Source organism: Pogona vitticeps, chromosome 1 (genome assembly GCF_051106095.1).
Source record: "Pogona vitticeps strain Pit_001003342236 chromosome 1, PviZW2.1, whole genome shotgun sequence".
Classification (NCBI taxonomy): Eukaryota; Metazoa; Chordata; class Lepidosauria; order Squamata; family Agamidae; genus Pogona; species Pogona vitticeps.
The window spans coordinates 162,859,983-162,978,892 of NC_135783.1; the positions used below are offsets into that span (position 1 = coordinate 162,859,983).

Sequence of the window (118,910 nt, forward strand, 5' to 3'; positions counted from 1 at the left end):
CCACCATTTCTGTTCTAGCAGCCTAGCTTCTGTTCCACCGCTGTCACCACCATCACCTCCACTGGCAGGCCAAGGAGATGGGGGTGGGGAGCTCAGCTTTTTTTTTAGACAACCACAGGCTGTCTACTCCCCCCCCCCCCCCCCACGAACTGGCAAACTGATTTGTGGTTTGTTGGAAATCCCTGAGAAATTTATGGGTCATGCATTCTCAACCCTGATGAACCACAAATCACAACAAACCATTTTGGCCACTTGTCCCCATCTCTAATCCAAATTTAAGAACAGAAAAATTATCCACAAACTATGCTGTTCAGGGTAGTGATAAAATAACTGATCTGTGTGTGTGTGTGTGTGTGTGTGTGTGTGTGTGTGTGTGTGTGTGTGTGTGTGTGTGTGTGTGTGTGTGTGTGTGTGTGTGTGTGTGTGTGTGTGTGTGTGTGTGTGTGTGTGTGTGTGTGTGCGCACACACTTGTCCTTCCTACTCCATTGTTGCTCTCTTCATGTGGACAGTAATAATATGAAGAGGACAGCCTCTCTCTGTTATGAAAATCTCCATAGTGAACCCAAACTTCCTCACCAGTAAAGTGTCCTTTTCAGTTCATGCAAAGCCTTTTTCTCTCTCAAGCCTGAAGATGTGTCTTCTTTTGCATCTCTGCCTGACTTGCCCACCCTGTGCCCTTCCTCAATAAACTCAAAACTCCCAGTAATACCTTAGGATTTGTCACTGAGTCAATAAGTGTCTTAAGCACCCAAAGTTGCCAGTTCTGGGAAGAGAAAATTGCAAGAAAAAATGATGGGCCATTTATCTTGAACATGTCTTGTACTGATGTAGATGTCTATACATCAGTTGCAGGTAACAAAGCAGTGGGTTTCCTTTTCCTTGCAGTGGGTTGGCACTGTGAGTATTTCTTCAAGTTCTCTTTAGAGTGGCTGAATCACTATTTTCTTCCTTCTCCTTCCATCTCAAGTATAGGCTATCTTGCAGCCAACCTCTGAGCAAATGTATCATCGTGAAAGCATGGAAATTTTTCAAGAAGTTAATACTCTAAGCTGGTTCTCAGACTTTTTGGACTACAGCTTCTAGAATTTCCCTAGTCAGCATTGCCACTTTTGCAGTTATTTAAAAAACGAATTTTTCCAAACTCTGTTCTTTTCATTGATCTTGACATGTTCATGGATGCTTCCTCACCCTTTGCAATACTTTGGAGTGGGGGTAGGGAGAGCAAGAAAATGTTCTTGCCAGCTCCCCATCACCTGTTTCAATTGCTGAAAAGGAAAGTTCCAAGGTAGGAATTCACTGATTTATGTGAATGGGTTCCCAGCATCATTTTATTTATTTATTTATTTATTTATGTATCTATCTATCTATCTATCTATCTATCTATCTATCTATCTATCTATCTATCTATCTATCTATCTATCTATCTATCTATCTATCTATCTATCTATCTATCTATTTATTGAATTTGTACCCCGTCCATTTAGTCAACTGACTACTCTGGGCAGCTAACAATATATAAAATAAACCATTTAAAATATAGAACAAATAATACATCAATAGACAAAGACTCAAGGTGAGAGAGCAAAATAAATCAAGAGGTAGCTGGAGGGAAGGCTCGCCTGAATAGCCAGGTTTTCAGTTGGCATTTGAAAATGCCCAGTGAAGGGGCCATATGGATCTCAGAAGGGAGGCCATTCCACTGCCGAGAAGGCCCGATTTCTTGTTTTTTCCTTCCGGGCCTCCCTCGGCGTTAGGCTCCTCAGCCTCACCTCCTGGCTAGACTGATACGAGTAGATTTGGGTGGGAGGAGGCGTTCTGCCAGGTATTGAGGACATACAGTAAACCATTTAGAACTGCACACCACCAATGATCTATATCTTGGAGAGAGGCTACACACAGAGACCAGTCTCCTTGCAGTAGATCTTTGCTCTTCAGGTTATAGGACGATGATATGGAGGAGACATGCAGGCCCTGATAGCTCACCCCATTTCCCTCTCTCATTTGACTGAGAATTGTAAGAATGCCAGTGAACAGGATTCTTGATGTTCCCCCAGTCTATCTTCTTGAGGATGGGAAACTAAGGAAAAATGACCATGTATGTTGATGCTTGGTATTCCACATACACAAGTGTTTACTATAGGATGAGAAGCTTCAAATTAAGCTGTATTGTGCAGGTTTGTGATGCTTCACTGGTGAAATAAGGGCACAATTGGTAGCACAGTCTTCTACATTTTTACTTAGAAGTAAACCTCATGTTGATCAGTTGGACACATTCTCAAGGAAAAAAGAGTACAAGATTGCAACCAAAAGCTTTAGTTAATTAATATACTATTCAAATTAAAACTGGCTGAATTCTTCAATGATTGCTTCAGTGGATTGCTCCACTGAACAATTTTATAGATACTTCTGCTTCTCTTTTATAGATATTTCTCCTTGTTCAAAAGTCAAATTCATTGAAGTGTCCTGTTCCTCAAGCAATTTGTTTAGTCACTGTCTCACAGGCCTCTGTGTTCCCCATAGTTCAGTGGAGCGAGTTGGATGCTTTTAACAGAGCTGTGTCACTGCCAAATAAACATCTATATTGCTCCCCCCCCCAAATTATAAAGTGTACCTTCTCTTGCTATTTACCATCACTCTGAAAATCCCAGGGAGATGGAAGGAACAACGAGTACCTGCCCATGCCCACCATAGCTTGAAAATAGTCAGATTATATATTACTTTAGGAAATTATTCTGGTTTGCTATTAAGACCTAAGAATCCAGAATCTAAAGCAAATATAAATAAAAATTGAATATGTACAAGATACTTCCCCCAAAAAGGAAGGTATACAGTGGTGCCTCGCATAGCGATGTTAATTCGTTCCAAAAAAAACATCGCTATGTGAAATCATCGCTATGCGAAACACCATTTTCCATAGGAATGCATTGGAAACCGGTTAATCCGTTCCAATTGGAATGGATTGCCATCGTTAAGCGAAAAAACCCATAGGAAACATCGCTAAGCGAAACAATGTATCCTCCATTGGAATGTATTGTAGCTGACTCAATACATTTCAATGGCTTTGCGAAGTCAATTTTTGCAATTTTAAATGTGTCATACAAGGGGCAAAATGGTTTTAAATGCTCGGAATAGCTTCTGCACCTTCTAAAACAGGTGCAAATGTAATTTGGCTTAGATCTGACTTTTCGTTAATTAATGGTGAATTTTTTCCCCCCAACTTTTGACAGCTGTCAAAATCTGACAGCTCCATTAATTCCTATGGGGGAAGAAAAAATTCACAAAAAATTAGCGAAGACTCAGCAACTGTTCTAAATGCTTGGGTTCGTTAGAGGACCCCCCTAAGTCATGTGCAAACCTGATTTGGCTTTGATCTGAACTTTCGTTAATTTATGGCGAATTGTTTTCTCCCCCATAGGACAGCATGGAACTGTCAGATTTTGACAGGTCCATTGGTTCCTATGGGCCGAAAAAAAATTAACCATAAATTAATGAAAAGTCAGATCAAAGCCAAATCAGGCTTGCACATGACTTAGGGGGTCCTCTAACGAATCCAAGCATTTAGAACCATTTTTGACCCTTCTAAGACACTTTTTTAATTGAAAAAAAAAACATCGTTAAGTGAAGCAGGGGACCTAAAATTGCATTCGTTATGCGAAGCATGGTCCCAAACTTCGCTAAGCGAAAATCGCCCATAGGAAACATCATTATGCGATGCATATTATTTTCTAAAAAAACACATCGTTATGCGAATTCATCGCTAAACGAGGCAATCGTTAAGCGAGGCACCACTGTATATTGTATTTTATCAAGAAAGTAGAGGGTTTCTTTCTTTTAATTTCTACTTTTAAAAAAATCTTTGCCACTGCTTCAGGAAGAAGTACCACTGTAATCAGCCACCCGACAGCATTTCAACATTCTGCTGAATGGCCAGATTGGAAGAATACAATAACCGTTGTAAAAACTGGCTCTGGGAACAACTGAGAGGGAGATGCATAGTCTTTTCCCCGTCTTCATGTCTCTTATGGTTTCAGACTCAGGTTTGAAAAGAAGAGGTTCCAACTCACATTCAGATGCTACATATCAGCAGGAATCCTGGAAAATCATGGTTTTTGCTCATGTGTAGGGCCTTTCTTCTCTCTAGAATGGAAATCTTTCTGAGTATGATGGTAGCTTATTTATGGCTGAACACTAAACTTGTTCACAAACCTGGAATTTGGCTTAAATCATGATGTAGCTCCATTGCCAGAATATTGTTAAGTTTGAAACACTGGCAGCACTTCATATATTTCAAGAAATTGAAAAATCCTTCATTGTTCTCCCCTTGCAATGGAGCCGTGGACCCACCCCTCAAAAAAGAAAGAGGTGTCCCACTCCATCTGAAGATGGCTCCATGAAATCTGGAAAATTTGGCCCAGTCTTTGTGTAACTATTTCACTTATAAACATCATAGAGCTGAAATGTGCTTCTTTCTTTCTTTTTTTTAAAGCAGGGAGGCGGGCAGTGACTTCTTATGTGCAAATGGACATTGAGTTCCCAGTGCTGGAGGATTTTCTGGAAACAGCAGATACATCAAGAATGACTTTGAAGGCAAGCAACAATAAACTACTTGTTGACATTTCCAAACATGGTGTGACGTTATGATGCCACTGCTTTTTGAAATACACAACATCAGCATCTGTTATGTAGTGATGAAAGAATAAAATGTCTTCATCTTTATAAGCACACTGAACCATTTTGTACGTACTTAATATTACTCAGAACTTTAGGAGTGCTTTGATAATTCAAAGGTCAATCACTAGTTCCATTGAATGGTTAAAATGTTAGCTTAAAAACTCAATATTAAAATGCGCAATTGATTACTAGACTTCCTTTTAAAAAAAATTCTGCTGCCATATACTGTGTTTTCTACCTCTATTGTCTTTTAGTATCAAATTTGAGAGATGATGCAGGGCAGCAGAAAGAGGACTCAGGAGATGTAGGTTCAAATCTCTGCTCAACCATGGAAACCCACTGTTGCAAAGATTCCTTGCACATCTTATCTACCTTAAAAACCCTACTAGGGTCTCCATAAGTTGGAAACAGCTTGACGGCACCTAGCAACCCTAATACCAAGCCCAAGCAGTTGAGTGGCTACCCACTTTGAAGCAAAACAGAAAACCTATTCAGGCACTCAGAGGAAAAGGAGAAATAATCATGTGAGGAAAAAATGCACTAGCCCTGCCCTTTCTGTTCCTGCTGTCCTTGCACAGGGAGGGATCATCTGAAGAGGAAGGCCTCTGCAAAGTGCAGGAGTTTGCCCTATCCTGTCCCCACTATCACAGTCAATATGACTGGATAGCACTTGCTGGGCAGCACAAGTGAGAGGGTGCTCTAGCCCTAGCCCGATAGGCCTATGGTAGGCCATTTTGCAAGGTGGCTGCTGGATCAGGGGTTCTATAGGCCTTCTTATCTTCTTATGAAGCTCCAAGTGTCATGCAATGTTGATGACAGTAGACCTTGCACAGATAAGAAGGATTAGAATAAGTGTTATAAATACTGCATGGCTGTATCCCAACTTTTAGATCAGGAGTCTTCAACATAGAATTCAGAGAACAGAAAAGGAATCTGAAAAAGTAACTTGAATAAGGGTGCAACTACATTGCAATATACTCCTCCACTTACTCTGGGTTTAGCATGATCCAAAGCAATTCAAAATTTCCCGATTGCACAAATTATTGCAAGCACAGGGGAAACTCACACTTTTCTTCAAGGAATAATTTCTTTGTGAACACCTCTTGGGAGGTTGTTTATTTTAAATTGCTCTACATCACACTGTGTTTCGACCCGGTTTTCGGTTGTGTGAATGGCTGTGTTGTGGTATTCTAAGTGTAGGGGTTCCATGTGCTGATCTTAATGATGTGCTTCAGATTGTGTGGGATGCTGTCCATAGGGAAATCAGCAATTATGCCTTCTGTCTGAGCTGTTTCCCTTTGTAATTTTTTTTTAAAAAATAAACCATTTTACTTTAGTGCTGCTTCACATACATGCCGGAGTCTTGGTGGCTTGTTTCTAACATGTGGTTTGCCTTCCATCTGGTGACTTTAGCTTCTTCATACAAACACTATGCCAGTTCCTTTCTTTTTCCTTCTTCTTTTTAACATCTGCATTCTTTGCAGCCTTTTTTGCTGTCTTTATTTTTGCATTTACAAGCATTGCAAACCTATTGCACAGGAATGTCTGCAGTTAATAGAGTGTCAAAGGAGCTGAAAGGAAGTTTCCATTGCACATGTAAAAAAAACACCACTATCTGCAACACTGATGCACTGCTATGCCACTTAGAATTAAACAAAGAAATAATTACAATTTCAAAGGGACAGAAAAAGAAATAAGCCAGAAACAAACTGGAACTGGCAGTTCTATGCCCAATGAAACATGAAACCAACCTTACTTTGCCCTCTGGAGGGGAAGGATAGCTTAGAAATAGCAGTGAGCAGTCAAGGTCTGCCTTTATTGCCCAACACACAAAGAAGCACCAGTCCTCTATGTAATTCAGCAGTGGATAGCAGCAGCACTCCAAGGCAGTGGAAGATGGGAATAGTGATCTGAGCATGTCTCCACTGCCCACTTCAGGAACAAGCCTTAACATTTCCTTAGACCCAGAATAGTACTGGAACAGAATGACAGATAGAAAAAAAAATAAAACAGAGGTTTCCCTGGAGCCAAAACCACACACACACACACACACACACACACACACACACACACACACACACACACACACACACACACACACACACACACGCATGCACACACGCATGCACACACGCACACACACGCACACACACGCACACAGAGGCAGACAGGGAGGTAAGCATGCAGGCATACACACACACACACAGAGGTGGAGAAGGAGTGAGTGGCAAACCCCAAAGCCACAATTTACACTAACAGAGGCATTCACATATGTCCAAACAATTCAAATGAAATCGATTTGGCATCCAAGTTAAAATAAACAACCTTCTGGTGGAAAGTCCGTTGCTTCCAATAAAAATAACATGATTCCCTGTCAAAACTATCCGCCATGTGCATCATGTAGTCACCTTTTAAAAAGTTGTATCAGCTGAGCAACTATAGAGAAATAGAACCCTCGGGGCTGAGATGGGCAACCAGGCTCAAATCTCAACCCTTATCCAGCACAAAAACAGAGCTGGGAAAAGTTAATTTTTTGACTGTACCCACCGGAATCCCTCAGCCGGAATGAGCAGTGCTGTAACAAAAATCACATCCCTGTTCCTTTCCCAGCATCTGAAACCCTTTCTCCCAAATGTGAGAAATCTCAGGGAGCAACACTCCAGTTGGCAACTGTGGATGAAATGTAACATATGTATAGCAGTCCCGTATGTGGTCATTCTATTATCTGTGGAAATGTATGTTTGGGGAAATACAACAGACGTGGCGGGAGCAGAGATGAACTGGCCCAGTTACCCCTGCATTATTTCCCAGGAAAGGAAAATATTTTAAAATGCTGAAGAATATAATTTCTGATTGCCCGCGTTTACAAAGCAGGAAGTGTTCTTGCTATATATACACCCTTGCCCTGTTTCCTTTAGATCTAATTCCTACCTCTCTTCCAAAGATATCAAAGGACTGTACTGTGAAAGGTAATGCAAAAAAGCTTTTATTAATAAACTTTATGCTTCCCAGAACAATTATGCACATCCAGGCAGGTCTTTGAGGATGGTGTTGAAAATGTTTGTATAAATTAATTTAACACTAAACATGAAATTTAACTAGAAATGGACCATGATGTTTACCTGCCTTATGTTCATATCTTGCTAGTGTTTTCCAGGAAGGAAGGTTAGATAATTTGAAGGGGAAAAAAAGGTATGGATCCCGTTTTTCTACAACTGGAAGAATAGATGGCAACTACTAGTGTCAAAGTGATTACTTCAGCAGAAGTTACACTGAATTGGTGGGACTTGCAGATAAATGTTACATACTAGCTTGTTAAATTGCTAACTGTGGGAGGAATCCTCACTGAATATTCAAAATGAGGTACTATTGGAGAAAAGGAAAAAAAGGTTTGAAGTAGAAACAGCTGAAAAATAAAAGCTAGCAGATAATTGAGATGATATAGTACAAAGTCTATAAGAATACTCTGGAGGATGTTGTTTGACAATTGGAGACCAAGTTCTTGGAAGCACTTTTCCACTAGGGCTTCTGATTGTGGACATCTTAGCAGCATTTCTTTCTAATCTTCAAAGAGTAGAATGATTTTCAGTTATTTGTTAACTGTAGATCATTACACTTCCCCCTTTCCTTCCTTCCTTCCTTCCTTCCTTCCTTCCTTCCTTCCTTCCTTCCTTCCTTCCTTCCTTCCTTCCTTCCTTCCTTCCTTCCTTCCTTTTTTTCAACTGTAGATTAAGGATTAAGCATATATTCACTTTTCCCCCTGAAATCAATGACGTAAGGTGATTGTGCTTAGATATTGCCCCTTAGTTTAGAAAATGGAAAATAGCTTAGAAAGTACTTGGATGAACAGTCACACACAAAACCCGTCATGACATACAGTTCAAAAACACAAAAACAAAACCCACCTAACTTTTTAGAGATTTCTTAAATATTTAAATTTAATTTCTTATATATTATTAAAGATTGTTACTACCATCTTGTGAACATTTTGTTCTAATAAGTTGTATGCCTTTAATTTAAATCACATGCTATAACTAAAGCTATAAGTGACTCTTCATGACTGTTTTTTCTCAGACTTTAAACAGTCAGAGTTGAAATAATTCTGTCTGAGTCACCTGTTCATATGTTTATGTTTCCTACAAACCTTGTTCTGCCAATTTAGAACATTAGATGAATACAGACAGGAAAATGCAGATAAGATCTAGCTGTTCACCATTAAGTGGTGAACAACAACAACAAAATGGGACAAAATGTTAGCTGTGACTCTATCCTAAACTTCAGTACCACACACTCTCATTTGGAACTGGTGTGGAAAAGGCTGGCATAGGCTGAGTAGGGTCGCTAGGAGTTCTGGTATGCTATTTGGTGTGATTGTCACATCCAAACAGCATATATATCTAAGTGAATCTATTTAATCTGCACCAGCCCACTGCCGATTTGCCAGTACAGCAGGACCCTGGTATCCGCAGGGTCAGTTCCAAGTACCCTTGCAGAGGCTGGAAAACACTATATATCCCATGGACTCTGGCTCACACTAGTGGCCAGTTCTGATAAACAGACCCTGGAAATACATATAATTAGGTAGCTCTGGATTATTATTATTCACTTCACAATACTGATAAATTAAACACCCTCTTGGCTTTGTGGAGGGGGTGAGGAAGTATTTTTTTTTCTAAGCATATGAAGGCAGCACATATGTGTTGCATTGTGTGTTTTTTTTAAAAAAGACAAATGAAAAACTTCTTCCCAGAAACATGATGAGACAAGAAGGAGCAAGGAGGGATATTTTTATTTCCTTTTCCCTTAAAAGTCCAGTTGAAACCTGATTCTTGGCTAGACCTTGAAAGAGAAAAACAAAGAAAAATGTATACATCTCTTTCCTTGCCCCTCCTTGTCTCCTCTCACTTTCAGGAAGAAATTTTTCATGTGTCTTTTACTTTATTTTTTAAAAATGCTGCAGCACATTTGCATTGCCCTAATAGACTTAAAAAAATTTCTCTGGCCCCTTGACGGAGCTGAGTAAATGCTGAATTTGACAATATGCTGAAATGGCTCGCTTTGTAAACCATTTCAGAGTACTGGCAAATTCAACGGGGAAGGCTTGCTTTTGATTTGTTTCCAATGATTACACATGCTGGAATAAGGGAAAACAGAATCAGCCTACCCACACCAATAAAGTAAAAGCACCTAACAGAGGTCAGAAATGTGTGGGTAGGACTGCTCTGGGTGTGAGCCGGTTCACTCCAGCAAAAATATTACCTGTTTGCCATCTTTAGGAGTGAACCAACCTGCCCTCCTGTGGACCAAAGAGTGGGCTAAATGCCCATGTAGTCAGCCTCTCAGTTTCACTCAGTTGAGAACCCACCATTCTGAGTCAACATGTTTGGTGTCGCCTTACGTATCAACAAGCAACTTTAGTGAGTGAATATTCTCACATTGCTTCTGTTATTGTTTCTATTTCCCCAGAAATGCTTCTTCCAGTTCTACTTCTGCTCTTGGCTGCTGCACTACAAGCATTTCTAGGACAGGTAGTATATGAGCCACGAGATTTAAACAGAAGATGTATCAGGCATGGCTTGATGGGGAATCTACAAGTGCTTGCGTTACTTAAGATACAGGAAGCAGAAAAACAGAGAAAGCACATGATTTTCAGATCATTTACTACCAAATTAATAGGAATATTCCAGAGGAGGCTATTAGATAATTACAAACTCTTGGAAGTGCTTTTCTATTATGTCTTCTAAATATCATAGCAGTATTTCTTACTAGTTTTCAAACAGTCAGGAGTGTACAAGGGGGAAGAGAGAAGGCCTCACAAGTGAAAGAGGAAACGTATGTATGTTAAAATCCACTGGATCAGGTGAGAACCATTTCTACATCACCTGCATGAACATCAGGGACAGAAGGCAACTTGTTGCAAAGGATTCTGCACTTCCCATTCTGTTCAGACGGAGTGCTTTGAGCGTTGTCCCAATTCCCAAGCTTATTGAGAACAACCTCTATTGCACTGCCAACATGGTGCATATGAACACAGACTGTTCATTTTAAGAAAGGTGGAAACACTTGATAATTAACAAATGCAAGAATAGGCAAAACCTTTATAACCCATTAATAAAAAATTAAAATTCATACACTATGCAAGTTTTCGTGGGTAAATCTCACTTCTTCAAAGCAAATACCAAAAGTCCAAATGTTTGTGGCAAAATGGGAATTGCCAGGCAGCTATTCTTAGATGTAAAGTTCTTGGCGAAGAGAATTTTGCCAGGCATCTCTGTCTTAGATAAGGCAGGAGGTTGTTTTAAAGTGGCTGCTGAAGCAGCTGTGAGTTAGATTTAACAACATTCCTCAAACCAAGGGGCAAAGACAATGAATGCACGCGTGCATGCATGCATGCACAAACGCACGCGCGCACACGCACATACACACACTCTTCTCCATTTGGCTCTTCTTTGAAACAGACATGTTACAGACATATTTTTGCTTGGCCAGGAAAGGTGGAGTGGGGCAAAAATCCCATATCCTCCATCTGAGAATTGGGGTATAATTTAGTCAACCCACTAGGTCTAGCCAATTGGGTCAGATTAAAATAAAAATACTATTACCTAGTGGTTGCAGTCCTGCTCTGCTGGAGTTGAAAGCCCATGTGCCTTCTTGTTGGTACATTGGGGGGGGTTGTCTTTCTTGGTGTATAAATAAATCATATGTGTGTCATGATTTTTACATTTTAGAAATTATAAAAAGACAAATGCTAGAGGATAAGTTCATTTAATTTATTCATATAACTGTAGGGTAACTCAGCTTCTGTGAGTAAAATGACTCCAGAAAAACAGAAGGAGATTCTTGATGCATTTAATGCTATCAGGAGAGACGTGAAGCCAACTGCTGCCAATATGCTGAAAATGGTAAGATTCTATTTGCTAATGTTGCTATATACTGTTCAAAGTCTTCATTCTGGCATCTGCAGGAACAATTTCCTAGGCGTTATATTTTATGATACATTAGACCGAAAAAATGCACACTATAGAAAATCACACATCTCTGGAGACGTGCACATCCTACATTTTGACCACCAGGATGCAGAGTAGAGGAAAGGTTTGCACTGTGTAAATTTAAGTCTTCCACAATGCTGCTGATGGCTCACTGTGTTGATCTGCCCATTCTCTTTCCCTGCTTCCCTTTTTCTCCTCAGTTATGTGCTGTTCTCTTTGCTTTTTGATAATACTTATTTTTATTTATTTATTTTATCAGATTTATACCCCACCCATCTAGACAGATAGTCTACTCTGGGTAGCATTACAAAACCCCAAAGCAATGAAACCAATAAATATGCAAAAATCCAAGATGTAAAATTATTATAGATATTAAAATACAGCAGGAGGGAAAGCCTGCCTAAATAGACATGCCTTTAGTTTACTTCTAAAGACACCCAGAGAAGGAGCCAGGCAGATCTCTAGGGGCAAGTTGTTCCAGAGGCAAGGGGCCACTGCCGAGAAGGCCCGGTTTCTCATTCTTTCCTTTCGGGCCTCCCTCGGCGTTAGGCCCCTCAGTCGCCTGGCTTGGTTAGAACGAGTGTCTCTGGTATAACTGGATGGGAGAAGGTGCTCTGTCAGATATCGAGGTCCTAAACCATTTAGGGCTTTATAAGTAATTGTAAGAACTTTGAAATCAGCGCAGAAACGAATAGGCAAAAAAGAGATGTAGAGCTGAGTATCATCAGCGTACTGATGACACAAAGCTCCACATCCTCTGATGACTCCTCCCAGTGGCCTCATATAGATGTTAAACAGCATTGGAGAGATAATCAAGCCCTGCGGGACCCCACGATTGAGGCTACACAGGGCCGAGAAACTCTCTCCAATCTACACTCTCTGGGGATGGTCCTCCAAGCAGGAATGGAGCCAGGCCAAAGCCAGGCCACCAATTCCCAACTTGGAGAGCCTCCCCAGGAGGATACTGTGGTCAACGGTTTCAAAGGTGGCTGAGATATCGAGAAGGATCAGCAGAGACATTTTGCCCGTTGGCCTCCCTCAACAGGTCATCAAACAGGGCAACTAATGCTGTTTCCATATCATGGTACGGCCTGAAGCCTGACTGGAATGGATCCAGGGCATTGGTTTCATCCAGAAGAGCCTGTAGCTGATCGGCCACCACCCTCTCAAATACCTTGCTAAGGAAAGAAACATTGGCGATGGGCCTATAATTACCAATATCGTCCACCGCCATTAGGTTTCTTCCTAATGGGCCCATCGCCAATAAAATAAATAAATAAATAAATAAATAAATAAATAAATAAATAAATAAATAAATAAATAAATAAATAAATAAATAAATAAATAATAATAATAATAATAATAATAATAATAATAATAATAATAATAATAATAATAATAATAATAATAATAATAATAATAATAATAATAATAATAATAATAATAATAATAATAATAATAACCACCTTGCCCTCCTGGAGAGACCCATTAATTATTGCTGTAGCCCATTCAGATGTTATAGGCTTGGCTGCTTTGATTAGCCAGGCTGGGCAAGGGTCAAGGGAGGAGGTGGTAGCAGGACAGCGGTCAAAACTCTGTCCACCATATATGACATCACAGGCTGAAAGTAGTTAAGTCTCATCAGGCAAGACGGAGTGCTGGACGTCTCAGCTCGATCTACTGTTTCCAAATGGGGGGCAAGGTCCTGGCAGATGGCCTCCACTTTTGATTTTAAAAAGGCTGCAAATTTGTCAGGTGAGATGCTAGAGGGAGGCCAATCACCATGACCAATTCCGGAAAGATCATGAACTATACGGAAAAGTTCTGCCTGCTGATTGGAAGCTTTGCTTATCCGGACAGCAAAGTAAGATTGACTAGCAGCTTTCACCTTAGATTGGTAGAGGTTAGTCGTGATCATGGCAGCTATTTGATTATTTTCCATCAGAAATCTTCCTTCCTTCCTTCCTTCCTTCCTTCCTTCCTTCCTTCCTTCCTTCCTTCCTTCCTTCCTTCCTTCCTTCCTTCCTTCCTTCCTTCCTTCCTTCCTTCCTTCCTTCCTTCCTTCCTTCCTTCCTTCCTTCCTTCCTTCCTTCATTCATTCATTCATTCATTCATTCCTTCATTCATTCATTCAACATGTATACCACCCAGTAGTATAACCTCTCTGGGAGGTTAACAATTAGCATAAATAATCTACAAAATAGAACACCAGATATAAGCATCAACAGCAAAAAACGATGAATTATAAAGGAACCATATGACTCATTGAAACCCTACTCAAGTAAACAAATGCAGGCCACAGATAGACATTTGGTAATATGCATCAATCAAAGGCAATTTTGATCAATTCTGTGTTTAGCAGCTTCTTAAAAACTGGGACGGGGCACCTGGCAAACTTATACCGAGAGTTTATTTGATAAGTATGGGGCCAAAATGGAGAATGCTTGGTTTGCTGGTGGTAACTTTTTTGGCCTCCTTAGGTGTTACTATATTTAACAATAGCAAGTGTGAGAAACAGGTTGCATGGATAGCTGTTTTGTAGGATAGATATTCCAGCACGTCAGGATTGTAATACATTTCACAACCATTGTGAAGATTGTATTAAGTTTTGAAGCACGTAAGAAAATTCAGCAGATTCCACTATCAAATGATATTTATTTATTTATTTATTTATTTATTTATTTATTTATTTATTTATTTATTTATTTATTTATTTATTTATTTATTTATTTATATCCTGCCCATCTGGTATATTCTACCTTGATGGTATATTCTGTGCTTAAATCACACATTCAAGATGTCAGTCAGGATATTTTTCTGCAAATAATACAAGATATTAAGGCCAGTCCTCTGAAAATGAGTATTCAATTGGATGAGTCAGCTGATGTTGCTCACTGCAGTCATCTAGTGTTTGTGTAATACATAAAGGAAAAGAAAATTTTGGAAGAATGTTTGTTTTGTGAGCAACTGGAGTTGACAGCAAAAGGAACTGATGTTTTCAATCTCATTAGACTGACCATACCGTGCTTCTTTACCACACTGCCATATGGTGGCTTTCCAAGAGATATATGCTTAGCAGGGTTTTTGAAATGTGTGAGGAAATTATTTAGTTTATTACTAACCAAAATTGTAATTTAGCTAAAGACTTTGAAAGAAGAGATGCAATACTTTGGCCTACTAAGCAAATATATTCACTCGCCTGAATATATAATTAGATATATCAATGCAAGGATATGATAAGAACATAATAACAGCTACTGAAAAATTATCTGCTTTTATTGAAAACTAAAAATTTAGATACATTGAGTTGAAAATGGTAATTTTGCAAACTTTCCCTTACTTGATAAAATCGTTCAGGAAATGAGAAAATCACAATTTTACCTGAACTTGTAATATATTTGCAACAAATGTGTACATCTTTTCATGAATATTGGCAAAGAGCAGTGGTTGATACTAGATCCATTTCTTTTTGACTTTAATTCTATGTGTGTTTAGTCGTTTAGTCGTGTCCGACTCTTCGTGACCCCATGGACCAGAGCACGCCAGGCCCTCCTGTCTTCTACTGCCTCCCGGAGTTGTGTCAGGTTCATGTTGGTTGCTTCGCAGACACTGTCCAGCCATCTCATCCTCGGTCGTCCCCTTCTCCTCTTGCCATCACACCTTCCTAACATCAAGGTTTTTTCCAAGGACTCTTTTCTTCTCATGAGATGGCCAAAGTACTGGAGCCTCAGCTTCAGGATCTGTCCTTCCAGTGAGCACTCAGGGTTGATTTCCTTTAGAATTGATAGGTTTGTTCTCTTTGCAGTCCAGGGGATTCTCAAGAGCCTCCTTCAGCACCACAATTCAAAGGCATCAATTCTTCGGCGGTCTGCTTTCTTTATGGTCCAGCTCTCACTTCCATACATCACGACAGGAAAAACCATAGCTTTGACTATTCGGACTTTTGTTGGCAAGGTGATGTCTCTGCTTTTCCAGATGCTGTCAAGATTTGTCATCGCTTTCCTCCCAAGAAGAAGGCGTCTTTTAATTTCAGGGCTGCTGTCTCCATCTGCAGTGATCATGGAGCCCAGGAAGATAAAATTTGACACTGCCTCCATATCTTCCCCTTCTATTTCCCAGGAGGTGATGGGGCCAGTGGCCATGATCTTAGTTTTTTTGATGTTGAGTTTCAGACCATTTTTTGCACTCTCCTCTTTCACTCTCATTACAAGGTTCTTTAATTCCTCCTCACTTTCTGCCATCAGAGTGGTATCATCTGCATATCGGAGGTTGTTGATATTTCTTCCGGCAATCTTAATTCCGGCTTGGGTTTCTTCCAGTCCAGCCTTCCGCATGATGTATTCTGCATATAAGTTAAATAAGCTGGGGGACAATATACAGCCTTGCCGTACTCCTTTCCTAATTTTGAACCACTCAGTTGTTCCATGACCAGTTCTAACTGTTGCTTCCTGTCCCACATATAGGTTTCTCAGGAGACAGATAAAGTGGTCAGGCACTCCCATTTCTTTAAGAACTTGCCATAGTTTGTTGTGGTCCACACAGTCAAAGGCTTTCGCATAGTCAATGAAGCAGAAGTAGATATTTTTCTGGAACTCTCTGGCTTTCTCCATAATCCAGCGCAAGTTAGCAATTTGGTCTCGAGTTCCTCTGCCTCTTCGGAATCCAGCTTGTACTTCTGGGAGTTCTCGGTCCACATACTGCTGAAGCCTACCTTGCAGGATTTTGAGCATAACCTTGCTACAATTGTAATTTAATAAAAGACCATCTTACTGAAATTTGGGCCAATGCACGAATTTAAATGGAATTTGAAAAACTGGACTTAGAACAATTTTGGTGTGCTCAGAACCATTTCCATAACTAGTGAAAACATCACTGTGGACACTTCTATCATTTCCTACCACCTATCTGTGTGAAATGCGGTTTTCATCACTTTTGCATACAAAAACCAAAACCAGAATTCGCTTAAATACAAATATGACATATGTATAGCTCTTTCGAAAAACGAACTCCACTTTCAAAATTTTATTATGAATAAAAAACATCAAACTAGCCACAAAATTGAATTATTTTAATTTTATGTCAATACATATATGTGCATCTGTTTTTCAGTAAATAAATTGTTTTTCAGTAAACATGATTTTCTAACAAATAAACTGGAACACATTTTTCAAGGGGGTGTGCGAGTACATTTTGAGATTCAGTGGGGTGATGACCACTAAAAAGGTTAAGAACCTCTGATTTAGGGCTTTATAGGTAATAACCGTCACCTTGAATTGAGCATGTAAATGAACAAGGAATCAATGGAGACAAGTAAGGACTGGAGATATATGCTCAAATCTGGTGGTACCTGTGATCAGTCTGGCTACTGCATTTTGGACCTGTTGTAGTTTCTGTACTTGCTTCAAAGGCAGCCCTGCATAGAGAGCATTACAATAGTCTATTGTGGAGATTAAGAAAAGCATGAATCACTGTTGATAATTCCATTCCATGTAGGGGCACAACTGGGCAATCAACTGGACCACTCCTTACTCTAACCCTCTTTTCCCAGCCCAAGACCACTTTGTTGACCTGATGCTTTCTTAGGGCTCATTTAGATGGGCATTTGTCTTGTTGCTTGTTGCACTGTGGGAGTGGATTGGTTCCCTTTTTTTACCCAGTGACCACACAACATAATTGCCAGAGGGATCAAATTGCCCTGAGAGCATCCCACAAATTTCTGAGCCCCTATCAGGGATTTCAGCTTTTTCAGTGTGGCCTGGTACACATATGATTGCTGGGAATAAACTAAAATCAAGGCTTGCAGCTGACAACTCTCCTTCCACTTTCAATTTCCAGTATTGTGAAGTAGCTTAATAAGCAAACTACTTCAATATATTGGCAAATTGAACACTTCCCTGCTCCTTTGTGGAGAGGCGGGGAAGTGAAATTAGTATTTTTTTTGAGGCTGGTAGACCATCCCTGCTGTGCTGAATAACTTAATTTTTTTAAAAAAATCTTTGCTTTTCTGTGATTTGCTGATTGAAACAATGGCTGCAGATAGTTTCTCGACCGGCACTACACACAAGGTAAGAATTTTGAAAAGTGTAATCTAAGTGATTCAGTTCATCAGTGATGGTCAAGCATGGGCAAAATGAATAATTTTACTTCCCCTTTCCCTCTGCAGAGGAGAAGGAGAAGTATTCAACTGAACAATAGAAGAAGTCAGAGGATTTTAGATTCTCCCTTCTCTCTCCTTCCCTTTCCTTCCCTTCCTTTTCCTTGTATAGCTCCTGCTGAATCTGTGAGTCACTAGTGCCTTTGCTGGTACAGTACTGCCCCTTCTACCTCAGAGTCACTATTAGGTATTGCCAGAAAGTTCTAAAGGCAAGAATAAATGATGACCACCACTGAAGCTTTAGCTCATTGGCTCACCTTTCCATGAGAACATGAGGAAATATTCTTTTAGGCCTTAATGTAAATTATTCATGGATTGTGGTGTATACTTATTAATATTATGAGTATTGACATTTTGTTCTCTTAAAGTCCAAGTGAATCATCTTGTAAAATTATAACTATGAACCGTTTCTGATGTTTTCATATTGTTTTTCATGGAAAAAAAAGGGGCAAAACGTACACATCAGATAATGAGGATGCTAGAACAAAAGTGAACATTTTCTTTCTTTTTTGCTAAGACATGGAGTGATGAAGCCACTGAGACTGCTAGCAGATGGGCCAGTAAATGTCAGTTTAGAAACAGTCCCATAGAGGAGAGAATGGTTGGTGGTAAGTTACCTGAAGAAATCTTTTATACATTATAAAGTATGGAAGTAAAGGTACAACTAGACAGCTGAATTATACTGGCCTGAATGGGTCTAAACAGAGGATCTTTGAGGTACTGTACATCATTTCATTTGGGGAGGTCCTTGCATCCAAATGCAAGGATTGACCACAGCACAGCTTAGGCAACACTAGCATGATCAAGACTGGTATTTTTTTTTCCTTTTAAAAAGGAAGGCTTATTATGCTTCCAGAAAACAGTACCCCCTAAAAGAGGAAAGAATTGTTTAATCTAACACAGGTTGTCCTCTATCTATCTGTGGCAAATTAGTCTGCGTTGGTTTTGTAATGGCCAGAGGGGTTCTAGCGCAGCTTCCTCTGCAAGTCTGATGTCTCAAGCATAGAGCTGTGAAAGACTTGAGTACCTAGAATGACAGTGGCATAAGAGGAAGAAAGAGGAATTTACTTTAACCCTTAGACTCTTAGAAATCATTGTTAACAGTGCTGTCAAAGATGTCTAATATAAAAAACAAGAATGACTGCTGCATTTTTTTGTCCCAAAGGCCATTGACTCACTTAGGGCCAAGGCACAATGAACTCTGCTCTCTAATACCTTGCCAACCCTATTTGTGTTGAGACATCTGCTGGGCAGAAGCAATTTTCTTGGGTCAATTTAGTGCCTTATCTTTTGGAGACCATCCTAAGTAATTGGGAGTATGCAACCATATTTCTTCAGTGATGATCTTATTGCAGGTTTTGCCTGTGGAGAAACTCTGTCACAAACAGTGACTGCCAATTCCTGGACAGATATAATTAAATTATGGTCCAAATCAAAGACTAATTTCAAGTATGGCATTGGGCCAGTGGATCCAAGGAAAAGCATCTATACCTACACTCAGGTAAGAGCAGAAACACCCAATTCATCTGGCATGTTTCTAAAGTGGAATTTTGGAGATAAAAATGATAAACTGCTTAAAATTACTTCAACAATACCTGTGCAGATATACAGGGACTGAGCTCTTAAGTGTTGTTTTCGCGAAGGCTTTCACGGCCGGGATCTAATGGTTGTTGTGGGTTTTTCGGGCTCTTTGGCCGTGTTCTGAAGGTTGTTCTTCCTAATGTTTCACCAGTCTCTGTGGCCGGCATCTTCAGAGACTGGCGAAACATTAGGAAGAACAACCTTCAGAACACGGCCAAAGAGCCTGAAAAACCCACAACAACTCTTAAATGTTGCTTTGCTGTGAACAAGTATTTCTGAAAAATAGCAGGACTTAGTTCTGATCCCCATCAACTTCTGCATGCCATTATGCACAACACAATTTCTTTAAAAACTTCTCTGAGAGGGCATGGTGGGTTTTTCAACAGCAGTTATCCAGCTAGTTCTAATGCAGTGTAGCACTAAGATAGCATAGCCATGTTCTGCAAGGCACCTATGGGGTGCCTCTTTCTTGTAATCTAAATCGTTGGTCTCACCTAGAAACTGAACTTTGTCCTGGCAGACACTCTGGACACACCTGCTGAGATATCCCCATTTTCATAGGTAAAATGTTGAACGATATGGGACTGGCTTACAGTGTCTAAATGCCATTTGCATTCACTGAGATACATCCACATCTGAAGGAACAGTAAGAACATATAGTAAGAAGAGCCTTCCTATGTCAGGCAAATGGTGTAGCTGATCCAACACCCTGTCCCCACAGTGGTCAACCACATAGCCCCATAGCAATAGCCTCCTTCTTTCTGCAGCTGTCAATTAAGACTAAAATTGATTGGATCAGAAACCACTTGCAGGCAGTCGTGGATTTCAAAACCCTGTTAATCTAGATGAAACTGCGGAAAGCAGCTGTAATCAGAAATTAGTATAAGCAAAACCACCTTTTTTTTCTTCTTCTTCAGAGTGTTTAGAGTATGGCTCAATCAGTTGCTCCTGTTCTTTTTAACCTGAGGTTAACTACATTCATTATGTTTGTTGTGGACTTACAGTGTTTTTCAATGTGGCACACATGGATTATACAGTTATACCACCGCTCCACAGTGCAATATATGAAATGTGTGAAAGTGTGGTACAAACAACATTCTGTGATTAATAAATAATCTTACCTCGTACCTGTTGACTGAACTAGGCGTGGTTCATTCTGGTTTCAAAACTATATAATCTAGGACTAAATAAGTGAAAGATATATTGCTGACAACAGCTTCTGGTTTATGTTCTGATGCATCCCTCATATAATTCTTTTTTTAAATTCTTATTATTATGGTTATAGCTCATTTGGTATAATTCACATAAGGTTGGATGTGCTGTTGCTTATTGCCCAAAGAATACTTTCCCTTACTTGTTCCTGTGCCATTACTGCCCCAGGTGAGTATCAGTTTTGAACAGTCTTATTCCAGCCTATTCAAGACCCCTATGTATTATTTGATATAACTAGAAATCTCCTCTAACCTAGCCCATCCAGGGGAAGCATACCTGTATGTGCAAATAAGTGCATTTATGAATCTGCTACTTTTGCAGATGAATAGAGCAGCTCTTGTTATGGGATGGGTGTCACTTGGTTCTCCAGCCACTATCAGTTATATCTATTTCTTAATCATTTACCTCAATGCCTAACTCATCTACTCAATACAATAAGGACATGTTCATAGTAATGAGATTAACTGAGAAGTTCAACATCATCCCCCACTTCTTGAATTGTAGCAACAAATTTTTATCCTACCGCACAAGTTAATGTAACAGCATATGTAAGAACATAGGAACCACGTGCCGCTGTGGTCAAATTGCTGTACTGAAGCACAAACTGCTCACAACCTGGGGTTCAATCCCAGGTAGCCAGCTCAGGGTTGACTCAGCCTTCCATCCTTCTGAGGTCAGTAAAATGAGTACCCAGCTTATACTGGGGGGGGGCAATGTGTAGCCTGCATAATTAACTTGTAAACCGCCCAGAGAGTGCTTGAAGTGCTCTGGGGTGGTATATAAGCAGAACACTTCGCATAAGAGAAGCTATGCAGGACCAGAATAAGGACCTATCAAAGCCCACTTGTTAAGCCTTGTAAATTGTTGCCCATTGCCACATTTTGTGGCAAAGAATTTTAAAGTGGAACTATGTGTCATGTGATGAAGGCAATCCTGTTGTCCATCTTGAATCTCCCACTGTTTACTTTCATTGGATGACCCTGGCTTCTAATATGAGAATGGTAGAAAAAACTCTCTTTCTGTCCATTTTCTCTACACCAGAGGAAGAATTTCCTTTGGTTTCAGTGTTAATACAACTTGACCAAATTTACATTTTCCAGAATGCCATTATCTTTTGGCTTTCACATTTCCCCATCTTCTGGGATGGTATTTTCCAGTGAAAACATACATATATATGTATGTTTTCACTGGAAAATACCATCTTCTTTGGATGTTTTCCTTCTTTTTTTTCCTTCTCTATTTCATCTGTGCATATTTATCAGGAGCAGAGAAAAAGATACTATATCCTTGCCATCAAATTACTTTCGTGAATCTGCCATTTGATGTTTTTCTCTCTTTGACATACAGAGTGACACTATCTACTGTACACCCTCTCCTGTCATTCCTACAAAGTTTATATTTATATTCAGTGAAAATCACATTCTGGTGCTCGACCCCATTCTACTAGATTTCCATTATGTTTTCTTTTAAAATGAAGTTCTTTAACTCCTCTATCTTGCTTCAGAGGCATTAGATGTATGCATTAACAGATGGTACTCTTTTCTAAATGCCTCTTGCACATACATCTTACTCCGCAGCTCTTTGCCCTCTTTGACTGGCTATTTGTACAGACCTACCTTCTCCCAAAATGTTCCCTCTGCCATTGGGGAATGGTGCCCAGGACAGCTGGTAGAGCAGAGGGCAGGGCATATAACAAAAGGTGGAGCTGCCATGGGAGGTTAACAGTAGGAAGAGCCAAAGAAGTTCATTTTTGCATAGAAAGCCATAAAAAGGCTGAACTCTTGTGGACATTAATATTAAGATTCTTTAGTACAAAGCAGAACATTAGAAGGATTTTCCAAACCATACAACATAAAAAATTCATTTCACATAGATAAGGAAAATCATATGCTTTTACGAACCCAATTCTTTCACTACTTGGGTGAGCAATTGACATGAATTTAGAGGAGGTGCTTCCTTAAGTGCTAAAAGTTGTCTGTCATATGATTTTCCTCATCTATATATTTTGTATTCAGGTGTTCTTTAAAAGGAAAATTCAAGATGAATTTGCAGATCTAATAATGGGCTTAGATATGCCTGGAAAGTTATCATTAGCACACCTCTGTGAAGGGTGACAGTAATTAATTTTTGTACATTTAAGGTGTAATATAATTATCACATTGCATGTATTTTCTGCATTTTATTGCCCTCTGTCCTCACTGCTCAAAACCGTTGTTCTCTATACCTATGTGTAAAAATACTTTATAACTTGGTACACAGAAGCTTTTGCTATAATAATAGCAATAATGCTATGATAATAGCAGGGTAAATTTTGTTAGTCTGTAAAGTGGTATGAAACTCTTCATAGTTTTTTCAGCAACAGTATAAGGAAGTGACTGTACAGAGGGAAAAATGTGAATGGACTCATTGTGAAATCACTTCCCTAGATGAATTTGCTTTAACTGACCATACACGAGTTAGCAGAGAGAGGGGAGAAAATTGGCAATCTGACTTGTCTGGAGCTTGTTAAGGTAATTCTGCATTGAAAGATTTGCAGGAAGCATGGTTACAGCAGAGCTACCTTAAGAAGCTAGAAGCAAGGCTGATCAATAATTTCCTCCTCTCTCTCTCTCTCTTTGCTTACTCCTCATTCCCCCCCTTTTGGCCACCTAGGTGCTCTAGCATAATAGCACCAAGCCTTTAAGAGAATAAGGAAAAAACCAAACAGAATGGGAAGGAAAAATAAGCAGACTTAGACATCAAGTTTGGGGAGGAGAGGATTCAAATGACAGCCACATTTCCTGCTGCCCCATCTTTTTCACTGTTGCTGAAGCTGAGTGGAATGGTTTGAAACCGAATGGCTACAAAATCTTCCTTATTGGGTCAAGCTGTCATAATTCCCAAACTAGTGTGAATGCATTCACTTCAAAAAAAGTAGCAGCCCCATCAGCAAAGGAAGGGGGGGAGAATTAGCGGGGGGAAAAACTCTTGGCTGAATCATATTGACTTGCATGTTGCGTAGTTAATGGAAAATCATGTGAATTTGACCATCCCAATCCTGGAACATTTCCAATATTATTTGCCAGTGTAGTAATCACAATTCCCCTTTGAGAAGTTTTTTCCTACAGTTATTGAAACCAATAATTAGGCATGAATTGCATTTTATCAAGCTATGTAAGGTATTAAATTTATCTTTTTGAAGAAAATTACTTTGATTGTTAAATATTGCTTTGCTCTGTGGTTTCAGTGGTAATGCGCAAGATAAAATAGCAACACCCTACAAAGAAGGCTTACCATGTGCAGACTGCCCTTCAGACTGCGACAATAAACTCTGCAGTAAGTTACTGATAATCTAAAGCAACTCACCTGGATAATATTGCTCCTTTTATTAATTAGCAATGTAAGATATGGTAAATTATTCCAGAAATACTTACAGAGCTTTTACCTGCCTCACAGTTGCATTGAACTACAAGTCCCATTATCTTCAGTCTGCATACTCATACTGGCTGGAGACTAATGGAGGCTCTATTCCAAAACACCTGCAGGGCACCAGATCAAAGAAAGCAGGCACCTGTTACTTCTTATAAACTGACAGTCAACTGAAGCCAACCTGGTGTAGTAATAAAAGTGACAGACTAGGACTCAGGTGAATAGAGTTCGAATCCCCATTGAGCCAGAGAAAGTCACTGAGGGCAGGGGATTTAGGACTGATTAAACCACTCTTTTTAAATATCTCACATACCTGTTAGGACTGCTGTAAGTCAAGGTGTGACCTGACAGCACATAACAATAACAGTAGTCAACTGAAGGCATAAACAGACTTAATCCTGTGAAAATCCTTGAAATCCCATCATTTAATTGCTAGTACAAAGAAGGCCTGGTTTGGAATGAACCTTCCATGGGAGCAGAAACCTAAGTGAGACCTCTTGGAAGAGGAACAAAAATACTGCTTAAAGGTCATGTAGGCTTCTCGAGGAAATAATAATCAGTACCTTAAATTGATCCTTGAACTGGATAGAAAGATAATTCAGGCAGCCCAAAGTGGAGCAATATGATCGAATGATATCTTGTAGTATGAAAGGAGCCACACTGTCCTGCATTTGTTCCAGTTTCTGAAGGTATCAATGAAGATTCTTATAAGGGGGAGGGAATCTAAGGATGTATTAATCATGACATTTTAAGGATACAAAGATGATGGTGATGACCGTGATGGCAATGACAATAAGATCATTTATAATAGGAGGGCCTTTGAAGATGAAGCCACCAAATATTTTGCCTTGTTAAGCGTAGATCGGCTCACAGGACTGAATTACACACAGCAAAAACGAGAGTGGGGAGAACATTTTTTTTTCATCATTAAAAGTTTACTCTTTCTCTCTGTTTCGTATATAGCTAATTTTATTCTGGTTTGGTTCTCTTTCAGCCAAGGCATGTGAATATATGAACTCTCATAATCAATGTCAGGATCTAAAAGATAGATTCTCATGTGAATCAGGGTTTATGAATGACTTTTGCAAAGCCACGTGTAAATGCACAACAGAAATAATATGAATATATATGTACATGAACATAGTAAAATTCATTGCAAAATTGAAATAATTCCCCACTAAAAGGTACAGAATATAAAAAAAACTATTTTTCTTTAAAAATGGCAAAAAGTAGCATTTAGTATTTGAAAAATGTTGATATTTAAAATAATGTGCAAAAATAAATGCATCAACTTGTCAACACCATGTTTTTTAATAAAAAAGTATAAAATTTGTAAAATTATTTTACTATAAACACATTTCAAATGTTCTGAAAGTAGATATTTAGATTTAGGGTTTTCCACTTTTCACTATTACAAACTGTAACTTCATCTTAACTTTCACAGAGTACTGTATGTGTTCTTTTTTCATAAATTAATTTGAAATATGGTTCAGTAGGCTACCCTTTAATTGTGCAATAGCTTCAGATTCTGAATTGATTATAATGGTACATGCTAATTGGAGAGCCAAGCTCAACATTCCTATTGACTTATTTTTATTTCTTTAATGGGAAATATATAGAAGAAACTTTTAAATATTAACATAATGATAGTCATTTCCTATCGAGTTGCATGTCTTTTGTCAATGCTTCTTGTTGGCTGTAAAAACGAAAATAAACTGGACAAATAAATTTATTTTCAAACTGATGCCTGTTTTAGGTTGCTCATAGTCATTTACGCTTTATTGCTCTTTGAAAAAAAAAAACTTGTGGTGATAATGCTACACCTCGTTAAAGGCCAAACATATATCTGCACTAGAGAGTTAATAGCAGTTTCACACCGCCGTCATGAACAGTCATGACTCCAGCCTAAGGAAGCCTGGGATTTGTGCCTGGGGAATACGCTAGAACTCCCTGGTGGAACGTTCAAGGTACATCATCAAACCACAACTCCCACATGTGTTAGAATGGACCAATGATAGTTAAAGTGCTGCCACTATGATAAGCCATGCAGAAGATTTTAATGTGTGGACTACCAGGTGTGTTACTGACAGAGTACTAAATCCACAGCTGGCCCTGCCATTAGCCTTGGTGAGGCAGTCACCTCAGGCAGTGGAAAGCTTGGGGCCACAGCAGAACCACCCCCCATTCCCCTTTGCCAGGGCTGCCCGTCACAGCACCTTTTAGCAGTGCAATGAGCAGGATGAGGTGAGGAGTCATTTTGAAAAAACTATAAACGGTGGTAATATCTGCTGCTGAAGAACAGGTAGAACAGCATTTGACCCAGGAGGGTCTTTGGCCCTCTATGACATATCTCAAGTACGTTAGGTCACTTTTTGGCCACCTGTTGTTGTTGTTTTCTTTGGGGGGGGGTTAAGCCTTGCTGTGACTGGAGTCTTGAAGCTTAGGCATTGTGGGAGGGGTAACATTTTTGGTCGCTCCTCTCAAAATGCCTTCGCATCAAGGATCTTCCCTGGTGCTGACTTACCATTCACTAGCAAGGGCATTTCTGTTTCTATCGCTGCTTTGCCTGCTCTTCAGAGGTGTATCCCACCACCATCTTTGTCTTTTTTGAACCCCCCTCCTCCTTGTGGGGCCAAAAGCTCTGGTGGAGGGCAGCTCAGATAGCAGGCACATCTGCCAGCCCCAGCTGTTCATCTCTTGGAAGTGCAGGGAATGCCAGTGCCCAAGCTGGAGCAACTGCTACCAGTGCTGCCTTCATCTGCCGGCCTCCCCTGAGCCAGTGTTTGAGGAAGGTTGGGGAAGTCTTTCAGTGGGGAGGGGCAGCCCTCCTTTTCCCTTCACAGGTGGGGAGAGATTTTGAGCCACCCCAAGTGAACCTCTGGAAGAAAAACTGATCTAGTACTGGGCTGACATGAGGGAGCCATTTAGATCATTCTTTAGGGTGGGTCAAATGAGAGGGAGACACAATGTAGCATTTCCATGTTGGAACCGCCAGTTTTTTCTCAGATGCACATTAGAACTTGCAAAAGTTATTTTCGGATCACACCTCCCACAACAGTGGAAGCTGTAGTCTAAGGCCAAAATCTAGTGACCAGTCCCATGTAATAGACTCATTGAGTGGAAAATCAAAATTTATTTTTTTAAAAAAACATTTAATCCGATGGGTCTACTTTACTTGGATTACCAATTAGAATTAGGCGCAGAAAACAGTAAATTCTCAAAGCTGTGACACTCACAATCTCATATGCGCAACAAGGGCAGCTCCTTTATAGGAAATCGTAGCTCACATTGCCCTTTAGAGAGAGGTGGGGCAAAAGAGGCAGGCTCAATTCTCCATCATGTCCAAAATCTGAGTCATGAAATGGCTGAATGGCGAAGGCTTGCAAGAGATGGAAACTTTCTATACTCTTTCCCTCTTTTTAAAAATCTTTTCAAAAATCTAAGAGCTTTTAGCAGTGCACGCTCGGTGTCAACAGGGAACATTCGGCACACATGTCTTCCAAGGAACATCTACTGCTTTAAAAAAAAAAAACTACCTGGAACACAGAGCAACATCTGACTTTCAAAAAAGATGACAATTTAACTGAGTCTACCCTAGTTGGTAATGTAGCCATACAGGTTAAAGACAATTCTGGCCTCTTTGAAGGTAACACAGCCTTAGCTATTGTTCATACTTTCTTTCCCCGAAACTGAAAACATTCTGGAAAGAGAGAGTGGTAGAAAGTCCTCACTGTGAATGCTACTAGCTGGCAGTGTGGAAGGAAGGAAGGAAGGAAGGAAGGAAGGAAGGAAGGAAGGAAGGAAGGAAGGAAGGAAGGAAGGAAGGAAGGAAGGCAGGCTATTAAAAGAGAAAAGAGAAAACTAGGAACCCCACAAATAGAAAGCTCTCTGTCTGGTTCAAGGTTGGGCCATGCCATTTTGATGTAGGAAGTGAATAAGACTCCCCAGACCCCAGACCCACTCCACATACAGATGCTGGACAGCCAGGTGAATCTTACTTCCACACAAAACAATACATCTCTGTGCCCTTCGGCGGTTGCTTCTGAGGCAACTGTCTCACACTCTGCATGATGGGCCTTTCTCCCAAATTTGAGGGTCCCCGTTGTTTTGCCTTCCTTCTTTCACTTTGCTTTGAATATTTAGTTGAAATACCTTCCTAAATACCTTCCTGAATTTAACTGAAACCTTGAAAGGAATCAAGGTTGGAAACATTCTCTTTCAGACTTCAGCCACCCCTTGAGTCATTTCATGATAGAGTATTTCATCATAGACTGTCCTTTGTAGCAGCATTTGAAAGGAGGAAATGGTTGACATAACCTTCTAACCAACAAAAGGAACACAACCACTGCCTGCCACTGTTAAGTAGAAGGGACAAGATTGAGGAACGTGAAAGGAGGTAGATGATTTTTTGTATTCAGTCCACCTGTTCAGCTCATTTCTTTTATGTGCATTCAGATCACAGACTTGGCATTTTACTGCTGATACAGTTTTGAAATGCTTAGTCCTACTCAGGCATTCTCTACCTCTTTCAATTGTCCACAGACAGAGGAGTGCACTTCTGTTTCTGCAACCATGGTTCACATGTCAAGAGTGGCAAGCTTTCATTTTTCATTTTCTCTTCCTGATAATATAAAGCAGTACAATGGCCATTCTCTGTTCCCAGCCTTGAGAACATTATGAAAAGCATAATGTGTTTGGAGGAACTCTTTCAAGTCTCAATCTATTACTTATCAACATATTTACTTATCAGCTACATGTACATTGTGTTCACTCTGTTCTCCAGTACTGGGAACTGAATGCCAAGCCTTGGAACCGATCCCCCGCAGATATGGGGGTCCTACTGTAGTCAGTAATCTGACTGATATACTAATGAAGTAACTGATCTATTTATACATCTTAGAATCTTGAAACTGCAGAGCTGGATGGGATCCTATGGATCATTGAGTCCATCTCCTGTTAAGGAGGCACTGTGGGGAATCGAACACCCAACCTCTAGCTCTGGGGCCAGATACCTAAACCATTGAGGTATCCAGCAGTAGAAGATCGTTTCCAGTGCTGTTTAATATTAATATGAACCTACTTAGCAAAAGTCATCCACAGGATCTCCTTTCTTATCAGAGATAAAATCAGTTTGCTACAACTGGAAAAGCTTTTGTCAGAAGTACTGCTTTTCCTTCAAACATTCCTTTTCCTTCCAATCTCATGCTTCAAAGTAATCCAGGGAGTCATTGCCTTGGACATCTGGGCTCCTCAACTGATTCTGTCATTATTTTCCATTTGGAGGTGCCAGGACAGGGAGTGGGGAAAGGAGTGCATTTATTTTACCTCCATATAAAACATGTTTATTTCCAGATTTACCTTGTTTTGAATGGGCACTGTGTAAAGACAAAGGCAAGAAAAGCAATATCTAATTGTGTTAGCCCACCAGCAGGTTAGATGGCATTACCATAACAGATTCTCAGTTCCCCCTACATACAGCCATCCAAACATCTCCAACTTTGTTCTGAAGTTTTGAAGAAGCAACACAGGAGCAGAAGTCTCTGTGTTGATGAAAATATCTTTATGTAATGCTGGATGTGGTGTAGAATTTTTATTACAATTTTTAACCCTTCATTCTGGGGAATCCTAACAAGGTGGATGAAAGAATGATTCAGTTCCACTGAAGTCATGTGAAGGTGAAGGTAATGCCAAATATTTGGATTTGGTTGAGTTATGCAAATAGAGATGGGCATGAGTTTAAAAACTAATTGCAAAATTCATCTAAATTGCTTAATTGTCAATTTGTGTTTGTATGAATCGCTACCCCAGACAAATATGTATTGATTATTTTTTTATTTTTTATTTTTATTCATTGATTTATTGGGCTATAAAATAGCACCTCAGGCACCTAGAGACACCAAAATTGCAGAGATGCTTCCTTTCATTTTTTATTTTTATTCATTGATTTATTGGGCTATAAAATAGCACCTCAGGCACCTAGAGACACCAAAATTGCAGAGATGCTTCCTCCACCTCCCCTCTACAATCTCTCCAACTTTGGTGAAGATTGGATTTTCCCCAAGCCAGCTGCCCAAGGGTACTTTCTAGATACCTGGGGGATTGTTTTATAGGGATTTAAAGGAAAAAACCAATCAACAAATCAATTCATTGATTTGTCAGAAAAAAATAATAAATTCATTATTTGTGATTTGTTAACCTTGATGAATCACAAATCAAAACAAATCACTATTTTTCTGATTCATGCCCATCTCTATATGCAAACCAAAAGTTAATGTAAAATAGACTTAACATCTCAAAACCAGGAAGGTCTCTTGGGAAATGTATTCTTGAAGGCTTTCACGGCTGGGATCCAATGGTTGTTCTGGGTTTTCCGGGCTGTTTGGCTGTGTTCTTAAGGTTTTTCTTCCTAACGGTTCGCCAGTCTCTGTGGCCGGTATCTTCAGAGGACAGGGGTTAGAGCACAGAGTTCTGACTCCTGTCCTCTGAAGATACCGGCCACAGAGACTGGCAAAATGTTAGGAAGAAAAACCTTTGGAACACAGCCAAACAGCCTGGAAAACCCACAACAACCACCTCTTGGGAAACATTTCACTAATGCTCCCCCCTCTGTGTGTGTTTACATTCCGATTGTCTTCAGCACTTATTTAAATAAAATCAATCCAGAAAAAAAATGAATGTGGCAAATGGAGCAGGTCCATTGTGAACTTCCCTTTAGATCTACACCTTTTAAAAATGGCTTTTGAACAACAAATCTGTGGCTGTACAATGCCTAAGGAACAGCTGGACTTACGAGCTCCCAAACTACCCCAGCTATGCTGGGACACCGCTGCATCTTCTTCTCAGCTCAAGACATCATTCTCTGGATTGTTCAGATGAGTTTGTGACAGCTCAATCCCTATACATGTCTGCTCAAAAATCTGACTAAAGTCGATGGTTAGGTTTGCAGCTTATTGTAACGTAGTAGCATGTGTGTGTTGTGTGCCGCTAAGGCACTTCCAACTTCCAATGGCCCAGCAAAGTAGTGACCTCCAAAGATCCTGTCACTAACAGCTCTGCTGAAGTCTTGTAGACTAGAGGCCATGGCTTCCTTTATTTAACCAATTTGTCCATGCGATTGGACTGTACCAGTATCAATACTAACATAGGAAAAGATCATTACATTGGAATAAGAGCTTTACAGGCACCTAAATGCTCAAGGAGTAGTTTGTTTAAAAACTTAAAATACAGTTTGGCGATGGAATAAAGGATTTTCGTGGGTGCATGTGTGCTTTGTGTACGTGTGTGTGTGTGTGTTTAATAGCCATCATTTACAAGTCAGGAAATGTTCCTGCTATAAATGTTCCTCCAGTGCAATTTAGGTCTAACTATTTCAGTCCCTCAGAAGACACAGAACAAATATTCCAGAAAAGGTAATATCAAAAACCTTTCTTTTGAGAAAGTGTCTGCTTCCCGGATCAGTGTTTCACATCTGAAGTAGATATTTACTATTAGCTTTCAAAACCATGGCATGACTTCTTTTTTTAAAAAGTCCTAAAAATAATACATATTATATGCTGATTTTTCTGAATTTAGTGTCACAAGGGAAAATTAAACATATATAGGCAGCTTAGTAATTTTTACTGAGGTATTTTAACATGCCCTGCTATAAAAATTGTTTTCCAGGATGAATAATTTCAAAAGTACATAATGGGACAAAAGCACATATGCATTCTTTTGTTCTACAAGTTACAAATGTCATGCTTTCTATTTCTATCCTGCCTTGAGTCCTTCTGGGGAGAAAGGTGAGATAGAAATATTTTAAATAAATAAAATTAAAGAAATATTTTTCCTTACTACTGAGGCACACTGCCTGTGGATAACAATTGGTTTGGCCTGTTAAATATCTACTTCTTCAGTGTCTAGCCATTGTCATTTGGGGTAAAGGTGGTGATGGAGAATGAGACAGGATGAAATTGATGTGGTTGGAAAACAAACTAGTCTGGAAAGAGATTTATAATGACGTATACAGAGAAGTATTTCCCTGGCCATAGACCCAGGCTGGGAGCTCTCCTGAATTTTATACTCACTGGAGGTGATAAGGTGGTAGCAAAACCCAGGCATGGTCGGCACCAGGTTGCACCAGCTAGGATGGTGCAACCTGATACATGAATAACCTTCAGTTATCCATGCACGAGTTCACCAGCTCCACCGAGTTGTCTGTGTGCCATCAGTGGCATCCATCATGATTCATGGGCAACAATCCTCTCCTCTGAAAGGGATTGTTTTTGGAAATTTCCACTGGTGTGGAATGGACCTGGTGGAACTGGGTTTTGGTGACACCAGGTGACCTCTGAGCTGCACTGATGGCCAGTCCATTTCTAAGCCTTAATTTTAAAGGGCCGTTTTTAATCTTTAAAAGTCTTCAGGTCTTGAAGGATCTGAGCGGTGAAGCTGCCTAGAAAATAATTTCACCCAGTTCTGATGCTCTGCTTGCATGCCTAGTAGTGTCAATAAAAAGAATCAGATTGGTGAGCAGGAAGGAGTGGGCATTGCTGGTTATGGCTCTGGCCGAGGAACTCATTAGCACCTGGCCTGTGTCAGGCCCTGCCACTATGGGAGAGCTTTCCAGCCAACCTTGATTTCTCTGACATGTTCTTATTACAGGTTTTATGGGTCACAGAAGTGGGGTTGAGCTGTGTTTGTTTATATAGGGTTTTCCCCCTCTTTGATTTTTACTGGATACTGTGTTTTAGCTTTTTGCTAGTTTTATTAATGGCTGACTTTTTGAAGAAGTCTATTGCTTTTATGTTGTGGCACATCAACTTGTGAAAGCTACATGAAAAGTTTTCTGTTTAAAAACAAGACAGATATTTCTAAAACACACACATATTTGACAATTGCAAACCATAATGCTGATCCCCGTTTTTCATTCACTTTTTCAAATACTGTGAGTCACTTTCATAACGGGAAAAGCAGGAAAAGGCTGTATGGTAGTGGAAACAATACAAATGAAGGAACAGGGGATACCTTTAATCAACCATTAAGAAAAAATATATATGTTCTCCGGGTTACCGACAAGAACTTGATACATAGCCTTGAAGAAGATGATTTATCTTTAAAATCTCACTTTCATTTATTATTATTATTATTATTATTATTATTATTATTATTATTATTATTATTATTATTATTATTATTATTATACTTTGTTTTATATCCTTAATGGTCAAGTAAAGGTATCACCTTTTCTTGCACTTTCATAATGGGGTTGCATAGATCTACTACCATATGACTGGAACAAAGATCCCCTGACCTAAATGGGATATAGAATTACCAGACAGCTATATGGAACTCTGCCCCATAGTACAGAAGGGGACTCCCATGTCTTCTACAAAGTTCTCCTCTCCTCTTTCTTCTGCTGCAACAATTCAATGCCTCACATTAATACAAGCAGAAGGAGCCAGGGTTATTTTATCTTCTGAGCCATAAAGAATTTTTCAAAATTCCAGACTGAATGTAGACAGTATCACCTCTGCTAAATTTTAAAGACAGTGATCGATCCTGGCACACTGTTGTATTAATCTTTCTTTCAGTCCAAAAAGCCAAAGCAACTTGAGAGAGAGAGATTCTTTGATAGGAGTCCATTTCCTTCTTGGCCTCTATTGCTCTTCCCTGCCATTGTTTTTATGGGCCAAGAGACTTCTCCCCACCAGTAATATCCTATACCCTCAAGGGAAAGGGGCATGAATCTCAGCAGGCTGAGTTGTTGCATTTCCAAAGACACAAGTGGGAGATTGATGAAGGAAGAAGCTGGTAGCCAGTGCCATCCCATGAGCATGTAAGTAAGTAAGCAGGCAAACAGGCAGGCAGGCAGAAGTGGACCAGCTAGGGGGATCCTAAGCCAGGAGGTGGGATTGCTCATCTGCTGTAATGACCCACCTCCAGTGCTTTCCACATGTCCGGTTGCCTTGGTGAATGATATAAGTGAGGAAGTGAATACGAGATATGCACCCCTTTTGTTTCTTCTGGACTTCTCCATAGTTCTTGACCATGGTGTCCAATGGAGCACCTAAGTGAGAGGGAGCTTGGATGCACTGTTTTAAGAAGGCTCCAATACTTCTTAGTGGACAGATGGTGAAGGTGGTTGAGATGCTATGGTGCAGCCCCTAGCTGTTCCTTTCTGCTCACCACACTGTTTAACATGCATATCCCATTAAATGTACAGTAACTCTAACCCCACAAGCAGAGGAAAATACCTTTCCATAGATTAATTCTAAGTGCACAGTTAAAAGCACAGTTACTCAGAGTTAAGTTCTGCCTGACTTAATGGGAGTTAGCTTTGTGTGAGCCTGCCGATAAACAGCTTATGCAAGTGGAGATTCTAATAACATTTGCTGATTATTTCTGTTTCCCTAGTGATGCACCTTCTGATCACCCTTCTGCCTTTGGCTGCTATGCTGCATCTGCCTCTAAGCCAGGTATGAGCCTGACCAGATGATTCAATAGCCCAGCCTTTCTTAAATAATGGGTTAAAGTTGTAGTCCTAAACAATAAATAGAAATGTGTGCAGTGAGGCTTACTCTGAAGAAACAGTGAGCTATTATTTCTTGAAAGCAAAATTATTTTCTTATCTTCCTTGATCTAGATATGTCTCTCTGACCAATGACTCTGGAGAACTTCACTTAACATGTTCTAAACATCCTGCAGCAGCTCAGTTACTGCTGGATAGCTCAGTGGTTTAGATACTGGGAGTTTGATTCTCCACTGTGCCTCCTTGGCCAGAGCTGGACTCAGTGATCCATAGGGTCCCTTCCAGCTGTGCAGTTCTACGATTATTGTTATTATTAGATTCACATCAACATTTTTTCCTACTAATGTTCAGCATGATACATGAAAAGAAGTGAAATTGTTCAGATCTGAGCAATCACTGACAAATTTATTTTAAATTTCAGGGGGAGAACGGCATGGCGATGAGCCTCTCTGAAAAGCAACAGAAAGAAATTGTTGATGCATACAATAATATTAGGAGAAGAGTGCGTCCAACTGCCAGCAATATGCTGAAGATGGTACAATATAATTCATTTTTGTTTCCAGATAACTGTTGGAGGTTTTTGCCATGTCATTGCAGGCAAATCTTTTTTCCAGTCGTAACTCCAGAGCTGATATGGACTTTGAGACATAGTGCACTTGGAAAACCAAAGTATTCAAAATGGCTTCAGTGAAAAGATCTAGAGACTTGAGATATGTGAGCTACATCCTTCCTCAGCCTACAATGCCTGCTAAATGTTCATTGCCTTGATCTGGTTTCTGTGTTCACTCCTCTCTGTGCTTTCCGCCTTTCTCAAAAATTCAGTACAATTGCCTATTCAGATCTTGGTTTCCAGCCCAGATCTTGATTGATAACTCTTGGTTTTCTGCTTTCTCTGATTTCTGCTCAGCGCCAGTTCTAGATTTCAGCATCTCCTGGAGAAGAATCTTTACTCCCCCTCCCTGTTCACCATCACCCCCTCCCCTTTGTTTCCTTCCTGGCAACAGCAGCTGCCAAGTGTGCAACTCCCTACTGCCTGTCCTTCCCCTTATGAGACGGGCAAGCAGAGCACCCTTTGACCAACTTCAGGAGCTGTGGTGACCACTGGGAATGGTAGAGATTGCAGACCAGTGCTTTTTGAGGGCAAATACAGATGTTACAGAGAGTGCTTGCTTGAGGCTGAAAGTGTGTCAATGTAGGAGAGACATGACTGAGGAGGTTTTTGTCTTTGGGAAATAAGACTTCAAAAGAATCTCATGCTTACGTCTTGAAAACCAGTCACGAAACACAGAAATTTAATTTGCAGATTCCAGGAGAGGAAAAACACTGCTACTATGAGAATCAGGTCTTCATTTTTTTTTTTTACTTTCATATGGTGGGCTGTTTATGACAACTCTTTCAGCTTTGTAATGGGCAAAATCCTGTTGCCAGTGGCAGTCCCAGTCTCACTGGCAGCAGTCCAACAGTGATTTTTGACTTTTAAAGAATCTTCTCTCTGTCCTGAGGCTCTCAAAGGCTTTTCCAGGGCAAAGGAGAGTCCTAGGGAGCCTCCGAATCTAAAATAGGACTGAGAGATAGGAAACTTTAAATCAATGTAAATAAAATGTTTCCAGCACTCAATCCAGGTTGTACCAGGCACAAATTTATGCAAAAGGATTTTGCCCAATGTGTTAGATTTAACACCAATCCAGCTTCTGCAAGCAGTTTGATATCTTCCACTGCCAACACAACAAAATCTTTTGGTGCTGTGCAATGTGGATTAACTGGTCTTCTGTCTAGGGTCACTAACAAGCCATGAGTCCATCCTTGATCCACTAGATATCATTCTGAGCAGAACCTAAGAGATTGCCTTTTGGACTACAATTCCTAGACCTGTGTGGGAAATTTCAGAGTCCAAGGATGGCCACTGGAATTGTGGTTCAAGAAGTAACTTTTCCAAGCTCTGATCCTTAGTCCATCCCTTAGGACTAAGGTACCTCGAGGCTCTTTCCATGATGTCCTCACTTCATCTGCTCGTACTGTCTTGAGGCAGGCAAACTGGCTTATGGCGCATGTCCAGTACACTGGATGGTATTGGATTCATCTCTTTCCCCTGGAATAAAATAGAAGGTGCATTTATGATCTGTGAAGATTCTCAGTCCTCCAGGTGAGGTTATCTGGAAGTTGTGTCCCGGCAACTGGACTTCTTTCTTATTAGTTTGAAACGTTTTGCTACTCATCCAAGCTACTCAGTCTGAAGAAGCGACTTGGACGAGTAGTGAAACGTTTCAGCCTAATCAGAAAGAAGTCCACTTGCCATGACTCAACTTTGAGATACATTTATAATATTTTTAGAAATAGTGTACCTGCTAATATATGAATGGAATTCTGTTGCTTGAAACTGATGGTGTTTAAGGCTGATGATATAATCAATTCAGTGTTTTGGGTTTTTTTAATTAAAAACTTCTACCCTCCTGCACCAAAGGTTCGGAGTCTTCTTTGGGATCCTTTTTGTCTAAGGGAAGTCCTTGTGGAATACAGCTTAAGGGGGGGGGGGGGAGAGACTTTATTTATTTATTTTATTTTATTTTATTTATTTATTTGATTTATACCCTGCCTATCTGGACCACCGGAGCACTCTAGGTGGCTAATTTCTGAAAATTGCTGCTGTTGGCATGATTTTACTGGCAGTGATAATTTGTGGTCATTAAAGTCTCCCTGCTCCACCGTATGCTTCCAATGGCTTCTGCACAATGAAAGAGATCCTAAGAGACCTTCTGGACCTTTTGAGGAGTTGGAATCAAAAAGTCTTGATTTCTGAAAAACCACCATGGCTGATGACACCATCAGTCTTACACAGTGTAAATTAAAGCAACAGGATTTCAACCTGTGTCTTAAGGACACATGTTCCTCAACTGAGTATTTTGCATTGAATGTAATTTGTTTTGCAACTGTTCAGTGTAAGGGAAACATTAGCTTACTTTGAAAGTCTGATTGCTAAGGAAACTCTGTTGTGAGAAGAAAGCACATCAGTTGAAGAGAATGTACATTCTCTTTAATGTCTGATTTCATCTTAAAATGAGCCTCTCCTCTCCATTCTATGACTTTCCATGAAAATATCCCATGTAGGGTCTTGGGGAAGAGAGTCATGGAGGTCAGGGTGAAGATCTCATGGGAGCAGACAGAGTTGGAACAACTGCCTTGGCATGGCAACTCAGGAACACACTTGAGCGGTAGTTGGGAACGGGGGGGGGGCAGTAGAGAATCTCAGCATGTTCTTTGGAACATCTGCAACGAAACATGGACTCCTGGGTGCTGTGCTCACTCTTCATAAGTGTCAAAAGTAGAACGTATCAATGCATGTATGAAGTAACTTGAAATAGCTGTCGGCAAGGAGGTGACCATCTGGAAAACAGAGATTGTTTCCTTTTAATAAAGGGAGGTAGCCACAGATGGGAGCTCTTCCATAATAGTTACTACCAGCAAACAGAAAATGTAGGGGCTTGTGTAACTAGATTTAGGTTTTTTCCCCCCCAACTCTGAATGGGTTTCTTGAGACAATAAATGAAATTTTTGCATTTACCAAAATGTGGACTTTCAGGGTAGCTACTCCTATATGAAAATCTCAATCTCAATACTATCTCACAGCACTTTGTTAGCTTAAAAGTTAGATATTCTTACAACAGGAAGAATACAACAGGAACCTGTAAAATGCAGTGGCTTAGAATCATAGAATAATGAAATTGGAAGGCGCCTATAAGGCCATTGAGTCCAACTCCCTGGTCAGTGCAGGAATCCAAATCATAGTAGGTCTGACAGATGATTGTCCAATTTTTTCTCGAATGTCTCCAGCACCGCTCACCAGCTCCAGCAGGGAGAAATGTGCACGGGGTTCCAAAGCAAGCATTAATAACTGTTCAAGGAACTGTACACCTTTCTTAAAGGATGATATGCATATGATTCTTCTTTGCAGCTTCACAGTTAAACCAGTGCCAGTGGAAGCCTTTTGGGAAAGCTCAGATTTTGCAGATGGACTTCTTAGGAAGGGAAGTTGGGGCTAAGGGGTGGACTGGAATCTGGCTCATTTATCTGCTGAATATTTGATTGTTGGGAGTTTAGCTGTTCAATGTGTGTGCTCCATTGTATAGCATTTGTCTGTTAAGGCTCAACAAAAAGGTAACTAATACATTTCTTTGTTTGCTTTATGAAGACGTGGAGTGAGGAAGCTGCAGAGAGTGCTAAAGAATGGGCTCAGCAATGTACAGGCAAAACCACTCCTATGAATGGCAGAATTGTAGATGGTAAGTAGCATGGAAAAGAGAGTTATTCTTAGTATTCAAAAATACGAGGCATAGTCAATCGAAATTGTAAAAACATTGATTGTAGTAGTAGTAGTAGTAGTAGTAGTAGTAGTAGTAGTAGTAGTAGTAGTAGTAGTAGTAGTAGTAGTAGTAGTAGTAGTAGTAGGCTGCCTTTCTCCCAAGGCAGCTCACAATATTAAAAGGAATAGAATTAAAAACATAATAAGTTAAACATTAAAGAAGTTTAATCTATATGCTAATTAAAATACAATTGAATAATTAAAACCAAGTAAACAATAAAAAACTATCTTAACACTAAGAAGGCATTCAGGGATTCAGTCATGATTGTTAAAAGCCTGCCTAAAGAGATGGGTCTTCAGTTGTCAGCGGAAGAATAAAAGGGAGGGGGGGACGCCTAATCTCCCGAGGGAGAGCATTCCATAAACTGGGAGCTGCCAGTTTTGAATCTTGCCTTGCCTTGTATACTGTATAATAAAAATGAAGTATATAATTGTCAGACCCTAATACAGCAAGGCTGGCTGGATAACTCTTTGAGTTAGAGTACCTGGCTGCAGAGCTGGGGGTCAGGGATTCTCTTCCTTGCTATGCCTTGTGGGAGAAGACCAGCCTGTACAGCTTTGGGAAAGTCCCAGTGCACCATGAGAAGAGAGTGGTAAACCACATTGGATTGCTCTGTCTCTAGGGTTATCAAAAGATAGAACTGACTTGACAGCATATACAATTATTACCTAATTTAGCAGGGATTACTTTTATCAGCCAGCATCAAATTCCAGTTTCTGAAAAATCTCAGGGGCTGCCTTGTAGCAGAGGGTGGCATTAAGGGCATTCAAAAAGGGCTAAGGAGAGAACTGGCGGGCCCAATGCAAAGAAAGCAGGGCCATTCAGATCGATTTGGAGCATCCAGGAATAAGCTGCCATCCAAGAGATGAAACACTGCTCACTTCTAGGCATAACTAGGCAGAAATTCGAGAACAACAGCTTTTGGGCATGCAGACATAACCGAGATCTATGTGCAAAGCTATTTAGAAACCACCAATTAAGCAGTCTATTAAGCATAGTAACAAAATAATTCCTAACCTGGCATGTATCAAAAAGGGTATGATGAAATTGCATTGAAATGGCTGCTAAGGTGCCATTCACGTACATGGTTGTGGGGGGTGAGAACAAAGCTGAGATGGGACACAGAAGAAGACAGTGCCTTATTAACATTATAAACCACTACAAAGTAGTATACTTGTAATTTAGGAATACTCTGTGGTGAGAGTATATCACAAGCCACTTTTGCCAGAAGATGGTCTGATGTTATCCGTACGTGGAATTCTACAAGTGCAGCTTTCAAGTATGGAATAAAAAGACCACAAGAGGAACAGAGATCGAGTTTTGCATATACTCAGGTAGGAAAAGAAATGTACACATGTTTATTAGCTTCCCCCCACTGAGAATGTATGTCATTCTGTGATAAAATCAAACACAAAGAGGTTTACAAAATAAAAATATAAACAAGAAGATACATTTAAAGCAAACTTCTTAATAAAACAAAATACACAAATAGCATCACAAAACACATGCCAGCAGAGGCAGACTAGGAGTTTCCAGCTGTTCCTGTAAACAGGAACAACCATTAATCCAGCACCTACTATCTATAGTACATCACTAGAATCTACCATTGAGAGACAACCATTACTACTGCAGATTTCAGATGTGAGATGAGTTTTCCAGAATATTAATGTTCAAAAAGCAGCTGGACCAGATGGAATCATGGGATGGGTTGTTAGGAGCTGGGCTGCAGAATTAGCTGGAGTTTTTATGGATATTTTCAATTTATCCTTGTTGCAGTGTTCTGTCCCCACTTGCTTGAAGACATCTATTAGAGTGCTAGTCCCCAAGCAGTCAGCTGTGGTATCTCTCAATGATTATAGACCAGTAGTTTTAACATCTGTTATTATGAAATGTTTTGAGAGATTGGTGCTGGATTATATTAAGGCTAGTCTTCCACCTTCTTTGGACCCATGGCAATTTAAATACAGGAGAAGTAGATCTACTGATGATGCTACGTCCATTGTTCTCCATACTGGTATTGAGTCACTTAGAACAACAGGGAATTTATGCAAGGTTGTTGTTTGTGGATTATAGCTCTGCTTTTAATACCATTCTAACCAATAGGTTGTTTTTTTAAAATTATCAACCTAGTATTACCTCAGAAGATTTGTGTGTGGGTAAAGGACTTTCTGACAGATAGGCTACAGTCAGTAAGGATGGGATCTCACCATTCTTCTACCTTGGTACTAAGTACAGGAGCTCCCCAGGGCTGTGTGCTAAGTCCCTTCCTCTATTCCCTGTACACACATGATTGCACCCCACTGTATAAACACCAACACAATTATTACATTTGCAGATGATAAGACAGTGGTGGGGCTCATAAATTAGAACAATGAGTCTGCTTATAGAAAGGAAGTACAAGGGTTGATACTGTGGTGTAAAGAAAATAATCTTACACTTAACATTAAAAAAAACTAAAGAATTCATAATTGATTTTAGGAGGAAGGGAAATGTACATTTACCACTGTATATAAATGGTGAGAAAGTGGAGAGAGTTGGTAGTTCTAAATTTCTGGGCACTTACATCTCAGAGGACCTCTCAGGGAATATAAATGGCAACATGCTGGTGAAGAAGGCACGGAAGAGGCTGTATTTCCTGAGAATGTTTGGGAAGTTCAATTTATCTCAGCATTTACTTCTGTCCTACTATTGTAGCACCATTGAGAGTGTCCTAACCTATGCCATTCTTGTATGGTTTGGGAGAAGCTCTGTAGAGAACAAAAAAGCTCTACAGAGAACCATTAAAATTGCCCAGAATATCATTGGGCTCTAGCTATCAACCCTGGATGATATCTTCACATCCTGCTTTCTGAGGAAGTCACACAACAGAGACTTTCCCAATCCTGCCCACAACTTCTTTGAACTGTTGCCATCTGGCAGAAGATACAGAACAATTAAGACTTGGGTCACACGTTTTCTGAATAGTTTTTATTCCAGAGCTATAATTGCACTTAATAATGAACTTAAAGACCATCAGCAGTGACCAGTTGGACAGTGTTACTTAGCCTGCGGTGTAGGTATTTGTGTTCTTAGTGGGGAATTTTTAATGGGCGGGGAGTGTTTGGGAATTTTTTATGTGTGTGCATGTGGCTCTGGTCTCTGGGTGTCTGTGTGAATTTCGTTGTATGTGTATACTGTGTATATACTTACAATGGCATTAAATTTATTTATATTGTAATTTGTATTTACTAGAGATTCTGCCTAATGAAAGATGGGTTCAGAATAAAACTATGGCCAGAATCCTATTATGCATTTCCACCAGTGTTAGGGCAACTGGAGCAACTTTCTGCAAGAAATTACTGCAAGTTAAGCAGTCAGTCTAGGCATTTCCTATTGTACTACTGTCTCATGCCACTGATGTGCGTTAGGCAATCATGTGCGGGTAGAACAGGGGTGTACCTAACACAGCCACAACATATTTTAGTTAGGACTGAACTGCCTTATAGCAGCTACATTAGCAACAGGTGCAGCTCTTTGAAATGCCTGAGTGGTTAGTGGAGCATCCTTCATGTTTTGAAAGTGATCAGATCCAAATTTTTTATTTGGGGAAAATAAGAAAATCACTTTTTATTACAGAAATGCATTCAGGAAGGATAATAGGAATTCTAACTGCCTAAGATGGTGGGGATGGCTGGATGGTGGGAAACCTTTAACATCACAATATTGCCACCGGTTTTCTGGCCACTGGATTGGGACCACTGCCAGCTATCCAGGATTTTAATTCCCCCAATTCATGCTCCCAAAGACTTCCCCAGGCAGAAAGACAGCCTTAGGGAGCCTTGGAATCTGAAAGGGAGGGATAGGAAGTTTTAAATTAAATTAAAATAAAGATGAAGGGCACTGGGTGACAATATCATCACCATTTATACTCCATAGTTGTGCCAATTGGATTTTTAGCCATTTGATGTTTCGTTGTCCACATAAGTTGTTTTGCTTTCCCCACTTAAAACATGCTGTGTCAAAATGGGGAAATCTGCATCATGTAGGTGCCTTCACCAGGAAGCTGGGAGTGCCATTTTGTGTAAATGCACAAAAAAGGCAGCAATGCCACACAAAATCAGCCCTATGTGCTTTATGAAGAATTGTACCCTCTAATAGTTTCAAAGGAGATATATTTCATATCACTGAAATAATAATATTCTATGATAGTATAATCACACAACTTATTTTTGTGTCAAAATTTACTATTTAAAAAACTGTTTTTCTGCCTGCAGATGGTTTGGTATAGTTCACATAAGATTGGATGTACATTTGCCTACTGTCAAGGGAATGCTTACCCTTACCTTTATATGTGCCGTTATTGTCCTGTGTAAGTACCAGTTTTAAATACCATGTTCTTAATTTAGCCTCTACATGATTTCTGGGGCAAACAGGGCTTGTGTGCTGAAGCTTCTTCATGTGTTTCAGCAAATGAGAAGAGAACTGTGTATGCAATGTGTGTGTGCATTTGTGTGTGTGTGTGTGTGTGCATGTAAATTTCAATGAAAGTTGTTCTGTTTTAATGCTGGATCTCCGGCACTCAGACCAAGTAGCACAGAATCATATTACTCTGTTTAGAGTTTGTAATATTATGTTATATTTTTATAAGAAAAACTTGTGTTACTTATAATTGTTTTCATCCTAGGACTTTACACAATATATTGCAAAAATCCTCTGCAAAGGCTTAGATTCAGCAAACCATGCTATTTGCTCAACAAGCCATAGGTTGTCATATTTCTACAACTGTTATTGAATGCAGGCTTTTGGGCTGAATGCGGCAGCTGCCTCAGACAGCAGATTTTTGTCATTAAAAACTAGAGAATGTAGCAGCTTGCCATTCACCCTTAAACTGGCTTTTTATCCTCAGTTATGGTGTAGATTACTATCCTATCACCACTACTGAAGTAAGCCCTAGCTATAATCCTGGTCAGTTTATATACCTGAAATCAGGTGGATGTCATTTCATCCTTTATCTCAAGTGACAGAAATGGTCCTACTTCTCAATGTTGAAGCCTTGACTGTGGCACATTACAGTAACTTCAATGCCACTGTACACCCTAGATGTAAAGTGCTTCACAGGTTGCACAAAATGAAGCAGAAGTCTCAGCTGTATGACTCATTGGACCATGTACACCAATGGGCTATGTTTAGAAGTGGGCATCAATTAAAAATGAATAATCAAATTCATTCAAAAAATTTGCTAATTCTTCGATTCATATTTTCATGAATCAATGCCCCTGACAAATACAAATCAACAATGTTTTAGTGATTTTATATTTGTCAATTCATTTGGCTATTAAACACACATACCCAGGCACTTAAATACACCAAAATTGCAGGGGAGCTTCCTCTGACTCTCCTCTACAATCCACCCAAGTTTGGTAAAGATTGGGTTTACGATGTTCTAGTTATACACCCACAAAGAGGACCCACCCAGGAAAGTCCCCTTCCCGGGCACCTAGAGACACCAAAATCACAGAGAGGCTTCCCATGATTCTCCTCTACAGTCCCTCCATGTTTGGTGAATATTAGGTTTCCCCTAGCCAGCTGCTAAAGGACATTTTCCTGGGGGGACCTAATTAATGGGTGTATAACTTTGATGTCTGAAACCCAATCTTCACCAAACTTGGAGGGATTGTAGTGGAGAGTCAGGGAAAGCCTCTCTGTGGTTTTGGTGTTTCTACATGCCTGGGGAAAACTTTCATGGGGAGGATCTTTGTGGGTGTATAACTTGGACATCCAGAATTTTAGCTACACCAAACTTGCAGGCTTGTAAAGGGGAGTCCGGGGAAGCTTCCCTGTGAATTTGTTGTCTCTAGGTGCTTAGGGGGGCATTTTATAGGGTTTTAAAATAAAAAAAAATCAAATAGACAAATTGATTCATTGATTCTTCAGGAAAATTTTTTGCAAATTTATAATTTGTTATTTGTTGACCTTGATGAATCATGAATCAAAACAAATCACCATTTTGCTGATTCATGCCCATCTCTAACCATAATACAAAGTATCCATTCCCCACGACTACTCTTGCATTTAGTTGCTACTGCTGCTGCTGCTGCTATGACTAAACTCAAACTGAGAACCCAGTTCTTCAAGGGGAGTGCCACCTTGCCGCAAACCATCTGAAATCCTTTTTCTTGTTTCCGTTACATATTGGTTTCAGATAGCATTTCTGGTGTTCTACTGTATATAGAGTCATTGTCTAATGGAGTTGGAAGGGATCTTTAAGGTCATCAAGTGCAATCCCCTGCTCAATTCAGGAACCCAGATTCAAGTATATTCCAGTTTCCATTGATTTGACTTGTCCCAATGTATTCAAGCATCCTGCCACAAAAAAAGAAATGGTCAGAATTATGCTACAGAATGGCAGAGTTCTTTACCACTTATGCCATTACTGCTCCTTTAACAACTGATATTGCACTGTCCTCTTGCATTGATACACTGATGTAAAGATGGATCAGTGTCCAAAGCACTAGCGGTCAACTGCAGGCTAGTATAGTAAATGAATACACCAAGATGACGGGTGTGCTGAACTCTGTTATCAGTGTCTATATGTGTGACTCCTCACCTGCAGATTGAAGTGAGACAATCCAGAATTTTAGCTCAGTATTTGGTACAATGTGCTAAAGTTTGCATATAGGAATTGTTTCCAGCATGTGGGATGTTTCCATCTTTCATCAGTAACCGGAAAGTAACTTGACTTGAATAAAACTGTCACAGTATGCAGTACATCTATGTAGTACATCTCTCTTTGTCTCATGAACTGTACTTTGATGATTGATCAACACTATGCATTCCTCTGTGATTTCAGTGGTAACATATTAGAGTCAATAGCAACACCCTACAAAAAAGGCCCACCATGTGGAGACTGCCCTCACAACTGTGAAGATAAACTCTGCAGTAAGTTTTTATTAATAACTAAAAGCATATTAATTCTTTTCTAATAATCAGTGTTAGGTAAAGGTAAAGGTTCCCCTTGACAATTTTTGTCCAGTCGTGTTTGACTCTAGGGGGTGGTGCTCATTCCCGTTTCCAAGCCATAGAGCCAGCGTTTGTCCGAAGACAATCTTCCGTGGTCATGTGGCCAGTGCGACTTAGACACGAAACGCTGTTACCTTCCCACCAAGGTGGTCCCTATTTATCTACTTGCATTTGCATGCTTTCGAACCGCTAGGTTGGCGGGAGCTGGGACAAGTGACGGGCGCTCACTCTGTTGCGTGGATTCAATCTTACGACTGCTTGGTCTTCTGACCCTGCAGCACAGGCTTCTGCGGTTTAGCCCGCAGCACCACCACGTCCCTATGTAATAATCAGTGTTAGAAGGAGCAAATTTCTCCAGAATCACTTGTAAAGCTTGACCACCTATAGGGATCAGTGTAGCTGTGGACAAATGGCCTTTTGAAATTCTCTAATTGGCTTGTGGGAATAGAAGTTGGGTGGAAGATTTCACCAAATTTCTCTAAGGGAAGGATAAATTTTCTACTATAGCAACACCTTACCATGAGCAGTGTCTATAAAACAATGTTGTTCTATTTTTCCCCAAATGATTTTTTTGAAAAACATTTTAGCACTGCCTTTGCAGGTGGCAACTGTGCAACTGTGTAGGCAGCCTGAACACTTTTGCTTCCTCCACAATATCCTCCATTTGGTGTCATTTTAGGGCATTGCAATTGTGGTGGTGGACTGACAGAAAAAAATGAGTGAAGACATTTTGAAAATGATTCTACAAAGTGGCCACCCATCTTTAGGCAAGAAAGAAATAGACAGATCTCAAAATCTTCTGAAATCATGTCTTGGTTCATTTTAGAGCTAAGCTAGTGAAAGTGGGTGACTCCCATTTCAGACATGCTGTGAATCCGCTCCAGGGTTTAATCTGCATTCTGCAGGAACTATAGAAGGTCCTGGAGCTATTTTGTGGATAGGATTCAGCACTTTGGAAACCTCATGTAATGTGCAGACTAAAACCTAGAATGATTCACAACATCTCCAGACTTAGTCACCAATCTTCACTGGCTGTAACACTGGCTGCAGTAATGTTACATTATTAAAAGGGCCATTCTGAGTTCTCTTTAGAATTTCTTTTGTTTCTGTTTTTGAACTTACCATGATATTGTATAATGGTGGAGGATGCTGCATTTGATCTTTCTTTATGTTACACATTTTGTTGTCATTCTGAAGCTTCTGGATGTGCCCATTCCTCTTGATCTGTGAAAAAGCCCTGTGGGAGGGGTTATGTTGTCATCCTCTGAGCTTTAATTGAGCTGTGCAAATGAGGGGTGGGTGGGTTCCTGACTGTCACAGAGCTGACTGTACCATGAAAGGCAGGCATTTACTTCTCAGCCACCTCATAAGTAAGGTAAACACATGAAGCCTGAACCTCCCCAGATAATTTTTCTGAAATTTATCCTCCTTTGAAATCCTTTTCAGAAAATGAAATGTCTTTTCCATCAAATTAGAAGTCAACATTGACAACATAGAATTGTTCAACATAGTGTTAATTTCTCATAGAGGAATGGCCATCAAGGTTGTGCCATAATTTGTCCCCCTGAATTTCCATCAGTTAGTACTTCTTGTCATGGAGACAGCCCAGTTTTGAACAGATGATGATTGATACTGCTGTGGGCCAGTGAGGAGGGTGTTGAGATCCAGGGAGATTACTGTGAAGGCTGCACAGCCTGATGCAGGCTGGGACCTTCAGCTAAGCATGAGCCTTAATAAATGGGCCACAGCTTTCTATTGTCAGCTCTGTCTTCTCATCATTTCAAAGGCAGCTCCAAATGGCATGTGTCACAAAAAGAAAAGTAGCCCTTAGCAAAGGGTTAATAACAATGGGAAAGCTCTTCAAACAAGAGTGGCAACAGGCAAAACAGCAACATGTTTGTCAAAGACTCTTTGTCTCTCAACCTTTCTCTTTCATATCTAATTTTGTTTTGTTTTTCATTCCTTTTAGCCAATCCATGCAAGTACAGAGATCGTCAACTGAACTGTGCAGATACAATAAGAGAGTATGGTTGTGAGCAGGACTGGGTCCAGAAAGACTGCAAGGCTTCCTGTGAATGCCAAACAGAGATTAAGTAACACAGAGATGCACCAGAAGGTTGATCTGAACTGGAAAAGAATGGAAATTCAGCTTCGAACAGGAACTTCAATTTCTTTCCCTCACTAACTGGTGAAATTTCAAAAGTCTTGTATAACATGGGGAGGATTAAGAGGGAAGAGGTACTTTTAAAAAGAATTTTCAAGAGTTGTTTGCTAAGAGTGAAATTAATTAATAAATGTATGTCCACTCTTCGTTTTTTCCTTTACGTTTCTTCATATTTAAAAGAGCCCTTCAGATTATTTCTTTCTTTGTTTGCGGATTGCAATTCACCATTTGCTGGGTTGCTCTTTAAATCTAAATCCTGCATTTGCCTTTATCTCAGGCAGATAAATTTTTCTCAAAAGCAATCTTATACAATAAATACATTCTTAAGCTTCATTGATTGCAGTTCTTCACTGGTCTTAATTCTCTGTCTTTTAAAAACAACGCACCATCTGTAGTTACAAAATCCTGCAGTTTGTTAAAGACCAGGTGATGTTGTACACACTGTTTAAGTGGTGGTGGCACGGGTTATTTGGATTATTATATGCTAATCCTGAAGATACTGCTCCTTGATGAGACCACAGGGAAAGTGGTTGTTAAAGATATGGAAGACATTTGAAGAAATTAAAACAGAAAAAATTCCCAGACTTATAGTACATTCGATTTTATTTCAACTTATCCTGCTATGTGCTGTAGGACAGCATGTGCACTTAGAATATAAATAAGTACTCCTCAGATGTGGCATGTGTTCTGCTGGTGGAAGTAATCCCTCCCAGAGCCGGTGGGGTATTTATCGCCAGCACTAACAATGCCACAGCAAAGGAAATCACAAAGTAATGCCAGTGGTTAGACTTGCAGGCTCCCAGCACCAAAGGAAACGCTTCTGGGACCTGTCCGTCATGGTTTTTAGCAATGCTGGAATTCCAGGGCTGACAGCTGATCCTTCTGTTGTGACTGTCCTACAAGCTAACATCATTTGTCTTAGTACCCTGTTGCTCACCATCGATCTCTGGCATGCCTCTTGCATGTATCTAGATTATGTACCCAATCTCAGGTACCCACCACCTCCTTTACTACACTGCCACCAGTTGATCTCTTTACCAACTACGCTTACTGTGAAAGACTGAGGTCCATTTAGTACTCAACTTTGAAATAAGAACAGGTTTATTGGTTACAAGTTGTTTCATGAATAGTTCTTAAGCACATTCTTAAAGTGACACAAAGCGTTCAGTATATTCCTTCCATACTTAACTAATCCAGATAACACTCTGACTGTTCCCTCACTAAAACCTCTCTCTGCCATAAAACTCCCAAACTATCTCTCCCTCTCTTCAAAACTCTCTATTCCTTTTTTCTCTATCTCCCCCACTCTCTGCTTCAGCCCCCCTTCTATGTAGCTGGCTCCGCCTCCCAACAGCTCCTTATTGGTTCATGTAAATACACTGCTGAATATGCATGACAGGGTGACCGGTACACCTTCCTTCCTTTTCCTTTTTGTTAGAGAAGGGTCTAAAGAGTGAAAAACCTATACACAAGGTTTATGTATCTGAGGTCTGCACAGATGGATGAAAACAGATTGAAAATAATTGGTTGCATGGGAGAAGCAATGCACAGACTAAATGTTCATCAGGGTACCAAAAGGCTCAGTTTGGACTTTGCTGCATCTTCAGTCATGTGCAGTAACATGGCATTTGCTAAAAGAACTGTTGTGCTCTGCCTACGGGTCCAACTAACAAGAAACCACTTTCTATCTCTATCACTTTTTCCTACCGACACAAGAGGAAGGAATGGGAATCATGGATATTTATCACAATCCTAGATGAGATACAATTGTCACTCATGGAAGCTCCACTCTCCCAAAACACCTTAAAAATGAAACCTAAAAGATTCTCCTCCTGCCTTTCCAAACCCAGAACCTTTGATTGGGGTATATTTTCAGTTTGCACAGGTTTTGAAGAAAGTCTAGCCTGTCTCAGGACATGCCAGTGCTAGTCTAAATGATTTGAATAAATATAGGCTGATTGCTAATATTCCTTATATAGGGAAATGTATTGAGAGGGTGTTTGCAGACCAGCTTCAAGCATTCCTGGATAAGGAAGATTGCCTTGATCCTTTCCAGTAGGGATTTAGGCAATGTCATGCGACTGAGACAGCACTGGTTGTTTTGCAAAATGACCTGTTGAGGGAGGCCAACAGGGAAACTTTGACCTTGTTGGTGCTCCTTGATCTTCCAGTGACTTTTGATAACTTTGACCACAGTATCCTCCTGGACAGACTGTTTGGGCTGGGGATTGGTGAGCTAGCTTTGACCAGGATCTGATTCTTCTTTGGTAGTCGGGTCCAATGCGTTCAGCTTGGATAAACCTTTTCAATCCCATGGACGATTTAGGGTGATTCTGGACTTGGCCGTTTCTTTGGAACAGTAGCTTTCTGCTGTGTCCAGGTTGATTTTCAAGCCAACTCAGGTTGACTTCCCTGCTACGTCCCTACTAGGATGAGGGGCCTCTGAAGGCATTGGTCCATGCAGTGGTGATATCATGGACTGACTGCTGTAAAACTCTACATGGGACTGCCATAGGGCCTGACTCGGAGACTGCAGTGGACGCAAAATACAAGTAGATTGTTTACTGGCACTAAGAAGTTTGATCTTATTTTGAGTTTCTAGCCTGTCTGTATTGGCTCCTGGTGTCTCTCTAGGAAGATTCAACTTTACTTTACTTTACTTTTATTAGACTTTTACCCCACCCCCCTAGACAAAGTCTACTTGGGGCGGCTTACATACATAATAAAAAGACAACAATATTACAGACATAATAAATCTTACGAAAACTCTAACTTTAACACATTTCTAAAAACATTGCCAAGATGAGATTGCTCAGTAAAGAAAGAATAGATCAGTTAATTGACTGGAGGGAAGGCCTGCCTAAAGAGCCAAGTTTTTAAATAGCTTTTAAAAACACCCAGCGAGGGTGCCAGATGGATTTCAGTTGGGAGGGTGTTCCATAGCCGAGGGGTCACTGCCGAGAAGGCCAGGTTTCTTGTTCTTTCCTTCCGGGCCTCTCTCGGCATTATGACCCTCAGCCACCCCTGCTGGCTATGTTGAGTGGTTCAGGTAGATCTAAGTGGGAGAAGACGATCTGCCAAGGTCTTGATTCAAGGTCTTGATTCTAACATATGAAACTCTTAACTGTTTGGTGCCTCGTTACATGTCAGAACGCCTATACCCGATCTTCTCAAGCCTTGTTATTACAAGTGGCCATTTCTAGGGAGGCTCAAAAGGCATCTACCAGGAATCGACCCCTCTCAGCTCTGGGCCCATTCTTATGGAAAATGCTTCTCCTGGAGGTGCATCAAGCTCCATCCTTGTGCATTTTCAAGAGGTTGCTAAAAATTGAGTTGTTCATGGAAGCACTCAACGATATTCTTTCTTGAGGTGTTGGTAGGATTTGGCTTTACCTCATCCTACCGCTATTGCTAGTTGCCTTTATTCTCATGTTTAGGTATTATAATTTAATATTTGCCTGATTGTTGTACACTGCCCAGAGTAGTGATTGGCTACATGTGATGTATATTGAGTAAATAAAATAATAAAATAATTTGCACAGCTGGGCTTTTTGTCTGTCATAGTCTGTCCACTACACATATAGTATGGATAATAATGAAGAATGTTGCCAGCACTTGAACTGGCAGTATAATGATTATAGATCATGATCTGGAAGGCATCAAATACTATCTATTTTTCAGTTCATCAAAACTATCTTTAGAATAAATGTTCTTTTAAAAAAAATCTATTTTATTATTATTCATACATACAAAACATAAAAAACAACAGAGTAAGACAACAAAAACAACAAAAACAACAAAAGACAACAAAAGCAAGACATCCACACTACATCTATATATCAAGAGATTTCGCCATTGTCTATGTCATCTAATATCATCAATGGGTACTTGTAAGTACTGGTTCGCCACGATAATTTCTTCCCCTAAGTTCCTATCTCTTTCTGGACCCAATTGTACATCAGCTTCCAGCTTTCCTTTACAAAGTATCTCGGTTGATCCTGTATTGCCTCTGAAAGCATATCTAGTTCTTCAATATCCAGTAGCTTCTTTAATAGCTCCCCCATCGTTGGTATTTCTCGATTTTGCCATTGGGCCAAGAGTAACCTAGCTGATGTGTATATATACAGTAGATTGTATTTTATTTTTTATCAGTAATCACTGCCATTATATTCAATAAAAACATTTCAGGTTTAAAGTTTAGTTTTTGCTGAACAACTGGACAATTTCTTGTGACATTTCCCAAACCTGCAGCCATTTTTTAAAAATTTTTGCTTTTTCACATGATCACCATACATGATAAGTCCCTGGATTTTTATTTTTTATTTTTTACATTTCCAACAAGTATTAATATTTTTGCCAATCTTACCGGTGTAAAATGCCATCTATAAAACATTTTAAGGATATTTTCTCTAAGATTAACTGATTTAATCAACTTATAACTATCCATATTTTCATCCAGTCATTTATATCTATGTTTTAACCAAAGTTTTGTGCCCATTTGACCATCCCCTCCTTCACCCTCTCATCTTCCAGGTCATACTCTAATAGATATGCATACATTTTTTTGATTATTTTCTCTTTTGTGTAAATCCATAGTTCATCCAGCTGAAGTTCCCCTCAAAAAAAAACCCATATTTTTTATCCTTTTTATATCTTGATTCTAATTTCAACATAGACCCAGTCCCTCTAAATCTCTATCTGAAAAATAGAGTTTGATCTTTAGTTAGTAAGTCTTTATATGTGAGTAAAGCTCCTTCCTGGCTTGGCACTTTTAATGTAAAGGCCTCTATTGGGGCTACCCATATTGGAATTTTCTTAGTTTGCAGCACTTGAAAATTTTGCCATATTAAATATAAAGCTTTCTTCACAATATATTCTGAGAAATGTGTCTGTTCTTTGATTTTTGTATGCCATACATATGCATGCCAGCCCATCTTTAAATCATGACCTTCCAGTTTCAACAGTTTTTAATTTTCTAATGTTATCCATTCATTTATCCAAACCATAGCACATCCCTTGTAATGTAATCGCCAATTCGGCAGTCCTAGTCCTCCTCTCTCTTTTAAATCTTGTAGTGCTCCAAGTTTTAATCTTGGCTTTTTGGTCTTCCAGACAAATTTCGAGATCAGGCTGTCCAGGTCCTTAACATATTTATAATTTAGTAATATTTGTAGATTTTGAAATAGAAATAGCAATTTTGGTAAAATATTCATCTTTATTACCAAGATTTATCTCATCATTGAGATTTGTAGCTTGTTCCAATTTTCCAGATCTCTCTGTATTTCTTTCTGGATTGAGAGATAATTTTCTTTCATCAAATTACTTGTCTTTTTTGTAATAGTGACTCTTAAATATTTCACCTTTTGTACCTCCTCAAAACCAGTTTTCATTATCATTTTTCCACATCCTCTCTATTGATATTTTAGTTGACTTCTAATTTGGTAGTTTGTTTTAAGTCCTGTGACAGCTCCAACTCTTCTATTGTTTCCAATAGTTCTCCATACTGTCCAGGGACTTTCTAGTATCAATGCCAAGTCATCAGCATATGCTTGTAACTTATATTCTTCTCCCCTAATTCTGAGGCCTCTAATTCTATTATTTCCTCTTATTTGTCTATTCAGAGTTTCTAAGGTTAGAATAAACAGCAACAGAGATAGAGGGCAGCCCTGCCTCATGCCTTATTCGATTTGGTTATTTGACCATTGACTTTGATCTTAGCCTTCTGTTTAGTGTATATTGCTTTAATTGTTTATAAAAAAATTCCTTCTGCCTCCATCTTATTAAATTACAGTAGCATGAATTCCCAGGCCACATTATCAAAGGCCTTTTCTTTGGCTAGGAAGATGAGCATCATTTGTTTTTCTGGATGTGTTTCATAATATTCCAGAATGTCTATTATTAATCTTATATATGATGTAAGTTTCTATTTGGGTATGAAGCCTGTTTGATCCTTATGTATCATTTCAGTAAGTACCTTCTTTAATCTAGTTGCCCAGATGGATACATTTTCAAGCAGCCACATCTAATGTTCGTCCAAGCCAGAGCAGGCACACTGTAATGAATACGACTTCAGCCAAAGGTGGCCACCAAATCCTACATCAACTTCATTTAACTAAATTGACAGCTTCCTGATCTCCCACCATGATACATTAGCACTGTAGGGTTTCTGGTCTAAGGTCACTGGGACCAATACTGTGCTTTTATTTATTTTTTAACTTGAAAACGTACTGTATCTACTGGGACAATTCCATATCCACTCTGAAACTGCTGACTCAAATGTTGTCTGTGTGTGACGTGTAACTCTATTTCACCAGTTAACTTCTTTGCACACCAAGCCCCTCATCTTACTCTCAGAGGGAATGTCAGAAAGCATTGTCTGTTGGGGCAAGAGAAGGATTCATTTCTGAAGAGAGAAGGAAGTTTATTACAACATTCTACTAATGATTTTTAGGGACGTGGTGGCACTGCGGGTTAAACCACAGAAGTCTCTGTGCTGCAGGGTCAGACCAGCAGTTGTGAGATCAAATCCATGCGACGGAGTGAGCTCCTGTTGCTTGTCCCAGCTCCTGCCAATCTAGCAGTCTGAAAGCATGTAAAAGTGCGAGTAGATAAATAGGGACCACCTCGGTGAGAAGGTAACAGTGTTCTGTGTCTTGTTGCGCTGGCCACGTGACCACAGAAATTGTCTTTGGACAAATGCTGGCTCTACGGCTTGGAAACGGGGATGAGCACCGCGCCCTAGAGTCGGACACGACTGGACTAAATGTCAAGGGGAACTTTTACCTTACTGATGATTTTTAAAGATTACATTTGTAATCTGTTGTTATAACCATTAGTTGGAACAAATGCTACCTAAAGCATAACATGCTTCACTATGCTTTACTTTCATGTTCCTTGTAGAGTATATAACCTTCTCTCATATCCACATAGAGAATGTGGTTGATTTTAAATGGCAATAAAGTCCTAAAACTATAAAGAGCATATTATGTTATCAGGAAATGTTACCAAATTGTCCATTGTTAATGAAGTCATCCTTGTTAACTGCTATAAAAATGGGCTTGAACCTTGAAGGTCAGTGATAGGCATCTACAAAAATTAAGAACATAGAGCAGCTCAAGGAATATTTTAACTTCATCACCATCACCATCACCATCACCATCACCATCACCACCACCACCACCACCACCACTACTACTGCTGCTACTACTACTACTACTACTACTACTACTACTACTACTACTACTACAATATGTCAGCCATGTTAAATATTCAGGACTAAAATGCAACAACAAAGTATATAGTGTTTATAGTCAATACAAAGCAGACAGAAATTTAGATTACAATTATGAGCTCCTAATTTGATTACTGCAATGATTTAGTCATCTGTATAAGTCACTGCACAGAATTTTGCAACTGTAGCTGTAAACTCACTTGAAAAATCAGAAAGGAGAAAAAAGATGTAAAATTTATTGGGTCTACCTGGATAATGTTTTAAAATTAGGAAAATACGTAGATTGCATGAATCTTTATAAAATATTTAGTTTCACAGTTTCCACCGTACCAGGGGCAAAAACATTGATCATAAGGGATATGTAAGAGTAACCTTCCTCTAAAAAACTTGAAGGCAGAGCATTGAAACAGACCAGGATGAAAGCTCTTTGATGTCTTGGGAGTTCTGAATTACAAAGGTAATCTGCTGAGATAAAGATCTTTCTACGATTCCCAGCCACTGAGTAGTATGGGAAATGTGCTCTGTCAAGTTGCAAAGCTGTATCCCATATCCACTTCCAAATAGTCTCTTTGGCTTTCATAAATGCCAAATGTCACAGGGCCGGCTGGGATAACTCATAGGACAATAATTTTCCTTCCAGCCTGAGGGGTGATAATCTTTTAAAATCAGAGGTGCTAATACAATAGGATTAAGCTTTTACTTCAGCCAATGATTGATTATTAGAAGCCAAGCATTTGCTTCAAGAAGGACCATTCTAGCTTCTGTTCTGAGTAAAGCATAGGTTCTTAACCTGTTGTCTGTGGATGCCTGGGGACCCACAATGTCCTCACAGAGGGTCTACAAAGTTTTGAAGAAATGTTATGATCTTTTGCAGTTAAAATAGGAAGGAAGGAAGGAAGGAAATGTAGAACAAAATCTTAATATCATTTGCTTGTTCGTGTAAAACATGGCTTTTCTAACCTCCATTAAAAACAAAGTAAAAATCAGTTATGAAAATAACTGATAGCAAATAGCTGATATTTCTAAACACGGTGAAAACACGCAAGTGAATGACACTGAGTGGCTGGGGGATAGCACATGACATTTCTTGCTTCTGCTCAGTCAGAAGAGAAGGTTGATGAGACCCTTCATGAGAAATTTTAAATAAATATTTGATGCACTTTAAGATTGTAAATCTTGAGTTAAGTCCTGGTGGTCTGCGACAAAAAAAGATATTTAAAGGGAGTCAGTGGTAGAGAAAAGGTTAAGAACCGCTGGAGACATCAAATACAGTTCTCAAGAAATCAAACTGTACTGTCTCAAGGGGGCAGAGGTCCTTAGATACACATAGGTCTGAACCATGGAGAAGCTGGGCCAGTGGCTTGCCTTGGAAGACTTTTAGTACCGATAGGAGGATATAGAAGAGCCCCCTTTGAAAAGAAGAATCTCAGGATGGCAGTAATAGGGTTTTTTTTTGAGCATTTTCAGTGCAATGGCTAATGTGGCTCTCCACAGCCCAGTTGCCTGAAAAATGGCACCTAAATATTTATAGGTCTTGATAAGAGATAGGCACAGACTTCCAGTTATGTGGTTTGTGCTGGTTTGTTGTTTGGATGAACAGGTATTTAGTGCTTTCCAACTCCTCTTCCTCTGATGTGCACCCACTCGGACGCAGTGCCCGGAGGAAGCAGGGGCTGGGAAGTGCTGAACACCCGTTCATCCAAAGGATGAACCGGCACAAACTACTGAATCATCTCTAGTCTTGACCTGTTCAATCTTGTGCGGTCAAGGAATACTAAGCTTGTTTTCATATAGTTAATCAAGTGTCCTAAATTCCCTTGACCCTTGCTGAGACCTAATATTTACAGACCAACTCAAGTTTTAAAATATCAGGAAATTACAGAGATGTAATTTAGATAATGTTGATGTGGTTTCCTATGCTTAGTTCCAACTTTTCTACTACCTTGGAGCTGGATTGCCCTCGGTGGTAGAATCATGGACTTTAGTTCCAGGTGTGTTCATTCACTGGAGTTCAATTCCCCACTGTGCCTCCAGGATAAAGAGATGGCTTGTGTAGTCTTGGGTGTGTGTGTGTGGGAGAGTCCCTAGGTGTCCCCAGAAGAAGGGAATGCTCATCCACTTCTGAGCACTGTATACCTAGAAAACCTCAGCAAGAATCTCCATGACAGCATGTTGTTGTTGTTGCCCATTTAGACACAGTCTATATAACTGAGTTGTGCAACTAAAATGGCCATTTCTACATGACAATTATCCACTGTGTTCCAAGGTGGAAACAGAGTGCTGGAAAATCTTGTGCTGCTTTTTGTGTTTTCTCTCTCTCTCTCTTCTCTGCCCATCCTTTTTCATGCCATGGAGATGATAGGGAATGCAGCCTAAACATATTGAGAGCTTGAATAGTTATTTTTGAAAAGGTACCATTACAGTTCCAGTTGCAACAGAGCACTACCACCACACAAGCTAGTGGTGGAACAATGAAGATTCCTGTCACAGCATGTAGCAAAGCCAGTTTTTAAAACTAAAATATGATAGACACATAACCAAAGAAGTGCAATTTTGGCAATTGACTTAGCTCATTGCTCTCAAAGTTCCAGCTGTGTTCCTTACCCTGCCAGAGTGCTCATGCCAATGTCTGTGCTTTTCCTACTTAGCATTCCAAAAATTTAGTATGGCAAGTTGTCTGGTCTGTCCAGCTGAGGGCCTGGTGTATTTTAGGGATATCTGCATCCCAGCACATTTGTACTGTTGCCCCCCTCTCACTCAGGGGGTGATGGAGTTTAGCTGCCATACCTGGCCATGACTATTGAGCATCACTTATATTTTCATTGATGCTGGGAGTGTGGCCACTATTGCCACTCCGGTCAGTCCTTTCTTCAAGTTGATGCTCCCCCTCCCAACTGCTTTCCAGTCTCCATGCTGGATGTGAGTAATCCGCATGTTACTCTGATGTGCTGCATGTACAAGTGGCCTATCTGTATAGCTGGGTTATATGCTCATTACCTTTACAAATCTGTTGCTGCACAAGGGGTACTTGGTTCGAGAAAATGATAAATCTATGAACTGGAATAAAACAACCCACCAATAAACTACAGAGCATTTTAGCTGAACTGAGAACTTGTTGGGACTTTTTAAATAATGCAATTTGCTGCAGGTATAAAGTGGTTGGTTTTTTTGGAAGCAGGAAGTGTTCCTGCTATATATACAGACTTTTCTAGTGCAATTTAGAGCTAACTTCTTCCACTGTTGAGAAGACACAGGAAAAAAACACTCTGTGAGAGGTAAAGAAATAAGCCTTTTTTGGAGGGGGGCTGCTTTGCAAGGCAATGCTATCATGTTTACATTCCAATATAAAATAAGTATTTCAAATATATGAAATTCTTTTTTATTTTATTATCAAAATTAAAAATAAAACCAATGTGGCCAATGAGATTTATCATGCTGTTACTAAACTACAAAATGTGTTTTCCAAGTTGGGGGGGGATGAAATAACTGAACAAAAACAGCATTCATAGGAATTCTCACCACCAAAAACATATTGGCTGATGAGATCCTGTTGCTCAGGATAGCCACACTAGAGAAGGCCCATTGAATCAATGGGGATTGGGAGAGTCAGTTCTTCTATGAGCACCATTGATTAATTGTCCTACTCCAGTTGCAACTTACTACACTAAGCAACAGGATTTCAGCCAATGGTTGCGATTACGTTTCATTGTAATCAGTTTAACCCGTTAAATTGTTCCTTGTGCAAATAACTGTCCTGAAGGCAAAGCCCACCAAAATAATTAAAATATTCTTTGAAAGGACTCCAGTATTTAAGATTGGGGAAGTCTGATCATTCCCTTCCATGTCTTTCATTTAAAAATGCTCTGGAGAAAACCTCTCGACAATTGCAGGTGCTCCATGATTGTTTCTGATTTCGCTTTAATGGCAAATCTGTTACTCGGGTTTGTTTTCCAAGTTTAGTTTAGGTGGAGGTTTACTGTTGATTTTTCCTATCCTTCTTTTAGGTTCTGAGGTCCCTTAAGCCTCCCCTTCGCCTTGGAGAAACCTTTGGACAGGGAGAGGAACCTGTAGCAGTGAAACAATCATTGTCAGATTACTGCCAGCAATCCCAATCCCTGTGGTAGCAATCCAGCGGCAATTTTTACTACTTAGTACCTTCTTTCAAGACCTGAGAAGGGCTGTTAATGGTAAGGAGGTCCTTTTGAAGGTCATTAATTCATAGGATTGCTGTAACTCAGAAGTAACTCTGGTAGTACACAACAATGCCCATGGGTGTCCCTGCCTGGAGGTAAAACAACACTACACAAATAGCTTGCTCACACCCTTAAAGTAGTAGATAACTGTGCGACAAATCTACATTTTTGCCCTTGAGTGCAAGTTTTTTCTTTCACAAATGGTAAGTATGGCAGGCCTGATGTAGACTGGACTTCTTGCAAGAGGGTTGGGGGGCTGTCCCCTTTGGTCCTCTGTGCCCTGACACAGTGTGGGGCATTTCACGTTCATGTAGACATGGCCATGAAACTTCCCACATACTCAAATGTTAACTCTTATATTTCTGAAGCAAACAGCAGGGAAGCTCCCAACCAGTCAAGGCCGATGACTCTGAATGTTGTTGGGGTGTGGGAAGGTGGGGGAAGAATCCATTCAAGGGTTTTAGCTCGAACATTACATGAGTGATCTGGCATGTGGAATTCTGGCTGAGCATCTGGGATGGCTCCTTTAAACCTTGGACTAAAATTCACCAGAAGGTCACTTGCTTCATTGCCCCCACCAGCATCTAAGGCTGCTATCCTAAGCATACTTATTCGGAGAATAAGTCATACCGAGCTCCTCTGAACTTCTTTCTGGCAAATATTGCTTAGTGCTTACACTACGTGCTGTTAAGCAAGGGAGGATTCTTCTAATCAGATTTGTTTATTCTTTTTGTTTCCACAGAAATGCTTTTTCTCATTGTCCTTCTGCCTTTGGCTATAGTGCTTCAGCAATCTCTAGCAGAGGTAGGAACCTTAAGCCTTTCATGGAACATTTCTTCTTTTTCACTTCATGGCTATTTTGTTTTCATTTTATTTCAGGGATAGGGTTAAAACCATTTGACAGAAGGTATTTGGAGCAGCTGCGATTTTATTTTCTCCAGAAAGTTCTGGGGTACAATCCCCCAAATTCTATTAATATTGCAACTGCTTATGATACTGTGAAAAATGTGTTGATATTGTTTTCAAAGCTCCAATGACTATGGGGACTACTGAAGTGTGTTTTATCCACAAGCAAGATGTTTCAATTGCCAGGTCTTTGTATTTTGTTAGTTTTTCCAATTATTTATTTTCAACTCTGGCATCTCCTGGAATTGCAATGTCAATGATCCAGACATTTCTTTGTTCTATTACTACTATGTCTGGTGTGTTATGTTCAAGGTATCTGTCCGTTTGGATCCAGAAATCCCACAAGATCTTGATTTTGTCATTTTCTGATACCTTATCCACCTGATATTCCCAGGGGTATTTGGAAACTGGCAAGTTATATTTTTTGAATAATGATCAGTGCACTAATTTTGCCACTCTGTCACGTCTAATTTTGTAATCTGTTTGTGCAATCTTTGGACATTCACAAACGAGATGTGACATAGTTTCATTTTTTCTTGGCAAAGTCAACATTTGCTGTTAGCAATAATTTCTTGAATCTTAGCCTTCATTACATTGGTTTGGAGTGTTTGTTCGTAAGGAGCAAAAATCAAGTGTGGTTTCTTTCTTAATGGTCCTGTTTTAGCCATGCCCAAATTGAATTATTATCATGTGTTCCATCAACATTTCTCAGGTGTTGTCCATGTAGTGGTTTATTTTCCCAACTGTTGAATTTGTTTTCAAATTGTTGTTTCTTATATTGAACTTTTTTTCCTGTTGTTTTCAAAATATTCTCATTTTCACTGCCTTAAATAATTTTTCTCTACTTCTACTTATATAATAATTTAGGCTTCTTTTTTCCTTCTCTACTACCTGTTGTACTTGCAGTTGTTGTTAAAAATATCAGACACAGTCAATCAAAACTGTAAAAACATTAACTGGTATTATATAACAGATACAAGTTTTAACCAAAATCCTAAGTATCTGTTAAATATTGGCACAGTATGTATACTGTTCCTAATATTGCCATTTTTTGTAGTTCTGGAGGTGTTATTTCTGAGATCTGCAACTTATCATCATCATCATCATCTTAAAAATTAACATGAAACAGTATAAATAATGTGTTCCCCCTCTCTGGGACCATTTGAAGATATAAGCAATTTGCCATCCATTTACAGAGTCCCATTCCCCTTCCAAAATTGCATTGACTCTTGGAAAGGTGCACAACCCTTCCCGTTTATTAATACAAAATTGATGAATTATTTTCAAATATCAATAAAAATATTGGTTGTTGTGGGTTTTTGGGCTCTTTGGCCATGTTCTGAAGGTTGTTCTTCCTAACATTTTGCCAGTCTCTGTGACCGGCATCTTCAGAGGACAGGAGTCAGAACTCTATCTGTGTTCTGGTGCAGTTTGTTTGGGTAGTTGAGTATTTATAGCTGTGGGATCAGTTTTTGTCCTTTTCAGGAGATGAGTGATTGTGGTGATCAGCGTGTTTTTTTGTTGTGGGTGGATTGTTGTGATAAGAGGGAAAGATTATCTGTCACTGTGATTGATGGGTGTCTTTAGCTGGTCTTTTGTGTGCAGTGATCACCAGGGTCCTAATCGCTGAGTAGAGTTTGTTGACCTTTTGCAGGCTGTATTTTTCAGTACTGGGAGCCAGGCTTTGTTGAGTTTTAAACCTTCTTTTTTGTTGAAGCTCTGCTGGTGTTTGTGGATTTCAATGGCTTCCCTGTCCAGTCTAACATAATGATTGCTGGTGTTGTCCAGTACTTCAGTATTTTGAAATAGAGTTTCACGTCCAGCTTGTTTGAGGGCATGTTCAGCTACTGCCAATTTTTCCAGTTGTTTTAGTCTGCAGTGTCTCTCATGTTCTTTGATTCTGGTGTGGATGCTGTGTTTTGTGGTTCCAATATATACCTGGCAACAACTGCAAGGTATCCAGTATACTCCTGTAGTGGTGAGGGGGTCCCTTTTGTAATGTGCTAACTGTAACATTTGCTGTATTTTTGTGATGGGCTTGAATACTGTTTGTTGTTGTTGTTGTTTAGTCGTTAAGTTGTGTCTGACTCTTCGTGACCTCATGGACCAGAGCATGACAGACCCTCCTGTCTTCCACTGCCTCCCAGAGTTTGGTCAAATTCATGTTGGTAGCTTCGATGACACTGTCCAACCATCCATCTTTCCAGTGAGCACTTAGGGTTTATTTCCTTCAAAATGGATAGGTTTGTTCTCTTTGCAGTCCAGGGGACTCTCAAGAGTCTTCTCCAGCACCACAATTCAAAAGCATCAATTCTTATGATAATTTTTTTGGATTGAATTTGCCCATTCCCATCCATTTTATTTCACTGATGCCCAGGATGTCAATGTTTATTCTTGCCATCTCCTGTTTGACCACATCCAGATTACCAAGGTTTAAAGATCTTACATTCCAGGTTCCCATGCAGTAATTTTCTTTGCAGCATCGGACTTTCCTTTCACTTCCAGGCGCGTCCACAGCTGAGCCTCCTTTTGGCTTTGGCCCAACCACTTCATTAGCTCTGGAGCTACTTGTCCTTGTCCTCTGCTCTTCCTCAGTAGCATGTTGGACGCCTTCCAACCTGAGAGGCTCATCTTCCAGCGTCATATCTTTTAGCTTTTTCTTTTCTGTTCATTGAGTTTTCTTGGCAAAGATAGTGGAGTGGCTTGCCAGTTCCTGCTGCAGGTGGATTGTGTTTAGTCAGAACTCTCCACTATGACCTGTCTGACTTGGGTGTCCCTGCACGGCATAGCCCATAGCTTGTCTGAATTACTCAAGCTGCTTCGCCATGACAAGGCAGCAATCTGTAAAGGGGAATACTGTTTGTAGGTTGTTTTTTTTTCAAAAGTTTCCCCTTGCGGTCTGTGACCCCTTTGATGTATGGCAGAAATACTTTATTTGTGGGTGGCTGTTTTTCCTCTTCGGTTTGGTGTTGTTTTCTTGGGGGCCAACTCCCTTTCTTAGATGTCATGCTCATATGCAAAACTGACCTCCTATTGGGACACAAAGTCTACAGAAAACCCACCCACACAGTCCGGTACCTACACAAAATCTCCAACCACTACCCACAGCAAAAAAGGATGCATAATCGAAACACTGATAGACCAGCAAATCAGAACTGTGAAGCTCAATTTTTCAGCACTAAACTCAACCATCTGAATTGGTCCCTACAGGCAAATGGCTTCTCCAAACAAGAAAACAACACCAAACTGAGGAGGAAAAACAGCCTTTTGATAGAAAAGAGAAGAAAGAAATGTTATACAAGAGAGAAAAACATGTACCCCTCTTTTGTAAATGCAAATCCTTAATGTTTTAGAGGTTCTCTTTTACCAATCAGTGAAAAAACACAGAAAGAGCCTTTCTTGTCTATTGGTCTTTGTTAAAATGCAAAAGGCATTTTTAAAAAAATCCCTGGAAAGGAGAGGGATTGAAATAGACTTATTAAAGAAATATAGGGGTAGATCCTGACTTAGATGCATGCAACTGGGCTGACTGAGGAGAACTCACATACTTCCTCTGCCTCCCTGGTAACTTCTCTCAACCTTGAAATGTGAAGGATTAACTGGAAGGCCATTGCTGGCTCCAAAACAGAACAGCAGCAGCAGCAGCAGCACCTAATGCCGTAGAAACATGTCTCCACGGGAGGAATTATTGCTATCTGCCCCCCATGCATTGGGTGTGTGTGTCAAAGGTCAAATTATACAGTGTAATTTGCATGTCATTAGAAGCAGAATTCCCTCAGGAGATAAAACATATTTATCTTAGCATGAGAATTTCTCAGCTTTGTATGAGAAAACTTAAAGCTTTCCTTTTGTGATTAGTTATTAGGAGATAAACACAAGTTTCATTTTCAAGTGGGATTGTATAAACACTGCAAGTATGAAGGATTAGGGAAAGATAACATTTTCTCACCTTCTAGCTGTGCAGCTGGTTTCATATAGTTTGAATTGGTGACAGAAAGCACATGAGCACTAGGCTTATAGAAAGGCATGTTCTTGCTTAGTAAAGAATAGGACCGATCTCTGTTGTGTTGCATAACAACTATATTCCAGGAAACAGCAATTTATCTGGAATGCTAGAGTAGAGTAGACCCACCAAGTCACATTACTGTTGAGTAAACAAGTCATGTTTCTTATAGCTATTCTAGTTGGCACTAACAATTGGATTTCACCCAAGTCACCAGTCTGTGAGAATTCAGTCAAGACATTTTACCATACATTGGATTGCAGTCTTTCTATTGTGAACCATTTTGGTTAAGAAATTTTGAGCATTTTCCTCAAACCCTTAATGAACACTAGAAATGCTGATCTGCAGCTTTGTGACAAATTCTTAGAGTATTCCTTAATTAAGGAAGGCTCATTCCTGCCATGTAGCTTTCCAATTTCTTTGGATTTATTGAGTGGTTTTAATTATTGCCTCTTTTACTCCACCTCTATGTTTCTAGCAAGGTTCCTCTTCAGTCTAATTTACCACACTAAAATGATGCAGTCATTTTAATTTCAGCTGCCAAGTTGTCCAGTCACCTAAACAGCTGCTGGATCTTCCTACGGGGTTACCAATTGTGCTACTTTGCTTTTTATAGAGTTCCTGTTCATCTCAGCCAACAATGTTTTCATTATCAAGGTGATGAGGAAAATGCCCCATCACTGTTGGTCAATACTACACAGTTCTCTTTTTCTGAAGGCATTCCCATGTATTCCTACAGATTCAGAGAAGTCTCACTTTGGTATTGATGGGGCCTGAAGAAAACATTCTGTTTACTTTACAATGAGCTTACTCAATCTACCTGGATATTTTTGGCAAATTAGACTGCTTTTGATTTGTAAGTGCCAAACAGGGAGATGGCTCTACTCTATTTGCATACCTGATGTCTCAGGCAAAATGTCTGGAGGGATAATGGTGTAAGAGGGAGAAATATACATTTTCCTTAATGTGTGATTTGAACCACAAGTCTTTACTACTATAAAAAGAGCAGATGAGTTTTATGAATCAACCCTTCAAGGCAGAAGTAACAGATATAATATCTGTATAAGAGAAAATTGTGTAGGATCAACCACTTTAGTGATTACTTGTAAGGGAAAAGGAAGACCATAACTTGTTCCTCTGCAAACACTAATGGCTAGAGAGCCTTCATAGGATCCCACTAGATAAATACATTTCTGGTTGGGTTAGATGCCCAGTGATTTAAAAATCAAAGATGAAATTTACAACATCCTTTGTAAGAGATAGCTGTGTTAGTTTGTGCAAGCATGTCAGGCAAAACCCAACATCCTTTGGTGTCTTAGTAGAATATTAGAGACATAAACATGACAGAACTGGAATTTTTCAAAATCACTAATTTCGTCTCCCACCTTTTTTTAACTTTAGAGTAAAACAGTAGTGGGTGACATGCCTGCAAAGATACAAAAGGACATTATTGACAAACATAATGCCATCCGAAGGTCGGTTAAACCAACTGCCAGCAATATGCTGAAAATGGTAAGAGACAGTTCATTGACATTGTTGAATAGTATGGAGATGCTTCACTGTGGCTTTTATGGAGCTGTGGCATAGTTCATCTGCAAAACATGGAGCCAAAATGGAAAGGTCTTGAGACCCATGTATCCAAAGATTTCGACTAAAAAGATGCAAAAAAGAAAAAGAAAAAAGAAGAAAAAAAATCTGCTATTAAAAAGGCAGACGGGGTTCTTTCCCCACTCCAGACTTGGTGATGGCCCTGGAGTGGTGGGAGCCCTCATAAAGTGCCCATTGCTGATCCCACCCAACTCAATATAGGCTCTGCAGTATGGTTACAACATTGTGGATTGATGACTGCCCACCTTAATGTCTTAAAGTATTAAATATCTCTAACAAAAGAGAGCCCATCAGCTCTAAAGGCAGCTTGTTTTACTGCCACACAACTGTCACAGTCAAGAAGTTTCTCCAACATTCAGTTGAACTTTGCTTCATTTCACTTTCCATTCATTGGTTCTAGCCTTGTTCTGTCAAGTTTCTGACTATGTCTTTTATGATGCTGGCTCCTAACTTTATGTCATCTGAAAACTGGATAAGCAACTCATGTACACTATCATCCTGACTGTCTATAAAATATAATATTAATGGTGATATCATTGGGTGTATTCACCTGAGAGAGAGAGAGAGAGCTAAGACTCCAGAAAGCAGGGCTCATGTTAACCATGATCTCAAGAAAATGGAAAACTGGGTGGAAAAAAGTCAACATCCTTCATAAAAAACCCCCCACAAAAACAGAGTTCAACATGGTGGTAGGAGAGGACCTAAAGGCATTGGGTGGGAAGTACCAGTTTCATAGCAAATATCTTTCCTACTGAAACCAGCTATGGATATCGACTCTCTGTCTTTTGATGAAGCATTTCCAATGCACTGATAAAAACTGCAATTAATCATCCAAAGTGAAAGGACAAACATTTCAATAATTTGCAAATTGTCCCTTGAATAACACGGCTAGTAGTGTAGTGGTCATCTCTTAAATACTGGTGGAAAAGGAGGATTCAGAAAGGCAGGTAATTGTTCTGAACCATATCAACAAAACAGCTTAACTGTTCATCTCCAGCAGAGGTGGGCATTTTGCAGAGCTCATGAGTCCTGCATGCCCATTCAAGACCAAAAAATGCCTAAATATGATGTACTGCAATGGAGTGAGCTCATATTCTGGGTGAGTTCAAACACTCATACACTGCTGTTAGAAAATCAAAAGGTGCCAGTGTCTACCATACCAGTGATAAACACAACTGGCTTCCACACATGCACCTTTGTCTGGATAGAGAACTGTATGTATAAGTAAATACTGTAGGTCTGGTTTCTTTTTGCACTTCAGCAGCTGGAGCTTTGTATGTGAAGACCTTTCTAAAACATTATTACTTTCAGATGGAAAATTGGAGGTCTAGATTCAGTCTCCTCTCCCACCATATAGATAACCAGTGAGATGTTAAGTGCTCTTGAATGTGCTTATTTATTTATTTTATTAGTTTTATTTATATGCCACATTTATCCCAACAAGGGAGTGGACTAGTAAAAAAGATTTTCTCTCTCCCCCCCCTTCTTTTTGCTTTGCGAAGACATGGGATCCAAAAGCCAGTGAGACTGCTAAAAAATGGGTTTCAAAATGTAAAGAAGGAATCAGTCCTGCAGAGGAGCGGATTGTTGATGGTAAGTTATATGAAGAAACGAAGGGCATTTTTTCATATGAATATACAGGGAAAGTAGGTAGTTGCTTGTCCTGCCCCCTGTACTTGATCTGCACCACCTTTTAGACGTGAAAGACAAAATAACTGAAGGTTAGGGTTCCTTCTCCTTATTCTTCTCAGGCCCAAACACTGCATACTACGCATAGTTTTGCTGCTGAATGCACCAATGTGCTCTCTCTCTCTCTCTCTCTCTCTCTCTCTCTCTCTCTCTCTCTCTCTCTCTCTCTCTCTCTCTCTCTCTCTCTCTCTCTGTATGTGTGTGTGTGTGTGTGTGTGTGTGTGTGAGAGAGAGAGAGAGAGAGAGAGAGAGAGAGAGAGAGAGAGAGAGAGAGAGCAAGGGGAGGGGGAATTTTGAGCATGGCTGGGTCGGGGTAAAGTCTTCTACCTCCTACTATAATCACACCCTTCCTGTACTGTATCTGTGAAGATTCTCAGTCATCCAGGTGAGGTTATCTGGAAGTTGAGTCATGGCAACTGGACTTCTTATTAGGTTGAAATGTTTCAGAACTTATCCAAGTAGCTTCTTCAGTCTGAGGAGAGTTTCCTACCAACTCTCCTCAGACTGAAGAAGCTGCTTGGATGAGTAGTGAAATGTTTCAACCTAATAAGAAAGAAGTCCAGTGGCCGTGACTCAACTTCCAGACATTCCTGCACTGCTTCTTATGAAAAGGAAAGGAGCCTTAACATAAGAGAAGAACCACATGCTTAAACTTGTGTCTTGTTTAGTTGTGTGTGTGAGAAAAGAGAGAGGGAGAAAGAGAGAGAGAGAAAAAAAGAGAGAGAAAGAAAGAAGCCTTACTGGCTAAACTACCATATTTTTCTGTGTATAAGATGATACTTTTGTCTAAAATCTTTAGATTAAAAATTGAAGGTCATCTTATACACGGGCATAAGGAGGGGGAAAGCAGGAATCAAAGCACATTGATCCCTGCCTTCCCATCCACTTGCTAAGTGGGCTTAGCAAGAAAGGAGAAAACAGGGATCAAAGCTATCCTGCAGCACTTTGATCCCTGCTTCCCCCCTCCACTTGCTAAGCCCCGCTTAGATTTATTAATTTAGGGTTAGAAAAGTGGGGGGTGTCTTATACATGGGGGTGTCATACATGAAAAAATACAGTACATATTTATAATCATTAAAAGTTTGGCCTCTGGTGGCAACTTGCATAAACAGATAGGTGAACAGGCAGCTACAAGGAGGGAGAGACATAATGCCACAGGGATTGGTGTTTGGCTGCCTAACTGGCCATGGGTGTGCCCAGTGATGACTTGTGAGAAGAGAAATATGGTTAGAGCCTCATGGCGCAGTGCTTAAACTGCTGTACTGCAACCAAAACTGTGCTCACAACCTGGGGTTCAATCCCAGGTAGCCGTCTCAAGGTTGACTCAGCCTTCTATCCTTCTGAGGTCAGTAAAATGAGTACCCAGCTTGCTGGGTGGAGGGGGCAATGTGTAGCCTGCATTATTAACTTGTAAACCGCTCAGAGAGTGCTTGAAGCACTATGGGGCGGTATATAAGCAGCACGCTTTTTTTTGGGGGGGGGGACATTTTGAACAGGAAAATGCCCTGATGGGAAAGGATTAAACAGACTGCACCATACAACTGCTCAAAATATTGAGGTTTTTTTTTCCAACTCTATTTTAAAAACCACATATAATGGCCAGTATCCTGTTCAACATTTATGTAAGTATGACACTGTGACAGGAGCTGTCACAGTGATTGGTGAGGTGCCAGTTGCATGCAGCTGGCAGCTGTTTCCCCTCTCCCTGTCTGATCACTCTGGCAGTTTCTGCTGTCAGACCTGCACATGTACCAGACAGGATATTTACTAAGAACTTGTGAACAGAGTTTGAGAGGAAAACATTACAAGTTGCAAGTCAGATGGAAAAGGCAGGTTAATACAGCCATTCATACATACAGCAAGTAAGGAACATGGATATCTGCAATGATACTTCAGAGGTTACAGCATTACAAACACTAGTACTTTTGAAAAGCAATGTAGTTACTCTTTTAAAAAATATATGGGACAGCATTTATTCACTATTCCTAAAATGTTGCTTTGGTAAGGTCATTTGGGATTATTGTATTTTGAGGGGGCGTATTTATTTATTCTTTGTTTCTGGAGCTGGAAAGGAATAATGCAAGACTTCTTCAAATATAATCTAATGTTAAATAAACATTATATAAAATATTGTAAAATATAATCTAACATTAAATTTTATATATATAATATAATTTAATGTTAGATTATATTTTACAATATTTTATATATTGTTTCATTTAACTGTTCCATATAATTATATTATATTTTTACAACATTTTAATGAAGAATATAATAGTAATCACAACATGTTAACTTACTTATATTTTTGGCTGAAAAGTCTGTTTGAGTGTTTCTTGGCCTTTTTATGAAGGTGAGTGTGTGTCTCTGAGTGCAAATTATTGGGGTAATTTAATCACGAAGGTAATCTGAAGTATGTTTATTAAATACAGCCATATATTCTCTCATTGCAGGGATCTACTGTGGTGAGAACGTTTACCAATCAACCACACCCACCTCATGGGAAAATATAATCCAATACTGGGGTACTAAAGCTTCTAATTTCCGGTATAGAATTGGGCCGGTTGGTGACTTAAATGGTAGTGATATATATACTCAGGTATGAACAGAAGCCCCCATTTGTGATATAGTTTGATATTTGAGAAATAACATTAACTGTGGACCAACACTTTTGAGCAGACATCCTCCCCTACTTCTATCCTTCCTGTGTCTCTTGAAGGAGCTCATGAGAAGCTCCTTCAAAAGTTGAGGATTTTGTCAGGTAAAAGCAGTCTGTGGCCAGAAATGGAAGGACTGGGAAGATTCAGAAGCTTGCTTTTCTTCTACAAATCAATCCTTTATTAAGCCACTTCACAGTACTGGAAGGAGCTGGATCAAACAGGGCCACTTTGACATGCCATTTGGATGTAAGGATCACACCAAATTGCACATTGCACCTTCACCCAACCTCAAGTGACCCTATTTAGCCTGCACCAGTCTGCTCAAGAAGAGGCACTGTAGACAGCCCTAAATTTGGCATCTTGCATGAAACATCTATTTCAACTTTTGCTAAATTTTCAAAAGGAATTTGACAAGTTGCAAATGTCCAATTTAGAGCATGGAACTTTGTAAGACAGAAACACATGCAACATGACTGAGACACAGAGTGTAAAGAATGAATCTTGCAGCCATCTAACTTTGGAGCCAGAAAAGGTTTTCAGACCTAGTGACTGTTCAGCAGGCCCAAAGCACATGAAGACTGTTCATGCAAGTGAACAACTACAAAAGTTGTTGCAAACACCCATTTCAGAACAGGGAAAGTTTCTGTAAGTGGAGGACTGTAGCATGCCCAAGATAGAGCCAGAGGGTACAAAGAGCTCAGCCAGGGAAGAATTGTGAATTTTGGAGTGAAGTACACAGGGATGATCTGAGCTTTCCTACGAACTTGTGTGCAAAGAAAAGAGTTGCTGCTATTGCTACCTTTCCACCACCTCCTACCTCTCTCCTACCTCCCACAGCCTTCTCTGGCCTGTATCTCACCTTCTGGTCCTACAAATCCTCACTTGATGTTAGTCTGGCATCACTACTGCCTACCTGACTCAGTTTAAAGCAATTCTGGAAACCTTTGATTACCAAAACATGTCTGTGGTGAATGACATCACCAGACTTAGGCGGTGTAACTTTACATTACAGTGGTGCCTCGCATAGCGAGGTTAATTGGTTCCAAAAAAAACATCGCTATGGGAAAACATCGTTAAGTGAAACGTGTTTTCCCATAGAGATGCATTGAAAACCGGATAATCCGTTCCAATAGGAACGGATTATCCGGTTTTCTCCCCCACTATCGGGCGCAGCCCTTTGGGAGAAGCCTCGGGGGAGGGGGGGAAGACGGCATCGGCTCCTGCCTTCTCCCCCACCACCTGGCTTCTCCCAAAGGGCTGCCCTGACTGTGCTTGCAGCAGCGGAAGAGGTGCCCGGTGCTGCAAGCACAGTCGGCCATGCCTCCCACCCTTCTCAAGCCGCAGGAGGTGGGGGGGTGGGAGGCATGGCCGGACTCCTTGGCAGGCACCGCGGCTCAGATCCGATCTGAGCCGCGGTGCCTGCCGAGGAGTCCGGCTATGCCTCCCACCCCCACCCCCACCTCCTTCGGCTTGAGAAGGGTGGGAGGCATGGCCGGACTCCTCGCCAGGCACCGCGGCTCCGATCCGATCTGAGCCGCGGTGCCTGCCGAGGAGTCCGGCCATGCCTCCCACCCCCACCCCCACCTCCTGCGGCTTGAGAAGGGTGGGAGGCATGGCCGGACTCCTCGCCAGGCACCGCGGCTCCGATCCGATCTGAGCCGCGGTGCCTGCCGAGGAGTCCGGCTATGCCTCCCACCCCCACCCCCACCTCCTTCGGCTTGAGAAGGGTGGGAGGCATGGCCGGACTCCTTGGCAGGCACCGCGGCTCAGATCGGATCGGAGCCGCGGTGCCTGGCGAGGAGTCCGGCCATGCCTCCCACCCCCCCACCTCCCGCGGCTTGAGAAGGGGGAGGCATGGCCGGACTCCTCGCCAGGCACCGCGGCTCCGATCCGATCTGAGCCGCGGTGCCTGCCAAGGAGTCCGGCTATGCCTCCCACCCCCACCCCCACCTCCTGCGGCTTGAGAAGGGTGGGAGGCATGGCCGGACTCCTCGCCAGGCACCGCGGCTCAGATCCGATCTGAGCCGCGGTGCCTGCCAAGGAGTCCGGCCATGCCTCCCACCCCCCCACCTCCTTCGGCTTGAGAAGGGGGAGGCATGGCCGGACTCCTCGCCAGGCACCGCGGCTCCGATCCGATCTGAGCCGCGGTGCCTGCCAAGGAGTCCGGCTATGCCTCCCACCCCCACCCCCACCTCCTTCGGCTTGAGAAGGGTGGGAGGCATGGCCGGACTCCTTGGCAGGCACCGCGGCTCAGATCGGATCGGAGCCGCGGTGCCTGGCGAGGAGTCCGGCCATGCCTCCCACCCTCCTCAGGCCGCGGGGGGAGGGTGGTGGGATCCATCCGGATCCCCCACCCTCTCCCCGCGGCTTGGATCCGGCCCCCGGCCGGTTCCCCTTGCTTGGTCTGATCTGACTAAGCAAGGGGAACCGGCGGGGGGGCGAATCCAAGCGGCGGCGGCGGTAGGGGCGTTGATCCGGCCCCCGGCCGGTTCCCCTTGCTTGGTCTGATCTGACTAAGCAAGGGGAACCGGCCGGGGGGGCGAATCCAAGCGGCGGCGGCGGTAGGGGCTTTGATCCGGCCCCCGGCCGGTTCCCCTTGCTTGGTCTGATCTGACCATGCAAGGGGAACCGGCTGGGGGCTGGATCAAAGCTCCTACCGCCGCCGCCGCCGCTTGGATCCTGCCCCCGGCTGGTTCCCCTTGCTTGGTCTGATCTGACCATGCAAGGGGAACCGGCTGGGGGCCGGATCAAAGCTCCTACCGCCGCCGCCGCCGCTTGGATCCTGCCCCCGGCCGGTTCCCCTTGCTTGGTCTGATCTGACCAAGCAAGGGGAACCGGCCGGGGGGGGCGAATCCAAGCGGCGGCGGCGGTAGGGGCTTTGATCCGGCCCCCGGCCGGTTCCCCTTGCTTGGTCTGATCTGACCATGCAAGGGGATCCGGCGGGGGGGCGGATCCATGCTCCTACCGCCGCCGCTGCTTGGATTCTCCCCCCGGCCGGCTTTCCCTTCCATGGTCGGACTCTCTGGAGTCCAGCCATGGATGGGGTAACCGGCCGGGGGGAGAATCCAAGCTCCTACCGCTGCCGCCGCCGCTTGGATCCGGCCCCCGGCCGGTTCCCCTTGCACGGTCGGATCCGACTATGCAAGGGGAACCGGCCGGGGGGCGGTTCCAAGCGGCGGCGGTGGCGGTGGGGCTTGGATCCACCTCACGGCCGGTTACCCCTTTCATGGCCGGACTCCTGAGAGTCCGACCATGGAAGGGGAACCGGCCGGGGGGCAGATCCTAGCCCCGGATGCCTGATAGGCATCCGGACCCCTGCCGCCGCGGCTTGGATCCGCGTTGCGGCCGGCTACCCCATCCATGTTCGGACTCCTGAGAGTCCGACCATGGCGGGGGTAGCCGGCCGCGGGGCGGATACAAGCGGCGGCGGCAGCGGGGGTCCGGATGCCTTTTAGGCATCCGAAGGGGAATCCCGGCGGTGGCCTCGGAAGGACCCTTCGGAAGGGTCCTTCCGAGGCTACCGCCGGCATTTTCCCCCAGCTGAGCAGCGGGACTCCCGCTCAGCTAGGGGAAAATGCCCCCTCCGAAGGGGAATCCCGGAGGTGGCCTTGGAACGACTCTTCGGAAGGGTCCTTCCGAGGCTACCACCGGCATTTTCCCCCAGCTGAGCAGCGGGAGCAGTCCTTTGGAGGCTCCCGCCACTCAGCTGGGGGAAAATGGGGCCCATGGGGAAAACATCGCAAAGCGATTTTTTCCCATAGGCAACATCGCAAAGCGATGGCAAAAGAGATTGCTTTTTTGCCATCGCTATGCGAATTCATCGTTAACCGGGGCACTCGTTAAACGAGGCACCACTGTACTAGATTTCAGTCATTGTGTCAATTCCTTTTATAAATTCCTTTCTTCTCATGATATTCTAGAGGGTCATAAATAGAGATGGGCACGAACTGGAAAAACCATGAATCAGAGTGCTTTGTGGCTACCCACGAACCCACAAACCACCCCTGAGCCCTGGAAAAAGGAACCAGTTTATACCTGGGGGTGGGGAACCTAACATATCCACCTCCTTTTCATTGCCCCTGCCCCCTTTCCCACTGCCCCATCACCTCCCTGCTTCCTCTTCTGCTGACTCTGAAGATGGAGGTGGTGGTGGCAGGGCCAGGTAGGGAGGCGATGGGGGCAGTGAGAAGGGATGGGGGCAGCAGGAACAGGTGGGGAGCCTCTCTTTTTTGCCAAAAAAAAAAAATGAAGCACAGAGCAAAATTAAGTTTGGCACTTCATTTTATTCCAGCAAAATGGCTTGTGCAAACTGAACCATGAACCAGCCTGCTTCATTTTTTCCCTGTTTTGTAGTTTGCTTCATGCCTATCTCTAGCCATCAATTATATTTTCAAGAAGGATAAATTGTGAATCAATTACTAACAGAGTTGTAAGGGAAACTCAAGAGTACCAAACAGTAGAGTCCCAAATGGTACTAAATGAAGAGAGAGTTCCGAAAGAGCTCCCCCTGAGTTGCCAAGACTTTTAATGATGAGGCACTTTTGGAGGTCAGTAATTCCCAGGGTCAGCATAAGTCAGAAGTGATTTGACAGCACATCACAAGATAACTTTGCTGCCTGACTGAACTAGATATGCTTCCTGTGATTAAATGAATTACTAAGGAATGAATTTTGGATTAAAGTATAGTTTTTAATCCCACCTCCACCACCACCCCTTTATGTTTGTAGCTGATTTGGTATAATTCGCATCGGGTTGGATGTGCAGCTGCCGTGTGCAAGGATCAGTTGACACCTTTCAGATATATCTGTCATTATTGTCCCGCGTAAGTATCCATTCTGACTTGTAGTGTTCTTAATTCACCCTCTTCAAAATTCCCATTTGCTCTTTGATGCATACATAGGGATCCTCAAGCTTTATATAAAAATGAACTAGTGTTGCCAGGGAAAATACAGTTGCCATAAATCTGAAACACCTTGATAGTATGCAACAACAACAGCATTACGAAGTGGTATAATTCACTTCTGTATTTTTCGCTCCATAAGACACACCTAATTTTTAGAGGAGGAAAACAGGAAAAATAATATTCTGAACAAGTACAATACAAGGAATTGTTCCCGCGAAGAGCGCTGGAAGTAAAACTCCGCCCCCTTTCAGAGAATGGTACTTTGCGCATGCACCTACAACTGCTAAGGCATCAGGGGCAGGGAGCCATCAGCTCCCTTACCACCCCAGCCAGCTCATCATCTCTATGGGACTCGTCAGTTGACCACTCATGGTCCGGAAGTGCTCCTAGGCCCTGCCCCGGAAGGGGAGGAGAAGGACGGCCTGGTGGCAATGGCAGCAGTGGGGGCTCATCCTGGTACTGAACAAACCAATATTGGTGGCAGACATGAGAGGGGGAAGCTGAAGGTGGCAGCATGGAAGACAGGAGGCAGTTTGCTTCTTTCCCTGTAGAGTTGAGCTTTCGTTGCCGGTAGTGGGAAGCCAAAGAAGATTCCCAGGGTGTGCTGTTGGGCTTGGGTTGGGGTCAGGAGGGTAAAAAAAGATTGTTGGGGGGGGGAGGAGTACAGAACACAGCCACGTATGACAGTGGCATGGGCTCTGGGGGGGTCTGTTAATGTCCACAAATTGCACAATTTTTACAGTATTTGCTCCATAAGATGCACACACACCCCAGGTTTTTTTGGGGAGGGGAAAGTGTGTCTTATGGAGCAAAAAATATGGTAAATTTTAGACATAGGGAATTATTTTCTATGGTGTTTATTACATTTTCTAATCAGGATGAAGGCATCTCCTGGGTGGGGCAAGGTGGCAAGATGACTTTGTTGGCTGCAGGGTTGTGTGTGGAGGGTATAATAACCTAGAATAACATCAAAAGGTGAATTGGAGATTGGACAGGTGTCACACACACCCAGTTCCCCTGTGTTCTTCCACAATTTTCAACCCTTTCGGGTATGACAATTTTCAACCCTTTTCCGCTGCCACCGGAGGATTTCTCCTCCCTCTATCAAATATAACTCTTAAATCAGTGTTATTCAATTAAACAATGTTTATTAAAATGTTCATAAGTAAATCATGTAAAGTAAATCATGGATGGTCTTATTTCATTTATTCAATAAACTGTGCTTTGGTAACATTTATATTTGCTTAGGTAGAATCATGTTAATCCAAGTATTTATTCATTTCATATCTTGTTCTCTGTCTCTCTATTCTTCTCTAACACCAGGATGGTCCTAACTGCCTAAACTGCTTTTCTCTAACACCAGTCCCTAACTCATCCCTAACTGACTCCAAACTCAGACTCTAACTGCTCTTTAACTGTCATCATTCTCTTATATATCCTTCATCCCACCTCTTCTGTACAGCCATTGGCTCCTGAATCAGGGTTCCATTGTGATGGACAGGAGTGGTTCCTGACCTGTCCGTCACAATAGGTGATTACATTTTACTACAATTCACAAAGTTTTCAGCTTGGGGCTACAGATCATCCGATGTGCCAGTTATGCTGGCAAACTCTTGGCAGCAATGCCCACCAAGTTTTAAATGGAAAGTATAGTCTATAGTGAAGAAAAATTAATGTGGCAAATATAACTGTCATAACAATCAGCAAGTATGTGTTATTCAAGCAAGAGCTTTGACCAACTCCCCATCAAGGGGTCTCACAAAGACAAACAGGAAGGCATGTCTTGGCATGTCTTAGAGTGTCTGTCCCCTTTGTAACAACTCTACACAAATATTCTTAGGATTTTCCTTTATGTAGGAGATGATTGACCACTGGAAGAAGGCATCTGCTGTCTGATAACACATTAATGAAGCATTGGGTTATGTATTGTCCGTTGTACCGGCTAAAGTGCTGTGCCAAAATGCTTCAGTGAGAGTGCAGTCAAACACAATGTGGAATCACTTGGCTGAAATGTTACTGGTATGATTTTCCTCCCTTATCTGTGTAATTCTTCAATGGCATGTGCTACTTCCAATAGATATTTGATCCAACTAATGTATCAAAAGTAATTTGAGCTTCATGAAAACTGCCACGGTAGGTAAGTCATAGCAGTCATTCTTCTTGACATGCTCAACTTTAAGAACATTACTTGCATGAGAAAAAGATTACATTTTTCTGTGATTTCAGAGGAAACAGAAAACCGTTAATGCGAACACCCTACAAAGCAGGCAGACCTTGTGAAGCATGCCCAAACAGCTGTGAGAATAAACTCTGCAGTAAGTTACTGAAGATTCAAAACAAATAGTTTCTTGAGTTCTGAGTGATCAGTTATAAATATAGGGAACCAGTTCCAGAAGCTGTTATAAAGCTAGTCATTTTAGTGGAGTGCTGCACAAACCTGGGTCCCCACATATGTTGGGCTACTGATTCTATCTTGCCTGCCTAGCCAGACGCCAGAGATGAGGGGGGTTGTGGTCCAACAGCATCTGTTAAAACCTCTGCCTGAGGAGCTCATCTGTGTCATTTTTTGTGGACTAATAGCCTTTGAGACGGTGTAGTGTCAAGGATACTGTTGGACTAGGGACTCAGGAGATCTGGGTTTAAATCCTAACTTGCACATTGAAGCTCTCCAGGGCAGTGGTGGCAGTGGTAAAAGCTGTCTTAAATATCTCACATACTTAGAAACCCCTATTAGGTTTGCCATAAATCCCCCTCCCTCTTTTTTTTTTAAGCTAAAGATTTGGACTTGTGAGCTGCTTGAGAATTCTCATCCCTTTAAGAATCACAATGAAAGGTTTCATTCAGAATGAAGCTCCCTTTTGAGAAGAACCATAGGAAAGAGCTCCAGGGCTACCACATTCCTTGGGGCCAGACTTTTCAAGCCTCTCTTGATGGCTAGCTCTTTTCTTATATTGAGCCTAGAACCAGATAGAAAGTTTGGAAAGATACTCAAAATAGTAGCATATGTTTGTATTACATCATGCTATCATTATAAAGAAGCCACAGTACTATATAGTATCAGTTATAAGTGTTCTGAAAGACTATGCCAAATGGAGCACATTGCTGAAAGGAATCGAAATTGTAAAGGGCACATGCAGATGACACAAAGAATGCTCAGGGCAAGGTCAACTAAGAGTCTTCATCAGAAAGGATTTTGACTGCAAGTAGATTAAAACAATGCAGTGTACAAACCAGAAAGCAACATCAATCAAGATTAATAGACTGGGTGGGTGTCTCTGTTTAGCATCTAATTTGTTTTTGGTCTGATCCCTTACAGCCAATTCATGCAAGTATGCCGATCGTATCACAGACTGTGATGTACTGCTAGGAATGTCCAGCTGTAGTGAAGAACTGATGAAGACAAACTGCAAAGCCACCTGTACCTGCAAAACAGAAATTAAGTAACTGACACACCGAATACTACAAACATCAGTCTTGAGAGAAAACTGCTCTTATTGAAGTTGGAAAAAATTGGAATGAAAAAGGAAGTCCATTATTTTCTCTGCTGTTCAAAATCTGCCATTTAAAATTATGGGTGGAAAACTGATTCCACAGATCATTTGCCCAGAGAATTAGATGCATTTTTTCAACACCTGTAATTATGTGTTTCCTTTTTTTATTGTTTTATTTTAGAAAAATGTTTCAGACATTACAAGGCTAAACATTTAAAGACATCTTGCCCTGTTTGAACCAGTTTAATTTTAGATCTACACATCGTTATGCAAAATGGTAGCAGCATTTGATGCTATCACCCACCTAGAAGATTAAATGCATATGTATGGAATGGGATTGCTCCCCCATTAAATTCATGATTTTAAAAAACAAAAAACACCTCTTCTGATTCTCACCATGCCTTCAGGTCAATCTGGCTACATTACTTTTGATGTAGTTTTGGAATATTTATGGTGCTACAATATATGTCTGGAATGCCATAATCTAGGCATATGCTGAAGCAATATATCAGGAAACACATGGCTTCCGGTCTGCTTAGTTGCATGTAAGCATTTTAAATCTCTGTGCCATTGTTGCGGGGAGCAGGGGCAGTCAGAACTGCTCTGGTCTCTCTCATCACTGTGTGAGTGCTTTTCTTCCTTTCTCAGCTACACCTGCTAACAATCTCTAGTCTACACATTTTGTAAGGGTGCAGGAAGCTTTCTTTATTGTACATCTGAGTATCCTTGGAAGATGGTATGGTCTGGGCAAATTAGGACCAGAAGGCTGGAGAAGATGATGAGAGGGAAAGGAAAAGTGGGCAAAAGAGGAAAGGTGTGGAAAACTGCACCATGCAGAACAAAGGAGGGCTAAAGTTTGGTCATTTATATAACTAATATAGCTTGTCATTAGTGCATCAGACACTTTTAAAATCACGGTGATGAGCTGTTTTGCATTGGGCTGGGAGCATGGCTTTGCCCTTTCTACTGGCAGTGTGAGAGAGAAAAGCCTAACGTTATCGTGTAGGCTTGTAGCAAGGGAGGCACTTAGAACAGTGCGTCCCAAACTTGTGCCCCCAGATGTTCTTGGACTGCAACTTCTTGAAATCTTGGCAAGCACAGCTAGTGGTGAAAGCTGCTGGGAATTTTAGTCCAAGTACACCTGGGGAGCCGAAGTAGGGAACCACTGATCTATATACAATAATTGCTTGGCTCCCCCAATGCCCCTAATTTTCTTGTATTCTGGTTGACTTCTTTACCTTCACTACTAAAATTCGGTTCTGGGTTTGTAGATAGCAAACCGAGAGAGAAAAATGCATTGCCCCACTTTTCTTTATTCCAAGAAAGCCAGTCACCTCTTTGTCCTGCAGCAGATGATGTGACCATAGCAACTTATCAGGATACACTCTAGGCCTGGAGCCATCCAATGGTTTCAACCTTGTAGCCTGTCCGTACTGTTCCACTGTCTTGCAGCTCAGCCACAGCCATCATGTATCCGTCTTTTTTCCTCATTCCGTCACGCAAAAAGTCCAGGCTGTAATATATCCTCAGTCCTTTTTTCCCACAGGAAACAGTCCGTTGTGCTGTGGATGACGCAAACCAAAGATTTCCTCAATGCCACTCCATAAGCAGGCCATTCCTCAGATCAGTAGTCCATTCCATAGGCCATATATCTGTAGGCCAGTTCAGTCCATATGTCTATAGGCCTTTTGTCCTGTGTACCCTTGTACTATAAATGTGGGACCTGATTAACAACAGGCCTGTTTCTTTTAGAACTACCTGTCCGCCTGCCTCTTTCAGTTTGTGTGGGAGTGATCATTAAAGATAAATAAGGCACAGGTTGATTTTATATTATATTCTTCATTCTGTGCTTGGACAATGGCTGGTGAGACTGGCAAGGTCATCTTAGCCCCTGCGAATGAGATCTTGCCTCCACTCTGTAGGAAATTCTGTTCTTATCTGCTATCTGCCTACAGAAACACACAGACCCTTTACTTACCTTGCCAGAGAATGAAACTAGAATCCTAATTAGTTACATTATTTATCAGTCAGTCAGGGGAGTTAGCATACTAAGAAACTCAAAGGTCATGTGGAACCTAAATGATGCATTGAGATGTATGATACATTATAGCTGCATGAAAAGGCAGTGATTGTATTGTGTGGCTAAACAAATTAATATTCTACAAGGCAATTCTAAAAATGAGGGTATCCCAGACCAAAAAAAAAAACCCTTTTAAACTGGGCTTTGGATCAGCACCAAATTTGGCACAGTTATAGTAGACAGCTCCTTCCTAGAGAATTTGTTGAAAAACAGCCCTGATAATTGATTTCTGTTTAGGTGAGAAGTGGTTAACTGATGAAAAAAGGAGTCAGGTTCTGAGATTTGATGTCTCTGTAAATGGTAGCTGGCCCAAGAAGGTATCCTGTAGACCAGTGGTCCCCAACCTTGGACCTCCATATGTTCTTAGACTACAACACCCAGAAGACTTCCCCACTACCTTTGCTGGCCAGGATTTCTCGGAGTTGAAGTCCTAGAACATCTGGAGGCCCAAGGTTGGGGACCACTCCTGCAGACCATCTTGACATTGGCGTTGCCTTCATTCAGGTTGCCATTTGTTATGTAAAGTTTGGCTTCCCTTTCCCTACTGGCAATGCAGACACGTTGCTGCACAACAATATTGAGCCATCTCCTGGCATTTTGAATCATGATTAGAGAAGCACAATATTCCATATTTATTAAAAATATATTTTTTAGAATTGAATTATGCTTAGTTACACATACACAGGCTTGGATGAAAGGAGGATTGTAGCCACTGTTGTCAGGGAAATGTGAAATGCAGAAAGAGGGCAATTGTTGCCTTATGAACAATCACAAATAAAAAAAGCTGTGAGTGAATAACACACACACACACACACACACACACACACACATGCCTACTCACCAGTATATATCTCTTAATGGGCTGCAGTTGGGAAGAGAAAAAACATGGATGTATTGGAGATAAGGTTAATCCTCTCTGCTGTGATTCACAAAAAGAAAGAGAGAAAAAGAGAGAGGAAGGATAGGAACAGCAGCCACCGGAGGATTACAATAGAATCCCACTTTCATTGGTGGATGTCCATCTTACACCACATAAGGCTGATGACATCATAGGCCACAGCAATATTTCTGAAATTCAAGATTCTTGTCCCCACCCTATCCTGCTCTCAAGGCTTGCTTAGGAGCTGTGGGATGGTGTGCCTGTGTCTGTGGGGGGGGGGGAGTCTTTTATTTTGAAAGAATTGTTGTGGCATCAGTCTTACGCAGTATAACTTCTGGCAACAGAATTTCAGCCAATATTTCATCAGCACATTCCTCAGGAAGGTTAAGTTCACATTGTAGAAGCTTTAAAAAAGGAGACTATTGACATAGAAATCAACAAGCTTATAATGGAAGTTTGTATAATTCTGTTAAAGCAGTACAATGATGTTACTGTGTTGAGTTTGAATTCAATGCCCAGATTTTTCCAGTTTAGTTTAATCAAAAAATAGATAGCCCCTCTTTTTATTACCTATTTTTTTACTTTTACTGTTTTCATTTCCAGCTGTGCCCATGCCCTGAAACTTCATATATTTCAGGGCAGTTTTTAAGAACCACATAGGAAGTTTGCCTTTGATACTAATCCCTATTTACAGATACCTAGGTTTTTAAAGGACAATTAATTCCATCCCCTCCCACTTTCTGAAAGTTTATTTACTGGTTCATACCTTCAGTGTTTCATGGCTCCCAAAGGCAACTGAATGTACTCAGTTTTTGCTGGTCTACTTGCTTTTTTAAAAAAACTATTTTAATTTTTGTAATTTTTTTAAATTTTAGCTACCTGGGAAACAGGCCCCATACACAAAATCCTTTATATTATCCTCTGCTAATGTGATCTGTGCCATCCTTTGGCAACAATTACTTTCTGCACTCTACATAAGACAAAAAGACAATTTTAATGCAAATAACTAATAGATAAAAATCTAATGTCAGAAATGGTAATACATGAAAAACTGTTTCAGAACATTTCAATGTACTTGGACACTCTTTGGAGGCTGTGAAAGTCACTGTGTTAGGAACACACACACCCCAAATATTACAGGGCTAGAACTGATTGAGGAACAGCTGAGAGAAGGTACTTATGGATGCTGGAGACACACTCCAAGGGACTATCAACCAAGGGTTTCCAAGTCATTACTAACCATGAAATCCCACATAGATTCCGATAGTTTGCACTTGAGTCAACAACACTGTTGTTTCATTGTAGACTATTAACTGTAATTATTCATGGCTTGAAAGTCCTGTTTCTTTACTAATCATTATCACTTTGTCCAATGTCTGAACTATCACTTGGTCATGGGGCTATGCATAAGTTCATTTCTTTAAAAAACCCTCTGATTTATGAATGTGGAATAGGTCTTGTATCACAAACCTTTTAGAATTCTTTGAAAAGGTCAACAGGCATGTGGATGTGGATGAACCAGTGGATATTATCTAGATTTTCAGAAGGCCTTTGATGTGGTCCCTCACCAAAGGCTGCTGAGAAAACTCCACATTCAGTGGATAAGAGGGCAGGTCCTCTTATGGACTGAGAATTGATTGAGTACCAGGAAACAGAGATTAGGTGTCTATGGGCAGTTTTCACAATGGAGAGAGGTGAAAAGCGGTGTGTCCCAGGGATCTGTCCTGGGACTGGTATTTTTCAGTCTGTTCATAAATGACCTGGAGATGGGGATAAGCAGTGAGGTGGCTACGTTTGGAGATGATACGAAATTTTCTGGCTGGTGAAGACCAGAAGGGATTGTGAAGAGCTCCAGAAGGATCTCTCCAAACAGGAAGAATGGGCAGCAAAATGGCAAATTGTTTCAATATAAGAAAATGTAAATTAATGCACATTGGGGCAAAAAATCAAAACTTTATCAGCTGATGGATTCTGAGATGTCTGTGACAGATCAGGAAAGAGATCTTGGTGTGCTGGTAGACATCTCAATGAAAGTGTCAATCCAGTGTGCGGTGGCAGTGAAGAAGGCCAATTCCATGCTAGGTATCATTAAAATAGGGATTGAAAATAAAACAGCCAACATTATAATGCCATTGTACAAAATGCTGGTAAGGCCGCACTTGGAGTATTGCATACAATTCTGGTTGCTGCACCTGAAAAAAGACATTGTGGAACTGGAAAAGGTGCAGAAGAGAGTAACTAAAATTACGATTGGGCTAGGGCAGCTCCCGTATGAGGAAAGGCTACAGCATTTGGTACTCTTTAGTCTAGAGAAAAAGCACCTGAGTGGGGACATGACTGAGACGTATAAAATTATGTAGGGGATGGATAACGTGGATAGAGGGAAACTCTTTTCCTTCTCAAGCAATACCTGAACCAGGGGACATCCACTCAAATTGAGTGCTGAGAGAGTGAGAACAGAAAAAAAAAAGAAAATATTTCTTTACCCAACATGTTGTTAGTCTGTGGAACTCCTTGCCACAGGATGTGGTGATGGCACTTGGCCTAGATGCCTCTAAAAGGGGATTGGACAGATTTTTGGACAAAAAGGCCATCGCACGTTACAAGCCATGATGGGGATGTATAATCTCCAGGCTTAAAAGGAATGTACCTCAAAATGCCAGATTCAGGGGAGGGGTATCAATAGACAGGTATGTAGTTGCCTTGTGTGCTCCCAGAGGCATCTGGTGGGGCCACTGTGAGGTATAGGAAGCTGGACTAGATGGGCCCTTGGCCTGATCCAGCAGGGCTTTTCTTATGTTCTTATGATATTGTACTTCTGTATCCACAATTCAGATTGGCAAGAAATGGCCTGATACTGTTGCACAATATTGTGCCTATATTGCCGGCAGAGAAAAGGATGCCAAACTTTACATATTGAAAGGCAACCTGGATGTTGGCAACACCAATGGCAGCAGTCAAGATGGTCCACAGGATACACTACTAGATATGGGGGTATTCGTATTCACATATGACTACGAATACCCCCGCACAGCTAGACGTAATGAGGGTCTGGCCCCCTGCGGCTGGACCATCCACTCACATGTTTGCTGCCACCACTGGCTCCGCTCTCCCTTCCAATCACTCTGGAGCCTGTGTTTGACTATCCACTCCTGGCAGAAGGAGGGAAGATGAGTTTCCCTACCAATCTGAGAGTGGATAGGTGACCGTGAGCTCTGGAACGATTGGAAGGAAGAGTGAAACCGGCAGTAGCAGCAGACGTGTGAGTGGACCCTTGTTATGTCCAGCTGTGTGGAGGTATTCATATACAAATACAAATACTCCCATTTCTACTCACTACCATTCACAAAGTGACACCAAGCAAGGGAAAATCCCAGAAGGGGACTCTTTTTTTTCATAAATTAATTACTTCTCCTCCATCTTTTTTCTTGCTGGTAACACAGACACAATATTCTGCAACAATATCAACAATATCAAGCCATTTCCTGGCATCGTGGATACCAAAGCACAGTATCCCACATTTATAAATCAGAGATTTTTGAAGAATTTAATTTCCTGGCTTTTTAAAATGGAAGTTTAAGTATACAAACATTACACACAAATTCCAAAAGAAACTTCCCTCATGTATAAATACACAATGCTAGAGGATCCTAGAAGATGAACACATGATCTGTACTATTTCTGCAGGGATAAGATGGAAACTAGAACAGCTGGGATACGGCTATAGTCCATCTGTGCCAAAATATTTTGAAGGACTGTTCGAGACTTAACAAAATCATGAAGCAAAAGTATGAGTGGCTGCAACATAAACAATAGAGAAACAGCCATACTCTTTAATCTCTCAGCTAATCTAACGTTGCCATGCCCTCTCTGCAGAATACAGATTAGAAAACTATGTCCATTCCAAATCCTTTCTTTGAGATATGAAACCTGATGAAGAAAAGCATGTTTTCAGCACATGTTCATGGAGTTTTTGGTCTGAACTTTGTCTTTTGAAATAAAAACAGGGAAAGCTGGGAGTTAGCAAAATTTTTGTTTGGGCTTCCCCTGTTTCTAGATTTGGCTTGTAGACTGTTGATTTGCTCTGCTGTAGAATAACATCACTACACTCTCATGCAGAAATAATATGGCAGTTATATAGCCTCACTCTAATGTCTTAGGAAGTGGACTTGATCCACAAAAGCTACCATTAAAATAGCACATAGTCCTTAAGGCATCATGGCTTGTTTGTTCTTTTTGTTTCTCTTGTTGGTCTGATGTCCCTGCATAGACTAATACACCTTCTTCTATAAAAGCTACAAGTATGAAAGACACTGAATTTAGCTGAACAAACTAGAGATCCATGAACCTCTTGAAGAACTTGCTCAGGTACAAATAGACATAATAAGCAGAGATTCAACAAAAAGCCGACCAGAGACCTTTGGGTAGTGTGGGCGGCATATAAATAAAATAAATAAATAAATAAAAAAGAAGAAAGTTTAAAACTCAACAAAGCCTGGCTCCCAGCACTGAAAAATACAGCCTGCAAAACGTGGATGAACTCTACTCAGCTACAAGGACCCGTGATCACTGCACACAAAAGACCAGCTAACGACACCCATCAATCACAGTGACAGATACTGTGACGTCCTCCTTTCACGTTACAATGGTCACAACACTCTCTCATTCACACTTTACTTGCTGCCACCAACCACACTTATTGATCTGACTCATCAGACAATGGTATGGATTTAAACATTAAAAGGATTGTTTATTGAGAAAACATAAATAATAGTAAATCACTGTAGAAACTAAATAAGTCAATCAATGTAATAAAGTGTCCCCCTCAATCACTCTCTCATTCAGACCTACTCTAGCACAGAACCTCATAACTTGAATAAACAGGCCCTAACACTCTATCTCATCCCAGTCTCCCCAAAATCCAATCTGCCTTCACCACATTCACTCCCCCCTTATATACATTAACTCCACCCACTGAAGTCCCACCTCCTGTCCTGCCATAGGCAGATAAACTCCAGCCATAGCAGTGACAGGCAGGTGACATCATCACAGCCGTCACAAATACTCTCTCCCTCTTATCACAACAATACACCCACAACAAAAAACACATTGATCACTACAATCACCTATCTCCTGAAAAGGACAAAAGCTGATCCCACAGCTATACTCAACTATTCAAACATACTGCACCAGAGCACAGAGTTTTGACTCCTGTCCTCTGAAGATGCCAGTCACAAAGACTGGTGAAACATTAGGAAGAACAACCTTCAGAACACGGCCAAAGAGCCCGAAAAACCCACAACAACCATCAGTCATAATTTTACTTACGAAGTGCAAATAACAGGATTTACAGTAAAAATCCCTTTATAGTCAACATGCCCCACTGATTCTAGTGAAATATTATACAACAGTCTCTCCAAAAAGTTATGGAACCACCAAATCAACATCATATATAGCAAAGAAAATTCCAGAAGAAAACTGAAGATCTTGAATCACATGTGCAGAACCAGCCCTGTATGGCAGGCACTATCTATCACATGACAAAATATCTACAATGTGCAACTCACTTCCCTGAAGAAAAAGAAAGATAAGGCTAAATCCTACTGCAAACCTTGATGTTGCCATGTCTGCTCTGGCAACACAATGAAAGGCCCTAACAATGCCACACAGAACTTCAGGGGCTTGTTTACTTGCTCTTCATCTAATGGAATCTATGTCATCCTTTGCCAACAATGTCTTCCTGCATTTTATGTAGGACAAACAGGACAATTTCTATACAAAATAATAACAATAACAACAAAAATTAATGGGCATGAATCTGATATTAGAAATGGCAACACACAAAAAAAAACCCTGTTTCAGAACATTTCAATCTATCTGGACAGTCTTTAAATGATCTGAAAGTCACTGTGTTAGAAAACAAAACACTACAGAAGTAGAGTTGAAAGAGAAACAGCCAAGATAAGGTAAATATGGATGCAGAAGACGCACTCCAGAGGAGTGACTATCAGTCAACGGTTCTTAAGCCGCTGCCATGTGTGAAATCTCACAGTTTGTCACGTGTAAACAATGATATTGTTATGTTATAGATCCATAATTGTAATTATTTACAATGTGATAGTCAGACCCATAATTGCAATCATTTGCAGACTGATAGTCCTATTTATTTACCAATAAACCATTATCACTTTGTTCATTATCTATACCATCAACTGGTCATGGGCCTTATATATATATATGATAGTTTTATGGTTTCAGTCTAATATCTGATCTGCTAAAGCTTACATTAAAATATAATATGTAGTCTTTAAGGTGCCACTATGTTTGTGTCTTTTGTTGATCTCTCTCTTTCTCTGTTTGTCTGATATGTTCCCATGGACTAACACGACTACTTCTTCAAAAGCTACCTTATCTGTGCAGAGCCTCATTCCTCAACCCACTGATTGCCATATCGCTGGAACCACCCTCTGTACTATGAAAGAGAATGAAATGATACATGGGGCCAGATAAGAAATTATTTATACACAGAAGAAGAGGTCCATTACTTAGATCTAGACATGAATATCTAAAATAGCATTTGTAATCTACTGATGTAACCATTAGTTGGAACAAATGATAGATTTTAGGATGAACGGGACACTCTTTAATTTCAACTTGACAAAATGGTTCACTGTACTTTCCTACCATGTATCAGTCCATCGCCTTCTCTCATTCCTACATAACAGATGTGACAAATATCATTGGCAATAGAAAACAGCTATCTTCCCTATTAAGAAGTGTTAGCAAACATGTTATGCCTGATCAAGAAGTTATCTTTTGTACGTACAGTGTGCGCGGTATCTGGCTGGACATCCATCCCATGCAGGATTCAGTGAATAATACAATGGAGAAATTTGAGGAGAAATGGTTTCATAAAATAGCTTCCCTCCAACTTTGTTCAGTAGAACAACTTTCATAGTCTAGCAGCGTGTATCCTCAGGAGTAAGTCCCAATGAAAAATCCTGATGTTGTAATGTGTACACCATATCACTGTGTCCAGCTTTTTTGTGTGTGAAAATGCTGCACTTAAGTAGCCCCAAATCCTACTTGCTCAGTTTCCATCCTTATTAATTTTCATTGAAAGGTGTCTTCTGAAAAAACTGAGTCACTTTGGTCATCCATATTGCACAAGGCTTCATTTTCCACAATAATTACCAAAGAACTGAAGAAGGCATTGTAAATCTATTAAATCTATTAGTTGTGTGCTATTTGCATTTGAGGTAGTCAAAATGTTTTTAAAGACAAATATATAACCATTGTATGAAATGCTAGTAATTTTACAGAGTGACTCTTTTCAAATGTTATCAAATTCAGGCTTAAGATCAGTGAAAGACAAATAAGATATTTGAGTGTAAATTACAATACTTTTTTTAATAAGGTGATGTATAAGGAAGCAGCAATCAATTGTAGATGTAGCTATCTGAAAGTTTACTTGCTCTTACATCATTATATTATTGATTATTATCAACAACTGGTTAATTTGTAGATTTCCGTATAGAAGTAACTGATTTTATCAAGTAATATAACAATAACAGAGGTACTTACATACTTTTCTCTTATACATTATGGACACAGGGACCAGTCTTGCCTTATTGTTTTACCTTACTAAAGATTTACAAAAATTCAGATGTAGGACAGTTTTCAGTAATGCCACATCTGAGGCCTTAAACTTTTTTCAAAGATAAATGAATACAACAGATTTTGCTCCCTGGTGACTTCTGAGAGCTGTAGTCCAAATGCACAAATTGGAACACTCCTGATAGAGTATATTGTAGACATATTTATCCCTGTCATTTAAAATGGATGGAAGACCTTTGTGTTGTTGTTTAGTCATTTAGTCGTGTCCAACTCTTTGTAACCCCATGGACCAGAGCACGCCAGGCCCCCCTGTCTTCCACTGCCTCCCAGAGTTGGGTCAAATTCACGTTGGTCACTTTGATGACACTGTCCATCCATCTCATCCTCTGTCATCCTCTTCTCCTCCTGCCTTCACACTTTCCTAACATCGGTGTCTTTTACATGTTGCTATAAGTTGTTCTTTCTATAATGTGCTAAGAAAACTATACTTGCATCAAATTTAAGACAGGTATGTGGATAGATCTGTCTCTGAGTTGATAATCTTTCTTCTCCATAGACAATATACATTACTAACAAGAGGGGTTGCATGTTTTCTACCTGTAGTAATTCGGTTCCGATCGCAGGAAGGACCTTGCAAAGTCCTTGAACTGCGGAGCCGGCCTTTGCCTTCCTCGGTTCCGGAGGACGCAAGGCAGCCCGGCCACGTGACAAAGGAGGAGGGGGCTGGCGTTTATTTAATGAAGCGCCAGCCGCCGAATCGTTCTCTTTCTTGTTTAGGCGCCCACCCACCCGCCCTCTTTCTAGTGTGATTTTGGTCACCTTATGGGGCCAGATGGGAATTTTTGACCTCCATCCTGATTGGCTCTTGGATGGAGGGATTTTTCGCCTATCCCACACTGGAGAAGGGTTGTTGGTATTTGAGTGGTGGGTTTTCTTGGTCATACTGGTGGGTAGTGTGGGAAAAAACTGGTTGTCTTGGTGTGTCCCTTTGATAATTATGGTAAGCCAACAGCGCATCCGACCTACTGGCTCTGTGGATCGTGCAATTACAGGGCCAGCAGCGGGTAGATGCACTGGGCCACTTTTGGACCGAAAGTCACCAAATAAAGATGGCTCGAGGTCTGGGGTGTTTAATAGAGGCTGCCCAGGCTCCTGATGTTGTCAAGACAGATGGAACCTGGGGCCTGGGACGCGTCCATTGGCTGTTAAGGGTATCGTGGATGCCCTGCGTTTCTTTCTCTGCACTACCGCAGGCCCCCTCATTTTACGAGGACAATGAGATCTATAATCAGTATTGAATTAATAAAGTGTGGCCCATATTCAATCCATATCACTGTCTTGCATCTTCATTTCGGGACCTGGTGGGGCAAATAGTGTGGGAATGGTAGATTAAGGGGGAATGCTTCATGGTTCCAGAGAAGTACATGATTGCTTTTGTTTTATACAAATTAATTCAGGTTTTATATTGTTTTAATGAGATTTGTGTAAATTGCAGTAGTAGTAAATTTTGACACACAGGAAACATTTTAGAAAAGAAATTATGTATTTTAAATGCATTCTCCAGATTTTATATTGCTGATCATATAATTTACACTAATGACAATTTTATTTCTGTAAACTGTGTTTTTGTACAAATGTGTACTGTACTTTGAACAGCTCTTGCTTTGTGATAGCTTGGCTAGATATAAATAAATAAACCCATTTTGTTCTTTTTCAGGATTATTCATTTACAAAACAGGAAGTGTTCTGGCTATATAAACACTTCCTCAGTTCATCTTAGATGCAATTCCTGCAAACCCTCAGAAAACACAGAAAATAAAACCCTGGGAAAGGTAATAATAATAATAATAATAATAATAATAATAATAATAATAATAATAATAATAATAATAATAATAATAATAATAATAATAATAATAATAATAATAATAATAATAATAATAATAATAATAATAATAATAATAATAATAATAATAATAATAATAATAATAATAATAATAATAGAACTGCTGGATTGTTGAAGGCCCCTAGTTTAAGCAAAAATTCTGCTTTGGACTGAGCAGCTATTTGGATTTCAGACAGATTTCAGTTAATTGCTTCCAAAATTATTCACTTAGCACTAAATAGTAACAATAAGTATTTTGCATATATAAAGCCATCTTATAATTTACTGTAAGAAGGAAAGGCCATTAAGATCCCTGGAAATGACATAAATCTCATTCCTATTAATAGACTTTAGATGGCCAATTACTGGAAAGAGGAATATTTCTATATTCTCTTACTCATAGATTTTTTTATAGTTACTCCATTTACAAAAGTAACTCATTTCTTTGCTTATCAATAATGTGTTACTGCTATCTTTCCATCTGGGAAAAACTTTTACATAAGCTAACTGTTTGATGAAACATGCCTGAACCTGGAATATGTTTTCCAGGGGAAAACATAGAGTAGTGTGAGAATTGGTCATAGGGGACAGAACTGTGCATCACATCTTGTAATATGCAGCATTTGGCCATTTAAGGTAGCTTTGTGAGTGGTTGCGGTTTTCTTAGGCATCCTCCTCGTATTGGTTGAAAGGTTGGTCTTTGCATAGCGAAGCTAAGGTATCGTGTTGATGTTAACTCTTTGGGTTGTTTGTATATGAACCAGCTTTTAATTTTTTTTTTTTTTTTGCTCTCTTCTAATGTTCACTAAGGAGAGCATTTCATCTTCCAAAAACAAGGTAATCTTCAAAAGAATTTTTTTAAAAAATCTATTTAGACAGAAAGTTGTATTTGAAGCTACATTCTCATACATCAAAGATGTTTAGACCAGGCAGCAGCCCTTCTTAACTCAAAGCATGGGTAAATTAATGTACCTTCATGCACCTTAACTTCTATTCCAACAAAACACTGCCACATAATCCCATTAGCCACCCACTTCCTGTATATCACATCATTAGTAATGTGGAAGAATTGAAATCAAACCCAGGCTTTGATAGTGGCAAGATGTACAAACAGCATGATGGCAATACAGCCCCATGTTACTGTCATGATGCTTGTACAGCACAGGCCCAGTCCAACTGGTCCATATTTTGAGGAGACATACTTTTATGTAACTAATGTATGTCATTATGTGCATCATTAGTACATAAGGTTGTTTCTCTTTTGATAATCAAAGAATGGAGTTCCCCTCCTAGGTTAAAGTATGAAAAGTGTGCGTCAATTTATTGCCTTTTGGGAACGTAGCTTTAATGATTTGTTCCTGCTTCAAACCAAAGGGATTCTCTTTTTTCTCAGTTAATCTTTATTATCCCAGGCTACAGCTGTTCTAATAAGCATCCATATTAGTGGAATACGTCCTGCTGAGATGGAGGGATTTACACCTCTAAACAAGCTTGGTGATTGCCTCTCTGGAACAAGTGAACATTTGAAAAGAAATGTTTAAATTTATTTCTTTTATTTTCTCAGAAATGCTTCTTCAGACCATATTCCTGCTGTTGGCTGTTATGCTGCACCAATCTTCAGTGCAGGTATGAGCTTAAGATTTCTGCAAATCTTCTGTTATATATTCCTTGATCAGGGAAGCCACCATTTCTAGAAAAAAAAACATTCTAGAGGAGAATTAATTTTACTATCTTTTCGTTTCAGTTTTCAAAGAAGCATAGTGAGGAAAGACAAATTGAATAAAGTATGAGTGTGTGCTGAAGTATGTGCAAACTATGTTGGCAGAGGCTTTTTCTCTAAGACTGTTGCCAGCTGTAGTATTCAGTCATGAATCTTATGCAGTATCCAGAAGATACTGAAAGTGGCCTTAAGGGATACAACTGTGTTCAGGGCCCTGTTCTGATCAAATCCTAAAGAGATCAATCAAGATTTGACAAGATGTTGTGTTTTAATCCCCTCCTCCCCATATATACTTTGTCCATACTTCTGCGAGCAATTGCAAGCATTTTTTACAAGGATGATTTCCTTCCTTCCTTCCTTCCTTCCTTCCTCTCTCTCTCCATTGAAAGCAGAAGAATTTTAGATTTTTATTACATTTACCATCATACTTTCAAACATTAATCAGATGCAGGAACAAACTAAAAATGAAGCTGAATGTGTATTCCCTATGATTAGCCCATTTCCTTTTCTGTAGCACAATTTTTCTCAAACAAATGGGCCTCAGTAATTTTCCATTCCAATGACCAAACACAAATCAAAGCATACTAATTCCATATACCGTATTTTTCGCTCCATAAGACGCACCTTTCCATAAGACGCACCAATTTTTTAGGAGAAGAAAACAGGAAAATATAATCTGTTTTCTTCGCTCCATAAGACGCACAGACTTTCCACACCCCTGTTTTGTGGGAAAAAAGTGAGTCTTATGGTGCAAAAAATACAGTATATATGGAATTAGTATGCTTTGATTTGTGTTTGGTCATTGGAATGGAAAATATATATGGTTTTACACATCAGGACATAATAAAAATCATCTGGTCCTTAGCAGGTCTGAAAATTAGGTAAATGCAATCTCAGGTGAGCAACAACACATGACATATCACACTGTGTAATGATTTATTTTGCAAAAGTAGAGCCAAAATGGAGAAGCCATGTGTAAAACCATAGAATACAAAGAGGGTGCATTTTCTTTTCACATGACTGTATATATGTATGTGAGGAAAAATATGACAAAGAATGACTTTTGCCACATGTTGGGGGGGGGGTCCACAGGTATTTTAAAAAAACTTGATAAGCATTTCCTCTAACTTGGCTTACAATTATGGATTTTTGTCTGAACCTAGCTACTGTGTTTCCCCAAAAGTAAGACAGGGTTTTATATTAAATTTTGCTCAAAAATGTATTATGGCTTATTTTTAGGCGACACTTTATGTTCTTCATGTACAACAATCTACATTTATTCAAATACAGTCATGTCGTCTTCTTTTGGTTGCTGCACAATGGTGGGGCAGGGTTTTACTTAACTAGGGCTTATTTTTTGCCATAGGGCTTATATTATGCGCATCCTGAAAAATAACACTAGGGCTTATTTTCAGGCAAGGTCTTATTTTCAGGGAAACAGGGTAGCTAGTCCCATGACTGGTCAAGGAGCTAAATTTCAATCTGTTATGCCTGGGAGGGCAGAATAAACATGGTGTGCAAATAATACTTCTTTCTCTCCCCCCCCCCCCCAGCCCCGGCAATACTAGAGTATATATGTATGGATATAGTGGATAGAGTAGTGGATTAGGATTCAGGAGATCCGCCATGGAAACTCATTGGGGGGAGGAAATGGACAGCTCAAAGGCTCTCCCACAATTTCAGGTGGAAAACAAGTTGCTATGCCATGACCATGCACTTATCACCTTGCAGGCACACAGTTCTGGTCTCACCCTAACAGATATCTCCCTGCTCTGCAAGACAGAGAGGCATTTGCCTCCCTCAAGCATGCTACAGAGGTGGTAGTCATGGCAGCAGCCTCCCCAAGCAGAAGGAAAAGGCTGTCCAAGGATTATTGGGGGGGGGGAGGACACACAGTGGCAGCAAGCAATGACACCCATTGTGCTGCAGCAGAAGGACAGCTGCAGCTAATGGACATAATAATACACAGTGAAAGAATATGTGGAATCAGGCTTTCTCTTGCTCATTTCTGTGGGCAAAGAAAACATCTTTTCCTTAGGCAGGTCCAGACAGGCATTAATGGCTGCCGGTTCTATGCATCTCCAGCTTTCTCCCACCTCTGTAAGGGAGTTTTTAAAAAAACTATTAATGGTAGGGTAAGGAATACAGAAGGTAAAGGGCAGTGGAGGGGATGGAAAAAGGGTTTTGAGGATAAGAGAACACCAAATATATAATCATCCAATCTTTTCATATTAAGTATATTAAGCATATAAACTATTCATTTTCAAATAAGAACTTATCTTTCTACTTCTTTTTTAACTATTACCCCCCTAGTTTTCAATTTGCAATTATGTTATAGTTTAAATCTAAGTTATTCCAACACCATCAGAAAACCAAGACCAGTTGTGAAATACATCCCCTCTTTCACTCTCCTTTTGTCTTAGAAATACATTCAACAGGCCTAACGTAGTCTATATTTCATTCACTTCTTCCATTTTCTCAATATGCTTCTTTTGTTTCTGTGACTCTGTTTTCTTCCATATTTTGAAAGGGAAAGACACATCCAGAGCAGTAATTCGCTTTTTAACGTCAGTTTTTCTAGCCGCCTAGCGTGGTCTTAATCGACTAGATAGGCGGGATCTAAATAAAATAAATAAATATAAATAAATAGCTGCTGTAGCTACATAGCTTACTGGGTGACACATCATCCCCTTTATATTGTCTGGTATCGCCCTCAATACACACAGTTCTGGCATTTCTTTTAACTGTGGTTTAACATCTGATATTTTCTCTTACTTAAAATCTTTGATTAAGTCTTCGATCTGATTAAGATGCTCATTTACCTGCTTAAATCCTGTCAATATTGTCATTTGAAAAGTAACTTGCCATTCTTTATCTGACCAAGTCTCTGGCCGTTGATCTCTAGTTTTCCCAGGGGGGAATTCCATCTTTCCAATATGTATGATCTGTATATATAACACTCTTTAGCTTCCACTATTTTATCAACAAACCAAACACTCACTTGGTACTTTCTCTCCCCCTTACCCAGATATTATAGTGTATAAATCAACCTCTCATCCAATGCATTAAATTACAACTATGGCAGTATTGTCAGAGAAGAACAAGAAAACCGAAACAAAGAGTCAATTCAGTCAAAACACAGGAAATGAGTCTCTCTCTTAGATGTTATATTCCGTCAGGCTCTGTCCAGGTTTTGTAAGCTGCTCCGTTCAGTCCTTTGTCTCGCTGTAGATTTCCAGGCTGTTTCTTTTTCTCCCCCCCCCCCCAGAGTTTATTCCTCCTTCACCCAGCAAGGCTCTGTTATCAGAGTACCATTCATCAAACTCCTCAGTCTGTTCAGTTCAGATCACATCGCTCTCAATTCACAGTCTGTTTTCTTTTATAACTTCCAAAGGCTTATTCCTCCTTCCCCAGAAAAAGAAACCCAGCTCAATTTTTTAATCAGAGTCCCACACAGTCTAAGAAGAGAAGAGGAAGAAAAAGGTCCAATGTGTACAACTTTCACCAAGTTTTAGTCCCTTAAAGCCTGCCCAGTGTTTATTTCTCTGGGATTTTTCCCCACAAAAAACACCAGCTATTTCTGTCTCACTGTTCTCTCAATTTGACCTTGAGCCAGCTTGCTGAAAAAAGTCTAGTTTCCTTTCATTTTTGAAGCGCGAGCTGGCATGCCAGCTACACCGCTGTTATTTCCTTTCGGTCGTAAATTTTCACACTCAATTGTTCTTCGTTTTAATGGGATTTTTATAAAACAAGGGCTTCCACTTGCTTTATTGTTGCATATTTTTGCTGTACTTCTTGTTCTCTTATCCTCGGCGGCGCAGTTCTCCTAGTTAGTTGCCAAAAATGGCTTCCCATCTTCGGTCTGTGCATGTGTGAATTTTCAGAAGGAAAAAAAATTGAGTTGCTGCCCAGTCTTCTACCTTCTGTGGCTCACCATCTGCTCCAGAGAGGTCTCTCCTGACCCCCCCTTTGATTCCCCCATTTCTAGGGAAATCCCAGGCCGAGCGGTTCCAGCTTTTCTGGGAGCTATTCCCAGAGGCTGCTGGCTTCACCACAACAAAGCTCCTCCCCACCTCTTTAAGGGAGTTTATCAAAGACTGCCTCTAACTCAGGGGTGGTGTTCAGATCCTCCTGCAACAAGGGATTACAATGTGAAGAGCTGTCCCCATACTTTGTAGCAGCACCCTTCCCATATAGTGCATCCACCCATCTGACAAGAGGAGGACACGGCAGCCTCCACCACCACACAAACACAAGGCCAGGGGATGAGGAGGTAGGGCCCATACCAGAGACCGGCTGCTCACAGCATTGATTTTGGTACTTTTCCCAGATTGCTATAGTTCTTGGCTCAGGGAAAAGAAGCAGCTAGCTCTAGAGAGCTGTATCAGCAGGTTTCCAAAATTAGCCATTCCCATCACTGCTTGTCTGAGATTACCTTGCCTGCCTGAGGATAGGTCCAGTCAATCACCAACTCCCACGTAGGTCCTCTTGGAAGGAATTAAGTACGAGGGCCAGTTCTCAGCTTCCCTTTCTTTGGTCTGCAGGTAAAGAGATGAGTCACACAGCCTTTCCCTTTTTAGATTCCATCCAGCAACTTGCTCCTCTGCAGAGAAGGAATAGAGAATGACATTTCATTCATGTATCTGTTTTGTTTCATTTTTATTTCTCTTGTTAGTTCCTTCAGATCCTTATTCCTGTCCTTATGGAAAAAGTTAAAAAAATACCTAACATATTTTCTCATTCTCAATGAAAAATGGTATCTTGATACACTCCATCAAAACTGAACCAAAACAAACAACCAAAAAATTTTGACTCCACTGCAATAATTTTTGCCCTTCTCTATGTATTCATAAGCTCTGATGCCAGCTAAATCACATATGAATGGGAAGGATTTCTAGAGTTTGGATCCACTACTTTCAGAGACTACAAATCCCAGAATCTTATATGGACAGGTTTTTCAATGGATATGTTAGTTTGAAGTTTTTGAGAATTGTAGTCGAGTAAATAGCATTTTCTGCCTCTGAGGAGTTCATGTGATGTATCTGATTTCTGGTGACTTATAGATCCTTGGTGTCTGTGGATAACATTAAAGACAAAGATTTCAGCAATCTGTGGTAGCATAATGGGATGTTATATAAGCATTGCTGATTTGTTCAAAACAAAGAAAACTTTGACATTTCTCTTCTCTTTAGGGGTATGGTGCAATAATTGGCAAAATCACTGACACGCAGAAGTCAGCAATTGTTAACATGCATAATGCCATTAGGAGAGAGGTTCAGCCACCTGCCAGCAATATGATGAAAATGGTAAATGACAATTCATTAATTTTCCTAGATATAGTTGTAAGGCTTTGCTGTGGCAAAGACTCTCCAGAGCAAGATGATATATACCTGAAGTACAGATCTATGTTGATTATTTAAAATATTTTTAGATCACCACATGTTAGGTCCTCATGTAAGGCAACTGCCATCTCCCCTCTTCCTTTTCTTCTCAGACTAAGCTTCTGCTGAGTTTTTTTTATGAGTTTGCATAGAGAAATCTCTCACCACCTCCTTGTACATTTTCGTGATGTCATACAAAGGGGGCACATTGACATGCTGCAAAGGAGGGGAGAAAGTGGACTTTATGGCAGAGTGTAAGAAGAAGCAATGCCAGTCCCTTCCCCTCCTCTCTCCTCACATTCCCAGGATCAGCTTCAACTGGAGTGTGTCAGTGCAGAGAGTATAGAGTATAGAGACTTATAGCTTTTTCATGTGAGTACATTCCTGTGATAGAGAAGATCTGCAAAAGAGAAGAGGAAATGGACTAACATGACCAAGGAGAGGAGGAAAAAGAGGAAACAGTGGCAGTCAACAGGAGTAGCCCTCCAGAGTGCATATACACCTTGACAGATGCCCTGCAACACACTCACTAAAGAAATGGTTCAATTCCTCAAGAAAGAAAGAAAGAAAGAAAGAAAGAAAGAAAGAAAGAAAGAAAGAAAGAAAGAAAGAAAGAAAGAAAGAAAGAAAGAAAGAAAGAAAGAAAGAAAGAAAGAAAGAAAGAAAGAACGAACCCAACCAATCAACCAACCAACAAACAAACAAAAACCCTCTGGCCTATTATTTCTTGTTTGTTTTTAACCAGTTAACTTCTTACCCAGACACAAAGCAACTGTCAGGAATGTTTTTCAACAAATGTGAATGGTCTCCACACATCAGAAGTGACTTGATAGTGACATAACATATTTGAAATATTTTTTCTTATTTACCAAACAAATGTATAGTGACAAGGCTGATGGAATAGACACCAAAGCTCACCTAACATCATGTAAGACCATCCCCAGCCACAAAACAAAAATTAATAATTTTACAGCTTAAATAAGTGAGCTTCTGAATATTTATTCTCTATTTTTAAAATATTTTAAAAATAATTTTACAACAGAAACAGAATCTTTTTTAAAATGTCTGATTCATATTGAAGGAATTTAAAAGTTCTTCTCCTGAGAATCATTTAATTTGGTCCTGACTGGCGGGGTCAAAAATTCAGATCTTATTTTTTCTCTTTCACGTTGATAGAATATTGGCACTGAAAACCACTTTATAAGAAACTCAGAGCTTTTTTCCACTTTTAAAGGGCTTTTTCAGATTCAGTATTATGCCTCCTGAAGCCTGTAGTCCTTCCAAATGAAAAATGTGGCTGGAACTAACCACTCTCTTTCAAGATAAGGAAGTTTGATCTTTTCAATGTAGTTGATCTGTTTTAAATCTGCAGACAAAAAGGTTTTACTTTTAGAAAAATCATTATTTGAGAACTGTTTGCCCTAGCATCCCCACAGAGCAAGAGCAGAATGTCTACTACATCTGTGCCAGATTTGGTGCTGATCTGAAGTCCAGTTTCAAAGTTATATATATTTTTTTGTTTAGGCTGCCCCCATTTTTAGAGTTGCCTTGTGGAATGTTGCTTTGCTACACAATAACATCACTGCAGGGATAGGATGAGTCACATAGTCTCACTCTAATGTCTGAGGAAGTGGACTTGATCCACTAAAGCTCACGTTAAAATACAGCACTTAAGGTGCCACATTTTTGGCACAAAGCAAGAGCAGTCTGTCTGCCACATCTGTGCCAGATTTGGTGCTGATACAAAGTCAATTTTTACAATTTCCCCCATTTTTAAAATTGCCTTACGGAATAATTATTTGCTCGGTTGCATAATATCTATTGCTGCACTCTCATGCAGTAATAATTCCCCTACTTAGTCAGCGTTGAGTTGCATAACTGCTTTGCCTTGCCAGTAGCAGAGCAACACAGCCAAGGGTATCCTGAAGCCTTACAAAGTCTCATCATTCTGTAATCACTGGGAAGATGAGACAATTATCTTCAGCAGTCATCAATGGGAAACTGCCTGTGCTGTGAACCCTCAGACTGAGGACATTGCAATAAAGATGTGAATGGAATTCTATCCCCACCAGCAAGACAACTCTGCAGAAGATTGTGGGATTTGTTAGATGCGTTGTCATCACATTTTCTGGAAGAAGTGCCAAGCTGCACCAGATTATTCCTATTCTTAGAAATTGTGTCTTTCCAATGCAGAATTCAGTGGAAAGGACATCAAGCTATGCAGATATTGGTAGTTTTCTGCACAGAAGAACAGCTAACACTGTTTTTGAAAATCAAGATGGAAAACAAGACTCCACTCTTGTTTTCAGAGGCATCCAGGTGGGGTGGAAGACAGCTCAATTGGGATTCTTACCAGAAAATTGCCAGGAATGAGAAATTTTGGAGGTACTCATCACATCATTGAATAATGTTGCTCACAAGAGAAACCTTAATATTAACCAAAGAAAGAAAGAAAGAAAGAAAGAAAGAAAGAAAGAAAGAAAGAAAGAAAGAAAGAAAGAAAGAAAGAAAGAAAGATTAACAAATTAAAATGAATAAATTATTCCCAACTAAACTCTGGGAATGACACATCTGGTTATAGATCTGCCAGTTTGTCCAACACTTACTATATTTGTATTAGTTCATACATTTACTGGTGCTGGGTTTCTTTTCTTTATTCCCGCCTTCCTCGCCTACTGGCTAGGGTGATTTGTTTATGCTCCATCCTTGTGATGGCCCATCTCATGTGTGATTATTTCCTTGTTGCTAAGGTGTGGAGTGAAGAAGCTGCCAAGAATGCTGAAAAATGTATTAGCAAGTGTTCGCCAGCTCCTAGTTCCATAGAGGAGCGTACTGTGCAAGGTAAGTGGAGTGAATAGACTGGCAATTAGAGATGGGGACAAACTGCCAAAATGGCAGTTCACTGTGGTTTGTGGGTTGTCAGGGTTGATGACCCATGACCCACAAATTTCCCTAGGGATTTCTATTGAACCACAAATCAGTTTGTCATTTCAGTCTGTGGCTGTTGTTTTTTTTTAAGGGCCCATAGGCAGAGAGAGAGCAGGCTAGCTGGCCAGGATTGTGCTGGCAGGCTCCCTCTGTCTCCACGAGCACCGATCAACTGATTGGCACCCGTGGAGGTGGAGAGATCAGGCTAGCCCACTGGAACGGCAGTTTCCTTTCTGGCAGCCTAGCTTCCATTCCACCAGCGGCAATGGTGGCAATGGCAGTGGTGGTGATGATGGTAACAGGACAAGGTAGGGAGGTGATGGGGGGAAGTGGGAAAAGGGCAGGGGGTGGGCTGTGGGGGCAGAGAGAGCAACCCACTGAACAGCTGTTTAGTGGGCCCATAAGCAGAGAGAACAAACGAGGCTGCCGGAGCACCCATTCTGGCAGCCTAGCTTGCTCTTTGGGCCCAGGCCCAACAAAGGGATGAATAAAAAGGGTAAAGATTCGTCACTTTGTATTCATCAGGTCCTCCGGAATTGATGAATGCAAAGTAATGAATATTACATCAATCAGTGATTTCTGACAAATATTGTAATTCATTTTTTTTAGTCATCCCCATGTCTACTCGAAATACCATCACACATTCTTAGAAAAAAAAGCAAGTTTGCTGATTGAGTTGGAAACTAGTTTGATCAGAGAAACAGTCTAAAGGGACAGCTGTTAAGTAGTGTTCTCTTTGACCCACTCAGACTGGAAACCTCCATAAATGTCTTTTCAAAAAAAAAAAATTTCTTTTAAGGGAGAGTAGTATATGTGTCTGCTTTTTAAAGTCTATATTGCTCTGACATCAGCTGAAGGTATGCATTTTGGCCAGTAAGTGCAAAGTCACAAAGATGACAGTGTATGGCTATTTTTGGTATACTCTTACAATTGTTATTAAAAAATTTATTTTGATAAAATATATTACTTTTGTTAAAATATAGATTTAGATATTTAATTTTGATCCAATAAAGAGGTGGGGAGAAAGGAGGCTGCTGCTTGTTATTTTTATATTTCTAGCTGATTTGCAATGTATTGGCTTGGCTTTCTTTAACTCCAAAACTTTTAAAAAGATCAAGAGCAAAAGGGAGAAGCAGTTGCTGCCCAGCGGTAGATGGAAGTTTTCAATGTTTTATTTTTTTTAAAATAAGTGACCCAGTACATCAGCACTGCCCTAATACACTATATTGTTTTCACTTCCTCTGCCACCCTATATAGAACAGAGGAAGTGCTTAATTTGCCAATATCATAAAGTGACTACCTTCTAAAGCCACTTCACAATATGGGAAATTGACAGAGGACCGAATAGGGCCACTTGTGTTGCATATGTCATGGGATTGCAAGTATTGCTCCAAATGGTGCACTGGACCTTTACTCAAATTGAAGTACTGTAACCATATTTAGCCTGTAGCAGCCTACTCTAAATAAGCCTGTGTAGAGAAGCCCTCATTACAAGAGATTTGATTAGATGAATTTAAGCATTCACCCTTGGACAACACAACTGTATTTCTTCTGTTGCAGGAACAGTATGTGGTGAGATTGCACTGCAAACAAATTATCCCCCCACCTGGGCAAATGTAATTGACCAGTTTTCAAAGGGATCGAAATATTTTAAGTATGGTGTTGGAAAAACAGACCCAACAAAAGATGTTTACGGTTATACTCAGGTAGGATGTCAACAGGCTTAACTGTCAAGTTGAAATAAAACCATATGGAAAGTAAAACTGTAGAAATAATACCGAAAATATATGCCATTTTAAGCTTCTTAAGCAAGCCTAGTATCTTAATTACACAAAGCCTCCTTTTGTCAGTAGCTTGGAGTTTGCAAGGCTATTCAGTTATAAAGAAATAATCAAAGGATTGTTGTGGTTTTTCGGGCTTCTTGGCCGTGTTCTGAAGGTTGTTCTTTCTAACATTTCGCCAGTCTCTGTGGCCGGCATCTTCAGAGGACAGCACTCTGTGCTTTGGTGTAGTTGGCTTGGGAGTGCTCTGTGCTCTACACCAGAGCACAGAGTGCTGTCCTCTTTCACTTATTGAACCTCCTGGTTCAATAACCTCCTGGTTCAATAAGTGAAAGCAAGACTGAGCTGCAGCCAGGCCCCCTGCAAGCAGAGCTGCTGTTTCCCATCTTGCAAACTACTGCCATTTCCACTTCCCCTGCAGAAAAGCAAAAGAAATGCAGTCTCAGGCAAAGACAGAAGTGTAGTGGCTGTAGGCCTCCTCAGTCTGTATCGTAGCTTTACCCTCAAGTACCAATATGTGTGTGAGAGAGACTCTCAGCATCTCTGGCAGGAAAGTGACATGAGGTTCACCATTGCCTCAGCAGGAAACCATTTGCTGTGTTATATCCTCACTGGTTATGGTGGGCCAGTGTCCCAATACTCAGTGCAGAAGAGGCCCCAACACAGATATCCCTGCCACCATCACCGCCACCACCTCCACCTCCTCCTCTGCTCTTTGCTTGCTCCAAGGTAGTGGCTGCCTGTGGTTCAGGAGATATCTACCCTGGATTGATGGGGTGAACCACCTCCTACTTAGAGCACAGGCTGCCAATGCCCAAGGCTATGTCCCTTTGCCTTTGGGGGAGAAGAAGAGGGAGATGTGGATGCTTCTTATGCCATTTCCAGGGATTGGTAGGTATTTGCTTGGAACACACATGAGTTTCTGCCTTCTTGCCTTCATGGCCACCAACATTGCACTGCTTCCCCATAGTATTTTAACTGGGCCAGCACAGGGGACTGCTCCTCCTTGTTATTTCCCAATTATCCCTCTCAGATAATTAGGCTGAAAAGAAATGCAGCTCTCTGTATTTTGGAAGCAGTCTCAGGTGTGGGCATCATCAGGGGGTCTCAAGCCCACTACCCGCCCTCTTGGTCCACACCAGCCACTTCCAACACAAGAAGAAGCGACTGGGAGGTTCTTTCCATTTTTCTCACAAAAGGGCTTTTGAGCTAGTCTCCCCCACCCTTTCCCTTGCTATGAAAGGGCTTTGGGGTCCATAGAAACAACCTTGGGGCCACATGCAGTGATTCTCACCACTCAATTAGCTGATGATGAAGAAAAGGAAACAAGGGGAGGGTTGAGGAAGACCTAGAAGGCCTAAGTCATAGTCCCATTGTGGTGAGCACCAACAGAGCACCCGATGAATTTCCTCAAGTTATAGCCAGACCTTAACACTCTTATTTAAAGTATAGCAAAAAGGGAGGAGTCTGTACCACATTCCCAGCTTTAGATTAATAAAAAATCTGTATAGCTGTCTCCGCCATTTCCGTGGTATTCTGTGCACACCAAAGAGGGGATGTCTGCTTTTTCTTTGGAAAATGGCCTTGAAGAGCAACCCTCCCCCATAGCTCAGTGGTTTAGGTCTCTGGCTGCAGAGCCAGAGGTTGGGAGTTCAATTCCCCATGGAGTGCCTCCCTGACAGGGGCTGCACTCCATGATCTATAAAGTCCCTTCCAGCTCTGTAGTTCTAAGATTTTTATTATACAAACTGAGTGCAAATGAGACCTGCAGGTGGGTGATGCGTGACTGCCCCCTCCTCTTTGTGCCTTAGGGTTTTGTCACATTTACCTTCAAACTATGGGCCAAGTCACATGCTTTATTTTAAAGTGTACACTTAATATGTTTCAGAGTGAGCCACAATCAGTGTAATAAAGTACATGTACCATATACATTCAAGTGCCTGGAAGCCAGGATTGCCCCCAGAACACGTGTATATGAAACAAGAAAGAATGGCAGAAACTTTCTGCCAGAAACATATTTCATTAAAAACGTCACCATTTTTGTTATATATTACTAATCTGTGTATCCATACTCCAGTCTGTGCTGTGTGTTTTTTTAAATGTACCCCAAGTTCACATTCATCGTTTTATGTTCATAGATGATCTGGCATAAATCAAACCAGGTTGGATGCGCAACTGCCATCTGCCCAGAGGCTGAAAATAAATTTTTCCATCTTTGCCGCTACTGCCCTTCGTAAGTGTTACTTCTGAATAACATGTTCGTTATTTGAGCTGTTCAGGGCCTGGCATGAACTAGAGCTCGTATGTGCTGAGCTTTCTCCACTAATTCCTGCATCTTCCTCCCCAACTCTGGTTTCTGTACAACAGCATCCCACATCCTTTAAGAAAGAGGTGGGTGGGTGCAGAGCTCAGAATGCCATTTTGTCTGAAACTGATCCATTTCTGTTATTACTTTGGACCAGGGACAGGTTGTTCCAGTTACCATTATCCCATCTGCTAAAGTAACGAATTCTCATTCCTCATTGTATTCAGAAGCTGCATCTAAAACAAATCTACCTTTATTTTTTTTTCTGCACCTTACATTGACTCCATTCCTCTGCTGAGTCCTTGCTTCCAATCTACTGTCTTCTAAAGGCCCCGTTTAAAGGCCTTCCTCCAGCTGCCCAAGCAACCTGGGTATCTGCAGCTCCTTCTCATCTGCCTTTTTTCATTTTCCTTTAGAGCCAGCTTCTCTCGTTTTTGCTTCCTGCTCACTTTGCAACACTTCCCTTCCACAAAGAAAGACAGTGAGATGTAGCAGGCAAATCATCCATGTTTCCCTTCCTCTCCTTCCCTGCTACTTAGAGAAGTAATGTTTGTGCATGTGTGAGAGATTTGCATTACATTGAAAAAGTAGTGAATTATAGCCATGGTTATTACAGGCTCCAATATAACTCAATTTCACCTCTTTACTGAAAAAAAGGAAGAAAGAAAAAAAGAAAAGAAAAGAAAGAGAAGAAGAAGAAGAAAAGAAAAGAAGTGTTACTGAAGTAATGTGCATGTCTGAGCTCTGGCTGGGTGCCATGGAGGGAGGAGGGAGGGAGGAAATCAGGTACTTAGAGTCAGGTTTAGGATTAGGTTTTGGGTTATACACATGAGCTTTGCCTTTTCTCCATTTTATATACAACCATCGGGGCTGCCTTTACTGCCTTTTTAGCAGTTTCTCACATAATGTGCTTCTTGCATGTACATGTACCTCTTATGCGTTCTGCCATGTTGAGAAACATAATGCCCTGCTTTGTTATTTCAGAGGAAACATAGTAGGACAATTGAACAAACCCTACAAAGCAGGCCCGCCATGTGGAGAATGCCCTAACAACTGCGAGGATAAACTGTGCAGTAAGTTACCGATGATATAAAGCTCTTCCTCTGAATAATTGTAATTACAGTCCTCCTGTTCTCAAAAGTAAGCTGCTTAAAGACTAACCGTTTTATTTCAATGGAAGCTTTCCTGAATCAAAATCTATCTCTTCAGACACATAGACTGCAAATACGTGTAGTGCTGAGATTCATGTGTGGTGAGGATACAAAGTGGCAGTGGTTCATTAACACAGGAATGGAACTATCAAGCTATTAAATAGCTGATCCTAAGACAAACTATTATAACTACACGTTTGGAAGTTGCATAATTCTCACATCCACATATTGATCAGCTGTGACAGATGTTGCAAATTGCCCCAGAATCTCTGATGAAATGAGTTCTTGTTATCCATTATCTATGTCACGACTGATTGATTATAGCCATAACTATTGTTGCCCCCAAACATTCAGAAGCTCCTGAGCAAGGTTTGAGGCAATAGCATGGCCACAACACCATGATAAATAAGCTTATCAGTTTATGGTTCAGTGATAGCATGGCCACTGTTTTACCACTCTTGTACAGTGTAGAAAAAGGCATACATCACAGGGATTTCCCTGCTTGGAAATAGTGTCTAATAGCCCACCTACACAGGGCAAAGCTTCAGTATCAATACCGTGGCCAAGTTTCTCCTTTTCCTTCAGACAAGGGGCTCTGTGATGGTGACTAGACATGGAAACGGATATAAAAATTGTATCATAATATTTGTGGGAAATTGCTGATTTATCGCATATTTGTTACTTCATATTGTCAATTCCGGAGACCCCAACGAATATGAAGTGACAAATATTTCCCTTTTTAAAATACATCGCTTCAGAAAAGTGGCTTGCCTTTCTGCCAATGCCCCTGCAGGTCAGCTGTTCCTCAGGAGCATAGGCAAAGAGGGAAGGCTGGGCTGCTGGCACTAACGACACAAGCGGATTTTGATTTCTGTTCTAATTCATGTTGTGAACTATGTTGAGTCCTACACATAGCAAAATATGGTCTGTTTTTAAAAAATAAAATAATAAACAATAGAAGAGGAGAATAAATGATGGAAGATACACCTTGGGTCTTTTTATGGAGAAAGGCTGGGTAAAAATATTTTAAATAAATAAATAAACACAGGTGAAGCATTTTTTCCTACTGGGGATAGAACACTGCTCTCAGTTTTATTTAACTCTAGCAGGAAATTGGTGCTATTTGTGCCCTCACTGCTGGGCAGAATGCCCTCTGAGTTTAACTTTTGTCCTATCTGAGGTATGAGAAAACTTTGTGAGAGCTATGGGAGCTCCATCATGATGGCAGTCCTGTCACAAGCATTGCGCAGGGCGCTTGCTTTTAAAATAGCCTTTATTTGAATGCTGGTAGAATATGTAATATCCAGAAGTTAGCAAGATATCAATGATAATGGCAAGCTACTGCCGCTGAGGGTAGAATCTGTCACAATGAGGCCAACTGTTTTTTTCAGATCTTTAGGGCCAATCAGCTCCACTACAAGAAGACTGAAGTAATGTACTAGATAGACCAGAGGGGAAGGCAATGAAATTAAATGATGGGGTTACTTTGTCTGCCTTGCATCTAATTTTGTTTTGGTTTTATTCCTTCCAGGCAGCTCATGCTCGTATACTGATGTATATGAATCATGTGCAGATTTATTACTGATGTACTCTTGTAGCGAGCCATTTGTTGAACAAGGCTGTGCACATACTTGTAAATGCCGAAAACAAAGACCATAATAAGTATACAGTCATTTCAAGAGTAATCTTTAAAAAACTCTTCTAAATTGAAAAAAAAGGAAAGAGCACATTCAAATGTTTTTGTTTTTCTTGAAAATTTACCAAAATCCAGCATTTGAAATTAATGACATAAAATACACCAGTCTAAATGTCACTTGGCAACAGAAATAAAAAAACCCCAAACAAACCTGACTATGATGGTTTTTCTCTCTGTGTCGATCTGCTTTTGAAGGGATAGAAAGAATTTAGTTTAGTTCAGCAATATTGACCACACTCCACAGGATTTATGAGAAGAAACCTCAAGAAATTCCTGAGAGATGTCATGCACACAAAACAGTGTATATCTTTTAAAATGCATAGAAGTGGCAACAAATGCATAGAAAAAAGACACACAAGCATGCTTTTATCAGTTGGGAAAATGTGTAAAATATGCAGTAATTTCCATGCACACACCCCCACACCTTCAATGTTTTGCAGCATGATTCAAAAGAAGGATGGGAAGAAAATGCAAGCAAGATTCCGGGAAAGAGAGCAACACTTAAATGTTTTCCTTGCTGTTTTCAAGACAAACATTTAAATCTTGCAAATTGATTATCACTTCCCTGGATGCTAACTTCACAACAGATTTCAAATCTGGACAAAAGTGTAACAGAGATGCCTTCTGTGCTTTCGGTTGTCCGAGGAGTTCTAGACCAGTGGTTTCCAACCTTGGGTAACCCAGGTGTTCTTGGAATATAGCTCCCAGAAATCTTGGCCAGCACAGCTAGTGGTGAAGGCTTCTGGGAGCTGCACTCCAAGAATAACTTGGGTTATCCAAGGTTGGGAAACACTGATCTAGACATTAACAGCATGACTGCTTTGGATTGTTTTATCTGATCCAGAAAGACATTGGCTACCTATGGATTTTGGACTCCCGCCTATGCATGTACAAAAGCCTTGGTTGCTTTGGTTTCATGTGTTCACCTAAAAGCTTTTCATTGGTTGTAAAAGTAATCTTACCAAACACATTCATTCTGGAATTTCACTGATGCCATTTCATCCTCTACCATTTGGGATATTAAAATCTACAATGGATGCTATTCTTATATGTTAATGTTCAAGCATTTACCGTATTTTTCCGAGTATAAGATGCCCCCATGTATAAGACGCCCCCCACTTTTCTAACCCAAAAGTAAGAAATCTAAGTGGGGCTTAGCAAGTGTAGGGGGAAAGGGATCAAAGTGCTGCAAGAACAATTTAATCCTTGCTTTACCCTCCACTTCTTTTTGTTCTCTCCTCAGTTTACTTCCATGTATAAGACGACCCTCAATTTTAATCTAAAAATGTGAGACAAAAGTATAGTCTTATACACAGAAAAATACAGTAATTGCATCTTGATGGTTGATGAGAAGAAATCTAAGGAATAAATGATTATATCAGTTTTGTGGTCAATGGAAAGCACCTGTTTTCTCTTAAGGTGCCACCATTGCCACTAGTCATAATTGCCTCAGTTCCTACAAAATGGGGACCAGGGTGAAAAAATTAAAGCTGCTTATTACCACCACTTTTATCTGGATGGGGTCTCCCAGATTTCCCAGAATGTCCCTGAGAGCCAAAGGTGACAAGGGACAAATTGCTCCCACTCTTCCCAGAATCACTGGCAGAAACCTTTAGTCAAATGACCAACCAAGTATCAGATTTAGATGAGCATCTGGCATCCATTCTGGCTGGCGAAGCAGAAGGCGCTGTAGAAGTGGGTGGAGTCAAAGATGACAGGTTAGAAATGGGTGGAGTCAAAGATGACAGGTAGAGCCACAGGTAACATGGTACCAATGCACATGCACAGGATGTAGGCTTGCACATACATACAGTGCCAGACAATCTCTGACCAGAAATGACTGAAGCTGGCAGACTACTCTTTGTCTGTGGAGCTAGCTGGACCTCTAGAGGCAAAGCTTGATCTAGAAGCACCCAAGACTATAAAATTATCCTTTCAAGGTCTGACAATCCTGTACAAATCAGGTGAGAAATAATGATTTTAAATTACACTGATTTATTAAAATTTGTATAAACAATGGGCAAACTCCACTAAAATAATAAGGCCGCTGTGTAAACGGCTTTCCATCTCCAACTGTTCTAAAATGCTTGGAAATGGAATCTGCTAAGGGCCTTTAGCAGACGTGTTCTTTAGGGGAAATTGGATAGGATAGAGCATGTCTAGATTCATGGCTTTAGAGCTAAATGTTTGTCAATAACAGAGCGGAATCTGTTTGTTCCCTGGAATAGAAACATGGAGTCTATGCAACTGAAGTATCATTTCATGCTACTGGGACCCAAAAAGCATCCATATAGTCAGAGAGCATAGTATACCATACAGCAGCAATTAACGCTTATGATTTCCTGGTAGTTTTGGAGCATCAAAGTCCTTAGCACAGTCATGTTAACCAAAACAGTTATTTGGTAACCGTGTTTACTAAAAACAGACTCCTCTCTGCTGGTGCAGTTTCTTCTGAGGAACAAGAACACTATAGCAAGCCATTGATAGACCCTAACTTTCATGACTATAAGACAACAATTTTTATGTCTTAGCAGCAGCCTCTTTTTCACCATGCTGCACAATAATTGCAAAACCTATCTAGTGTTTTTTTTTTTTTACTTCCCTCAGTGCAATGTTGAATCTGGTGCCCATGGTGAAGCGATTCTTCAGCTGGCAGCAAAAAACAGGATCCTGTACAGTTAACAACATTGCCGCTGGTCATAGCATGAGGCCATGAGCAGTTTAAACTTTTTTTGCTGCTCATGCAGGAAGGTATCCATAACCTCCTTGTGAAAGTGGATGCCAGCTATTACAGGGGAAATCACTGCTTGTGTATCAGCACTGCTTGAACAAATGGGGAATCCTATGCTACTGTGTGCTAAGGGCTTTTTCCTCCAGCAGTGTTCCACAGTGTTGTGACCAAGGAAATCTTTGCATAATGGAACCTTACACTATCACACATGCAAAGCACATGTGGAGAGGCACACCAGTATCCTTGACTGAGAACAGAGCAGCTGCTGGTCCATACTCTAAACTTCTCCCCTTCCAAACTGGTCATGTCCTGAGGCTAAATGGAACCAGATTGAAGGAGTGTATGGGAGAAGGGACCCCTATCAGTCAAGTCCCCAGAGACAAAGTTCACATGGAGTAGAATTATGATCATTATTGAGAAGCATCAGAAACTGCAGGTCACCCTCAGCACCGAAATCAATGAAAACATGTTTTGTGACATTTTGCCCAGTAGATGATGCTGTGCCCAACCAACCATACTTGCTTGGGGGAATATAGAAAGAAAACCCATCAGGATTCTTGATTGATGTGCTGCATATAAGCCCTGTTAGCCTTAGACTGCCATCTGCCAATCATCTGCATGAACTGGGGGTAGGCCTAGGGCAGCCACTTCAGGTGCACTGATGTGAAAGGAATTAAAAAAATAATAATGGTAGGCCTGAATCTGCAGTTACTGTGCATGTAAAGTTGAGATATTCCAGTATCACCTGCAGTTCCTTATATGCACTGAGCTATTTAAGCTGGCAACGTCTGTTCAGGGAAGTGAGATGTACCAGCCAATGTGTCCAGGTGGATGCCCAGCTAGACCAGCAAAGTTGCTGGACCCTTTATCTTGTCCTCCAGCTAGGGGAATGGCCAGCTCAGTTGCCCAGCTCTGAAACACCCTCAAGAGGTTAGCATACTCAAGGGTCCCACAAAAAGGAAGTCATCTAAATAGTCCATGGCTGTATTGTGTTGGCCTGAACTTGATCCCTCACTCAAGGAATGTGCTAAATGTTTTTAAATATATTTTTTAAAAATATTTTTATTGAATGAACTTGGAAACATCAGCATTCATATATGGTGGTACAGCTGTTCATATGTGTTGGACGTGCTCTCCAATCCAGTTGTTCTGATCCAGAGCTTTTCCAGAAACAGAATTAATCAAAGGACAAAAATGTACAAGGTCACGAGATCTAACTCTTCTGTCCTGATTTTCAGGCAATAACAATTCAAAACAGTTGATTATCTTTTTCCTTATGGCAGCAGATTTCAAAATTGCTACAAACTGAAAGGGAATTTGTAATTTATTTTTACATGCATGGCGAAACAGAATATGGCATATTGTCCTAATGGAAAAATCAACACACCAGTTCATATTACTTAAGTGGCCAGATTACCAATATGGTTTTTTCAATACATGGTTTTCCTTTTATTTTTTATGTTAGTAGAAATGGCAGCCTATTATGTGTTAAATGTTTCAAATGCAACACAAGACATAGGGAAAGGCTGGCTGGGCTCCTGCCTGGATTGGAGTGACACTGACAAAGAAGGACCCCAGCAGCATGTGGAACCCAGTAAGTGGACCAGGCAGCCTGGGGGAAGGGAGATGGAACTCAGCACCAGCTGTGGTGCCATGCTTCGTGCTAGCTCCCATCTCTAGTGACCACTAAAATACACAGACTGCTGCTGGGCCCAGTGGTCTCACTTGCCCAACCCTGGTGTGGAGGCTGAAGAGGCCCCACTGATGGACCTTCTCTCCTTCAATCAGTACCATTGGTCAGGCTTCATGAAAGGGTCATGGCCAGCATAGTGATGGAGGCAGAAGACCCAAGGGTGGGGACAAAAGCAACTGTTACAGTCATGAGCTAACCTTCAGTGAATGATGAGACTTTCAGGAAATGAGTGTCCCATAGCACTAACATGAGAAGTCCCAACTCATGTTAGTGCTATGGGACACCCATTTCCTGAATGTCTCATCATATTCCATTGATGGCCTATCACCAGTCAGGCAACTGGCCCACAGAGCATTGCTTATGTGATTAGTCAAATGCCTGGCCCTTTCACAGTAAGCAGTCTACATAACCCACATAAAAGAACCCACTGCAGCCCACCAAACAGTTGTTGAAGCTCCTAGCTACCTCATTCCTCTTTGCCTTTTTCTTACCACCATCTCTCCCCTTACCTATCTGGCCCTTTTCTCCCTCTGGTTTAAGGAGGGTAAATATATTGACATAATATCCTTCAAGGATACACTCTCTAGTGTTTTCCAGGAAAAGTGAATGCCCAGGATGGTTGTGGTCCTTGTTGTCTGTGAAGAATGGATGTGGACCATCCCTATACAAACTGCTCCTTATCCCAAACCTCCTAAAGGCCCACCTTGTATCACCCTGTGCCTTCTTAATGCTCACCTTGGGAGACCTAATACTTGTGCTGCCTCCCTCCAATCATCCCCTGATGTGCTATGCGTATCCATGTCAGAGGAGGACTCACAAGAGTTGCTGTCCATGTCAGATGAATTGGAGCATCTGGCTGTTCTTTTGTTTCTGTGGCAGGAAGCAAGCTCTCCCTTCCTTTTTTTGGCCTTGTTTGCTGGTGCTCTGGACTCAGTCTGGTGGATTTGGTGCCTGCCAATGGTTCCCTGCGCCTTAGTTCTGCTTGGCCAGTTACAGCCAGTAGGGTTGCCACCTCTTGTAATAGTGCTGAGGATTCAGCCTTCACCAGACTCCCTAACTATGCCATAATCTGCACCAGTGCCTGGGAGATGTTCTTCAACACCACCTGCTGGCCATTTGTCTCAGGAATAGGCTGGGCTTGCAACATGGCACATCTGCCCTGCAATGCACTGGCAGGCCCCAGGAGCACCTCTCTTTCCTTGTCTAGCCCCAGCTGCTGCCTTCTTTTTTGGGAGGCATGACACTGCCGGTTAGATGCTCAGTTGTTTAGGCAGCACCCTTGTTAAACTCCAATCCCCTCAGTTATGTTGTAGCTTTGCCTTGTATATATAGGCAAGTATTCCTTGCTTGGGGTATCGGCCTATAAACTAGCAACAAGCCAGAGACACTCAAGCTTCCCACTTTATAAGCATGTAACCCCTTGCCTGGGGGTATCTGCCTAAAGAAGGTGTGGGCAATTTCCTTACCCCAGGAATGACCAGTCAGTTCCATGTGTCCAATGGCTTCCCACAGGCCCTGTTGTGATTTCAGCTCTTAGAGTTGGCCAATTGAATGTGGAGTAGCTGCCTTCTCCTATGATTTCAGCTCCCTTTGCAGTGTTGGGCTTTAAGTGGTCAGTGAGGGTTCTGGCTTTCCTTATGAATCAACTGCCAACTGGTGTACCCATCCCTGCTTTTGACTTAAGCACCCTTTTTTAGAGTATATTGTATAGGCAGATACCCACAACACAGCATATTTGCTTATATAACCTTACACCTCCTTTTCTGCCAGTCTTATTCTTGATAGGAGGGAATGCACTAGAGAGGCACCTCCATTCCTCAGGGCTCTGCAGTGTCCTCTGTGGCTTCCTTCTGCACCATCATTCCAAGTCTTGTTGATCCTCACCATTCCCTTGCCATTTCTTTCACTGCCTGCCTTGTTGCCACCACTGCAGATGCCATTATTCATTTCTGCCACAGCTGCCCTTTGCTGCCACCATTGATGCAGCTGCTGCCACCCCTTGCCCTGATGCAGCTGTCCTTTCCCACTGCCGCTGCTGCTTTTTGTCCCTGTTACTGCCACCACACTGTGCAACCACCAGTGCAATTGCTCCTCGCCACCTGGCTAGTCCCCCTGCTGTTCCATCCATGGGACAAGACTGGCAAGAAGCAGAATGGCTGAGGCCATGTGGAAGCTCCATGCTGATGGACTGAAGCACTCAGTTTCACCAGCCAGTGGGGCCCCTACCACCATCAGACAAGCCAATGGCCTTGCACAAGTCCAGTCCTGGGCAAGAGGTCCTTGGGTCCACAGTGTGTTCACGTGGAGCTGCCATTGACTCCAGGAACAGCCTGCGTCCCAGGTCAGTCTGGGTGTTCCTTCTTTCCTTCCTTCCTTTTCTCCCTCCCATTGAATACTCAAAGTATACAGAAAGGTCCACATAAATTGCCAGGACTGAATGTGTAATCTGTTCATATAGCAACCAGCTGGAACAAATGTTAAAGCTTGTTGAACAAAGTACTGTTATCTTTCTGTATAAAGTTATGTGCTTAACAAGGTGCATCACTGTACCTTCCTTGTATGTACCTACTTTATTAGCTTTTTTTCTTATCTGCTTTCCAAATGTGGATGCCCTAAATAACAAAAGACTTTGACCTCACTGTCAGAAAATATCAGCAAGCATTTTATGGCTGATCAAGTAGATATCCTTTGTGTTCATTGTGTACTCAACAACTCCCCACTAGCAATTGACTGCTCATATGGACATTTCTCTGTTACTACCTTTTTCTCTCTCTTCTCTCTCTCTCTTTCTCTTTCTGAAATTGGCATGTCAACACATTTCAAGGCATGCAATGACCATAGCAAGCTTTTCACACATTCAGCACACCAAGTAGAAGAAAACTAAGACTGCTGACCCTAACTGGGCATCTTCAGTCCAGATTACCCAAGAAAATAACCCAAGAAAATAACAGTAATCTGTAGGTTGTCAGTTAAATGGCTGGCCATCTGGGCCTTTTAGTTATTCAATTCATAAAAAAGCCCTCTGGTTTATGAATGTGGGATATTGTGCTTCTGTACTTGTGATTCAAAGAGTCAGAAAATGGCCCAGTATTGCTGCATAATATCGTGCCTGGCTTGCCAGCAGGAAAAAGAATGCCAAGCTTTACATAACAAAGAGCAGACTGAATGTTGACAACACCAATGGCAGCAGTCAAGATGGTCTACAGGATGCCCTCTTCTGCTCACTACCATTCACATTTGTTGAAAAATAGCCCTGACAATTACTTTGTGTTTGGGTGAGAAGTGGTTAACTGATAAAAAAAATGGAATCAGCTTCTGGGATTTCCCCTTGTGTGGTATCACTTTGTGAATGGTAGTGGTGCTGGGGGACTCCTGTTCAACACCTTGACCATTAGCTTGTGGAGTGTCTCAGGGTTCCATCATTCCCCATACTATGTTACATATACATGAAAAATCTGAAAGAGGCTGTCCAGAATTTTGTGGTCTGATACCACCAGTCTGCTGATGACATCCAACTCCATCTGCTTTTTGAGATCTTCCGGGAGGCCCTTCTCTCCATCTCTCAAGCTCCAGTGTGTGGTCACCCAACGCCCTACCAACCTTACCAATTTCACTCTTGAATCTACAGAACTCTCTTAGACAGTTGAAATTCTACTAGTAAAAATAACCTTACAGTCATTATGTGTTTTCTGTTCCATCAATTTAAAAATTCAGTGTGAAAAACAACAGTATTCTTGCATCAACACCAAATCAATTGAGTCAAATATTTTGACTCCCGCTCCCAGAATCACCACCCAGTATAGCCAGTGATAGGGAAATACAGTTATTATAACTCTAACACACATGGAGAACTAAAAGCCTCCGACACCTGAAATAACTAATATTGATAACATAAATATTTGTGCCAATGACATGGCCATGAAAGATCTCATAACCTTGATATACAGCATTTCTATTTTTCAAGTCACATGATCACTGGGAAGAAATCGTTGATGGATAAGCTAAAGAAAGATGAATGGAATGTACATTGTCCTGATATCTGTTGGGAGGCAAATTCTGCCAAGTATGGCCCTTCCAAGAAATCCCTGGATTATGTGGTTGATCATTTTCTTCTACAAAAAGTGGAGAAAGAAACTAGAGGAGTAGCTATTTTTGACTTGATTCTAACCAACAAAGATGACTTGGTAGAGGAAGTAGGAGTAAGGGGAACTGTGGGCAAAAGTGACCATGTTCTACTAGAATTCTTGATCTCAAAGGAAGCAGGATGCAATCACACATATATGCTAGATTTCAAAGAATCCAATTTTAATAAACTCGGAACAATGACAAGTAGGATCCCATGCCAGGAAGCCCTAACACAGGGGTCAGGGAACTTTTTTACCTTTTAACCCCCCAAAATATATATATATTTGAATTACAAATATTATTGAATCTACACAGGTTATGTACCGAACTAGCAGGATGCACCAAATTCCATATGAACCTACCCGGCAGTTAAGATCTAGCCAGGGGGAAAGAGCTGTCCCTTAAGGAGATAAGAGGGAGGGCTTGTAGAGAAAGGGCCTTTTCGGCAGCTGCCCCCAGACTCTGGAATGCCCTCCTGACTGAGATTCATCTGGCGCCGATGCTGATGACATTTCGGTGCCAGGTCAAAACCTTCCTGTTCCAGAAGGCTTTTAATTGAAATAATATCAATTAAAAGTGGGTCCGATGGCAATTTTTAGAGTATATATTTTTAATTGTATTTTAATTATTTTGCCTTTTTATTATATTTTAAATGTTGTAAGCCGCCCAGAGACCTTCGGGTAGTGTGGGTGGCATATTAAATAAATAAATAAATAAATAAATAAATAAATAAATAAATAAATAAATACATACATACATACATACATACATACATACATACATACATACATACATACATACATACATACATACATACATATGTACACTATTTTTGCTGGAACACATTGCACTCCAGCCATGGTGTGGTATAGGGAGTAGTAAGGTGCCCAACGTGCCTAGCAAGATGCATTGAATTTTTGCTAGTTTGCAGGGGATTTAATCATCAGCAGTGGCTGCCAGAGTGGTGCTAGCAATGACATGCTTGCTAGAGACAGCTAACACAAAATTGGGGGGGGGGGGCTTTCCCGACCACTTTAATCATTCTATGTGTGGTGTGCAAAAAGGAACAAACTAGGCTAAAGGTCATTTCACCCACCCTGGTGCCATAGCCCAATATCAAAGGACCAGTGTGCTTTTTTTAATCATCATCAATGGAAAACTCAATGGAACTATTTAAAATCTTAAAAGATGACGCTGTTAAAGTGCTACATTCAATATGCCAGCAAGTTTGGAAAACTCAACAGTGGCCAGAGGATTGGAAAAGATCAGTCTACATCCCAATCCCAAAGAAGGGAAGTGCCAAAGAATGCTCCAACTACTGTACAATTGCACCCATTTCACACGCTAGCAAGGTTATGCTCAAAATCCTACAAGGTAGGCTTCAGCAGTATGTGGACCAAGAACTCCCAGAAGTACAAGCTGGATTTCGAAGGGACAGAGGAACTCGAGACCAAATTGCTAACATGCACTGGATTATGGAGAAAGCCAGAGAGATCCAGAAAAACATCTACTTCTGCTTCATTGACTATGCAAAAGCATGGCAGAAAGTGAGGAGGACTTAAAGAACCTCTTATTGAGGGTGAAAGAGGAGAGCACAAAAAATGGTCTGAAGATCAAAACAACTAAGATCATGGCCACTGGTCCCATCACCTCCTGGCAAATAGAAGGGGAAGATATGGAGGCAGTGACAGATTTCACTTTCTTGGGCTCCATGATCACTGCAGAGGGTGACAGCAGCCACAAAATTCAAAGATGCCTGCTTCTTGGAATGAAAGCAATGATAAACTTAGACAGTACCTTAAAAAGCCACCCTCCCCCCACCTTAATTCAAGCTTTCTCTTTTGCTTGCCTGTTTTTTATAGTTGTGAGTCAGTCTCTCTCACTCACTCACTCACTCTCTCTCTCTCTCTCACACACACACACACACACACACACACACACACACACACACACACACACACACACAGACATCCATCAATCCACCCACCCTCCCTCCCTTTTCACCATACATATTCTCCATACATTTAAATAAGCTTGATGAAGCTCTTGGTTTCTCACACCTTCCTTCCCTTGTTAATTTTATCCTTTCCCACCTCCTGCTTGCTTCCAGTTATTTCTGGAGGAATCATCCAGAAGCCCCGGAATGATTGATTGCCTGTGGCTAATCCACAGCTGTAGCCAATCAAGCAGGCTTATCTCAGATCTC

At 40.9% G+C, this 118,910-nt stretch overlaps 3 protein-coding genes and 1 long non-coding RNA gene across 4 annotated transcripts; 3 read left to right on the top strand and 1 right to left on the bottom strand.

Moving 5' to 3' along the window:
* Positions 1 to 6,805: 6,805 nt before the first annotated feature.
* Positions 6,806 to 62,485, top strand: LOC144587164 (serotriflin-like). Its single transcript, XM_078386774.1, has 9 exons — positions 6,806 to 11,574; positions 18,333 to 18,423; positions 19,171 to 19,316; positions 20,682 to 20,776; positions 23,835 to 23,923; positions 25,011 to 25,132; positions 43,138 to 43,232; positions 45,714 to 45,802; positions 47,853 to 62,485. The coding sequence occupies exons 1-9, from the start codon at positions 11,485 to 11,487 to the stop codon at positions 47,978 to 47,980; spliced, it is 945 nt and encodes a 314-aa protein (XP_078242900.1). The 5' UTR covers positions 6,806 to 11,484; the 3' UTR covers positions 47,981 to 62,485.
* Positions 62,486 to 64,562: 2,077 nt separating this feature from the next.
* LOC110077495 (cysteine-rich venom protein) lies at positions 64,563 to 82,294 on the top strand. Its single transcript, XM_020790605.3, has 6 exons — positions 64,563 to 65,892; positions 67,491 to 67,581; positions 70,131 to 70,276; positions 75,065 to 75,159; positions 77,467 to 77,555; positions 78,557 to 82,294. Exons 1-6 carry the CDS (start codon positions 65,803 to 65,805, stop codon positions 78,682 to 78,684), a joined length of 639 nt encoding a protein of 212 aa, XP_020646264.2. The 5' UTR covers positions 64,563 to 65,802; the 3' UTR covers positions 78,685 to 82,294.
* A 9,062-nt stretch (positions 82,295 to 91,356) lies between these two features.
* LOC110077494 (serotriflin) lies at positions 91,357 to 108,305 on the top strand. The gene is made up of 7 exons (XM_020790602.3): positions 91,357 to 92,819; positions 98,106 to 98,219; positions 101,045 to 101,135; positions 102,783 to 102,928; positions 105,142 to 105,236; positions 106,293 to 106,381; positions 107,991 to 108,305. The coding sequence occupies exons 1-7, from the start codon at positions 92,727 to 92,729 to the stop codon at positions 108,116 to 108,118; spliced, it is 756 nt and encodes a 251-aa protein (XP_020646261.2). The 5' UTR covers positions 91,357 to 92,726; the 3' UTR covers positions 108,119 to 108,305.
* LOC144583640 (uncharacterized) lies at positions 93,826 to 114,390 on the bottom strand. The gene is made up of 3 exons (XR_013537551.1): positions 109,657 to 114,390; positions 108,307 to 108,341; positions 93,826 to 97,516 (listed from the first exon to the last, which is right to left on the bottom strand). It is a non-coding gene; the product is annotated as an uncharacterized LOC144583640 (long non-coding RNA).
* Between the last annotated feature and the right edge of the window lie 4,520 nt (positions 114,391 to 118,910).

Bases quoted from the DNA above. Each gene is read 5' to 3' on its own strand.
- LOC144587164 (XM_078386774.1), top strand. From the start codon at position 11,485: ATGACTCCAGAAAAACAGAAGGAGATTCTTGATGCATTTAATGCTATC. The intron at 11,575-18,332 runs GTAAGATTCTAT...TTTTTTGCTAAG, and splicing joins CTGCCAATATGCTGAAAATG to ACATGGAGTGATGAAGCCAC. The intron at 18,424-19,170 runs GTAAGTTACCTG...ATCTTATTGCAG, and splicing joins AGAGGAGAGAATGGTTGGTG to GTTTTGCCTGTGGAGAAACT.
- LOC110077495 (XM_020790605.3), top strand. From the start codon at position 65,803: ATGCCTGCAAAGATACAAAAGGACATTATTGACAAACATAATGCCATC. The intron at 65,893-67,490 runs GTAAGAGACAGT...TGCTTTGCGAAG, and splicing joins CCAGCAATATGCTGAAAATG to ACATGGGATCCAAAAGCCAG. The intron at 77,556-78,556 runs GTAAGTTACTGA...GATCCCTTACAG, and splicing joins CTGTGAGAATAAACTCTGCA to CCAATTCATGCAAGTATGCC.
- LOC110077494 (XM_020790602.3), top strand. From the start codon at position 92,727: ATGTTTAAATTTATTTCTTTTATTTTCTCAGAAATGCTTCTTCAGACC. The intron at 101,136-102,782 runs GTAAGTGGAGTG...CTTCTGTTGCAG, and splicing joins AGAGGAGCGTACTGTGCAAG to GAACAGTATGTGGTGAGATT. The intron at 106,382-107,990 runs GTAAGTTACCGA...TATTCCTTCCAG, and splicing joins CTGCGAGGATAAACTGTGCA to GCAGCTCATGCTCGTATACT.